The 144,179-nt window shown below is 43.5% G+C and overlaps 2 protein-coding genes across 4 annotated transcripts; one reads left to right on the forward strand and one right to left on the reverse strand.

Moving 5' to 3' along the window:
* The first annotated feature begins 27,926 nt into the window (after nucleotides 1-27,926).
* Nucleotides 27,927-42,641, forward strand: LOC311100267 (SWI/SNF-related matrix-associated actin-dependent regulator of chromatin subfamily B member 1-like). 3 transcript variants are annotated; one of them, XR_014609820.1, is made up of 10 exons: nucleotides 27,927-28,075; nucleotides 29,831-29,942; nucleotides 30,075-30,183; nucleotides 30,576-30,713; nucleotides 35,684-35,811; nucleotides 36,208-36,374; nucleotides 36,536-36,726; nucleotides 40,483-40,614; nucleotides 41,274-41,437; nucleotides 41,585-42,641. XR_014609820.1 is itself a non-coding variant. In XM_084141111.1 (9 exons), the coding sequence occupies exons 1-9, from the start codon at nucleotides 27,992-27,994 to the stop codon at nucleotides 41,311-41,313; spliced, it is 1,101 nt and encodes a 366-aa protein (XP_083997237.1). In that variant the 5' UTR covers nucleotides 27,927-27,991; the 3' UTR covers nucleotides 41,314-42,641. The 3 variants fall into 3 exon arrangements, 2 of the variants coding, with proteins under 2 accessions (XP_083997237.1, XP_083997238.1); XM_084141111.1 differs by having other exon boundaries at nucleotides 41,274-42,641; XM_084141112.1 differs by lacking the exons at nucleotides 41,274-41,437; nucleotides 41,585-42,641 and having other exon boundaries at nucleotides 39,457-40,568.
* Nucleotides 42,642-54,535: 11,894 nt separating this feature from the next.
* On the reverse strand, nucleotides 54,536-112,513 carry LOC311099748 (stromelysin-3-like; the record flags this gene model as incomplete). Its single annotated transcript, XM_084140488.1, has 8 exons — nucleotides 54,536-54,720; nucleotides 57,015-57,275; nucleotides 58,314-58,518; nucleotides 58,963-59,177; nucleotides 59,632-59,765; nucleotides 65,794-65,937; nucleotides 80,231-80,535; nucleotides 112,403-112,513. The coding sequence occupies 8 exons, from the start codon at nucleotides 112,511-112,513 to the stop codon at nucleotides 54,536-54,538; spliced, it is 1,560 nt and encodes a 519-aa protein (XP_083996614.1).
* Between the last annotated feature and the right edge of the window lie 31,666 nt (nucleotides 112,514-144,179).

The raw sequence follows: 144,179 nt of genomic DNA on the forward strand, positions 1-144,179 counted from the left end.
CCTACCTGCCCATCCATCTTTAATTTGCAAAACAGAAGAATCAAATCCATATGCCTTCCATTTAGTTTCTCTCTTCCCTAACGAGCGGTATTGATCAGATATATCTTCTGGTCTTCCATCAAAATTAAAGAACTCATCCTCTACCTCCAGGATAGTATTCTGTACTATTTCAGATGAATCTACATCATTCTCTACTACCCTCTGCTCTCCTATTTCAACACTATCCTTACTACCATTCACAGCACTCTCCATCCGTATCATAAACTTCTGAGTCACTCTTACTACATCCTTTTGTTTCAGAAAAGTTGTTGTTGGTGTCTGTGTCACATTTCCGAAATTTGTTATTTTGCCATCTTAACATTAATCTCTTTCAAAGTTACTGTTAAAATAGTTGCTTTAGTTGATGTATTAACACTCTTAATTATTTCCAGTGGGAAAGTGACAGATGTCCTCTGTGTATTATTTACTGTTGGAGTGGCTACTGTAATATACTGCTCCTGAACTCCTTTGGTGACTGTGGAAACTTCAACAGACTTTAAATCTTCCATCACCTTACGAGTTACATAGCCTTTTAACCAATAATACTTTAGACTATGTAGCTTATGTTTCCCTCCCTTTATTTTTATTTTTTATTAATCAATATATTTATTTATTTTTATTAATTGATTAATTAATTGATTTTTATTGTATTTTATTTTACCAAATTATTGATTAGTGGCAATCTTACCACATCCGATCAGGAAAAGTAAAGGAAAGTAGTCAACTTCAGAGCAATCCAAAAAAGAAAGACCTGTAATCCAACAACACTACAGCACTCACAAACCAATTACTTAATAATCACCCAATTACCTTAATTTTACAGAATAATGTCAGTGCTGGATTTCCAACACAACTCTAATCAAACCAACTCATGCACAAAAAACTCCAATATGCAATTCTTAATTACATCAATTGATCAGTCTGTTGCCAAGTCCCTGTCAAATTGTCACAACATGAAATATGCTAGTCACACACATATCCTGTATGGGAAGGTACGTTTTGTGAACAGAACAGTACTGGCCTTGATTGGACTTGATCCGTGGCAGCACACACTGTCGCGTGACGCACTGGTCAGCACCTCCTCTCTCTCTCTGTCTCCTCCTTCTCATCTCTCACATGACAGAAGAACAAAGGAACAGACAAGAATTTAGTATTTTATGCACTCACTGGGTTATTTCAACCATGCAATACCCTTTTAGACATACCTATGTTCACACTCGCGCTAAGAAATAAGCAAACAGCTTAACTCAGGAATATTATAAATAGCTCAATAACATTTTATTTTATTTATTTTTAATCCGTCAACATATCTCTCATTTATAAATTCAATAGATCTCAATCAAATAGTTTCATCGTTAAGCAACAGCCGATTTAACAAACAGAATACTTTATTTGTGTGTAAGTCTCCCCCTCCTTCTGCATGTCACAGCAGCTCAGTGCAGGCAGGGGAGTGGCATATTTGCTCTACGTAACTCTAAACTCATAAAATCCCACACATGCGCAGTTCATTCACCAGTGCGATTTCAGAGTGAGAAGAGCTCCCCCAAGCAGCTCTCTCCAAGCTAAACAACAGAAAGTAGACAGACCAGCTGTCCCTCTGTTATTTCCCCAACACAGACAAACAGTAACACTTAACAGATCTCACAAACCAACACAAAACATAGAACACAAATCCTACTTTGAAGTTTCTTAACTTCACTTATCCTAATCTGCAGATTTATAATTATTTTCTTATCCATTACAAAACATCTCTATAGACTTAAAAATCCTCCCTGTAGGCTCATAATCTTTTAACAGTTATTAAACGTTCTCTTTTTATAGAGACTCATAAGATTTTAACCTTAACGTCCTCCCAGGGGGCTCATATATAGTTAACAATTATTAACGTTCTCGCTAACGGAGACTCATAAAATTTTAACCTTAACTAACATATTTCCTTACAAAAAACTAAAACCCCTGTTCTCAACCAAAACATATATGTGTATATATCTCTAACATAAATCTTATCCTAACATGAGTCGACACACAGCTGAAACACAACAGAGACGTCTTTATTTTATTATTATTCCCCCCCCCCCCCCCCCCCCCCCCCCCACACACACAATTCAAGAGGAATGCATCCGTTCCTACAGTCCTCTAAAGCATGCTACCGTCGTTCCTTATTTCTCATAGTTCCTTCCTAAATTTCTGCTACCACGAGTTTGCAGATATTCAATGAGAGGTTACATCGAACATATACCTCGTCAACTATAAGTCGAGGGGTAACTTGCAACCGAATGTATCTACCACAAATTCCAGTTCCCGGAACTGACCTTAAAAATCAACCTAGTGAGTTTTCAGGATTTTCGGCCCATCCTAATGATCGCCTCGTTTGAGGGCTTCCATAGATCAACGACGTCCTAATTAGTATACATTTTTCCTTAGTTCCTGGCCTTATTCCTTCTTTCTATTCTTTTTCAATTTTATTCAAGCCAAATATCCCTGTGCCCAGTGTTATCAATTCCTATAGACACTCCCCCCTGTTTGCGTTGTTTTTAACGCAAACAAATTTAGAACGGATTCTTATCCCACAGCAAATAACAGCAAAGTGCACACGTAAGTCTTTCAAACGGTAAATCTCCTCAGCGCACACACCCACATAAGCAAACGAACCGACCAGCGCCCAAAATTGTGAGAAATCTCACCTTATGTGCCGCCGTCTTGAGCGGGAGTCACTTCGTAGCTCATGAATGGAACGCTGGAGAGACGCAACACGTCCCAAAGTTCCTCGTTGCCATTCTGTGGTATCGAAATAACGATGCTAATTATGCTGTGAGGACAAGAAATCCGCTGACACTGTCCTTTACTCCAAAGATTTCAGCGTCGATTTACAGACTCTTGCAGACATCTGGAGAACAACTGACCCAATCTCTAATATGTTGTTCATCCTCATCCTTTGTTCCAACCATGGTATTTATAATCTGTAACATGATATGGGTGGTTTTCCCATAAACCAATCCCAGGACGCCACATAACAGACTTCCTCTGTTTTAGGGGGCCCCTATAGTAATGCTTTCCAGATGCTTCCGCAAGCTGAGTCAACTTCCTCTAACACACCATTTGCAAACGTCAGCAAAGTCATAAACTGTTTAGACACTACACTACCCGAAATGTTTGACCCAAGTTAAACAATTTAAAGGCAATGCTACCAAATACTAATTGAGTGTATGTAAACTTCTGACCCACTGGGAATGTGATGAAAGAAATAAAAGCTGAAATAAATCATTCTCTCTACTATTATTCTGACATTTCACATTCTTAAAATAAAGTGGTGATCCTAACTGACCTAAAACAGGGGATTTTTACTAGGATTAAATGTCAGGAATTGTGAAAAACTGAGTTTAAATGTATTTGGCTAATGTGTATGTAAACTTCCGACTTCAACTGTATATATAATTACAAAAAAATATATGGGGGATGTGAAATGATGCAGACAAATACATCAATCTACAAACAATAACCCATAATGACAAAGCAAAAACAGGTACTTAGAAATGTTAGCAAATTTATTAAAAATAGAAAACGGAAATATCACATTTACATAAGTATTCAGACCCTTTAATCAGTACTTTATTGAAGCACCTTTGGCAGTGATTACAGCCTCGAGTCTTCTTGTGTATGACTCTACAAGCTTGGCACACCTGTATTTGGGGAGTTTCTCCCATTCTTCTCTGCAGATCCTTCTCAAGCTTTGTCAGGTTGGATGGGGAGCGTTACTGCACAGCTATTTTCAGGTCTCCCCAGAGATGTTCGATTGGGTTCAAATCTGGGCTCTGGCTGGGCCACTCAATTACATTCAGAGACTTGTCCCAAAGCCACACCTGCGTTGTCTTGGCTGTGTGCTTAGGGTCTTTGTCCTGTTGGAAGGTGAACCTTCGCCCCAGTCTGAGCTCCTGAGCGCTCTGGAGAAGGTTTTCATCAACGATCTCTTTGTACTTTGCTCCATTCATCTTTGCCTCAATCCTGACTAGTCTCCCAGTCCCTGCCACTGAAAAACATCCCACAGCATGATGCTGCCACCACCATGCTTCACCGTAGGGAGGGTGCCAGGTTTCCTCCAGATGTGACGCTTGGCATTCAGACCAAAGAGTTTCATCTTGGTTTCATCAGACCAGAGAATATTGTTTCTCATGGTCTGAGAGTCTTTAGGTGCCTTTTGGCAATCTCCAAGTGGGCTGTCATGTGCCTTTTACTGATGTGTGGCTTCTGTCTGGTCACTCTACCATAAAGGCCTGATTGGTGGAGTGCTGCAGAGATGTTGTTCTTCTGGAAGGTTCTCCAACATCGACAGAGGAAATCTAAATCTCTGTCAGAGTGACCATCGGATTCTTGGTCACCTCCCTGACCAAGGCCCTTCTACCCCAATTGCTCAGTTTGGCCAGGCGGCCAGCTCTAGGAAGAGTCTTGTTGGTTCCAAACTTCTTCCATTTAAGAATGATGGAGGCCACTGTGTTCTTGGGGACCTTCAATGCTGCAGATTTTTTTTCTACCCTTCCCCAGATCTGTGCTTCGACACAATACTGTCTCGGAGCTCTACAGACAATTCCTTCGACTTCATGGCTTGGTTTTTAATCTGACATGCACTGTCAACTGTGGGACCTTATATAGACAGGTGTGTTCCATTCCAAATTATGTCCAATCAATTTACCACAAGTGGAATCCAATCAAGTTGTAGAAACATCTCAAGGATGATCAATGAATCACTATTCAAAGGTACAGTATAACATACCACATATCACCATATGGATGGTGTGATTGGTAAGATGATTTCTACCTTTTAATGGAGTGATTGTAGTCTAATCGGGTGCATGGAATTACCAAAACAAGGATGGACTGGAGTTGCCTGAGTAATTTCCAGGGTGCAACATATTTTGTGTTTCCACCCAGTTCAAAACAAAAAACAAAACGTGAACGGTTGCTACAAGAAGACTGCAGCGGGAAGGAAAATGGCTATCGTGGGAGAAAGTTAGGCTAATGTTGGCAATAAAAAGCTAGCTAGCATAATCTGTGGTGGATTTGTCCGTAGAAAAATTAAAATGTGCATGGAGGAGAGAGAGACTACCAACTGTGAATTGATCTGCTTTTGCTCTCTAGCTGTGAACAGTCCAAGTAAAGGACAAAAATGTGATCTGAATGGGGAAATGATGGAGTCGAAATTGAGAAGAAATGCATGGTCATTGGGTGAGCTGAAAGAAATATGTGAGAATCTGAAACTGGATGTTAGTGAGGACACTGCAAATTCATCTTGTTTGTTGAGGAGAGCTATCATTCAGTACTTGGAGGGAGATTAAGTTACTCAATTGAAAGATCAGGGACATGCAGTGCTTTTGGCAGTAAATGATCAGATTGACAGCTTGGGGAATGTAGGTGACGTTGTTGAAGATGAGGAAGAGGATCACGGGCAGCCCGGTGTGATTTACGAGCGCCCTCTTGTGGTGGGTGAGTCATGCAAGTGTACATCCCATGAACAGAAAATAGTTCCGAATTGTTGGTCAGATTGGTGAAGTTGGCAAGAACGATACATTTAACTTCAACAGTCTTGAGAGGCAGATTGAGAGAGCTATGAAAAAAGGCTATGATGACAGTGAAATTGTTGAAGCTATCATTCAGTCAATCGCTCCAGAGGTTAAACTGAAAAGCTACCTAGAAAGCAGAACTGAGTTGACATGGAGCTCATCGAAACAAATACGGAGAACTCACTACATTGAAAAATATACTTTTATCATTCATTGACCAGTGCAGTTCAAGAACCCAAAGAAATCCCAATTCAGTTCGTAGTGCATGCAATGGACATTACACAGAAAGTAATCTTTGCATCAGAAAGAGCTAAAGCTGGATTGAAGTACAACCCAGAAATTATCCGAACACAGTTCTTGCAGACAGTGATGGCAGGTCTCCAAGATGACGTCATATGTGCAGATCTCAAGCCTTTCTTACAGGATCCAAATGTGAGGGACGAGACATTACTGGAGAAAATAAATACTGCCTACAGCCTGAAAATGGAAAAGAAAAACAAGAGGTCAGCCATATTGAAGAACAGAGGAGCTAAAGTAGCTGTGGTTCAGGAAGAGGAGAAAGATGACACAGAACAGGTCAGTGGTTCCAGGAAGGGGAAAGGGTACACACCGAAACCAAATACCCTGGTTGAGAAGCTTGACGGTGGAAATAAAGCCATATGTGATGCTCTTCAAAACCTCACCACACAGATAGCCAGCCTCACTCAGACAAATAGGGCAAAGACAGAGAAGTACACACGCCAGCCATGTACAGTGCCTTCAGAAAGTATTCACACCCTTGACTTTTTCAAAATGTTGTTGTGTTACAGCCTGAATTTAAAATTGATCCAATTTAGATTTTGTGTCACTGGCCTACACACAACACCCAATAATGTCAAAGTCAAATATTTTTTTTCAAATTAATTAAATATGAAAAGCTGAAATAAATGAATTGCGTCAATAAGTATTCAACCCCTTTGTTATGGCAAGACTAAATAATTTCAGGAGTAAAAATGTGTTTAACAAGTCACATAAGTTGCATGGACTCACTCTTTTGAATAACTACCTCATCTCTGTACCCACACATACAATGATCTGTAAGATCCCTCAGTCAAGCAGTGAATTTCAAACATATTCAACCACAAAGACTAGGGACCTTTTCCAATGCCTCGCAAAGAAGGGCACCTATTGGTAGATAGGTTAAAAAATAGACATTGATATTCCTTTGAGCATGGTGAAGTTAGGGACGGATCGAAATTGGTGCTGGTACAACCCAATGTGTCATAACAAAATAAAATAAAAAACTCCCCAACATTAAAAATATTTTCAAATGACCCCCCCTTGTACTGTAAAATAAATTGAACACCCTCCCCACTCATAGAATTAACTCAAAATAATGTTTACGACCATAAATAACAATAACTGTAGCGACCCTGTGTTTATAAACGTGGATATCTACTTCGCTTTTGTGACACAGTCGATGCAACGCAGGGCTATGGCCCAGAAGGTTGAGGGTTCGCCGACCACCACAGAGGTGCTCACTCTCCCTGCCTGTTTCATTGCTTCACGATCAGAGCCGGTTGCAGACAATGATCAGCTAGGAGGAAATCAGATTTTTGACATTTTGATGACATATTTATAATTATATAAAATATATGCAACGAATGATTCACCAACAGGTTTCTGTGCCAATGCACCACACAACCAATAAACAAAACATACTGACTTCGGCCACTTCATGGTTTGCGTTTTCAACACCACAATAAATAGACTATGTCAATCTCGACAAACAGAAAACACATCCCTCCCTATCTTGTAGGTTTACCCAGTATCGAAGGCTTGGCAATCTCTGAATGTCATAAAACTTTTTTTGTGTTTTGTAACAGATGTCTCTTTCCATTCATCAAATTGCCGCTGCACAGTTTGGATTGATTGATTGATTTTATTTGTCAGTAAAAAAATACATACATACACAAATAATTGCAAAAGTGACCGGGATTACACAATAAAGTGCAATTGTGGTACCTACATTTGCTACAGCATATGCTACAGTAATGTAAGGACTGAATGTCTCCATCTCCATCTGGCTTTCGGGGTCACCTTATTTTTTAACATAGCTACATCTATGGCCTTTTATGTTTTTATGTCATGCCTAATGTGCGGTAGCCTATATCATAGGCTATGTATTGGATAATGGTACAATCATTTGGGCTTTTTTGGGCTCATAAAATGTCTTTAATGTATGGCTCATCAGGCTCAGGTACTATCAGACTTGAATTGTAATGCCGATCAAAGCTCTAATCAAATCCAGACATTAATATGCTTTATATGCTTTAGAATGACACTTCAGGTTTGGGCGGGAAATACCGGGATGGAACATTTGTAAAATACCGGGAAAATGTTTGTGGCTGCTGGTGAAACATGATGTGCATGCATAATCAAAGTCAAAGTGACACTCGACTAGGCAATTGCCAGAGTCTTTAGGGTGTTTATATGTTTCAATCCAATAGCAACAGATTTTCATGTGAATATTCAAAAATCTGTATAAAAACACATTTCAGGATTTCCTTTAGGAAAATTTGGCACCGGACAACGTGACCAGGAAGATGTAATTTACCGGACATTAGAGAAATTTCCCCCAACATCCATATGCATTCAGATTCGACCTGTTTTCGCTTTGTCATTATGGGGTGTTGTGTGTAGATTGATGAGGAAAACAATTTATTCAATCAATTTTATAAGGCTGTAAGGTAACAAAATGTGGGAAATGGGAAGGGGTCGGACTACTTTCCAAATGCACTATATAAAAGGAAGAGAAGCTTAGGCCTAGCCACATAGAGATAGAGAGAGAGATAGAGATATGCCAGCGGCATTTCTTTGTCAGATGCCTACTGGCTCTGCTATACAGATATAGATGTACAGAAGGAGGGTAATTTGTACATTTTGTATATATCGTTAGATTATAGGAGTAACTCTGGTAGGCCTGAAACATTCTTCCTCACCTCAAGTTCAACTGCAGTCAGTTGGAGTGCCGGTGCACACTGCCTTCATATCATAGGCCTGCAGTAGCTAAAGCATAATAATAGCCACACCAAACCTTCCCAAAAGTTTCAAAACTTTATTTGGGTAATATCAAAAGTAAGGCAAACCACTGTTTATAGGGAAAATATGAGCAGGCCATTATATTGCGCCAAACACAGCATTACAGTTGGAACTTTATTTGGCCAAAGAAAATGGCTCAACAGAAAGAAACAAAACACTTGTGAATTGGTTTAAACCTTCACAAAAGTTTTTAACAGGCTATATACAGTTGAAGTCGGAAGTTTACATACACCTTAGCCAAATACATTTAAACTCAGTTTTACACAATTCCTGACATTTAATCCTATAAAAAATTCCCTGTCTTAGGTCAGGTAGGATCCCCACTTTAAGTTCCAAAATTGCATCCTACCAGAATACGGAGTTGCACAATAGCCTGCATTCTTCTCATCTTAGTCCACTACAACAAGGCTTTTCACTATAGGCATACTCTTTTTTCTTATAACTTTTGTTTTACTTGAATGAAAAAGGCATCCATCTTCGCAATCAACAGTAGCCTAGGCTAAGACTCCTCTGTCACTCAATTCAATTCAATTCAATTCAATTCAATTCAATTCAAGGGCTTTATTGGCATGGGAAATGTATGTTAACATTGCCAAAGCAAGTGAAGTAGATAGTAAACAAAAGTGAAATAAACAATAAATATTAACAGTAAACATTCTCAGAAGTTCCAAAAGAATAAAGACATTTCAAATGTCATATTATGTATATAGACAGTGTTGTAACAATGTACAGATAGTTAAAGTACAAATGGGAAAATACATCAACAGAAATATGGGTTGTATTTACAATGTTGTTTGTTCTTCACTGGTTGCCCTTTTCTTGTGGCAACATGTCACAAACCTTGCTTCTGTGATGGCACACTGTGGTTTTTCACCCAATAGATAAGGGAGTTTATCAAAATTGGGTTTGTTTTCAAATTCTTTGTGGATCTCTGTAATCTGAGGGAAATATATGTCTCTAATATGGTCATACATTTGGCAGGAGGTTAGGAATTGCAGCTCAGTTTCCACCTCATTTTGTGGGCAGTGCGCACATAGCCTGTCTTCTCTTGAGAGCCAGGTCTGCCTATGGATGCCTTTCTCAATAGCAAGGCTATGCTCACTGAGTCTGTACATAGTCAAAGCTTTCCTTAAGTTTGGGTCAGTCACAGTGGTCAGGTATTCTGCCACTGTGTACTCTCTGTTTTGGGCCAAATAGCATTCTAGTTTGCACAGTTTTTTTGTTCATTCTTTCCAATGTGTCAAGTAATTATATTTTTGTTTTCTCATGATTTGGTTGGGTCTAAAAAAAACTAACACATACACCTCAAATATACATTAACACACAGAATCAGCAAATCCTCCATATAATTCATCTCATTGGACTATTAGTACTGTAGAGCTGTTTTTACTTGCACACAATATAGCTGGGTCGCCCCGTCCTGTCCCTAGGGGTCTACCACCCTGCAGGTCCCCAACCCAACACACCCCACCCAGCTTTAGTATCTTAGTGAAACATTAATTTATTGGTGTTGGGTGTGTTAGGCCAAGGCAAGAGTGACAACCCACAGGACAACAGACCCCCAGGGCCAGGACTGAGCAGCCCAGCAGTTAGGGATTGCCTAAATAGGTATCTCCCATGACGTGGGCATGTTTTCAATACAGACTCCTTTAGTCATACTGTATTCCATATAAGGAATCCAGACCATATGAAAGTTGCCCAGTACACCCTTAATCTTGTAATAAATCAAATCTAGTGATACATACAGTACCAGTCAAAGGTTTGGACAGACCTACTCATTAAAGGGTTTTTCTTTATTTTTACTATTTTCTACATCGTAGAATAATAGTGAAGACATCAAAACTATGAAATAACACATATGGAATCATGTAGTAACCAAAAAAGTGTTAAAGCTTTGCACACTCTTGGCATTCTCTCAACCAGCTTCACCTGGAATGCTTTTCAACAGTCTTGAAGGAGTTCCCACATATGCTGAGCACTTATTGGCTGCTTTTCCTTCACTATGCCGTCCGACTAATCCTAAACCATCTCAATTGGGTTGAGGTCGGGGGATTGTGGAGGCCAGGTCATCTGATGCAGCACTCCATCACTCTCCTTCCTGGTCAAAAAACAAATGATTCAGAATGCTGTGGTAGCCATGCTGGTTAAGTGTACCTTGAATTCTAAATATATCACAGACAGTGTCCCCAGCAAAGCACCCCCACACCATAACACATCCTCCTCCATGCTTTACGGTGGGAAATATACATACGGAGATCATCCGTTCACCCACACCGCGTTTCACAAAGACACGGCAGCTGGAACCAAAAATCTCCAATTTGGACTCCAGATCAAAGGACAAATTTCCACTGGTCTAATCTCCATTGCTCGTGTTTCTTGGCCCAAGCAGGTCTCTTCTTATTATTGGTGTCCTTTAGTAGTGGTTTCTTTGCAGCAATTCGACCATGAAGGCCTGATTCACGCAGTTACCTCTGAACAGTTGATGTTGAGATGTGTCTGTGACCTAAACTCTGTGAAGCATTTCTTTGGGCTGTAGTTTCTGAGGCTGGTACTCTAATGAACTTATCCTCTGCAGCAGAGGTAACTCTGGGTCTTCCTTTCCTGTGGCGGTCCCATGAGAGCCAGTTTCATCATAGCGCTTGATGGTTTTTGCGACTGCACTTGAAGAAACATTCAAAATTCTTGAAATTTTCCGTATTGACTGACCGTCATGTCTTAAAAGTAATGGACTGTCGTTTCTCTTTGCTTATTTGAGCTGTTCCTGCCATAATAGGGACTTGGTCTTTTACCAAATAGGGCTATCTTCTGTATACCACCCCTACATTGTCACAACACAACTGATTGGCTCAAACGCATTAAGAATGAAAGAATTTCCACAAATTAACTTATAACAAGGCACACCTGTTAATTGAAATGCATTCCAGGTGACTACCTCATGAAGCTGGTTGAGAGAATGCCAAGAGTGCGCAAAGCTGTCATCAAGGCAAAGGGTGGCTATTTGAAGAATCTGAAATATAAAATATATTTTGATTTGTTTAACACTTTTTTGGTTACTACATGATTCCATATGTGTTAATTCCTAGTTTTGATGTCTTCACTATTATTCTACAATGTAGAAAATAGTAAAAATAAAGAAAAACCCTTGAATGAGTAGGTGTGTCCAAACCTTTGACTGGTAGTGTACAGTGAGGGAAAAAAGTATTTGATCCCCTGCTGATTTTGTACATTTGCCCACTGACAAAGACATGATCAGTATATAATTTTAATGGTAGGTTTATTTGAACAGTGAGAGACAGAATAACAACAAAAAAATCCAGAAAAACACATGTCAAAAATGTTATAAATTGATTTGCATTTTAATGAGGGAAATAAGTATTTGACCCCTCTGCAAAACATGACTTAGTACTTGGTGGCAAAACCCTTGTTGGCAATCACAGAGGTCAGACGTTTCTTGTAGTTGGCCACCAGGTTTGCACACATCTCAAAAGGGATTTTGTCCCACTCCTCTTTGCAGATCTTCTCCAATTAAGGTTTCGAGGCTGACGTTTGGCAACTCGAACCTTCAGCTCCCTCCACAGATTTTCTATGGGATTAAGGTCTGGAGACTGGCTAGGCCACTCCAGGACCTTAATGTGCTTCTTCTTGAGCCATTCCTTTGTTGCCTTGGCCGTGTGTTTTGGGTCATTGTCATGCTGGAATACCCATCCACGACCCATTTTCAATGCCCTGGCTGAGAGAAGGAGGTTCTCACCCAAGATTTGACGGTACATGGCCCTGTCCATCGTCCCTTTGATGCGGTGAAGTTGTTCTGTCCCCTTAGCAGAAAAACACCCCCAAAGCATAATGTTTCCACCTCCATGTTTGACGGTGGGGATGGTGTTCTTGGGGTCATAGGCAGCATTCCTCCTCCTCCAAACACAGCGAGTTGAGTTGATGCCAAGAAGCTCGATTTTGGTCTCATCTGACCACAACACTTTCACCCAGTTCTCCTCTGAATCATTCAGATATTCATTGGCAAACTTCAGACGGCCCTGTATATGTGCTTTCTTGAGCAGGGGGACCTTGCGGGCACTGCAGGATTTCAGTCCTGCATGGCGTAGTGTGTTACCAATTGTTTTCTTGGTGACTATGGTCTCAGCTGCCGTGAGATCATTGACAATATCCTCCCGTGTAGTTCTGGGCTGATTCCTCACTGTTCTCATGATCATTGCAACTCCACGAGGTGAGATCTTGCATGGAGCCCCAGGCCGAGGGAGATTGACAGTTATTTTGTGTTTCTTCCATTTGCGAATAATCGCACCAACTGTTGTCACCTTCTCACCAAGCTGCTTGGCGATGGTCTTGTAGCCCATTCCAGCCTTGTGTAGGCCTACAATCTTGTCCCTGACATCCTTGGAGAGCTCTTTGGTCTTGGCCATGGTGGAGAGTTTGGAATCTGATTGATTGATTGCTTCTGTGGACAGGTGTCTTTTATACAGGTAACAAGCTGAGATTAGGAGCACTCCCTTTAAGAGTGTGCTCCTAATCTCAGCTCGTTACCTATATAAAAGACACCTGGGAGCCAGAAATCTTTCTGATTGAGAGGGGGTCAAATACTTATTTCCATCATTAAAATGCAAATCAATTTATAACATTTTTGACATGCGTTTTTTCTGGATTTCTTTGTTGTTATTCTGTCTCTCACTGTTCAAATAAACCTACCATTAAAATTATAGACTGATCATTTCTTTGTCAGTGGGCAAACGTACCAAATCAGCAGGGGATCAAATACTTTTTTCCCTCACTGTAACTTGACATTGTGGGAGGGTAACCAACCTTCCAATTAATGGCAATGCATTTCTTAGCCGCTATAAATGCTTGGTTACTTGGTTACACAGTTCTTCAGATACATTTCCAGTATCAACAAACAAAAACAGGGAGACGGGAGAATCTGTAGACATGCTGAGATAAAATAACATACTCTTTGCCAGAATTCAGCCAGCCTTCACAAGACCATAACATATGCACATATGTCCTCTTTTGTGTTTTACACCTCCAGCAGAGGAATGACATTTCTGAGTGCATGTAATTCAGTTTCACTGGCATATAGTACGTTATATGGATGGTCTTAAACTGCAGTAATGTATGTCTGAGATGATATGAACATGACTGGGCATTCAAACATATCTGAATCCATTCATCATCATCAAAAGCTTCTACCAGATATTCATCAAATTTTTGTTTTATATGTTTTGTGTAATTGGGAAAAGCCTCTATCAACCCTTGATACAGTTTGGAAATCATCTTTGGAGGTTTGTCAGACTGCGTTAAAATAGCATCTGGCTTGTCCAGTGTTTGCTGGACAGATAGAATAAAGTGTTGTATCTGCAAACATTCATCTCACCTCCATCACAGACTGGTCTTCCCTGGCTGCCTAACCCCACTGAGACCCCTGTCACCATCTGAACCTCCTAAAATGAGTCATGACAAAGAATTACCTTTGTGTACATTTATACATGATATTATCCAAGAATAGAATCAATGGTTCAATAATTGAAATAAGCTTCTGTCCTGTAGCTACTGTAGGTCTACCCATCATCTCAAGATGGAACTTTGTATTATTCACTGATATTGTTAATATACTTCAAAATTCACCTGAGCTCCATAGACTGGTTTTCCCTGGCTGTCTGGCCCTGATGGGACCCCTGTGTCACGGTTTCGGCCGAGGCTGCTCCTCTTCCTTGTTCGGGCAGGCTTCGGCGGTCGTCGTCTCCGGAGTACTAGCTGCCACCGTTCTATGTTTCATGTTCATTTGGTTTTGTCTGTTCATAACACCTGTCCCTTATTTGTGTCTTAATTGTTTCCCTATTTAGTTTCGTGTGTTTGGGTCAGGTGTTATGCGTGATTGTTTATTGTCAGCCTGCCTCTGAGAAGTTTATTGTATCTCTCGTTGTTGTTACCCGAGAGCTCGCACTGCGTGCGCTTTTCTTGTTTAGACGCACTGTGTTTTGTGCGTAATTGTTTGCGCCACCCGGTTGGGTTGGCGACTCATTGTTCACGTGTTTTGAACATTACTAAAGACGGTTGAAGTCATCCTGGTTCCTGCGCTTGATTCCTTCCACTCACCTACACACACCACTCTGACAGAATCACGCATCATCATGGAATCAGCAGGAGAGACCACGCCGACAGCCGAGATGGCTGAACGTCTTCGTGGTCAGGAGGACCGCATCAATCAGGTCTGTCACGCCCTGGAGGGGGTGATGAATACCCTGCACCGATGGGAGACCAGCGGGGTTCCCACACCTCCACGAACCGACCCAGCTCCATTGGTCAGCCCTCCTGTCTCATCTCCGGAACCAAGTGGGATTCGGCTCTCGCTCCCGAGGGCGTACGACGGCTCCACTGCCGGGTGTCAAGGGTTCCTGCTGCAGGTGGAGCTCTACCTCGCCACCGTACACCCGGCGCCCTCGGGACACGAGAGCGTCTCAGCCCTCATCTCCTGTCTCACCGGCAAGGCGTTGGAGTGGGCCAACGCCGAGTGGAGGAGAATGGACGCCGCTACCACGAACTATGCGGAGTTCTCCCGCCGCTTCCGCGCTGTGTTCGACCATCCACCAGAGGGGAAGGCGGCGGGGGAGCGGCTATTCTACCTCCGACAGGGGATGAGGAGCGCCCAGGACTTTGCCTTGGAGTTTCGGACCCTAGCGGCTGATGCAGGGTGGAATGAGCGGGCCCATATCGACCATTTCCGCTGCAGCCTCCGGGAGGACGTCCAGCGAGAGTTGGCGTGCAGGGACACTTCGTTGACTTTCGACCAGCTTGTCGACATGGCCATCCGGCTGGATACCCTGCTCGCCACCCGTGGGCGTCCCGGGAGGGGGGGTTCGCCCATTCCACTCTCCAACACCTCCGAGCCGAGCCCTATGGAGCTCGGAGGTGCTGGCGCTAGGGAACGCAGGAGGAGGAGCCCGAGGGGACCCGGCCCTTGCACCAACTGTGGTCGTGGAGGGCACACCGCGGCTAGGTGTTGGGGCGGGTTCTCCAGTGAGGGAGAAGGCAGGTCACGCATTGGGGGGTCCACCCAGGTGAGTAGGCGCCCTGCTTACCCAGAGCTTTCTGTCGTGCACCTAACCTTGCCTGTTTGTTTCCCACAGGTTGCACCTCGTTCCCAGCATAAGGCGCTGGTAGATTCAGGCGCAGCTGGGAATTTTGTAGATCGCCAGTTTTGTATAGAGTTAGGGATCCCCCTCCTTCCAGTGGAGAAGCCTTTCCCCGTCCATGCCCTAGATAGCCGTCCGTTGGGGTCTGGGTTGATTAGGGAGGTCACAGCACCCCTTCAGATGATGGCGCAGGAGGGTCATGAGGAGAGAATTCAGCTCTATCTGATTGACTCTCCTGCGTATCCGGTAGTGCTGGGTCTTCCCTGGTTGATGACTCATGACCCTATTATTAGGTGGCGAGAGAAAGCTCTTAAAGGGTGGTCTGCTCAATGTGAGGGGCGGTGTCTGGGTGTTTCCATAGGGGCGACCTCGGTGGAGAGTCCGAATCTAATGCCAGCACTGCAGATTCCCCCCGAGTATGAGGATTTGGCACTGGCGTTCAGTAAGACTAGGGCGGCGCAGCTGCCGCCTCATAGACGGGGGGATTGTGCGATAGATCTCCAGTCAGGAGCAGCTCTCCCGCGGAGCCATGTCCTTCTCAAGAGGAGAGAAAGGCTATGGAGACGTACATCTCTGAGTCTCTTAGACAGGGATACATACGGACCTCCGTTTCACCCGCTTCCTCAAGTTTCTTTTTTGTGAAGAAAAAGGATGGAGGTCTGCGCCCGTGTATTGATTACCGCGGTCTCAATCAGATCACAGTGAAGTACAGCTATCCACTTCCTCTGATTGCGACTATGACGGAGTCACTGCACGGTGCGCAGTTCTTTACAAAATTGGATCTTAGGAGCGCTTATAACTTGGTGCGCATTCGAGAGGGCGATGAATGGAAGACAGCGTTTAGCACGACTTCCGGACACTACGAGTATCTAGTCATGCCATATGGGTTGATGAATGCTCCCTCAGTCTTCCAATCCTTCGTCGATGAGATTTTCCGGGACATGCAGGGACAGGGAGTAGTTGTGTACATCGACGACATTCTGGTGTATAGTCCTACCCGTGCTGAGCATGTAGCCCTGGTGCGCCGAGTATTGAGGAGGCTGTTGGAGCATGACCTATATGTCAAGGCAGAGAAATGTCTGTTTTTCCAGAAGTCGGTCTCCTTTCTGGGTTACCAGTTATCTGCGTCAGGGGTGAAGATGGAGGTAGACCGGGTGTCAGCTGTGCGTAATTGGCAGACCCCAACCACTGTGAAGGAGGTGCAACGGTTCTTGGGTTTTGCGAATTATTACCGGAGGTTTATCCGGGGTTTTGGACAGGTGGCAGCTCCCATAACGTCTCTGTTAAAGGGGGGTCCGGTGCGCTTGCGGTGGTCAGCTGAGGCGGACAGGGCATTTGGGAGACTGAAGGACCTGTTTACCTCGGCGCCGGTGTTGGCGCATCCGGATCCCTCTTTACCGTTCCAAGTAGAGGTGGACGCGTCAGAGGCCGGGATAGGGGCCGTTCTTTCCCAGCGTTCTGGCACTCCACCTAAACTCCGTCCCTGTGCGTTTTACAGTAAGAAGCTCAGTCCGGCGGAGCGGAATTATGACGTAGGAGACAGGGAGCTGTTAGCCGTGGTACAGGCCCTAAAGGTGTGGCGGCATTGGCTCGAGGGGGCTCAACACCCTTTCCTCATTCTAACTGACCATCGTAACCTGGAGTACATCCGGGCAGCTAGGAGACTGAATCCTCGCCAGGCTCGCTGGACTATGTTCCTAGCCCGGTTTGTGTTTAAAATCACATACATCCCTGGGTCCCAGAACGGGAAGGCAGATGCTCTGTCTCGGCGGTATGACGCAGAGGAGAGGTCAGTTGAGTCCACGCCCATACTACCGGAGTCCTGTCTGGTTGCTCCGGTGGTATGGGAGGTTGATGGTGAGATCGAGCGGGCGTTACGCACCGACCCGAGTCCTCCACAGTGTCCTGTGGGTCGGACGTACGTTCCGCTCGAGGTACGCGATCGCCTCATTTGTTGGGCTCATACGTCCCCCTCCTCTGGCCATCCGGGTATCGGCCGGACAGTGCACTGCCTTAGCACGAAGTACTGGTGGCCAACGTTAGCTAGGGATGTGAGGATTTATGTTTCCTCCTGTTCGGTGTGTGCCCAGTGTAAGGCGCCCAGACATTTGCCCAGGGGTAAGTTACAACCCCTGCCTATTCCACAACGACCCTGGTCCCACCTCTCGGTGGATTTTGTTACCGACCTTCCCCCCTCACAGGGGAATACTACCATCCTGGTCGTTGTGGATCGGTTCTCTAAGGCCTGTCGTCTCCTTCCCATGCCGGGTCTACCCACGGCCCTACAGACCGCAGAGGCTCTGTTCACCCATGTCTTCCGGCACTACGGGGTACCCGAGGATATAGTGTCTGACCGAGGCCCCCAGTTCACCTCTAGAGTGTGGAGAGCATTTATGGAACGGTTGGGGGTTTCGGTAAGCCTTACCTCGGGTTACCACCCGGAGAGTAATGGGCAGGTTGAACGTGTCAACCAGGACGTGGGTAGGTTTCTGAGGTCATACTGTCAGGGCCGGCCGGAGGAGTGGGCGAGATATGTGCCCTGGGCCGAGATGGCACAGAACTCTCTTCGCCACTCCTCCACCCAACTAACCCCTTTTCAGTGTGTATTAGGGTACCAGCCGGTTCTGGCACCATGGCATGAGAGCCAGATCGAGGCCCCCGCTGTGGATGAGTGGGTGCGGCGCTCGGAAGAGACGTGGGACGCTGCACACGTCCATCTGCAGCGTGCCATACGTCGACAGAAGACGAGCGCCGACCTACACCGCAGTGAGGGGCCAGTGTACGCACCTGGAGATCGAGTCTGGCTCTCAACCAGAAACCTGCCCCTCCGCCTGCCCTGCCGGAAGCTGGGTCGGCGGTTTGTGGGGCCATTTAAAGTCCTGAGGAGATTGAACGAGGTGAGTTATAGGTTAGAACTACCTGTTGATTACAAAAATATTAACCCCTCGTTCCATGTGTCTCTCCTCAGGCCGGTGGTAGCTGGTCCACTCCAGGACTTTGAGATTGAGGAGACTCCTCCGCCCCCGTTGGACATCGAGGGGGCTCCGGCGTACACCGTGAGGTCCATCCTGGATTCTAGACGCCGGATGGGGGGTCTTCAATATCTCGTGGAGTGGGAGGGGTACGGTCCGGAGGAGCGGTGCTGGGTGCCAAGGAGGGACGTATTAGACCAGTCCCTACTGACCGATTTCCATCGGGGTCATCCTGCGCGCCCTGCTCCGCGTCGTCCGGGTCGTCCCCGAGCTCCGGGTCGGCGCACGGCTGGAGCCGCGCGTCAAGGGGGGGGTACTGTCACGGTTTCGGCCGAGGCTGCTCCTCTTCCTTGTTCGGGCAGGCTTCGGCGGTCGTCGTCTCCGGAGTACTAGCTGCCACCGTTCTATGTTTCATGTTCATTTGGTTTTGTCTGTTCATAACACCTGTCCCTTATTTGTGTCTTAATTGTTTCCCTATTTAGTTTCGTGTGTTTGGGTCAGGTGTTATGCGTGATTGTTTATTGTCAGCCTGCCTCTGAGAAGTTTATTGTATCTCTCGTTGTTGTTACCCGAGAGCTCGCACTGCGTGCGCTTTTCTTGTTTAGACGCACTGTGTTTTGTGCGTAATTGTTTGCGCCACCCGGTTGGGTTGGCGACTCATTGTTCACGTGTTTTGAACATTACTAAAGACGGTTGAAGTCATCCTGGTTCCTGCGCTTGATTCCTTCCACTCACCTACACACACCACTCTGACACCCTGTCACCATCTGATCCTGCTTAGACATGATGAGCATACTGTTGTGTACTGACTGCACTAGAGGGCTGCATTCCTGCGGGATGCCTGTGGGACCTGAGGGTCCCGACAAAGATCATTGCGGCACGGTCTGCATTTTTCATGCTGCGGGAGGGATCGGGCGGTTAGACACACGACTTTGGGATGAAAATATTTTTGTTGTCCCACAGCTTATTTGGAAACTGTCTTCTTTCTGCTTTGTATGCGTTAGGCTATCTATTGAATTTAAAGCACATATTTTCTGCATTATTCACACACTCAGAATTCGTTGCTTCAACTTCAGTAGCCTACCTCTCCTGGTTGGGCGTGAGAGTTCAAGTGCGTCTAGTATGTGTGTTCTCATTGAAATAGAGTAGGCTGCCTACATGGGCAGAGAATCACATGGCAGTAAAACAATTGTTTTATTTTATTTTATTTCTTTACCCCTTTTTCTCCGCAATTTCGTGATATCCAATTGTGACCGACCGGCTTGATTCGGTCTTATGTAGCAAAATTTGAAAGTGTGTTTTTTTACATTGGTTAAAGTAGAAACTCAGAGCTAGAAAATTGTATATCATACACTACAGTTGAGGAACAATGGGAAAGTAATTCTGCTTTGAAAGTTTATAAACTTGTAACCTCACTTTTGAGAAAATGGCCCTTGAATGTTTTGGTACCTACTGGAGAGCTCTTCTTTGTCTACAGCCATTCAGCATCATTCACACCCTTTTAAGCTTTAGCCCCACCCATCTCTTAAAGGATTCACATGAGGCTATGTACTAAACAACCAAAGATTTCAAGACTAAAGGCTAGTTTATACGACGGGTGTGTTCGTAAATGTAATCTCGAGTGCCAGAGTGTGCTCTGGGCGTTCGTACACTCAGAGCATTGTCAGATTGGCCACTCGTAAATTCAGAGCGTTTCGCTCTCAGAGCATTCAGAGCGCACACTGGACGATCTGGCCGAAAAGTAGGGTTGATCCGAGCGTTCTGACCTAACAACAGCAGTCAAGCACCCAAGCTAACCGGCTAACGTCGGCTAGCTTGCTAGCTACTTCCAAACACAAATGAGAGAACAGCTCACTCTGACAATTTTACTCACCCTAGCAGAGCTGGTTAGACTGTTTTTATGTTATCTAGAGATTTGGTGACTGCAACTGTGCTGCTGGCAACAATTTAATTAGGCCTTTTTGCCAATGTTTACTGACACCGGCCATATTCAACGGGTGTTGAGCGCTCGTAAATTCTGGCGAGGGTTCAGCCACCTCGCTGCCCGGATGTACTCCAGGTTACGGTGGTCAGTCCAGACGAGGAAAGGTTGTTACGCCCCCTCGAGCCAGTGCCTCCACACGGTCAGGGCTCGGACAACAGCCAACAGCTCCCGATCACCAACGTCGTATTTCTGCTTCACCGGGCTGAGCTCCTTGGAGAAGGGCGGAGCTTGGGTGGCATGCCCGAGCGTTGATAGGACAGCGCCTATCCCTACCTTGGACGCATCCACCTCCACTACAAACGGTAGTGATGGATCGGGATGGGCCAGTACCGGGGTGAACAGACCCCTCAGGTTACTGAAGGCCCTGTCAGCCTCAGCAGACCAGCAGAGCCGGGACGGCCCACCCTTCAACAGAGAGGTGATGGGAGCTGCGACCTTGTAGTTGGGAGCTGCGACCTCCAATAGTAGTTGGCAAAGCCAATAAAGCGCTGCACCTCCTTTACAGTGGTTGGAGTCGGCCAATTACGCACGGCTGAAATGTGACCTCCCTCCATCTCCACACCTGAGGTGGAAATGCGGTATCCGAGGAAGGAGACGGACTGTTGGAAAAACAGACACTTTTCTGACATGGTATAAAAGTCATGTTCCAACAGTCGGCCCAGCACTTTACTAACCAGGGACACATCCTCGGCGCGCATAGCGGAATAAACCAGAATGTCATCAATGTAGACCACTACACCGCGACCAAGCATGTCCCAAAACACCTTGTTCACAAAGGACTGGAAAACGGATGGAGCATTCATGAAAACTTACGGCATCACCAGGTATTCGTAATGCCCCGTGGTTGTGCTGAATGCTGTCTTCCACTCGTCCCTCTCTCGGACACGCACCAGGTTGTACGCACTCCGGAGATCTAATTTTGTGAAGAAGCGCGCCCCATGCATTGACTCGATTACAGATGGAATGAGGGGTAGAGGATAACTATAACGTATTGTCCCCTTGTTCAGTGCTCGGTAATCAATGCAAGGGCGCATATCTCCGTCTTTCTTCTTCACAAAAAATAAACTTGAGGAGGTGGGCGAAGTGGAGGGACGTATGAACCCCTGGCGCAGGGACTCGGAGACGTATGTCTCCATCGCCTCCGTTTCAGCCTGCGACAGGGGATACACATGACTCCTAGGAGGGACAGCGTCTACCCGAAGGTTTATCGCGCAATCCCCCGCCCGATGAGGTGGTAATTTGGTCGCCTGCATTTTGGAAAACGCGTGCGCCAAATTGAGGTATTCGGGGGGAATGCGCACAGTGGAGGTAGTGTCTGAACTTTGAAATGGGACGTCCTTTAGAAGCCAGCAGGTTGTCCAACCGGATGGCCATGTCCACCAGTTGATTGAAGGACAACGTGGTGTCCCGGCAGACTAGCTCCCTTTGGACGTCCTCTCGCAGGTGGCACAGGAAGTGGTCGATGAGGGCCTGCTCATTCCACCCGGACCCACCCGCTACAGTGCGAAACTCCAGGGCAAAGTCCTGCGCGGTCCTCGTCCCCTGCCTTAGGTGAACCAGCCGCTCACCCGCGGGGTGGGTGATCGAAGACGGCCCAGAAGAGGCGAGCGAACTCCCCGTAGTTGTCCAACGCGGCTCCTCCTTCACTCCAGACCGCATTGGCCCACTCCAGGGCTTTCCTTGAGAGATGGAGATGAGGGCGGACACCTTCTCCTGCTCAGATGGAGCCGGGCTGATGGTCGATAGGTATATATCCAGTTGCAGGAGGAATCCCTGGCAGCGGGCAGCTGTCCCGTCAAAATCCCTTGGTCGGGATATATGAATCCCTCTTGGTGCTGGGGTGTGGGTGGCTGGATCCGGTCGCTCAGCTGGTCCCAAAAGATCAGGTCCTCTCCTCTCCAGGCGTTGGATGACCTGGAGAACCCGATCCATCGCTTCTCCCAAGCTGGCTAGCATTGTAGAATGCTCCCGGACCCGCGCCACGACTCCAGTCATGTGTTCCTCTCCTGCTGACTCCATTTCTTTGTGTGTGATTCTGTGATGAGTGATTTTGAAGGAGTCAGGCGCAGGAGGGTAAATCACAGAATAACAGGATTTATTTATTCGCAGTAATGCGTCAAAACACTCCAGTGCGCAAAACAGGCGCACTGGAAACAACAAGGCGATACAAAATACAAGGAGCTCCACTGAGCTTCTCTATCCTCCACAATAACCAATCACACACAAAGACAAGGGGGCGGAGGGAACTCTTATACAGGTACTGATGAGGGGATATGAACCAGGTGTGTGTAATAAACAAGACAAAACAAATGGAATGATGAGCGGCAGTGGCTAGAAGCCTGCCCGAACAAGGAAAGGAGGCAGCTTCGGAGGAAGTCGTGACACTGAGATAGGAATAATATTACTACACAGATTATACAGGTAACGTTAGCTAGCCAGCCAGCTAATTCAACTAATAGTCTTGGAAGGATCCTGCTTGATTCTTTAGGTAGAATTGTTTTAACTTGTAAACTGTGTTGGTTCTGTCTGTCTGTCATAGTTAGTAAGCTACCCAGTCTGCTTAAGAAGTGATTGCTAACCATTCACACTGGACGCAGGTCCAGCCACTTCTTTTGTTCTCTGCAGATTACAACTCAATAGGAGGGGGAGTGGCTACACTTGTGCTAGGCAATTAGCTTAGTGTTATTAGCACAACCTCTTTGTTCAGCGGCAGCTGTCTGCGGCAGCTGTCCCCAAAACGAAGACTGTCCCTGAAACAAAGACAGTTCTGCCAAGTTGTTCTACGGGGAGTTAGTCGAGGGAGGCCCCGCTCTCTCGCTTCCCCAGATGTTTAGTTAATTTCATTCCGATCTCTTTTGCATTATTGTAGCCTTTTTTGTAGCCTGTCAACTATGTGTCTGTCTATCCCTGTTCTCTCCTCTCTGCACAGGCCATACAAACGCTTCACACCGCGTGGCTGCTACCACTCTAATCTGGTGGTCCCTGCGCGTACGACCCACGTGGAGTTCCAGGTCTCCAGCAGCCTCTGGAACTGCCGTTCTGCGGCCAACAAGACAGAGTTAATCTCAGCCTATGCTACCCTCCAGTCTCTCGACTTCTTGGCGTTGACGGAAACATGTATTACCACAGAAAACACTGCTACTCCTACTGCTCTTTCCTCGTCTGATCATGTGTTCTCGCATTCCCCGAGAGCATCTGGTCAGCGCAGCGGTGGCACAGGAATCCTCATCTCTCCCAAGTGGACACTCTCTCTTCCCCCGGACCCATCTGTTTATCTCCTCATTTGAATTCCATGCTGTCACAGTCACTAGCCCATTCAAGCTTAACATCCTTGTCATTTATTGCCCTCCAGGTTCCCTTGGAGAGTTCATCAATGAGCTTGACACCTTGATAAGTTCCTTTCCTGAGGATGGCTCACCCCTCACAGTTCTGGGTGACTTTAACCTGCCGACGTCTGCCTTCGACTCATTTCTCTCTGCCTCCTTCTTTCCACTCCTTTCCTCTTTTGACCTCACCCTCTCACCGTCCCCCCCCCTACTCACAAGGCAGGCAATACGCTTGACCTCATCTTTATTAGATGCTGTTCTTCTACTAATCTCACTGCAACTCCCCTCCAAGTCTCCGACCACTACTTTGTATCCTGTTCTCTCTCGCTCTCCTCCAACACTACTCACTCTGCCCCTACTCAGATGGTAATGCGCCGTCGCAACCTTCACTCTCTCTCTCCCGCTACTCTCTCTTCTTCCATCCTATCATCTCTTCCCTCTGCTAAATCCTTCTCCCTCCGGTCTCCTGATTCTGCCTCCTCGACCCTCCTCTCCTCCCTTTCTGCATCTTTTGACTCTCTATGTCCCCTATCCTCCCGGCCGGCTCGGTCCTCCCCTCCTGCTCCGTGGCTTGACGACTCATTACGAGCTCACAGAACAGGGCTCCGGGCAGCCGAGCGGAAATGGAGGAAAACTAGACTCCCTGCGGACCTGTCATCTTTTCACTCCCTCCTCTCTACTTTTTCTTCCTCTGTTTCTGCTGCTAAAGCCACTTTCTACCACTCCAAATGTCAAGCCTCTGCCTCTAACCCTAGGAAGCTCTTTGCCACCTTCTCCTCCCTGCTGAATCCTCCTCCCCCTCCCTCTTCCCTCTCTGTGGATGACTTCGTCAACCATTTTGAAAAGAAGGTTGACGACATCCGATCCTCATTTATTAAGTCAAATGACACCACGGGTCCTGCTCACACGGCCCTACCCTATGCTTTGACTTCTTTCTCCCCTCTCTCTCCAGATGGAATCTTGCGACTTGTGACGGCCCAACAACCTGCCCGCTTGACCCTATTCCCTCATCTCTTCTCCAGACCATTTCCGGAGACCTTCTCCCTTACCTCACCTCGCTCATCAACTCATCCTTGACCGCTGGCTATGTCCCTTCCATCTTCAAGAGGGCGAGAGTTGCACCCCTCCTCAAAAAACCTACACTCGATCCCTCCGATGTCAACAACTACAGACCAGTATCCCTTTCTTTTTTCTCCAAAACTCTTGAGCATATCTAGCCAACTCTCCTGCTATCTCTCTCAGAATGACATTCTTGATCCTAACCAGTCAGGTTTCAAGACTGGTCATTCAACTGAGACTGCTCTTCTCTGTGTCACGGAGGCTCTCCGCACTGCCAAAGCTACCTCTCTCTCCTCTGCTCTTATCCTTCTAGACCTACCTGCTGCCTTTGATACTGTGAACCATCAGATCCTCCTCTCCACCCTCTCCGAGTTGGGCATCTCCGGTGCTGCTCACTCTTGGATTGCGTCCTACCTGACAGGTCGCTCCTACTAGGTGGCGTGGCGAGAATCTGTCTCCGCACCACGTGCTCTCACCACTGGTGTCCCCCAGGGCTCAGTTCTAGGCCCTCTCCTATTCTCTCTATACACTAAGTCACTTGGCTCTGTCATATCCTCACATGGTCTCTCCTATTGTTGCTACGCAGACAACACACAATTAATTTTCTCCTTTCCCCCTTCTGATAACCAGGTGGCGAATCGCATCTCTGCATGTCTGTGAGACATATCAGTGTGGATGTCGGATCCCCACCTCAAGCTGAACCTCGGCAAGACGGAGCTGCTCTTCCTCCCGGGAAGGACTGCCCGCTCCATGATCTCGCCATCACAGTTGACAACTCCATTGTGTCCTCCTCCCAGAGTGCAAAGAACCTTGGCGTGACCCTGGTTCTCTGTCGTTCTCTGCTAACATCAAAGCGGTGACCCGATCCTGCAGGTTCATGCTCTACAACATTCGCAGAGTACGACCCTACCTTACACAGAAAGCGGCACAGGTCCTAATCCAGGCACTTGTCATCTCCCGTCTGGATTACTGCAACTCGCTGTTGGCTGGGCTCCCTGCCTGTGCCATTCAACCCCTGCAACTTATCCAGAACGCCGCAGCCCGTCTGGTGTTCGGCCTTCCCAAGTTCTCTCACGTCACCCCGCTCCTCCGCACACCACTGGCTTCCAGTTGAAGCTCGCATCTACAACAAAACCATGGTGCTTGCCTACGGAGCTGTGAGGGGAACGGCACCTCCTTACCTTCAGGCTCTGATCAGACCCTACACCCAAACGAGGGCACTACGTTCATCCACCTCTGGCCTCTACGGAAGCACAGTTCCCGCTCAGCCCAGTCAAAGCTATTCGCTGCTCTGGCACCCCAATGGTGGAACAAGCTCCCCCACGACGCCAGGACAGCGGAGTCACTGACCATCTTCCGGAGACACTTGAAACCCTACCTCTTTAAGGAATACCTGGAATAGTATAATAGTAATCCTTCTACCCCCCTTTACTACCACTGTCTTTTGTCTAAACTAACACCTGACTTATTTCACCTGCTAGCACTGACTTGTTAAAGAAATTTACTTATTGTCCCTGATTGCACTGACTTAGCTCACAGCTGCTTGTTTGAAGAAGTGTACTTACTATGATCAAGATGTGGTTGTCCCACTGGCTATCCTAAGTTGAATGCACCAATTAGTAAGTCGCTCTGGATAAGAGCATCTACTAAATGACTTAAATGTTAAATGTAAATGGATTAGGACCTGTGCCGCTTTCTGTGTAAGACTATGAATGTCATCTGTTACTAAGAAATTATTGATTTATAATATAATAATATGCCATTTAGCAGACGCTTTTATCCAAAGCGACTTACAGTCATGCGTGCATCCATTTTTACGTATGGGTGGTCCCGGGGATCGAACCCACTACCCTGGCGTTACAAGTGCCATGCTCTACCAATTAAGCTACATATGTTAACGTGGGCTATTTTGAGCACTTTTCTTCTAGGATGCTTACTTGTTTTTATTGCTTTACTGGGAAGCTTAGCAGCAGTAGATGTGCTCATGTTATTTATGTTAGTGCAGGATGAGCTGCACACAGTGGACTTCCTCCTAGGGCACACCGGCTCAGTGCTAACAGTATAAATATTTTTATTATTATTATTATAAATCTGGTTCACAGGCACATGATTACTGCATACAATAGCTGTAGCATCAGCAGAGGCATCCAGGGCAGTTAGAGGGACATAAATTAGGTTACTTAAAACCATATAAACTCATTATCTGTGCTCCTGCCCATCCCCCTGTCCCCCTCAACAGACATTTACCCTGCCCACACCCCAATGGACATTTATCATTGTTAGTGTTAATACGTATATATTTTATTTATATTCTTTATTATTACATGTATTTTTATTTTTTTCACTTTGACCTGCATTGTTGGAGCTCGTGGTTTAAGATGTACACCTTCAATCATGTACATGTGACTATTAAACTTCTAATCTAAAATCTTTGATGATTTTGTTCAGGAGAATTTTACTTTACCTACCTTTTCCCAAGAGTACAGTAGACAGGGAAGAAATGTAGTAGTTTATGAGGGGGGAATATGAGGAACATTGATTCAAATAAATTAAATTATTATTGGAGGAATTACTGATATAAGCAAAACTGTCCCAAATTGACAATCGCCCAAAGAGTAAGCTGACACTTTAACAAATGCACAGCTGCACAAGTTGTATTAGACCAACAACAACACTCCACAGAAGTGATACATGATCCCGTAAGAAAACGTTTGGCTGAAATTGTATTACACCTTTGTGCGCGCAGAAGTGACGCTTTTCAACACGCCCATTTGAGCATGCGTTGTGCAGCTTTGTTACTGTTAGCTACTTAGCTTAGCTATCTATTGTGAAAATGGCGTTAAGCAAAACCTTTGGCCAGAAGCCGATTAAATTGCAGCTAGAGCAAGATGGAGACTTTTACATGGTTGGATCAGAGGTGTGTATGAGCTGTATGCTAACGGAAATATTTATCTAGCAATACAGCATTTTGGCCATCAGCCTGCGCCATTGTTGTCTGTCATGAAAGCTAGTTAGCTAACGTTAAATCTCATAGCTAGCAAAACATACCGCTTTGCAGAATGAATAATGTCTAGCTAGTTGTCGAGCACTGTCAAGCTCGCATGCAATTACAGTGTAGTCTAGGATGTCTATTGTTGTAGTAATAAGCACAAAATCAAGTGACCGTACTATTGACCAATGCAATGCCAATGTGGACAAACTGCTTACTAGTTAACGTTAGCCAAGTCAGTTATTGTTGTGACTTTGTGTGGTCTGGAGTTGTGCGCTGGGTGGTTCTAACAAAAACACATGACAAATATGAAAGGGACGAAGACGAGAAAGTAAGTACGCTATACAGAGTCAGTGCCAATACCATATTTACAATGCGCAGGGATACTGGCGTGGGAGAGGTAGACATGTATAGAGGTAAGGTGACTAGGCATCAGGCTATATGATTAGACAGCCGCGAATATGATGATTGTATGTGCGTGTGATAAGTCATTATTAATGTGTCTGAGCAAATGAAGTGTACGTGAGTCAGTAGAGTCAATAAAATATCCTGATGGCAGGGAGCTCGGCCACAGTGATTTACTGGGCTGTCCGCACCACTCTGTAGAGCCATGCGATTGAGGAAGGTGCAGTTGCCATTACCAAGCAGTGATGCAGCCAGTCAATATGCTCTCAATGGTGCAGTTGTATAACTTTTTGAGGGCCCATGCCAAATCTTCTCAACCTCCTGAGGGGGAAGAGGCGCGATGAAGCTCTCAATCCGATGTGGATGGAGGCGTGCTCACCCCCGTTTCCTGTAGTCCACGATAAGCTCCTTGGTTTTACTGACGTTGAGGGACAGGTTGTTGACCTGGCACCACACTGCCGGGTCACTGACTTCCTCCCTGTAGGCCAAGGGTTCCCAAACTTTTTTTGGCCTACGACCCCGTTTTGATATGACATTTTTTTGGGTGACCCCATCATGTGAAAAAAAGTTCTGTAATCAATAGCCAATATTTACTTTTGTAATTTGGGCTATGACAGTCTATTACAAATCAGTCTGACAGCATTTTTTTTTTTACAGTATTTAAATCTGAAGACGTGACTAAAATGCATCAGAATGGTATTGGGAAGAAAATAAAATTATCGTTGATGATATTCTTGTCCCCCAGTCTGATTTAGTGCCTGGTCTTGTCCACTCGGTTCTAATGGCTTGTGGGCAGAGTAGAAGGAAACAGTACATACGTGTTCCTGAGTGTCTTATCTTTCAGTGATGGGGTCATAATACTTTGTAGCTTAAACCTTTCAAAAGATAGAGCCACATTTGTAGGAAGAAAACAGAAACCGGTCTGTTTATTACAACCGCATCTAGCGGCTACCGGAAGTTACTGACGTAACCCCGGTTCTATGAACCAAGTGCAAATGTTATCTCGTGACCACGTTTTCTAATCAGGTGACCCCCACATGGGGTCGCGACCCCTAGTTTGGGAAACCCTGCTGTAGGCTGTCTCATCGTCGCCAGTGAACAGGCCTACCACCGTCGTGTCGTCAGCAAACTTGATGTTGGTGTTGGAGTCGTGCGCGGCCACGCAGTGGTAGGTGAACAGGGAGCTACATGAAGTGTAGGGTCTTGGGGTTGTTTCTGGACTGTCTGGGCCCTAAACTCTGTTATCGCAAAAAAAATGACTCTCTTCCTTGCTCTCAGGTTGGAAACTACCTGCGTATGTTCAGGGGCTCTCTGTATAAAAGGTACCCATCACTCTGGAGGAGGTTAGCCTCAGTAGAGGAAAGGAAGAAGATTGTAGCATCATCTCACGGTGAGTGATACTCTTGCCAGACACATTATCTTATGAAAACTGTCTTTTATTGTTTTTCACACAGCCACTTAGCCTATAAGTCCAGACAGCAAGGAGCACTCTAGGATATTATTAACACAACACAACTTTTAGCCACAAGTGTGACTCTGCTGAAGGCGTCCGAATGTGAAGAGATCTTTGAGGGGAATGATGAGAAGTACAAAGCGGTTTCCATAAGCACAGAGCCACCGGCGTACCTCAGGTAATGCCTCCCTCTTATCTCACCATGTAGTCTTCTGCGTAAGGAAAGAACTGAGTGCTGCTAGTGCATGACAATATGATTCATACCAAATTTTGGGAGCATGCATGCCAAAACAGCATTTTCAAGCTACCTACAGGCACCTTAAAGGAAGATTCCACTTAAAAACTATATTTTGGTATTTGTTTCATTATGCCACTGTTGATACAGTCCCAAAATGTTTTGAATATCAGCATCACGTTTTCAAGATATAGAACTTTCAAAGTACAGAAAGTGTCACAGTGTGACGCGCTCTGTTTGCGTAGAGCCTTTTAGAGTGTGAACCAAGCCAAATGGGTTTTGTTCGTCATATGTCCTCATGTCAAAAGTCCCTAGTACTTCTCTGTCCATCCCAGGGAGCAGAAGTCAAAGCGGAACAGCCAGTGGGTCCCTACGCTGCCCAACAGCTCCCACCACCTGGATGCTGTGCCATGCTCTACCACCATCAACCGCAACCGCATGGGCCGTGACAAGAAGAGGACCTTCCCCCTGTGGTGAGGAAAGTAAACCCACATTGGCCAGTAGCTGTGTCTGTATTGATACACACACACTGAGTGCGTGTGTGCCATTTATATAGATGGACCTGTGCCGTTTCCTCATAGAACAATACACATGCGTCTTTCTATAAACTAGGGTACCAGTGAGGATTTCCTATGCTGGACAACTTGTTACAGTTGTTGATAAGTCATTGATAATAATAATCTGCCAATTTGTTTAATGTCATTACCTTAAGATATAAGGGGGAACATAGATCTATTCCATAAAATTCACGAGTTGATTTAAAACCTATGTTTAACTTTCTCATGGTTGGTGTCTTGACGGATTTGTTCTGAATCCTGTGACTTAAAACATTACTTTTCTGTCCTTGCATTTATGGTAAAGCAAGTTGACGTTATATAATATATTAATCAGTAAATTAGACATTGAACTTGAACCCTGTAAGAATCCTGGATCTAGCTGTCGGACAGTTTTTTTTGTATCTATACTGAACAAAAATATAAACGCAACATGTAAAGTGAGCTGAAATAAAAGATCCCAGAAATTTTCCATATGCACAAAAATCGTATTTCTCTCATTTTGTGCACAAATTTGTCTACATCCCTGTTAGTGAGCATTTCTCCTTTGCCAAGTTAATCCATCCACCTGACAGGTGTGGCATATCAAGAAGCTGATTCAACAGCATGATTATTACACAGGTGTACCTTGTGCTGGGACAATAAAAGGCCACTCTAAAACGTGCAGTTTTGTCACACAACACAATGTCACAGCTGTTTTGAGGGAGCGTGCAATTGGCATGTTTACTGCATGCAGGAATGTCCACCAGAGCTGTTGTCAGATAATGTTTCCAACGTTGTTTTATAGAATTTGGCAATACGTCCAACCGGCCTCACAATCGCAGACCGCGTGTAACCATGCCAGACCTCCACACCTGGCTTCTTCACCTGCGGGATTGTCTGAGACCAGCCACTCGGACAGCTGATGAAACTGGGTTTGCACAACCGAATAATTTCTGCACAAACTGTCAGAAACCATCTCAGGGAAGCTTATCTTGGTGCTCGTTGTCCTTACCAGGGTCTTGACCTGACTGAAGTTCGGCGTCGTAACCGACTTCAGTGGGCAAATAGTCACATTCGATGGCCACTGGCACGCTGGAGAAGTGTTTATGGATGAATCCCGGTTTCAACTGTACCGCAGAAGTATGGCGTTGTGTGGGCAAGCGGTTTGCTGATGTCAACGTTGTGAACATAGCGCCCTATGGTGGCGGTCGGGTTATGGTATGGGCAGGCATAAGCTACGGACAACAAACACAATTGCATTTTATCGATGGCAATTTGAATGCACAGAGATACCGTGACGAGATTCTGAGGTCCATTGTTTCAGCATGATAATGCATGGCCCCATGTCGCAAGAATCTGTACACAATTCCTGGAAGCTGAAAATGTCCCAGTTCTTCCATGGCTTGCATACTCACCAGACATGTCACCCATTGAGCATGTTTGGGATGCTCTGGATTGACGTTTACGACAGTGTGTTCCAGTTCCCGCCAAAATCCAGCAACTTCGCACAGGCATTGAAGAGGAGTGAGACAACAGGCCACAATCAATTTATTTATTTCAATTGACTGATTTCCTTATATGAACTAACTCAGTCAAATCTTAGAAATTGTTGCATGTTGCATTTATATTTCTGTTCAGTGTAGATCTCAGAAATGCAGTGTTACTTCGTAACGTTTCGTGTCTCCTTATGTTACGTGGTGGAAACGGTTTTCATGGGCACACACATCTGCCCAAAATTTAGCAATTGCAAAATAGAACGCTTCTAACCGAACGTCACCATCCCTTGATACTTAAAACTGAAATTGATACTTTCATTAACGTGGTTCTTCAAGAATTATGTGTAATACTTGTTGGATGCGCATTTGGTGTCAAGCGGTTTAATTACACCGTGATAATTTCACACATCATCATCTGATCCAGGAAGCAATTTTCTGAATGACAGTCAAGTGAGGAACAGCTGTTGTGATGGTACATGCAATGCTACAACAGCCTAAGTGCTGAAAAAAAGGTGTTTATGAATATTTTGGTGTCTCATTTGTTACGCCGGTGAAGATAGTTGTGACTGGATCCACGTTGGATCTAATATCCCTAGCGAATTTATGTTGATCATCTGTTGTAGTCTGCTTGATTTTACAGCAGGTAATCGTTAGATTTAACAGAAAAAGCATCAAGGTAATGAGTTCATGTTTTCATATGTTTTTTGGTCGCTTTCTCATTATTAAAACAGATGGTGAGGTTAATGCTACTGCTATTCATGGTTTTATTTTGTGATCCTGTGTTGGCCACATAGGCTATAGAAAAATTGGCATGCATCCAATTTATTTAGTCAGGCAAGTCTACATTATTCTCACATTTTGAATATAATAAGAATGTGAAAATCAATGCATTGGCAAGGCCTAAAAAAGGCATTATTCTTAGTGGTAATTGCCATTTATTTTATTTGGTTATGCTTTTTGCATGCTTTTTTTGGGGGGGGGGGTTTAATTAGGTTTAAGTGCCATGCTCAAGGGCACATCAACAGATTTTTCACCTAGTCGGCTCGGGGATTTGAACCAGCAACCTTTCGGTTACTGGCCCAATGCTCTTAACCGCTGGGCTACCTGCCTCACAATTGTATAACATTGAGGTCCTTGACAATTACAATTAAGTACTTGAAAATTTCCCTGAAAGTTCTTGAATTTGACTTGCCAATGTCTGTATCAACCCTGCTTAAAGGATGTATAGTCCAAGGCCTATGTTGTTGTAAGTGGAGTTATGGGCCAATTTGCATATATTCCTCTAAGTACACGTGGAACTGCATAAAAAAAATGAATTCAAATTGTTTCAAACGATTTTGAAATGTTGATCCCAATGTCACACATTGGCCCCATTTATTTATAGAAAGAACTACATTGAGAATAATCGCTGCAGTTTTCAGGCTGGGTTAGAAGGGCCATTTTGATGACTTGTGCAAAAGTGGCTTTGTACTCTTTTTCTCATTGAACGCTTTGAGGTACTTGCTACATTTCCCTTGTGAAAAGGAGCCTTTAGAAAAGGCCCGAGATGTCCACATTAGCGGATGAATCTCAGCTCTGCTCATCATAATGGCTCTCATCAGTGAATGGATGACTGCATCCTTAGTGTGGGGAAAATGAAGGAATGGTTCAGTCGCAGTCTGTTTCACCCTCCCGCTCACAAGCTATTTGGGGGTCAGGAGATGCAGCTTGAGACAGAGGTCATCCAGGGTCACTGGGACTCCCTCCTCTGGTTTTTAAATTGGTAGTTTCTCATTCATCATCAAGTGCTTTTCTGATGGTCTTCCAGAAAGCAAGCACTGTCTCCTGAAATGACCGTTTATGAGAACATCCTTCCCTCTCTCCCCCTTCCCACAGCCCACTTGTCTAGATAACAAAAGCATTTAATTGTGTCGCTGGAACATATCAAAACAGATCCGCCTACTCGGGCACTTTTTGCTGACCTTGAAAGATGAGGCTTTTATTAAGAGCCGTTGCCATGTTTTCAACAGTCACGGTCTCTGACCATAGCTCTTGTTTTCATGCCATCTTTGTTTAGTTGCGGTGTGTGTTTGTAACTAAGCTCCCTAGATGGTTTACGGTTGAGATAATAAAGTAAAGTACTTACTAAATGATGTTAGGATCTTGTTTATCTATCTAATGGTGGACAAGTTAGTTTAGCAATAGGACACCCTTGACTTGTGAAAAATGTAGGCCTAAATAACTGTCAATTATTTGAAGAAACAAAGAGCGATGCAAACTGTGGGTGAATGCTCCGTGATGCCTTTTTACCTTGTATAGCCTAAGATGCTATCATGCTAGTAAGGGTGATTGAATGATAGAGAATACAGGTTGTTGGAGACGGCATTAGTGTAGTGTTCCCGAGATGCTGGCTTTGTTAGGGCTTGGATGGAAGGCTCCAGGGTAAATATATTTTTTTAAATGTACGCACTCACTAACTCTGGATAAGAGCGTCTGCTAAATTACTAAACTGTAATAATAAACAACACTTGTTTACCCCTGAGGTCTACCTCTGTTCTGTGTGTTGGAATCCTCCTCACCAGGTCCAAAACAAATGTTACTCTTATCACTTTCCCAGCCAGGCAGTCAACAGTGTAATTGTCTCAAAGGCCCACACAAGTCAGCATGTCTGGCTCAAAGCATTGCTCTTTTTGCTGTGGTTTTGGCAGAGGACCCATCGTGTGAGGACTCTAGTGAACATCTCTGCTTTCTCTGGCGCAGATGTGATCTGTTGAACAGCGCATGTTGTGAATGCTGATCTCTGAATGCTAGTGTTGATGGACATTTAGTCCAGAAGATATCTTATAAATCAGTAGAGTGGACAGATGACTGAATCTTTCACTGTACACCCAATTTAGTTGAATTTGAATTATATTAGGATGCCCATTAGCTGAGGTCATGCCGTCCAATCTTCCTGGGGTCTAACACAGAACTAAAAATACTTTACTAAGAATGTGTAGGATACCAACCTGGTCCCATTCTATATGTGCGGAGCCAACTCTTCTATCGTTGTCAAGCCGTACATATGTTGGCATAAGAAATGAATGAACAATGAAAGCAGTTGGCTAAAGTACAAACAGCCTGGACCACCAGGCTAGTAGAATGCTGAGAGAGAGAGACAGAATTCCCCTGTGATAAACATTAAATTCATCATACATTCCAATTGGTGGCCACCGGTGTACAATGACGCTGATTGGATTCATCTTTTGTTAGCAATGTCCAGCTGAAGACGAGTATAATCTATATTAGGGGTAGATGTTACAGCCTGGTATTCACGACAAGTGTCTTTAAATGTCTCCAATAATGATGGGAAGACAACAAATGACGAACTACTTTTCGTAGGTTGTAGCGTAATCTAATACCTTGTCTTCTCCCCCTTTTCCCTCTGTGAAGCTTTGACGACCACGACCCGGCGGTGATCCATGAGAATGCGTCTCAGGCCGAGGTGCTGGTTCCCATTCGTCTGGACATGGAGATTGACGGGCAGAAGCTCCGAGATGCCTTCACCTGGAACATGAACGGTACGGCTCCACTTTCCATTCCCCTAGGCTGGAAGACTGCTTTGGAGTTACAAACTCTAGTTTGGGATGTTATTCTGAAGATGACCTATAAGGTTATATAATCGTTCCCCAGCAACAGCTTCAACAGCTGCACTTTGAGCCATATCTCAATAGGCTAAAGTGGCTTCCTTCCTATCCTAGTCTCATCTGCTTCATCTGCACTGATCTGAAAATACACTGGTTAGATGGAAGCAAAGTGATGGATGCCTACTAAGGAAAAATCCTGCTCTCAACAGCCTTGTTCTTTCACATCAGTGTGATTGTAGGAAAGTACACAAGGATAGGAAGCCACTGAAACTATTGAGATTCACCCCCATTCATTCTGCCTCCACTCACCGTCCTATCATGTCCCTCCAGAGAAGCTGATGACCCCGGAGATGTTTGCTGAGATCCTGTGTGACGACCTGGACCTGAACCCCCTGGCCTTTGTCCCGGCCATCGCCTCAGCTATACGCCAGCAGATAGAGTCCTACCCCACAGACAGCATCCTGGATGAACAGACAGACCAGAGGGTCATCATCAAGGTGGGCACACACAGTAACACTTCACTGCTGCAATGGGAGCACAGGCCAAAGGCTGCATCTCAATAGTAAAATCAAGGGTCTGCGTCTGGCCTGCGGCCCACCAGTTTGTCATAACATCACTCCTATACATACTGTATTTCTTAATTGGGTTTGTGTCTCAGCTGAACATCCACGTGGGGAACATCTCCCTGGTGGACCAGTTTGAGTGGGACATGTCGGAGAGGGAGAACTCTCCGGAGTCGTTTGCCCTGATGTTGTGCTCCGAGCTGGGCCTGGGAGGAGAGTTTGTTACCACCATTGCCTACAGCATTCGCGGCCAGCTCAGCTGGCACCAGAGGACGTACGCCTTCAGGTAACACAGATGCTCAATACATGCATATAAATGCAATATATGCATTTGCACAGACACAAACACACACACCCAAACAAACAAAAACAACACTAAATACACACGTATGGACACACAGACCAGATGACTCCCTCACACACTTAATGACGCTGATGGACTCAGCCAGAACCTTCACAGTTCACACACACGCTCCTATGCGTTGCCCAGTGTACTGTCAAAATGGAAAGTTGGAGAGTTAGAAATAACCGCACACGCATATTTTGCAACTCTTTGATCGGAAGGTCTTCGTCATGACACATACACATTTTCAGCCTAAATGCAGCATTCCCCATTCTGTTTTGTAGAATAGATATTTTAAACACTCAAGATGTAAGGTCGCCTGCATCATGGATAATTGCTGGATTAAGGCCAGAACACATTTAGTTCCCGCAATTAAAAATGTCAGTGTGATGTATTTTACTATGTTACATACCCCTTGACTTATTCCACATTTTGTTGTTACAGCCTGAATTCAATATGGATTAAATATATATTTTTTCTCACCCATCTACACACAATACCCCATAATGTTGGCAAATGTATTGAAAATGAAATACAGAAATATCTCATTTACATAAGTATTCACACCCCTGAGACAATACTTTGTAGAAGCACCTTTGGCAGCGATTACAGCTGTGAGTCTTTCTGGGTAAGTCTCTAAGAGCTTTCCACACCTGGATTGTGCAACATTTGCCCATTATTCTTTCCCAAATTCTTCAAGCTCTGTCAAATTGGTTTCATAGCTAGACAACCATTTTCAGGTCTTGCCGTAGATTTAAGTCAAAACTATAACACGGCCATTCAGGAACATTCACTGTCTTCTTACTAAGCAACTCCAGTGTAGATTTGGCCTTGTGTTTTAGGTTATTGTCCTGCTGAAAGCTGAATTAATCTCCCAGTATCTGGTGGAAAGCAGACTGAACCAGGTTTTCCTCTAGGATTTTGCCTGTGCTTAGCTCCATTCCATTTCTTTTTTATCCTGAAAAACTCCCCTGTCCTTAATTACAAGCATATACCCATAACATGATGCAGCCACCACTATGCTTGAAAACATGGAGAGTGGTACTCCGTAATGTAATGCGTTGTATTGAATTTTTCATAAACATAACCCTTTGTATTGAGGACAAAAAATGAATTGCTTTGCCACATTTTTTGCAGTATTACTTTAGTGCGTTGTTGCAAACAGGATGCATGTTTTGGAATATTTGTATTCTGTACAGGCTTCCTTTTTTTCGACTGTCAGTTAGATTAGTATTGAGGAATATCTACAATGTTGTTGATCCATCCTCAGTTTTCTCCTATCAAAGCCATTCAACTCTGTAACTGTTTTAAAGTCATCATTGGCCTCATGGTGAAATCCCTGCGCGATTTCCTTCCTCTCCGGCAACTGAGTTAGGAAGGACACCCGTATCTATATAGTGACTGGGTGTATTGATACACCATCCAAAGTGTAATTAGTAACTTCACCATGCTCATAGGCATATTCAATGTCTGCTTTTTCAATGTTTACCCATCTACCAATAGGTGCACTTTGCGAGCCATTGGAAAACTTCTCTGGTCTTTGTGGTTGAATCTGTTTGAAATTCACTGCTTGACTGAGGGACTTTACAGATAATTGTATGTGTGGGGTACAGAAAATCAAAAATCATGTTAAACACAATTATTGCACACAGTGTCAGTCCATGCAACTTATTATGTGACTTGTTCAGCACATTTTTACTCCTGAACTTATTTAGGCTTGCCATAACAAAGGGGTTGAATACTTATTGACTCAAGACATTCATTTTTATTAATTTGTAAGGATTGTAAAAACATAATTCCACTTTGACATTATGGGGTATTGTGTGTACACAAGTGACAAGAACAATCTAAATTTAATCCATTTTAAATTCAGGCTGTAACACAACAAAATGTGGAAAAAGTCAAGGGGTGTGAATACTTTCTGACGGCACTGTATGTGTTCTGTAAGATGAACTATATCTCACAGTGACATGAACATGGGGTCAGGTTGAGGCATTTGTATGTGTTGTGTGGTGTCTTAAGAGAGTGTATGGGGAGGGGTTTAAAAGTTGGCTGCCTGCCTATGACTCACAAATTGGGGTCTGTTAAGGATTTCAATTTCAAACACAGACAGCTTGCATCATGTTTACACAACAGAGTACATACACACACACCCTTTAGCCTTCATCCATTATTCACAAGCACGGGTACCATATGTTTTTCCACCAAAACAAAGACCTCATCCATAGGGAGTTTCCAGCCAACTAAACCCTAAAACGGTTCCTTTAGCGTATAATGGCGATCATTTTACATATTGAAATGTCTTAACATTGTACAGATTTTCCCCGACAGTGACACAGACATACAGCCTTGTTTGTATTTGTTTCTCATCACATCAGCTTGGCTCTGTTAATTTGGGACGTTTTGTTCACTTGGGCTGTTCCATTGTGTGTCACCTGCTTATCGAACAGTTGTGCTCAATTCCATTTCACCAATGGACATTTTCATGAAATGAACTGAAATCGCAAATGGAGAAATTTGTAATCGATTGCCAACCCTGATGCCAATGCTTTTGAGTCATTTTCAAGTCATTGATTGTGCGTAAATGAGGACTGAGGCGTTTTTCTAACATCATCAACATGCCTTTTTAATTATCTTTTCTACTCTCTCCCCCCACTTGTCTGTTTTTTATAGGTCTGATTTAAGGTCAATATGCTTTTGAATTACTTGAACTACTCCCCCTCTCCCCTCAAGCTAAACCCTCTACCACCCACGTTCTCTCACGATCTGCCCTGGGAAGCTGAGTACATTTACACTTTATCTCTCTCTCATCTGTTGACTTGACTTTGCAGGGCTCGTCCCCCCCCCCCAAAGTAAAACCCCCAAAGGCAACCCTATTTACTTGTTTTATGAATAAAAAAGCCTATGTTGTATGATATTCTGTTTCTGCCAAGTCAGGGAAACTATGTAGTTATCACTGTTGGTTGGTCTACAAACTGCACTCCACACAAGTTTCAAGTTTGATTAGTTATATGTACAGGGTACACATGGTATACACCGTCCAACAAAATGCTTACTTGCAGGTTCTTTCTAGACAATGCAACAATGATAAGAAATAATAAAAGATAAGAGGACAAACATAAAGTAAATGGCTCAGTAGAACACACAGAGAATGGAAGGGACAGTCAAGAACTGTGTGGCTTATTGTAACTATGTAAAATGGTTCCATTGGTGCCTTTATCTACTCTCCCAGTTCTTCATTTGTCAAACTGAAATTGCATGTTAGTTTAGAATCCCTCATACCATGGGATAAAAGGTATGTAAAATGCCGTAGTGGTTCGAGCAGCGTTTGCTTGATGGATGCTGTATGACTGTTTCATTGCTTTGGCTGAGTGTGCTAGTGGTGAATCTGTGCTTTTACTTATCAAGATGGCATCTTCGGGGGAAAAACACAAAAACATGATCGTCACACAATTTGATTATGGAATTTCCAAAAACCTTTTAAAAAGTTTGAATAAGTCACATCTCTGTCCGTTTGGATCAAGGGTATGTCTATTCCTCATCAAAATGGCACAAACTCACAAGTGTTGTTTTTCTCCTCCAAGATGCCTCTTATTTGCTCTCCCACTTCTTCAACACACCGTGACTGCAGCATGTCCCATCCCATCTGTTCCTTCATTTGCATCTCATTTCCTGTCTCCCTGATGTCATTTTCTGCAGTGAGAACCCCCTGCCAACGGTGGAGATTGCCATCCGCAACACAGGCGACGCTGACACATGGTGCCCACTGCTGGAGACTCTGACAGATGCAGAGATGGAGAAGAAGATCAGGGACCAGGACAGGAACACCAGGTGACAGAGAGACAGACAGCCTGGCATTCAAAACCTAGGTTTTTTCTCAATTCATCTTTCCATTTTTCCTCCATCTTCCCTCAACCTTCTCCCCCAATACGGGTGAGGAGATGGGATGCAAGGAATCACAGAAAGACGAATTGAGATGGAGCCTTACCCTACGACTAGCGCCCTCACCTCGTCTCTATGTCCACTGTTGTAGAATTGTTTAAAGGACTACTACACTCAAACTCTTTTTAGTATTTTGTTCATTAGTCCGCTGTTAATACAATCCCAAATAATTCTGCATGTCATCAGTCAAATTTCTAAGATTTATTCTTTATTGTTCTCTAATGTGAACACTTGACTGCTGATATGCACAATTTTGGGGGGACTGTATTAACAGTGGACTAATGAACAAAATACTTAAAGATTAAATGTTCAGGAAGAGACAACAAGATTCAGGTTTTTCCTTAAAATCAGACACATTTTATTTTGGACTGCACCACTCTGGTCTGTGCAAAACCAGTTATAATTTGGAATAGGGTATTTGGTCAGAAAAGTATGAAAACTACTGTCCTACATCATCAGATTTCCAATCTAAGAATCTTCTCTACTGTGTTGTATTTATGCCAGCCCATCTGCAACATAGGAACCTATTTAATGTGTTTTCCTTTCAGGCGCATGAGACGACTTGCCAACACTGCCCCTGCCTGGTAGAGAGAAGCAGCAATGAGCTACTACAGAGCCTCTAGTCCAGTGGTGTTTTTGGAACCGTGGCACACCTTGATGGGATATAAAATTCTGCGGCACACCAGAAATGTCCCTATTAATTTATTTTGTGGTAATGACCTCCATCTCATCTGATCCATACTGCAAATCATCTATTTTCTGTGACAAATGTTTATTAAATAGGGTTTATTTTAAGTATTTTCATAGTTTTCATTGTTCCTTACTCATGATGGTTCATTTGTGTGTGTACCCCTTTAAGAGCGTCCCGCGAATCTGCGCCAGAAAGAATAAAAGGTATGTATTAGGCAAATAGGTATTTAGTTTTGAACGGTCTGTGCTAGAGGTGCAACCACGGACACAAAGCCAAGCTCCGTTTGTTTCTATGGCAGAGGCTGTGGGATAGCTAAGCTCAGAGCCATATATTAAGAAATAAATTACTCTGGCTAAGCCTAATCAGACTTACCTGTGCTAATGGTTATCACAGACTAAGTAAAATGATACAAATGACTTTGCTCGTGATGCGCGCCCCTCAAATTATACAAATGTAACAGCCTGAGCACACTGGACTTGAAACAATGATACAGATGTAACAATGTACCATTTTAATGTATTATCTGACAGGCACAGGTGCTCCCAAGTCAAAATTCCAGGTACATTCCACAGGTTATGTTTCTAAGTGAGTGTTCAAAAAAAATGATCAAGGTTAGGAAACGTTTTGCGGCACACCACTGCTTCTAGTCAACTCCTATGGGCCCTCTGTGGACACACACACAAACGTGACAATAGACATTCCACTGGTCCCTTCTTACAGCCCCCATAATGTTAACTAACTCAATGCTTGATTGTTATACTGATCCAGTATCAATGCCACATCTCTACTCCCATGAATTAGAAAAATTACATCTGATCCCAGATCAGAGACTTTTCAAGGAGCCTTATCCATTTCTAGTGTTGAATCCCAATCCGTTCCCCTGTAGTGTTTCAAGCCGCTACTAATTTCTGATGAGATGATGCGATGTGGTAAATGAAAGGTGCCATGGGTAGAGTGTATGGGTCAGAATGAAATCTAGGCTTTGTCGATTCTATGGATTCACCATCTAAGTGAGCTCTACCTGGTAATACTGCTTTGATGCACTCATATCCCTCATGATAGACAATGCTGACTGACTTGATCATATCTGTTAATAGAAACTCAGACTCAACTCTTGCGAATAATGTAAAGTTATGTATTGTGCTTTCTTTTTGTGAAGGTGCTGATACTTTTAGTACATTTTTAGCTTTTGTTTCCTTTTCTTAATAAAATAACATAAACCAGACATTTGTAATGAAGATTCGATGTTGCTTTATAAAATACTTGTTGAGTCGGCAAGTTGCACAATCAACAGTGGGCTGTTATTCATTGTCACTGTGAGGTACTTCAAGTAGATACAGTGCATTCGGAAAGTATTCAGACCCCTTGACTTTTCACATTTTGTTACGTTACAGCCTTATTCTAAAATTGATTAAATATTTTTTCCCCCTCATCAATCTACTCACAATACCCCATAATGACAAAGTGAAAACCGGTTTTTAGAAATGTTTGCAAATTTATAAAAAAAACAGATACCTTATTTACATAAGTATTCAGACCCTTTGCTATGAGACTCGAAATTGAGCTCAGGTGGGTCCTGTTTCCATTGATCATCCTTGATGTTTCTACAACTTGATTGGAGTCCATATGTGGTAAATTAAATTGTATTGGACATGATTTGGAAATGCACACACCTGTCTATATAAGGTCCCACAGTTGACCGTGCATGTCAGAGCAAAAACCAAGCCATGAGGTAGAAGGATCCTTGATGAAACCCTGCTCCAGAGCGCTCAGGACCTCAGACTGGGGCAAAGGTTCACCTTCCAACAGGACAACGACCCTAAGCACACCTGTTTTTGCTTTGTCATTATGGGGTATTGTGTGCAGTGGCGATTGTTTTTGGTGGGGTAAACAAACAAAAATAAATGTTAGATGCATGCCAGCAAAGCCACTACACTACACAACACTAAAGTATACATTAATTGGACTATAACGGTGACCACAAACTGTTAGGGCCTACATAAAGCTGTCCCAACAGCAGTCCCAACACTTTACCACTGTTACGCCTGGCTATCAGCGGAGCCTTGTCTGGCAGCGAAACAGTTCATTCAGCCTCATTTACTGCCTTAAAAAAATATATAGCTGATATGGCTGACTTGCTTAAACAAATGTGGTTTCTACTGACAATTGAGATGTACAAACTATGGCGTAAGGGAACGACGAGCGGAGAAGAGGCAGTCTGTAATTTCGATTTAAGGCATTCATGAGCGAGCTAGGACCGACGTAGTCAATATAACGATTTGTTCAGCACTTTTGAAATGTATAGCGACAGAATTCAGAACATGGGCCGTTCTTACAGTATTCTCCTTGTACACCAAGTCAGAACCGTAGGATAAATAAAGGAGGCATATAAGCAGACAATGAAAGTTCTTACAATATTCGATGACCAAATTATTAGGGTGAGGCACATGGGCTACTAACAGCTTACTACACAACTTACAGTATACATATCTCCCTGGATTATTACATAATTTATGCAGCAGCATACAATACATTTTTGGACTCCCCTTGTTGTGCTGTGCTCACTTGAACAGGAAGGTGGCACGGCGGTCCTTCGTGGGCAAATTTTGTCATCAAAGTCTGGCATTCTCTGGATTTATGGTGCTTTCAAGACAACTGGGAACTCTGGAAAAAAACAAGATTGAATCATGACGTTAGTGATCTTCAGGTCGGAGCTCTAAAAGAGGCCAGAGTTCCCGACCTGGAATTCCGAGTTGGATCACTGTTCAAAACGAATTTTCCCAGTCTGAGCTCATTTTTTTCAGAGTTCCCAGTTGTCTTGAACACACTGAAGTCTGAGATTGTGTGTAGATTGATGAGGAAAAATGTTTATTTAATACATTTTTGAATAAGGCTGTAATGTAACAAAATGTGGGAAAAAAGTAGATGGGTCTGAATACTTTCCGAATGCACTGTATGCTTCATTCTGTGTGACATTTAGGAAGCAAATGAAGTGTGTTTCTCTTCAGTTCTCTCAAGCTCTTCCTTGTGACATAATCTCCTAGACTGAAGTGGTGAATCTGCATGGTTCCTTGGTTAAACACACTTTTCGCTCTGGTCCCCATTTAAGCTGATTATACCGGACAATTATGTAAACCCACACTTTTCACGTTTGAGCTATTGTGTTCTCAGGGTAAGATTTTCCATTGTGGCCCTTTGAAATACAAAATGGTGTATCTTCAGCAATTGGAGACTGTTCACACGAAACTGAAAATGGACCCCCATTTACCATGGACTGTAAAAGATAAACGACAAACCACAATCCTTTGGCAACCGATCACATTTATTTCATTGGTGGCAGTGTTAGCAGTGATGAATGAGCTTTAAGGGCTGTTTCAGATCTATGGACGTTCCTGGGTATCATTTGCCACTTTGTAAATTTCATGCTACAGGACATCACACCAGTATGCACTTGACATACCTCCAAGGGCATTTTAAGTGCATTTGATTATGTCCAGATGAATGTTACATATAAATGTGGAGAAAAACAACTTTACTAGGTGTGCTGTTGTTGAAAGAATAGATCAGCTGCTAACACTTAACTTAAGGCTGTGGTTATAATGCATTGTAAGACTTGTCATAAGCATTTATGACCCCCTTTCAATGTCTTGTACTGACTAAACAGCCATTTTGAAACAGTTTTGCTCCATAGAGAGTGTGGCAGACCAGGGGGTTTGGTCAAGACGTTTACACAGATCAGAAACGGACAGAATTGTATTAGCTCGGTTCAAGGGTGTTTACTTAAATAATAAACAAAGAGAAAAGAACAGGTCTCCTCCAGGAGACGACCTCCGGGATACTGTCTTCTGGGCTCCGGGGTCTTGCTGTATCCTGTGGGGATCAAAACCGAGCTCCCTCCGTTATTTCTGGTACTGAGCACGACTATACGGGAGTAACCTCTCTTCCCCACTCCCGTGTGTTGCCCTTCTGGCAGCTTCATAGGACTCGTCCAGCTGGTGAGCAATTAGCTGGTTGATTACTCACCAACCACAATCAGCCCCAATTAGTCCTGGCCGGAGAGCCCGTCGAGACCTGGCACGTCCAGCAGAGGGAGCCATCGCCGCGTGATGTCTGTCACCAGGCCTCGACGAGTCTCCCCATGGTGGCTAACCTGCTGTACACCACGAGACATATTATGAGCATTATAATAAGGCAAATGCTTATAACATGTAATAACTCATACCTGTCCGTTGCATTATACCTGTCCGAATTCTTCATTGGCGTCATACCGGTTTGTGAAGTCAATGAAAAATTAAGTCATTTTTCCGTAACTGCCATTAAAAGCCTCACTCCGCGGCCAAAAACCATTTCTGCTCTGATAGTAGTTTAAATGCTGTATCATAGTGGTCTTTCCCCTATGGGCCGTCCTAATCCAAGCCCTGGAGTTCTTCAATGATGTACCCCCCAACTGACACCCCACAGACAGGATTTATTTACATTTTACATTTACATCATTTAGCAGACACTCTTATCCAGAGCGACTTACAAATTGGTGCATTCAACTTATGAGACAACCACTTGTGGTGGTCAGTGACTCCGCTGTCCTAGCGTCGTGGGGGAGCTTGTTCCACCATTGGGGTGCCAGAGCAGCAAATAGCTTTGACTGGGCTGAGCGGGAACTGTGCTTCCGTAGAGGTAGGGGAGCTAGCAGGCCAGAGGTGGATGAACGTAGTGCCCTTGTTTGGGTGTAGGGTCTGATCAGAGCCTGAAGTTAAGGAGGTGCCGTTCCCCTCACAGCTCCGTAGGCAAGCACCATGGTCTTGTAGTAGATGCGAGCCTCAACTGGAAGCCAGTGGAGTGTGCGGAGGAGCGGGGTGACATGAGAGATCTTGGGAAGGCCGAACACCAGACGGGCTGCGGCGTTCTGGATAAGTTGTAGGGGTTTAATGGCACAGGCAGGGAGCCCAGCCAACAGCAAGTTGCAGTAATTCAGACGGGAGATGACAAGTGCCTGGATTAGGACCTGTGCCGCTTTCTGTGTAAGGTAGGGTCGTACTCTGCGAATGTTGTAGAGCATGAACCTGCAGGATCGGGTCACCGCTTTGATGTTAGTGGAGAACGACAGGGTGTTGTCCAGGGTCACGCCAAGGTTCTTTGCACTCTGGGAGGAGGACACAATGGAGTTGTCAACCGTGATGGCGAGATCATGGAACGGGCAGTCCTTCCCCGGGAGGAAGAGCAGCTCCGTCTTGCCAAGGTTCAGCTTGAGGTGGTGATCCGACATCCACACTGATATGTCTGCCAGATATGCAGAGATGCGATTCGCCACCTGGTTATCAGAATGGGGAAAGGAGAAAATTAATTGTGTGTTGTCTGCGTAGCAATGATAGGAGAGACCATGTGAGGATATGACAGAGCCAAGTGACTTGGTGTATAGAGAGAATAGGAGAGGGCCTAGAACTGAGGCCTGGGGGACACCAGTGGTGAGAGCACGTGGTGCGGAGACAGATTCAATTTCCGCTCGGCTGCCCGGAGCCCTCTTCTGTGAGCTCGCAATGAGTCGTCAAGCCACGGAGCAGGAGGGGAGGACCGAGCCGGCCGGGAGGATAGGGGACATAGAGAGTAAAACGATGCAGAAAGGGAGGACGGTTGAGGAGGCAGAATCAGGAGATCGGAGGGAGAAGGATTTAGCAGAGGGAAGAGATGATAGGATGGAAGAGGAGAGAGTAGCGGGAGAGAGAGAGCGAAGGTTGCGACGGCACATTACCATCTGAGTAGGGGCAGAGTGAGTAGTGTTGGAGGAGAGCGAGAGAGAAAAGGATACAAAGTAGTGGTCGGAGACTTGGAGGGGAGTTGCAGTGAGATTAGTAGAAGAACAGCATCTAGTAAAGATGAGGTCAAGCGTATTGCCTGCCTTGTGAGTAGGGGGGGGGGGGCGGTGAGAGGGTGAGGTCAAAAGAGGAAAGGAGTGGAAGGAAGGAGGCAGAGAGAAATTAGTCAAAGGCAGACGTAGGGAGGTTAAAGTCACCCAGAACTGTGAGGGGTGAGCCATCCTCAGGAAAATAACTTATCAAGGCGTCAAGCTCATTGATGAACTCTCCAAGGGAACCTGGAGGGCGATAAATGACAAGGATGTTAAGCTTGAATGGGCTAGTGACTGTGACAGCATGGAATTCAAATGAGGAGATAGACAGATGGGTCAGGGGAAAAAGAGAGAATGTCCACTTGGGAGAGATCTAATTTATCTTATTAGAACCATCATCATTCAGCATCTGGGGGCTCAGATTCCCACTGTACACTTGATTGGTTGAAGCAGACTACAAAATAGGCTAAATTGCATTAGTGGAAACCAAGACTGTTTTCAGTGCAGGTCTGCTGGTTTTGACTATCAGAAGTGACTTTTTGTAGCAGGTTAGGAGAATTAACGTGGCAGGTTAGGAGAATTAGGTTAACGTTAGGAAAAGTGTTCGCTAAAATGCTTAAATTATCGAGGACGCTACGCAGCCATATCTAGCTACAACCTGCCCTGAGAACAGTCTTGGTTTCCACTAATGCGATGCTGCACAAAAATGACAGATCTACGGTTTGACTTATGCTTGCCTAAGCAGAAGTACAGAGAAAACACCATCAAACTCATTGGAAGTAATCAGAACTTCGTTTGGGTGGAAAAAGTTCTGAAACCATCTGTTTTTCACTCAAAACATTGAAAATGGATGATCAAATTGACACTCATTTTTTGGAACCAGATACATTGTGGTAATTGAAAAAAACTCAACTACAAATGTAATCTTGAGGTGCACATTTACATTATAGCAGCTACAAAAAAATAATATATGTTTTATTGTCACACACCGGATAGGTGCTATGAAATGTGTTGTTTTACAGTGTTAGCCATAGTAGTACGGCACCCCTGGAGCAAATTAGCAGTGGTGGAAAAAGTACCCAATGGTCATACTTGAGTAAAAGTGAAAGTCACCCAGTAAAACACTACTTGAGTAAAAGTCTAAAAGTATTTGGTTTTAAATATACTTAAGTATCAAAAGTAAATGTAATTGCTAAAATATACATAAGTATCAAAAGTAAAAGTATAAATCATTTCAAATTCCTTATGTTAAGCTAACCAGATGGCACCATTTTCATGTTTTTAACATGTACAGATAGCCAGGGCCACACTCCAACACTCATAATTTACAAACAAAGCATTTGCGTTTAGTGAGTCCGCCAGATCAGAGGCAGTAGGGATGACCAGGGATGTTCTCTTGATAAGTGTGTGAATTTGGACCATGTTCCTGTCCTGCTAAGCTTTCAAAATATAACAAGTACTTTTGGGTGTCAGGGAAAATGTATGGAGTAAAAAGTACATTATTTTCTTTAGGAATGTAGTAAAAGTATAAGTTGTCAAATATAAATAGTAAAGTAAAGTACAGATACCCCCAAAAGCTACTTTAAAGTATTTTTACACCACTGCAAATTAGGGTTAGGTGTGTTCTGGCTCCTGGAGTTGGGGTTTGAGTTCCTTTAGGCTATTGTGTCATTCCATTGTTGACCACTTGGGGTAACTGTCCTGAGTCTGTGTGCTGTTCGTTTAATATGCTAAATCCTGTAGAAGAAGAATTGTTTACATTCCAAAATGGTGAAAGTCACACTGTGGAAATGCAGATGTTATCAAACTCCATCCTTCTTGCTATCATTTTGTAGAAGCATTGTCTGTAAGTCAAATTAATCATAACACATTTGGCATTCAATTAATGATGATATTTTGCCCTGCAGTAAGACACTGGAAGTTGGCAATTGCATAACAATTTAGTGAACACCATGAGAACTGTGAGAAATACACTCCCCTCCGTATTTATTTGGACAGTGAAGCTAAAACGTTCAATTTAGCTCTATACTCCAGCATTTTGGATTTGAGATCAAATCTTTTATGAAGCGACAGTACAGAATGTCACCTTTTATTTGAGGGTATTTTCAAACATATTTGTTTTACCTTTTACAATTGAAAGCACTTTATGTATCTACAGTGCCTTGCAAAACTATTCATCCCCCTTGGCGTTTTTTCTATTTTGTTGCATTACAACCTGTAATTTAAATGGAATTTTATTTGGATTTCATGTAATGGACATACACAAAATAGTCCCAATTAGTGAAGTGAAATGAAAAAGATAACTTGTTTCAAAAAAATTAATAACAGAAAAGTGGTGCTTGCATATGTATTCACCCCCTTTGCTATGAAGCCCCTAAATAAGATCTGGTGCAACCAATTACCTTCAGAAGTCACATAATTAGTTAAATAAAGTCCACCTGTGTGCAATCTAAGTGTCACATGATCTCAGTATATATACACCTGTTCTGAAAGGTCCCAGAGTCTGCCACACCACTAAGCAAGAGGCACCACCAAGCAAGCGGCACCATGAAGACCAACGAGCTCTCCAAACAGGTCAGGGACAAAGTTGTGGAGAAGTACAGATCAGGGTTGGGTTATAAAAAAATATCAGAAACTTTGAACATCCCACAGAGCACCATTAAATCCATTATAAAAAAATGGAAAGAATATGGCACCACAACAAACCTGCCAAGAGAGGGCCGCCCACAAAAACTCACGGACCAGGCAAGGAGGGCATTAATCAGAGAGGCAACAAAGAGACCAAAGATAACCCTGAAGGAGATGCCAAGCTCCACAGCGGAGATTGGAGTATCTGTCCATAGGACCACTTCTGTGGTCCTCTGTAGCTCATCTGGTAGAGCACAGCGCTTGTAACGCCAAGGTATTGGGTTCGATCCCCGGGACCACCCATACACAAAAATGTATGCACGCATGACTGTAAGTCGCTTTGGATAAAAGCGTCTGCTAAATGGCATATTATTATTATAAGCCGTACACTCCACAGAGCTGGGCTTTACAGAAAAGTGGCCAGAAAAAAGCCATTGCTTAAAGAAAAAAATAAGCAAACACGTTTGGTGTTCGCCAAAAGCCATGTGGGAGACTCCCCAAACATGGAAGAAGGTACTCTGGTCAGATGAGACTAAAATTGAGCTTTTTGGCCATCAAGGAAAACACTATGTCTGGCGCAACCCAACACCTCTCATCACCCCGAGAACACCATCCCCACAGCGAAGCATGGTGGTGGCAGCATCATGCTGTGGGGATGTATTTCATTTGCAGGGACTGGGAAACTGGTCAGAATTGAAGGAATGATGGATGGCGCTAAATACAGGGAAATTCTTGAGGGAAACCTGTTTCAGTATTCCAGAGATTTGAGACTGGGACGGAGGTTCACCTTCCAACAGGACAATGACCCTAAGCATACTGCTAAAGCAACACTTGAGTGGTTTAAGGGGAACCATTTAAATGTCTTGGAATGGCTTAGTCAAAGCCCAGACCTCAATCCAATTGAGAATCTGTGGTATGACTTAAAGATTGCTGTACACCAGCGGAACCCATCCAACTTGAAGGAGCTGGAGCAGTTTTGCCTTGAAGAATGGGCAAAAATCCCAGTGGCTAGATGTGCCAAGCTTATAGAGACATACCCCAAGAGAACTGCAGCTGTAATTGCTGCAAAAGGTGGCTCTACCAAGTATTTAATTATTTGTTTCACCCCAAAAAATATTTTGCATCTTCAAAGTGGTAGGCATGTTGTGTAAATCAAATGATACAAACCCCCAAAAAATCTATTTTAATTCCAGTTTGTAAGGCAACAAAATAGGAAAAATGCCAAGGGGGGTGAGTACTTTCGCAAGCCACTGTATGCCTCTGTGATATAAAGCCAATAAAAGAGAAACCTGCACACTGCTCTTGCTCATAACACTTGTTTTATAAGCCCAGAATATCACTTTGTGCTCCCTGCAACAGTCAGCAAGGTTAGTTGGGGAAAATACATGTTCTCTTTCATTCTGTTATATGCCTATTCTTACTATAAAATATGTGTTGTTGACTGTGATAAAGGCACGGGATCATAGGCAGCGGGTTCAAGTTTAGGAAAGCGAATTTTCACTAGAAAAATGCACCTTTATATTAAAGCATTCCATGCATCATCGCATTTGCAGACTTATGTAAGATGATACTATTTATTGGTAATGTGATGAGTAGATTTGATAGTCATAATTTAGGCTGTTAATATAACTCAATCACTGTTCGCAAAAAAAGACAGTTCAATGCATGGCTGAGCGCATATAGTGTAGAGTAGGCCTAGGCTATAGGCTATATCAGATACAGGAAAAAATGTGGCTTTTATAAACACATGTCATGCAATTCTACTACACTTTATATGACTGGAGGCAGCAGAATCTTTCTTAATACGATAAATTACGGGTAGCCTACTTTGCTGACACTGACAAATATACACTGTATTATACAAAAGTATGTGGACACCCCTTCAAATTAGTGGATTCGGCTATTTCAGCCACACCCGTTGCTGACAGGTGTATAAAATTGAGCACACAGCCATGCAATCTCCATAGACAAACATTGGCAGTAGAATGGCCCGTACTGAAGAGCTCTTTCAACATGGCGCCGTCATAGGATGCCACCTTTCCAACAAGTCAGTTCATCAAATTTCTGCCCTGCTAGAGTATCCCAGGTCAACTGTAAGTGCTGTTATTGTGGAGTGGAAACGTTTAGGAGTAACAACGGATCAGCCACGAAGTGGTATGCCACGCAAGCTCACAGAACGGGACCGCCGAGTGCTGAAGCGCGCAGCATGTACAAATCGTCTGTCCTCGGTTGCAACACTCACTACAGAGTTCCAAAACTGCCTCTGGAAGCAACATCAGCACAAGAACTGTTTGTCGGGAGCTTCATGAAATGGGTTTCCATGGCCGAGCAGCCGCAAACAAGCCTAAGATCACCATGTGTAATGCCAAGCGTCGGCTGGAGTGGAGTAAAGCTCGCCGCCATTGGACTCTGGAGCAGTGGAAACGTTCTCTGGAGTGATGAATCACGCTTCACCATCTGGCAGTCCGACGGATGAATCTGGGTTTGGCGGATGACAGGAGAACGCTAGCTGCCCCAGTGCATAGTGCCATCTGTAAAGTTTAGTGGAGGAGGAATAATGGTCTGGGGCTGTTTTTCATGGTTCGGGCTAGGCCTCTTAGTTCCAGTGAATGGAAATGTTGTACATTCAGTATATATTATGTATTTTATTTGTTGTATTGTTTCCGGTTTGGACCCCAGGAAGAGTAGCCGCTGGCTACATTGGCAGCGGCTAATTGGGGATCCCAATAAAATACTAAATACTAAGTGAATATAGTGAAACATTTTATTTGCAAAACAAAATGTAATTTTATTCAAACCAATATATTTTTTATTGGTATCAAAGTATTATACAGCATTTATAAAAAAAGAAATATTTACATAGTATAAAATATATTTAAGTAAAAAAAAAAAAAATCATAGGAAAGGTGGATGGTTAGATTGATATCTGGGATACTTACATACACATGGTTTAAAAAGCTGTGTTTGGGAGACATTTCAACAGACAATGCTCTGTAGCCAAAAATAACCCGTGCAAGTGAGGGCTCTTTCACCTCAGCTATGTGAAATAGTTATCTTGCAATCAATGACAGATCACAATGTATCAAAAAAAGTGAAGAAATGGTATCAGTGGCCTGCACTGATACACTGCAGCACCAACTACTTTTTCATTGACGCTAGCTGCATGACAAATGGCTGCACACTACAACATGAATAAAGTTTACAGCACCATCCTGGAGTAGTCAGAGAAGAGCATGAAGGACGTTTTACCTGATGAGGTATCACTGTGACAACTGTTGATATGCGATGCTTGGCTTCCACCACTGTAAAATCATCATATCAATGTTGTGTTAAAGGGACATTATACTCCAAAATCAAACTTTGTCATACGTCTTCAGGCCTCAAAACTAGACTAAAGTCAGGATGAATTCACAACCCTCTAGCTATATGCGTCAACCGCAAATAAATGGAAAAGATAAGCTTATCGTTTCCATTCATTTTGGATTGTGGCATATAGCGGGATGTACAAAACAGATGTCGTGGATTTACGTTAACAGAACACTACTTTTAAGGTATCAAAACATCTGACAAACGTTGATTTTGGAGTGTAATGTACCTTTAAGTGTTAAAGGCAAAGCACTTTATTTGAGGTACACGTTTACCTTCCTCGTTGAGTCTGTTTGAGCACCTGTGTGTGAAATAGAAAGCTCAATGAGGCTGGAGAGAAAATGTGGGTCCCTGTCAAATAGGTGTACACTGCTACACCTGATAGGTTTTGTCGAAACAATGGCAGAAAAGAAAGCGGGAAAATGCTTGAGACTCATCTGTGGATAAAACACTTTTGACAACACATAAACAACAATAAATAAGAATGAAGGCTATATATCAAGTAATATATATATATATATTCAGCAGAGGCTATAGTTTGTTAAATGTGCATTTCCTGAGAAGAGTATCATTGGCTGTTGATGGGGTGATGAGCACCAATAAGAAACATGGAATTGTCACCTCACTTTTCTAGTACACCGGTTGACGTTTTAAAAGAGAAAAGTACTCATACAGTATTGAAATAATACTCTAACTACTGTTTCTAATGATTTGAAAATGCCACTGTTCAATAGTAGGTTAAAGAGGCTATACAAAACCTTTGTAACAGTCATTGGCCTCTGGTACAGAACAAAGGCAAATACAAGTAAATAAAAGAACATTCCACTACTTATTATTCGATGCAATAAGAGGTAAGCATTTGTCTTGAGACAAAAAGCTGGCTATTGATTGATTGCGTTATGATGGTCAATAACTAAAGTGTTGAAGTTACTTATCTTGAATGAAGATGTCCATTTACAGTTACCAGTTGCGTACATAGATTTATTTTCAGTTAGCTGGCCGTGTGCTCTTTAACGTATCTCTGAAAGCCTGTGCATCGATTTTACACCAGCAAATATCATATTGTGGATGGTATACCCAATTCATCCGTTGAAATATGACCTCAATTTCTAGTGGTCTTCAGACAGCCACGGACCTCAGACTGGGTTCATAATGAAGGTTTCAACCAAGTCCTCACCTCTAATAGACCAACAGCTGCAGTCAACCTGTTGATGTCACGCAATGATGAAATTATATCAGTCTAAAGTCCCACTGGAACGACATCAGTCTTAAGCACAAACAAATTAATTTGGCCGTGATATTCCATTCACCTCTTGGGGCGATACGGACTCTTCCTGGGCTTTATCGATAATAGGAAGCGGGCAGCCAAAGAAGTCCATGCCGATATAGCGTGGGTATCCTTCCAGAACCTTCATCTCCACCGGGTCAAACTTCCAATACTGCATCCCACTCAGGAAATGAGCATATCCTGTCAAGAGGACAAAGGGTCAACAATCAGTCCACTGCAGTTCAACAGAATTATCATGGCTTGTATACACACACACACTTTCAATGTCAGTGTCACTTTAAATGCATTCAATGTCAGCAGGACGAACCCTGATGACTCGCTGGCTCGCGACACGTACAAGGCAAGCAGGTACAAGCTGAAGCCTCCGTTCTAGACAAGCTTAACACATTCTATGCTCGCTTCGAGGCAGACAATGCCGGGCCATCCAGGAAGGCTCCGGGCAACCAAGTGCTTTCGCTCTCCGAGGCAGACATGAGGAAAACCCTCAAAAGAGTGAATATCCACAAAGCCGCCGGCTCAGATGTCATCCCTGGCCGCATCCTCAGTGTGTCCTGACCAGCTGGTGGGCATCTTCTCGCACATATTCAACCTGTCCATGTCCCAGGCTGTAGTCCCCTCCTGCTTCAAGGAGACCACCATCGTCCCAGTGCCCAATAAAAACAAGGTGACATGCCCAAATGACTTATTGCCCCGTCGCACTCACCCCGGTCATCATGAAGTGCTTCGAGAGAGAGGCTGGTCATGACCCACATCAAGGCCAGCATGCCAGGCACACTGGACCCACTTTACATCGCTACTCACATGACCCTAACACATCTGGACAAGAAGAACACCTATGTGAGAATGCTGTTCATTGACATGCCCCGATCCAAATCAATGGGACTGCAGTAGAGAGTCAGCGGTTTTAAATTCCTTGGCGTCCATGGACCAACAACACCACCACTCTTCCCACTGGGCACACACTGGTTGAATCAATGATTTTGTACGTTTCTATGTGGAATTTTCAATGCAATTTCAACGTATATTGTTTTGATGATTATGTTGAAATTAGATTGTAACAACCTTTTAGTCAGTTTAAGTCAATGTATTGAAGTTGAAGTTTTACCCTAATTTCAATGTTTACAACGCTGGTTGAAATTAAATAAAAACAGTGCTGGTTAATGACTTTTTCAATTCCAATGTATTTTCCATGTTGATTCCACATCACAATACATTCACAAATTATGTTGAAACAACATTGATTCAACCAGTGTGTGCCCAAGTGGGTTGTCAAAAGGGCGCAATAGCGTCTCTACTTTCTAAGGCGGCTGAAGAAATTGGGCATGCCACCACGTGTCCTCTCCAAATACTACTGCTGCACCATCGAGAGCGTTCTGACCGGTTGCATCACGGCCTGGTAAAGGAATTGCTCCGTCCACGACCACAAGGCCCTCCAGTGGGTGGTGAAGACGGGCCAGTACATCACTGGGACCGTGCTTCCACCCATCCAGGACATCTACTCGAAACGGTGCCTGAGGAAGGCCCCACACCCCAGCCACAAGCTGTTCACTCCCTTACCGTTGGGCAGACGATATCGGAGCTTGAGGTCTGAAACCAACAGGCTCAGAGGCAGTTCCCAGCTAGCACATAACGTTCGGAGAATCATATGATTCTTAGAGCTTGGTGAGAGCACAGTTGTCTTATGGTTATTTTGCATACAACTGTGAAGGAAAATGTTATGTTTGTGCTTTTCTAATAACCAATTTGACTGGGTTCATGCAAGTGACTGATTGATATTGTCTGGGAGGAATCCTCACTATAAGTATAAGCAATTTAGCAGTATGCCCAGAATATTGCTGTATGAGAACCGAAAGGGGTATCTCAGTTTCAAGGACTCAGCTTGGAGAGAAGAAGCCTCGTGAGGTATTGGTCAGTCACGTGCAGGAACTAAAGTTAATGATGAATAATGAATCATGTAAATCATACTTATATAACTTTGTATAGCCGTATATAAGAGAACTAACGGGACTCCCGACCGACATGTACTATGGTGCTTTAAGTTTGTTGGAACCTCTCCAGCTTGCTGATAATAAATCATTATTCATTTAATATTTACTTCAGTGTCCCTGGTGGTAATTTCCACGACACAACCTTCCCACAACTTTCTGGGAATGGTGCAGGATAGCTGCTTGGCTTTGGAACATTTATGTTCGTATACTTATCTTTCATTATTTCTTATTGTTGTTGCATTGTCGAGAAGGACCCTGCAAGTAAGCATTTCGTTGGGCGGTGTATACCATGTGTATCCTGTACATACGACTAATACAACTTGTAACTTGAAACACACAAACACACACAATTGAACTGTCAGAAATACACAATTCCTTGCTATCAATTCAACTGGGCACACACAACACCACATGGTGGATCATGGCCAAATATGTACATTATTAACTTATCTTTTCTTCTTATAGTAATGCAAGTACGACTCTCACCATATCGGTCCTGGAAGGCGGCGTCGATGTCCATGGGGATGCCCCTCCAGTCCTGCATGCTGCGCGGGTGGGCTGTCTCCACCCGGTTCTCCAGGGGGCTGAAGCACCAGTAGGTGCCCGACTTGAAGAGGTAAGTCTTCTGGGCCTTGTCCTCGCCCCACATGAGGGCTGCCTGGATGTCCGACACGTGGAGGCCCAGCCGACTCAACGAGTCCGGCCCAGTGATCTTCCTCTCCGCGTCAAACACCCAGTAACTGTCACCTTTTGATGATGTCACACACAGGGGACCCAAATGAGAACACACCATAAATTGCTCGTCTTTTAAGACACAGATCTAGGATCAGATTAGGATTAGTCTACTCCCAATTGTAATGTTAACTTTTTGTGGGATGGAATCATATCAGACCCTGTATCACTTTTGTGCTAAGCAGACGGTGGGTCACATAAACCACTTCAGATGCACAGGCTGAAACCTGTACCCTGTGTTTCATCTCCCTCCCTACTGCTGCTGTTTGTAGGAGCTGCGGACCTAATTGGCCCACCCAAACACTGGCTAAGCCCTGGTGGGAGGTGGGGAGTTTACATGACCATTAAAACAACACACACATACATACACACTACACACACTATACACCCTTGCAAGTGTGGACCGTGTTTCTGTCATCTGTCATCACTATGATTGACATTGTTCAAATAAACAAAACCAGAGCATAAGAGTCCTTAAGCCATGGATTGTTTGTGTATGAATTAACTAAAATCACTTGCATTTACCCCCCTGCATATTTGCCCCCTGGTGATCTGCTGTCTAATCCTTCCATTTTAGAAGTTTGACCTAACTTGACTTTCAGAAAAATGGCTCTCAAAGCACACACTTTCGGTCCCACTCAGAACTGCTACCAATGTGCCAGAGTCTGGTATAGCAGTCTAAACTCCCGACTCTGGACCACACAAGTCTCACCTTGGGCCTCTCCTGTCTGTACCCTTCCTTTCTTTACCCCTACCATACCTGTCTCCAAATTTGCTTTGAAATGTCCTGTCATAAAATAATATCTCCTTTAAAAATATATATATATAGTTGCAAGCAGCCATGTTTCAAGCCCTATGGCACTACAGCGCCACCATCAGGATAACTTTGACTTATTGCCCTTGGACGAGCTACTTCTTACCATACCTGCCAAATATCAGAGCTCAAAAGCCACTGCTACCAACAGAGCTGTGGAACCCATAGAAATATACTTACTCAAATGGGTAAAGGCCCCCAGAGTATGGCAGTTATTCTGTTTTTATGGTGGAACCCACCTTGGAAGAACCAGCTGTTTCCAGTCTTGTCTTCATAGGCCGCATCGATGTTATTGGGGATCCCCCTCCAGTGGCGCGTTGCTAGCGCCGGGTACCCAACCTGCAGTCGGCCTTCGCGGATACGCCACACATAGCGGGACTTGAAGAAGAACAGCTCGCCTCTGATCATGGACACTGCGTCAAAGTTAGTCCTGCAGGGGTCCGGCTGTGGCCAAGTCATGGCGAGAGAGACACACAGTGAGCACAGGTTGTCATGAAAAAGCAATATGGCAGAAGCTCAACTCAGCCTATTGGAAGGCTAGACACTTTCTTGAATCTCAACTTTTGTCAACAACATTAATTGGGCCACTGAAATGAGCATTGCGTATAAGCCTACTAATGTTTAAGTTTATTGAGAAAGTATTCACACCCCTTGACTTTCTTTTTGTTAAAATGTTTCTTCCACTTTGACATTACAGAGTATGTTGTGTAGATCGTTGACAAAAAATGACAATTAAATCCATTTTAATCCCACTTTGTAACACAACAAAATGTGGGAAAAGTCAAGGGGTGTTAATACTTTCTGAAGGCACTGTATATGCTCCCAACAATGGATGTGATCACTAATAAGTTGAACTTCTATTAATGTTTTGTCATGTGCTGTCCTCACCACAGTGTTTTCGATCTCATTGGTCTCTGTGATGACAGGGGGGGCTTTCCGCGGTGGGCCGTAGAGGTGTTGGATGCCCTGCTTGTCATCGTCACTCAGCCCCAACGGGTATGAGAAGCTGTAGAATGGGGACATGACGGCTCCGTCGACCAGGGAGTGCTGGAGGCCGAGGACGTGGCCAAACTCATGGGCCGCCACCTGCAGGAGGTCTGTGCCTGAGGGACCACCATGGGACATAGGACAAGGGACAGTAACAGAGGGCTTTAACCAAATTTTCCTGAGCAAGATTTAGGCAGTAACCTTGCAGTATCTTTGGCAATGTTTATTCAGTATCTTCCCTTATAAACTACTACGGATGTAGGATCCTAATTTGAGCCATTTTGCTACAGAAAGAAAATAATTCTGCAGCAACAAGAAATGAGACTTATTATGTGGATTATAATTAATGGGCATTTTTGTAGGGGTGATACATTTTTCGTAAGGTAAAATCAAGTCAAAAATTTCAAAGTGGAAATTACAAACTTCAGAACCCTTTTTAAACCTCAAATACACTACAAGTTTTAAATGTCCTGCATTGCAGGAAAGTTCTCCTGCAACAGGGTGTTCAAATTAAGATCCTACATCTGTACGTATAGGCTCATAAATCGCTTATTTATGCTATTCACTCACCCATGCTGTTGCCCACTGTCCAACTCTCGTCATAGTCAAAGTGGATGTCCCCTGCCCGGTGAGTTCTGGGAAAAAAGGCATGAGCCAGAATGCCTCCAGGACCATCAAAGGGCAGGTTGTCACCATGCCAGTACCTACACAACAAACACAGAGGCACAAGGCCGGGTGGTCACCCATTTTGTTTTAGACAAAGTTCACCTCATGACCACTTCATAAGTCATAACGTCACTTTAGGGGCTCCATACAAATCTGATTTACGTGTTTGTTATTAAGTTTGTACTTTACATACAAGGGATGTATCCATTTTGAGATGAATTAAGATTCACTTGAAGGGGATATTGACACTGAATATTTGCTGGGTTCTCGGCTCAGATATTCAAGTAGGCTCCATTGGACCTTCTGTACAGTAAATGATCAAAGTAATGCTGTCATCGCAGACAGTATTTAAAATTGATAAAATTTAGATTTTGTGTCCAAAGTAGAATTACAGTGGGGAAAAAAAGTATTTAGTCAGCCACCAATTGTGCAAGTTCTCCCACTTAAAAAGATGAGAGAGGCCTGTAATTTTCATCATAGGTACACGTCAACTATGACAGACAAAATGAAGAAAAAAAATCCAGAAAATCACATTGTAGGATTTTTAATGAATTTATTTGCAAATTATGGTGGAAAATAAGTATTTGGTCAATAACAAAAGTTTCTCAATACTTTGTTATATACCCTTTGTTGGCAATGACACAGGTCAAACGTTTTCTGTAAGTCTTCACAAGGTTTTCACACACTGTTGCTGGTAATTTGGCCCATTCCTCCATGCAGATCTCCTCTAGATCAGTGATGTTTTGGGGCTGTCGCTGGGCAACACGGACTTTCAACTCCCTCCAAAGATTTTCTATGGGGTTGAGATCTGGAGACTGGCTAGGCCACTCCAGGACCTTGAAATGCTTCTTACGAAGCCACTCCTTCGTTGCCCGGGCGGTGTGTTTGGGATCATTGTCATGCTGAAAGACCCAGCCACGTTTCATCTTCAATGCCCTTGCTGATGGAAGGAGGTTTTCACTCAAAATCTCACGATACATGGCCCCATTCATTCTTTCCTTTACACGGATCAGTCGTCCTGGTCCCTTTGCAGAAAAACAGCCCCAAAGCATGATGTTTCCACCCCCATGCTTCACAGTAGGTATGGTGTTCTTTGGATGCAACTCAGCATTCTTTGTCCTCCAAACACGACGAGTTGAGTTTTTACCAAAAAGTTCTATTTTCGTTTCATCTGACCATATGACATTCTCCCAATCCACTTCTGGATCATCCAAATGCACTCTAGCAAACTTCAGACGGGCCTGGACATGTACTGGCTTAAGCTTAAGATTTGAGTCCCTGGCGGCGTAGTGTGTTACTGATGGTAGGCTTTGTTACTTTGGTCCCAGCTCTCTGCAGGTCATTCACTAGGTCCCCCCGTGTGGTTCTGGGATTTTTGCTCACCGTTCTTGTGATCATTTTGACCCCACGGGGTGAGATCTTGCGTGGAGCCCCAGATCGAGGGAGATTATCAGTGGTCTTGTATGTCTTCCATTTCCTAATAATTGCTCCCACAGTTGATTTCTTCAAACCAAGCTGCTTACCTATTGCAGATTCAGTCTTCCCAGCCTGGTGCAGGTCTACAATTTTGTTTCTGGTGTCCTTTGACAGCTCTTTGGTCTTGGCCATAGTGGAGTTTGGAGTGTGGCTGTTTGAGGTTGTGGACAGGTGTCTTTTATACTGATAACAAGTTCAAACAGGTGCCATTAATACAGGTAACGAGTGGAGGACAGAGGAGCCTCTTAAAGAAGAAGTTACAGGTCTGTGAGAGCCAGAAATCTTGCTTGTTTGTAGGTGACCAAATACTTATTTTCCACCATAATTTGCAAATAAATTCATTAAAAATCCTACAATGTGATTTTCTGGAATTTTTTTTCTCAATTTGTCTGTCATAGTTGACGTGTACCTATGATGAAAATTACAGGCCTCTCTCATCTTTTTAAGTGGGAGAACTTGCACAGTTGGTGGCTGACTAAATCCTTTTTTCCCCACTGTATGTTTATAGAAATGTTCACAAATTAATTAAAAATGAAAAGCTGAAATGTCTTGAGTCAATAAGTATTCAACCTCTTTCTTATGGCAAGCCTAAATAGGAATAAAACTGTGCTTAGCAAGTCACATAATAAGTTGCATGGACTCACTCAATAATAGTGTATAACATGATTTTTAAATGACTACCCCATCTCTGTACCCCACACATACAATTATCTGTAAGGTCCAGGGACGTTTTCCAATGCCTCACAAAGAAGGGCACCTATTGGTAGATGGGTAAAAAAAAAAAAAAGCAGACATTGAATATCCCTTTGAGCATGGTGAAGTTATTAATTACACTTTGGATGGTGACACCTAGTCACTACAAAGATATAGGCGTCCTTCCTAACTCAGATGCAGGAGAGGAAGGAAACCGTGGGGCCAATGGTGACTTTAAAACAGTTACAGAGTTTAATGGCTGTGATAGGAGAAAATTGAGAATGGATATTAAACATTGTAGTTACATTTTACATTTACATTTTAGTCATTAAGCAGACGCTCTTATCCAGAGCGACTTACAGTTAGTGAATTTTTTTAAATTTATTTATTTTTTTATTTCATACTGGTCCCCCGTGGGAATCGAACCCACAACCCTGGCGTTGCAAACGCCATGCTCTATCAACTGAGCTACATCCCTGCCGGCCATTCCCTCCCCTACCCTGGACAACGCTAGGCCAATTGTGCGCTGCCCATGAGTCTCCCGGTCACGGCCGGTCACTCCCGGTCACGGCCGGCTGCGACAGAGCCTGGTTACGCCACAATACCAACCTAAATGACAGAGTGAAAAGAAGTAAGACTGTACAGAATAAAACTATTCCAAAACATGCATCCTGTTTGCAATAAGGCACTAAAGTAAAACTGTAAAAAACAAAGTGCTATGTTTGGGGCAAATCCAACACAACATATCACTGAGTCCCACTCTTCATATATTTAAGCATGGTGGTGGCTGCATCATGTTATGGGTATGCTTGTCAGCAAGGACTATGGTGTTTTTTGGGATAAAAATAAATGGAATAGAGCTGAGCACAGGCAAAATCCTAGAGGAAAACCTGGTTCAGTCTGACACTGGGAGATAAATTCACCTTTCAGCAGGACAATAACCTAAAACACAAGGCCAAATATACACTGGAGTTGCTTACCAAGACGACATTGAGTGGCCTAGTTATAGTTTTGCCTTAAATCGGCTTGGAAATCTATGGCAAGATTTGAATGACTTAAAAAATACAAAACAGAAATACCTTATTTGCATAAGTATTCAGACTCTTTCCTATGAGACTCGAAATTGAGCTCAGGTGCATCCTGTTTCCATTGATCATCCTTGAGATGTTTCTACAACGTGATTGGAGTCCACCTTCGCCCCAGTCTGAGGTCCTGAGCGCTCTGGAGCAGGTTTTCATCAAGGATCTCACTGTACTTTGCTCCATTCGTCTTTCCCTCAATCCTGACTAGTCTCCCAGTCCCTGACACTGAAAAACATCCCCACAGCATAATGCTGCCACCAGCATGCTTCACTGTAGGGATGGTATTGGTCAGGTGATGAGCGGTGCCTGGCTTCCTCCAGACGTGACGCTTGGCATTCAGGCCAAAGAGTTCAATCTTGGTTTAATCAGACCAGAGAATCTTGTTTCTCATGGTCTGAGAGTCCTTTAGGTGCCTTTTGGCAAACTCCAAGAGGGCTGTCATGTGCCTTTTACTGAGGAGTGGCTTCCGTCTGGCCATTCTACCATAAAGGCCTGATTGGTGGAGTGCTGCAGAGATGGTTGTCCTTCTGGAAGGTTTTCCCATCTCCACAGAGGAACTCTGTAGCTCTGTCAGAGTGACCATCGGGTTCTTGGTCACCTCCCTGACAAAGGCCCTTCTCCGCCGATTGCTCAGTTTGGCCGGGCAGCCAGCTCTAGGAAGGGTCTTGGTGGTTCCAAACTTCTTCCATTTAAGAATGATGGAGGCCACTGTGTTATTGGGGACCTTCAATGCTGCAGATATTTTTTGGTACCCTTTCCCAGATCTGTGCCTCGACACAATCCTGTCTCGGAGCTCTACGGACAATTTCTTCGACCTCATGGCTTGGTTTTTGCTCTGACATGCACTGTCAACTGTGGGACCTTATATAGACAGGTGTGTGCCTTTTCAAATCATGTCCAATCAATTAAATATACCACAGGTGAACTCCAATCAAGTTGTAGAAACATCTCAAGGATGATCAATGGAAACAGGATGCACCTGAGCTCAATCTCGAGTCTCATAGCAAAGGGTCTGAATACTTATGCAAATAAGGTATTTCTGTTTTGTATTTTTTATAAATTATAATTTTTTTTGAAAAACCTGTTTTCACTTTGTCATTATGAGGTATTGTGTGTAGATTGATGAGGGAAAATTTTTATTTAATCCAATTTAGAATAAGGCTGTAACGTAACAAAATGTGGAAAAAGTCAAGGGGTCTGAATACTTTCCGAAGGCACTGTATGTAAATTCGATATTTATGTATTTCATTTTAAATCAATTTGCAAAAAAATATATATATGTTTCCACTTTGTCATTGTGGGGTATTGTGTGTAGATAGATGGGTGAGAAAAAAATATATTTAATCAATTTTGCCTGTTGACAACAAACTGTGGAATAAGTCAACTGGTATGAATACATTCTGAAGGCACTGTAGGTCTGGTCTGAAGGTGGATACTGTAAAACTACAGTCATTTACGACAAGGGAATGTAATGCTGTTGTGCTCGTGCCAGAACGAGAAATACGATGAGGTTGGGAAAAGTTTGCCCTGAGGACGTTCATTCACATAAACCGCAGTAAACAAGTCCTGCTTTGTAACATTCAAGCGTGGGTTGGAGAGGGGGGGGGGAATCCACCCTGGAGCATGGCTTACAGATGTAGCATGTTAATTTGAGCCAGTTTGCTACAGCAGGAAAATAATCCTGCCGCAACAAGAAATGTGGATTATAATTAATATAAATGTTTTGAAGGGGTTGATACATTTTTCGTTGAGGCATAACAATTCTGACCTTTTAAAGTGGAAATTACAAACTTTAGAAGCCTTTTTAAACCTTGAGCACACTACAAGTCTACATTTCCTGCAGTGCAGGACAATTCTCAGGAACAAAACAGTGATCAAATTAATATCCTACATCTGTATTATAGACATCGGTGAGTGACGGGCAGGGTTGGGGTCAATTCACCTCCGTTTAACTGAGTTGGTGAATTCAGGGTCTGGATTGGAAATTCAGTTCAGGAATTATAGAAACTTTCTTTGAAAATAACTGACCATTCACCAATTCATACATACAGTACATGCATCGCATTTTTGGATTGAGTAAATAGAAATTGCCCCCAAGGTTGGTGATTGGACTGAGATAACTGAACACTGGTGTTGGCCTGTTAGACATTTTACACCTGTACTAGTTGTAACACCCCTCCCTTTATTTCCCATCTTTCCTAAACAGACAACCCCTAACTCACCTTCACACAGCTGTATGAATGTCCAACAGCAGAGCAGATTATCTGTCCAACCATCTCTAATCCCTTAACTCCTTTTAAAAAGTTCCTTGTGATTTTGTCTGATAAAATGACAACTTCACCTGTCTAAGTCAACAAGATGAACCTGATAAAAAAGCACTCTAGACATATGAAATGCAATCTCCTATGTGCTGTCAATAGTTGTTGTAATGGTTGAATGCTTCACAGCTCAGTCAGACATACTGAGTTACATCAGGTAAGTGATATAAGACATACATATACTGTATGGCAGTGCTGATGTGTACTTCACAAATACTGTGATTCATTTCTAGTTGAGTCATGCACAGTTATGCTGGTATATTGAAAGTATATTGAAAAACGGTCATATTAATTGATTGGACATTTCTCTTTATTTCCTAAACTTTTTTTTGATTTCCTGAAATAAGTGAGTTGAAAAAGAGTTGATCTTGATCCCAAGCCTGGCACTTTGGATGCCTCAGAGTGTTAGCCAATACAAGGTGTTTTTGCCTCTTACTATAATGCACAAAATGCACAAATACAAACTTATAACATCTATCATCTAGTATGATTATTACCTGGTGAAGTCGATGATGATGTCAGCTCTCCCACTGCTGACCTCGGTAAACTTCAGGGGCGTGACGTCACTCCACACACGCAGCGCCTCCTGTAGGATTCGACGCACTTTCTCCTTACACAGCTGCCATGGGAAGCGCATGATCCTGTGACACACACACACACACACACACACACACACACACACACACACACACACACACACACTTGTGTCAGGGACCACCCGTGTGATTGGCATCTTTGTGTTCTACCCATAATCCTCTTTTGCAGGGAGCAGAGTGAGTGCCACCCTTCTCTGGTTGCTTTATGGGCCACGGGGTGACCCTGGCCTCGGCCCGGGATAATCTGGCTGTTGTGAGAGAGAGGCTGCAGTAAAGTGGGCGCAATGGCAGATCAACTGACACCATGATGGCATGGTTCATATCCAGCAACATGAACAAAGACTATGATATAGAGGTGCTTGCATACTGACCCAACTAACCAACCAACAACCTTTATTCAGAATCATGTATTCTGATTCATACTTCAGTATTTCAAGGCATAGGTCATGTGCAGTACATAGCAACATAACTTTCACTTGTTCACAGTTGATTACCAGAGAAGGCTGAAGAGAGAGTTGACGGAGGTTGTTTGTGCTTCCAAACAGTAAGACCTGCTTTATTATGACAGGCGTTGACAGACAGAAAGGGCAGCGCTTGTTTTCACCAGGCTACTCCGTATGGAGGACATTTAAACAACCGTGACATGTTTTGTCTCAATCTCCATCTCGTTTTTCATATTATGGGTTACCCAGTCGGTGCCAATGCCATTATCCACCACCTCTTTCATTCGCAATCCGTTGCCCCCCTGCCCTGCAGGCATTTTCTTGATACCAGCCATGGCGGTTACCACTTACATTCTTCATTTTAGATTTCATAATGGCTTGTGTGGGTTGTTGGGGGCGTTAGAGAAATGGATTGTGTCTCATTGTGTGGAGGCCCTACATGCATGCCCAAACAGGAGAGGCCATCCTTGTGCTGTTACTGTTTAACCCCACTCTACCTATAAAAAAAACTCCCTAACCCTGCGAGGGTAATGCATGCCGGGGCCTGATTCCACCTACAGCCCCAGATGCCTGCAGCAGACTCCCATTAAAGTGCAACTGACAGTGTTTAAGCAACATGAAATCTTATTAAAATCATATACACCCCCAGGAACCTTTAAAAAAAAAAAATGTGACAAGCGAGCGCTTATACAGTGGGGAAAAAAAGTATTTAGTCAGCCACCAATTGTGCAAGTTCTCCCACTTAAAAAGATGAGAGAGGCCTGTACTTTTCATCATAGGTACACGTCAACTATAACAGACAAATTGAGAAAAGAAATTCCAGAAAATCACATTGTAGGATTTTTAATGAATTTATTTGCAAATTATGGTGGAAAATAAGTATTTGGTCAATAACAAAAGTTTCTCAATACTTTGTTATATACCCTTTGTTGGCAATGACACAGGTCAAACGTTTTCTGTAAGTCTTCACAAGGTTTTCACACACTGTTACTTGTATTTTGGCCCATTCCTCCATGCAGATCTCCTCTAGAGCAGTGATGTTTTGGGGCTGTCGCTGGGCAACACGGACTTTCAGCTCCCTCCAAAGATTTTCTATGGGGTTGAGATCTGGAGACTGGCTAGGCCACTCCAGGACCTTGAAAGGCTTCTTACGAAGCCACTCCTTCGTTGCCCGGCGGTGTGTTTGGGATCATTGTCATGCTGAAAGACCCAGCCACGTTTAATCTTCAATGCCCTTGCTGATGGAAGGAGGTTTTCTCTCAAAATCTCACGATACATGGCCCCATTCATTCTTTCCTTTACACGGATCAGTCGTCCTGGTCCCTTTGCAGAAAAACAGCCCCAAAGCATGATGTTTCCACCCCCATGCTTCACAGTAGGTATAGTGTTATTTGGATGCAACTCAGCATTCTTTGTCCTCCAAACACGAAGAGTTGAGTTTTTACCAAAAAGTTATATTTTGGTTTCATCTGACCATATGACATTCTCCCAATCCTCTTCTGGATCATCCAAATGCACTCTAGCAAACTTCAGACGGGCCTGGCTTAAGCAGGGGGACACGTCTGGCACTGCAGGATTTGAGTCCCTGGCGGCGTAGTGTGTTACTGATGGTAGGCTTTGTTACTTTGGTCCCAGCTCTCTGCAGGTCATTCACTAGGTCCCCCCGTGTGGTTCTGGGATTTTTGCTCACCGTTCTTGTGATCATTTTGACCCCACGGGGTGAGATCTTGCGTGGAGCCCCAGATCGAGGGAGATTATCAGTGGCCTTGTATGTCTTCCATTTCCTAATAATTGCTCCCACAGTTGATTTCTTCAAACCAAGCTGCTTACCTATTGCAGATTCAGTCTTCCCAGCCTGGTGCAGGTCTACAATTTTGTTTCTGGTGTCCTTTGACAGCTCTTTGGTCTTGGCCGTAGTGGAGTTTGGAGTATGACTGTTTGAGGTTGTGGACAGGTGTCTTTTATACTGATAACAAGTTCAAACAGGTGCCATTAATACAGGTAAAGAGTGGAGGACAGAGGAGCCTCTTAAAGAAGAAGTTACAGGTCTGTGAGAGCCAGAAATCTTGCTTGTTTGTAGGTGACCAAATACTTATTTTCCACCATAATTTGCAAATAAATTCATTAAAAATCCTACAATGTGATTTTCTGGATTTTTCTTTCTCATTTTGTCTGTCATAGTTGACGTGTACCTATGATGAAAATTACAGGCCTCTCTCATCTTTTTAAGTGGGAGAACTTGCACAGTTGGTCGCTGACTAAATACTTTTTTCGCCCACTGTATATGGTCATTTTTCACATTTTCATAAATGTATGGAATATTTGGGAATGACGTACAGTACCAGTCCAAAAATGTGGACACACCTACTCATTCAAGGGTTTTTCTTTATTTTTACAATTTTCTACATTGTAGAATAATAGTGAAGACATCAAAACTATGAAATAACACATATGGAATCATGTAGTAACCAAAAAAGTTTTAAACAAATCAAAATATATCTTAGATTTTAGATTCTTCAAAGTAGCCACCCTTTGTCTTGATGACAGCTTTGCACACTCTTGGCATTCTCTCAACCAGCTTTACCTGGAATGCTTTTCCAACAGTCTTGAAGGAGTTCCCACATATGCTTAGCACTTGTTGGCTGCTTTTCCTTTTTACTCTGCGGTCCAACTCATCCCAAACCATCTCAATTGGGTTGAGATCGGGTGATTGTGGAGGCCAGGTCATCTGATGCAGCACTCCATCACTCTCCTTCTTGGAGGTGTGTTGGGTCATTGTCCTGTTGAAAAACAAATGATAGTCCCACTAAGCGCAAACCAGATGGGATGGTGTATCGCTGCAGAATGCTGTGGTAGCCATGCTGGTTAAGTGTGCCTTGAATTCTAAATAAATCACAGACAGTGTCACCAGCAAAACACCATCACACCTCCTCCTCCATGCTTCACAGTGCGAACCACACATGCGGAGATCATCCATTCACCTACTCTGCGTCTCACAAAGACACAGAGGTTGGAACCAAAAATCTCAAATTTGGACTCATCAGACCAAAGAACAGATTTCCACCGGTCTAATGTCCATTGCTTGTGTTTCTTGGCCCAAGCAAGTATCTTCTTCTTCTTTGGTATCCTTTATCAGTGGTTTCTTTGCAGCAATTCGACCATGAAGGCCTGATTCACGCAGTCTCCTCTGAACATTTTATGTTACTTGAACTCTGTGAAACATTTATTTGGGCTGCAATTTCTGAGGCTGGTAACTCTAATGAACTTATCCTCTGCAGCAGAGGTAACTCTGGGTCTTCCTTTCCTGTGGCGGTCCTCATGAGAGCCAGTTTCATCATAGCGCTTGATGGTTTTTGCGACTGCACTTCAAAAAACTATAAAAGTTATTTAAATGTTCTGGATTGACTGACCTTCATGTCTTAAAGTAATGATGGACTGTCATTTCTCTTTGCTTATTTGATCTGTTCTTGCCATAATATGGTCTTGATCTTTTACCAAATAGGGCTATCTTCTGTATACCACCCCTACCTTGTCACAACACAACTGATTGGCTCAAACGCATTAAAAGAAGGAAAGAAATTCCACAAATTAACTTTTAACAAGGCACACCTATTAATTGAAATGCATTCTAGGTGACTACCTCATGAAGCTGGTTGAGAGAATGCCAAGAGTGTGCAAAGCTGTCATCAAGGCAACGGGTGGCTACTTTGAAGAATCTCAAATATAAAATATATTTTGATTTGTTTAACGTGCGTTTGGACAATTAATAGACACTACAGTAAATAAAACATCTGTCTTGTCCAAGACCGGAGTCTACGCAGACCGGTGCGCCATAGCCAATCAGAGCTACAATAGGCCTATATGCAAATAAGCCATTTGCCACACGGGCCTGCACTTTGAACTGGAGTGTGTGTTTACAGGCAGCAGCAAATGACACCTGCATCTCTAAATGTAGCCACTGAAAAACGATATGAGGGGCAAAAGTCGGTCACTCACCCACTCCTCCAATGGCATGACATCCTCCTAGTAGCTAGCTAACGTTAGGCTCCGTGTTTTTAGCTTGCTAAATGAATAATGAATGCAGCATTGCTGTATGGTGCACTCGAAATGTCTTGTAGTTGAGTAGCCAGCATAGGCTACTATTGAAATGTTGCTGTAATAGGCCTGCATGTTTTTCCTTTGCATGGTGTTTTATTGCAGGTTTAGTTGTTTGGTTATTCATTCACAGTGCTTGCTGTGACTTGTATTGACATTCCCAGCCTTACAGTCGTCCGTTTTTCTTCAAAATATTGAGTCATTGAAACTGAAACGGTGCATCCTGAATGGGTGGAGGCAGCAAACAATGTACCAGGCCAGCTTTGATTTACAACCTGATAGCAATTTTTTTGGGACTACCAAGAAATGTATTGTTGAATTATATTAATCATGCATTGAACTATATCCATCTATTCTGCCAACAATGCCTTATGCTTCGAACACATCGACTGCGTCATTGTGTTTTGGTACACCAGAAGTACATTCATTTCCAATGGAACGCTGCGTTTGCCTTGCAGCATTGCGTTGCAGAGGCAGTTGCAGTGCGTTCTGTGTGGTGCATACGTTGGATTTATCGAACGTATGCGTCAAACTGTATGCGTAAACGGGTTGACAGAAATGGTAGCAGACGTTGAACTTTTGTTGCAAACATGTCTAGATGATGCTGCATACTATTTGGTGCAATAACGCAGTCGGTGTGTTCAAAGCGTCAAATATAACCTATTTTTAAAACCTCTTATAAAGTTGGTTTTGTAGCATAAACTGGGAATTTGATATTTTTTACTGATATTATGATTGTGTTTGTTTCATATCTGCAAAGTAATTAAAACGCTGTCAGTTCCACTTTAAAGTTGTGCTCTGGGAGGAGTAACAGACTACTATGGATCAGCCACTGTGTTGATAATGCTACAGTCCATTATTTTTATTCAGCTTAATATTGCATATAGATTGTAACTTCCATCAATGTAATTGTCTGCATAACTTCCAATCCCACATGTTTTATATATATACACACACACATATACAGTGGGGAAAAAAAGTATTTAGTCAGCCACCAATTGTGCAAGTTCTCCCAATTAAAAAGATGAGAGAGGCCTGTAATTTTCATCATAGGTACACGTCAACTATGACAGACAAATTGAGAAAAATAAATCCAGAAAATCACATTGTAGGATTTTGAATGAATTTATTTGCAAATTATGGTGGAAAATAAGTATTTGGTCACCTACAAACAAGCAAGATTTCTGGCTCTCACAGACCTGTAACTTCTTCTTTAAGAGGCTCCTCTGTCCTCCACTCGTTACCTGTATTAATGGCACCTGTTTGAACTCGTTATCAGTATAAAATACACCTGTCCACAACCTCAAACAGTCACACTCCAAACTCCACAATGGCCAAGACCAAAGAGCTGTCAAAGGACACCAGAAACAAAATTGTAGACCTGCACCAGGCTGGGAAGACTGAATCTGCAATAGGTAAGCAGCTTGGTTTGAAGAAGGGAGCAATTATTAGGAAATGGAAGACATACAAGACCACTGATAATCTCCCTCGATCTGGGGCTCCACGCAAGATCTCACCCCGTGGGGTCAAAATGATTACAAGAACGGTGAGCAAAAATCCCAGAACCACACGGGGGGACCTAGTGAATGACCTGCAGAGAGCTGGGACCAAAGTAACAAAGCCTACCATCAGTAACACACTACGCCGCCAGGGACTCAAATCCTGCAGTGCCAGACGTGTCCCCCTGCTTAAGCCAGTACATGTCCAGGCCCGTCTGAAGTTTGCTAGAGTGCATTTGGATGATCCAGAAGAGGATTGGGAGAATGTCATATGGTCAGATGAAACCAAAATATAACTTTTTGGTAAAAACTCAACTCGTCGTGTTTGGAGGACAAAGAATGCTGAGTTGCATCCAAAGAACACCATACCTACTGTGAAGCATGGGGGTGGAAACATCATGCTTTGGGGCTGTTTTTCTGCAAAGGGACCAGGACGACTGATCCGTGTAAAGGAAAGAATGAATGGGGCCATGTATCGTGAGATTTTGAGTGAAAACCTCCTTCCATCAGCAAGGGCATTGAAGATGAAACTTGGCTGGGTCTTTCAGCATGACAATGATCCCAAACACACCGCCCGGGCAACGAAGGAGTGACTTCGTAAGAAGCATTTCAAGGTCCTGGAGTGGCCTAGCCAGTCTCCAGATCTCAACCCCATAGAAAATCTTTGGAGGGAGTTGAAAGTCCGTGTTGCCCAGCGACAGCCCCAAAACATCACTGCTCTAGAGGAGATCTGCATGGAGGAATGGGCCAAAATACCAGCAACAGTGTGTGAAAACCTTGTGAAGACTTACAGAAAACGTTTGACCTCTGTCATTGCCAACAAAGGGTATATAACAAAGTATTGAGAAACTTTTGTTATTGACCAAATACTTATTTTCCACCATAATTTGCAAATAAATTCATGAAAAATCCTACAATGTGATTTTGTGAATTTATTTTTCTAATTTTGTCTGTCATAGTTGACGTGTACCTATGATGAAAATTACAGGCCTCTCTCATCTTTTTAAGTGAGAGAACTTGCACAATTGGTGGCTGACTAAATACTTTTTTCCCCCACTGTACATACACACATACATACAGTGGGGAAAAAAAGTATTTAGTCAGCCACCAATTGTGCAAGTTCTCCCACTTAAAAAGATTTCAGAGGCCTGTAATTTTCATCATAGGTACACGTCAACTATGACAGACAAATTGAGAAGAAAAAAATCCAGAAAATCACATTGTAGGATTTTTAATGAATTTATTTGCAAATTATGGTGGAAAATAAGTATTTGGTCAACTACAAACAAGCAAGATTTCTGGCTCTCACAGACCTGTAACTTCTTCTTTAAGAGGCTCCTCTGTCCTTCACTCGTTACCTGTATCAATGGCACCTGTTTGAACTTGTTATCAGTATAAAAGACACCTGTTCATAACCTCAAACAGTCACACTCCAAACTCCACTATGGCCAAGACCAAAGAGCTGTCAAAGGACACCAGAAACAAAATTGTAGACCTGCACCAGGCTGGGAAGACTGAATCTGCAATAGGTAAGCAGCTTGGTTTGAAGAAATCAACTGTGGGAGCAATTATTAGGAAATGGAAGACATACAAGACCACTGATAATCTACCTCGATCTGGGGCTCCACGCAAGATCTCACCCCGTGGGGTCAAAATGATCACAAGAACGGTGAGCAAAAATCCCAGAACCACACGGGGGGACCTAGTGAATGACCTGCAGAGAGCTGGGACCAAAGTAACAAAGCCTACCATCAGTAACACACTACACCGCCAGGGACTCAAATCTTGCAGTGCAAGACGTGTCCCCCTGCTTAAGCCAGGCCCGTCTGAAGTTTGCTAGAGTGCATTTGGATGATCCAGAAGAGGATTGGGAGAATGTCATATGGTCAGATGAAACCAAAATAGAACTTTTTGGTAAAAAATCAACTCGTCGTGTTTGGAGGACAAAGAATGCTGAGTTGCATCCAAAGAACACCATACCTACTGTGAAGCATGGGGGTGGAAACATCATGCTTTGGGGCTGTTTTTCTGCAAAGGGACCAGGACGACTGATCCGTGTAAAGGAAAGAATGAATGGGGCCATGTAGCGTGAGATTATGAGTGAAAACCTCCTTCCATCAGCAAGGGCATTGAAGATGAAACGTGGCTGGGTCTTTCAGCATGACAATGATCCCAAACACACCGCCCGGGCAACGAAGGAGTGGCTTCTTAAGAAGCATTTCAAGGTCCTGGAGTGGCCTAGCCAGTCTCCAGATCTCAACCCCATAGAAAATCTTTGGAGGGAGTTGAAAGTCCGTGTTGCCCAGCGACAGCCCCAAAACATCACTGCTCTAGAGGAGATCTGCATGGAGGAATGGGCCAAAATACCAGCAACAGTGTGTGAAAACCTTGTGAAGACTTACAGAAAACGTTTGACCTGTGGCATTGCCAAAAAAGGGTATATAACAAAGTATTGAGAAACTTTTGTTATTGACCAAATACTTATTTTCCACCATAATTTGCAAATAAATTCATAAAAAATCCTACAATGTGATTTTCTGGAAAAATAATTCTCATTTTGTCTGTCATAGTTGACGTGATGAATGAAAATTACAGGCCTCTCTCATCTTTTTAAGTGGGAGAACTTGCACAATTGGTGGCTGACTAAATACTTTTTTTCCCCACTGTATACAGTGAGGGAAAAAAGTATTTGAACCCCTGCTGATTTTGTACGTTTGCCCACTGACAAAGACATGATCAGTCTATAATTTTAATGGTAGGTTTATTTGAACAGTGAGAGACAGAATAACAACAAAAAAATCCAGAAATTGTTAGAAATTGATTTGCATTTTAATGAGGGAAATAAGTATTTGACCCCTCTGCAAAACATTACTTAGTACTTGGTGGCAAAACCCTTGTTAGCAATCACAGAGGTCAGACGTTTCTTGTAGTTGGCCACCAGGTTTGCACACATCTCAGGAGGGATTTTGTCCCACTCCTCTTTGCAGATCTTCTCCAAGTCATTAAGGTTTCGAGGCTGACGTTTGGCAACTCGAACCTTCAGCTCCCTCCACAGATTTTCTATGGGATTAAGGTCTGGACACTGGCTAGGCCACTCCAGGACCTTAATGTGCTTCTTCTTGAGCCACTCCTTTGTTGCCTTGGCCTTGTGTTTTGGGTCATTGTCATGCTGGAATACCCATCCACGACCCATTTTCAATGCCCTCGCTGAGGGAAGGAGGTTCTCACCCAAGATTTGACGGTACATAACCCCGTCCATCGTCCCTTTGATGCGGTGAAGTTGTCCTATCCCCTTAGCAGAAAAACACCCCCAAAGCATAATGTTTCCACCTCCATGTTTGACGGTGGGGATGGTGTTCTTGGGGTCATAGGCAGCATTCCTCCTCCTCCAAACACAGCGAGTTGAGTTGATGCCAAAGAGCTCGATTTTGGTCTCATCTGACCACAACACTTTCACCCAGTTCTCCTCTGAATCATTTAGATGTTCATTGGCAATCTTCAGACGGGCCTGTATATGTGCTTTCTTGAGCAGGGGGACCTTGTGGGCGCTGCAGGATTTCAGTCCTTCACGGCGTAGCGTGTTACCAATTGTTTTCTTGGTGACTATGGTCCCAGCTGCTTTGAGATCATTGACAAGATCCTCCCATGTAGTTCTGGGCTGATTCTGCACTGTTCTCATGATCATTGCAACTCCACGAGGTGAGATCTTGCATGGAGCCCCAGGCCGAGGGAGATTGACAGGTCTTTTGTGTTTCTTCCATTTGCGAATAATCGCACCAACTGTTGTCACCTTCTCACCAAGCTACTGGTCGATGGTCTTGTAGCCCATTCCAGCCTTGTGTAGGTCTACAATCTTGTCCCTGACATCCTTGGAGAGCTCTTTGGTCTTGGCCATGGTGGAGAGTTTGGAATCTGATTGATTGATTGCTTCTGTGGACAGGTGTCTTTTATACAGATAACAAACTGAGATTAGGAGCACTCCCTTTAAGAGTGTGCTCCTAATCTCAGCTCGTTACCTGTATAAAAGACACCTGGGAGCCAGAAATCTTTCTGATTAAGAGGGGGTTAAATACTTATTTCCCTCATTAAAATGCAAATCAATTTATAACATTTTATACATGCGTTTTTCTGGATTTTTTTGTTGTTATTCTGGCTCTCACTGTTTAAATAAACCTACCATTAAAATGATAGACTGATAATTTCTTTGTCAGTGGGCAAATACTTTTTTCCCTCACTGTAATATATATATATATATCTATATATATATATATATATATATATATATATATATATATATATATATACACACACACACATATACACATACATACACATACATACATATCCTTTAAAAATATATATATATTCCCCTTTATTACTTTCCAACCCTGCCACCCTTTCCCCACTTATAATATAATATGCCATTTAGCAGATGCTTTTATCCAAAGCGACTTACAGTCATGTGCGCATAAATTTTTACGTATGGGTGGTCCCGGGGATCGAACCCACTACCCTGAGCTACAGAGGACCACTTGGAGTAAACTCTTTAACAACAACGCCTAGGCCTCTACTTCCAGCACATACCCACTATCTACATTTTATGGACACAGTCAATTTTACAGTAATTACATTTTGTTTGTTCTTTCTCCTGAACTTCTTCTACTCTCAACCTCTCCGATCATTTTCATGATGTCCATCCGGTTTGCTTCTATATGCCATATCTTTCTAACTGTGCTCCTCCAGTCCGTTATTATTACAACAACGTCAACACAGGAGTGGAACCAGAGTGGGAACAACAGTTCTGATTGCTGGCTCGAGGGGCAAAATATGTAGGTCCCGCTCTGTGATGTTGTGTGTCTCCTGAGGTAAAAATGTGATCAGCCAGCAGAGTACAATACACACCCTTACTGTGAAAAGAGGCCACTCAGCTGTGTGTGCAGAAATTATTGTGTGTGAGAGGGAGTAAAGGGCACGGGAGGTTCTGTGCCTGTTGACAATCAGAAAAATGACCATTAAGCTATATTTAGGGATACTTAAGTGGTTACCTGAAAGGGAACATGAGTAATGATGACTAATGAGGCAATATTTTGGTGTTTGGGGAAGGGTGGTTGATTATACACAGCATTTTTACGTTTGATCAATACATATGCCATTTTTCACATGAAAACATAAGCTCGCTATTCCTACAACAGAATTCATTTATTCTGCACCATTATTTCTTTCTTCTTTGTTTTTACATTGTCTAGATTTTTTCTCAAGAGTGACACTTACTGTAGTGTTGAAAAGGAAATTGCTTTCCGCGACAATAAAGACGTATTCTTCTTGGCTCTGCTCTGATAACACTGTCCTGGAAGTAACTATTAGCTTGACCTTTCCCCTCTCCAGCCACCTCCCTGCTGAGCTGTATGTGCAGATGTCGGGAACCATGTGGGCTGCTCTGCTGTGACATGCTTGAGTGCTCCGACTCTCTTGTAAATGGCTGTGTTTTTTCAGGTCATGACCCCCAGACTCCAAATGACGGAGTAAGAGGGTGCCCAATGTCCGGCTAGGCCTGTCTTTTAACTGTAATGGAGAAGGCGAGGCAGTCAAACCACAAGGAGGAGTCCAAACAACCCTGAAGGCACAGGGTTCACCGTGTCAATCAAAAGATGCTTCAAAGGCAAAGAAGTACCAAACTAAATTGAAGTAGTGCCTCTTAGTTTTCTGTTACGTCTGGTTTGAAATTGCATCATAAACATAAACACAGCTAAACACTGAATACACATAGACTGGGCACCCTATTCTTTGAGGTCCTTTGTAGCTCATTTGGTAGAGCATGACGCTTGTAACGCAAGGGTAGTGAGTTTGATTCCCGGGACAACCCATACGTAAAATGTATGCATGTTGAGCAGAGCTTTAGACAGCAGTTGCAAGTCTACAACAAAGTCAATTATCCATCACTGAAATGTCTTTTGTTTTGGCTTAAAGGCCCAGTACAGTAAAAAAAATGGATTTTCCTGTGTTTTATATACAGTGCATTCGGAAAGTATTCAGACCCCTTCACTTTTTCCACATTTTGTTACGTTACAGCATTATTCTAAAATTGATTAAATTGTTTTTTCCCCCTCATCAATCTACACACAGTACCTCATAATGACAAAGCAAAAACAGGTTTATAGACATTTTTGCAAATGTATACTTTTAAAAAAAGTATTCAGACCCTTTACTCAGTACTTTGTTGAAGCACCTTTGGCAGCGATTACAGCCTCATGACGCTACAAGCTTGGCACACCTGTATTTGGGGAGTCTCTCCCATTCTTATCTGCAGATCCTCTCAAGCTCTGTCAAGTTGGATGGGGAGCGTTGCTGCACAGCTATTTTCAGGTATCTCCAGAGATGTTCGGTTGGGTTCAAGTCCGGGCTCTGGCTGGGCCACTCAAGGACATTCAGAGACTTGTCCCGAAGCCTCCGCTGCGTTGTCTTGACTGTGTGCTTAGGGTCATTGTCCTGTTGGAAGGTGAACCTTCACCCCAGTCTGAGGTCCTGGAGTAGGTTTTCATCAAGGATCTCTCATCTTTCCCTCGATCCTGACTAGTCTCCCAGTCACTGTTGCTGTAAAACATTCCCACAGCATGATGCTGCCACCACCATGCTTCACCGTAGGGATGGTATTGGCCAGGTGATGAGCGGTGCCTGGTTTCCTCCAGACATGACGCTTGGCATTCAGGCCAGAGAATCTTGTTTCTCATGGTCCGAGAGTCCTTTAGGTGCCATTTTGGCAAACTCCAAGCGGGCTGTCGTGCCTTTTACTGAGGAGTGGCTTCCGTCTGGCCACTACCATAAAGGCCTGATTGGTGGAGTGCTGCAGAGATGGTTGTCCTTCTGGAAGGTTCTCCCATCTCCACAAAGGAACTCTGGAGCTCTGTCAGAGTGACCATCGGGTTCTTGGTCACCTCCTTGACCAAGGTCCTTCTCCCCCGATTGCTCAGTTTGGCCGGGCGGCCAGCTCTAGGAAGAGTCTTGGTGGTTCCAAAATTCTTCCATTTAAGAATGATGGAGGCCACTGTGTTCTTGGGGACCTTCAATGCTGCAGATCTTTTTTGATACCCTTGCCCAGATCTGTGCCTCGACACAATCCTGTCTTGGAGCTCTATGGACAATTCCTTCGACCCCATGGCTTGGTTTTTGCTATGACATGCACTGTCAACTGTAGGACCTTATATAGACAGGTGTGGGCCTTTCCAAATCATGTCCAATCAATTAAATGTACCACAGGTGGACTCCAATCAAGTTGTAGAAACATTTCAAGGATGATCAATGGAAACAGGATGCACCTGAGCTCAATTTCGAGTCTCATAGCAAAGGGTCTAAGTACTTATGTAAATAAGGTATTTCTGTTTTTTTACTATAAATTAGCAAAAATGTCTAAAAACCTGTTTTCACTTTGTCATTATGGGATATTGTGTGTAGATTGATGTGGGAAAAATGATAATGCCCTTTTAGTGTAAGAGCTGTTTGCGGGGCGGCAGGTAGCTTAGTGGTTAAGAGCGTTGTGCCAGTTATCGAAAGGTCGCTGGTTCTAATCCCCGAGCCGACTAGGTGAAAAATCTGCCGATGTGCCCTTGAGCAAGGCACTTAACCCTAATTGCTCATGTAAGTCGCTCTGGATAAGAGCGTCTGCTAAATGACGTATATGTATGTATATGTAAAAGACCGACTGAAATTTCAGCGTTTTGGCCTTTAGAGTTCCAAACCTCTCTGCCAATAACAGCTAGTTTTCTCCTCCCCACTCTGAGCACTCCCAGACAGTCCTAGCAAGATTCTTGCTTGAGAAATTGCCCTTTGCTAAGAAGCTATTTTTGAAAACAATCACAATAACGTACTGAATTGTTACCCAGAAATGATTTGATATTGAGATAAAATGGCTGCATTGGACCTTTAAGTGTAAAGGCTCCTCTCTCCTCACAGTAGCTGTAACCTGGGCGGTCTAACCCAAATAATTATTGATTTTGAGCGTATAAAAGAGGTTAGGGTGGGGACCAGCGTGATACATATTTCCCCATCCCCCACCTTTCATTCAGAAGAAAATACCCCCCTGTAGCGGCCTTTGTCAGCCAGTGTACTGTAGGAGTGAACCAGTCTACCTTGACAGGGGTTGACTTTGTATCTCTGTGCATGCTGGCTAAACTACTAAGACATCAGTGACATCTTGAGTGTGCGTGCCACGTATAAAAAGTTCCCCAGAAAACATTTTTAAAAAGCAGACCCCATTGAAAAAGCTATGCATGGGTTTCTAGAGCGACTAAAGAAGAAGACCCTTACTTGTAGGTGAGGTCAGTCTTGTCCCAGCGCCCCCCAAAGAGAACGAATCGCTTCTGACGCTGCTTTCCTCCAAAGGTTTCCCCCTTCCGCATGTGGTAGTCCGAGATGACACCTTGCTTCTGAGTAGGATAGTCTGGAACACCGCAGCGAGGCCGGTTCCAGACCAACTCTGTTCCATTCCCGGGAAGCATAGTCTCTGGATAGACACTTCCTGACGGGCGCGATCGTTCCTTCAGCGTGTCCTGAGTATGGCCAAACCTGCCCCTCTTCTTCAGGCCATAGTTGTGGGTCTTCTGAGGCCATCCCTGTGAACAGAGGTATATGCAACTAAGTACCATTCAAAGAAAGTAAATGAGGCTATTGTTAAGACAAAATTGCATACATTTGTATTTGTATTTATTATGAATCCCCATTAGCTGCTGCCAAGGCGTATATAGTGCATATGTTATCATGTCTGTGTATGCATGTGTCTCTGCCTATGTTTGTTTTGCTTCACAGTACCTGCTGTTCCATAAGGTGTATTTTTTTCTTTTTTTTAAATCTAATTTTACTGCTTGCATCAGTTACTTGATGTGGAATTGAGTTCCATGTAGTCATGGCTCTACAGTATGTAGTACTGTGCACCTCCCATAGTCTGTTCTGGACTGTGAAGAGACCTCTAGTGGCGTGTCTTGTGGGGTATGCATGGGTGTCCGAGCTGTGCGCCAGTAGTTCAAACAGACAGCTCGTGTATTCAACATGTCAATACCTCTCATAAATACAAGAAGTGATGAAGTCAATCTCTCCTACACTTTGAGCCAGGAGAGATTGACATGCATCTTATTAATATTAGCTCTCTGTGTACATCCAAGCCGTGCTGCCCTGTTCTGAGCCAATTGCAATTTTCCTAAGTTCCTATTTGTGGAACCTGACCAGGTGCGACAAAACTAGGGCCTGTAGGACCTGCCTTGTTGATAGTGCTGTTAAGAAGGTAGAGTAGCGCTTTATTATGGACAGACTTCTCCCCATCTTAGCTACTGTTGTATCAATATGTTTTGACCATGACAGTTTACAATCCAGGGTTACTCCAAGCAGTTTAGTCACCTCAACTTGCTCAATCTCCACATTATTTATGACAAGATTTAGTTGAGGTTTAGGGTTTAGTGAATGATGACCCAAATACAATGCTTTTAGTTTTAGAAATATTTAGGACTAACTTATTCCTTGCCACCCACTCTGAAACTAACTGCAGCTCTTTGTTAAGTGTTGCAGTCATTTCAGTCGCTGTAGTAGCTGACATGTATAGTGTTGAGTCATCCGCATACATAGACACATTGGCTTTACTCAAAGCCACAGGCATGTCATTAGTAAAGATTGAAAAAAGTAAGGGGCCTAGACAGCTGCCCTAGGGAATTCCTGATTCTACCTGGATTATGTTGGAGAGGCTTCCATTAAAGAAAACCCTTTGTGTTCTTTTAGACAGGTAACTCTTTATCCACAATATAGCAAGGGGTGTAAAGCCATAACACATACGTTTTTCCAGCAGCAGACTATGATCGATAATGTCAAAAGCCGCACTGAAGTCTAACAAAACAACCCCCACAATCTTTTTACCATCAATTTCTCTCAGCCAATCATCAGTCATTTGTGAAAGTGCTGTGCTTGTTGAATGTCCTTCCCTATAAGCATGCTGAAAGTTTGTTGTCAATTTGTTTACTGTAAAATAGCATTGTATCTGGTCAAACACAATTTTTTCCAAAAGTTTACAAAGGGTTGGTAACAGGCTGATTGGTCGGCTATTTGAGCCAGTAAAGGGGGCTTTACTATTCTTAGGTAGTGGAATGACTTTTGCTTCCCTCCCAGCCTGGGGACACACACTTTCTAGTTGGCTTAAATTGAAAATATGGCAAATAGGAGTGGCAATATCGTCCGCTATTATCCTCAGTAATTTTCCATCCAAGTTGTCAGACCCCGGTGGCTTGTCATTGTTGATAGACAATCATTTCTTCACCTCTCCCACACTCACTTTATGGAATTCAAAATTACAATGCTTATCTTTCATAATTTGGTCAGATATACTTGGATGTGTAGTGTCAGCGTTTGTTGCTGGCATGTCATGCCTAAGTTTGCTAATCTTGCCAATTAAAAAATAATTAAAGTAGTTGGCAATATCAGGCTACAAAAGAGGTTCAGTGAACAAAATGCAATTAAACTAAATACAGAAGGGGCCTCTCATATTATTTGGATTTACAGTTAGGGCTAATAACTTCAAAAGTAGCTGGCATCATAAATGCATTAATGTTTGAATGGTCGTCAATCATCATTAAGTAGGCTATATAGCTGTACCCAGATTATTGAGCTCACAGATTGATACAAGGAAATGTGCAACGAGCAGGTCAAGTCAGAACCATGTAGAAATAATTAGGCCTAGGCTACACCTTGTTCTTTAAAATAGTCGGACAGTAACAAAATAACATAAATCATGCAAGATTAGGTAGACAGCAGTCTACAACATAAGCAGCAGACACATCCACATCAATTTGATATTGCTTTCTGTAGGCTAGTCAAGCACAAGGAACTGAATCCCATGTGCCTAAAGGCTATATATAGTTCAACCTAATAATGTAATATATAATAAACCACTTTTGCTTTTAGATGCCATTGAAAAACCAGTTACAGGGAAGAACACTATCGCAAGCCTACTCACCAAACAGATGTGTCATGTCGTGGGTTAAAAGGTAATTCATGTGCAATCATGCAATGGGCTACGTAAAATTGTCAATCCATTTTGAAATGTCCAAGGAACAGGCAGAACCTAATCCAAATCAAATCAAAGTGTATTGGTCGTGTACACAGATTTGCTGATGTTATAGCAGGTGCAGCGAAATGCTTATGTTATAGCTCCAACAGTGCAGTTGAATGCCACGCAATACAATACCAATACACAAATAATCTAAACAATAAATCAAGAAATGCCAGTCAAATTAACAATCCAGAGTAGATCTATTAATTAAAGTGAGCATGTGTCAGAATATAAATATGTGGTATGTATAGACAGTATATAATTTAGAAAGAAAATGGTACAGTTGAAGTCGGAAGTTTATATACACTTAGGTTGGAGTCATTTTAACTAGTTTTTCAACCACTCCACAAATTTCTTGTTAACAAACTAGAGTTTTGGCAAGTCGGTTAGGACATCTACTTTTTCCAACAATTGTTTACAGACAGATTATTTCACTTATAATTCACTGCATCACAATTCCAGTGGGTCAGAGGTTTACATACACTAAGTTGACTGTGCATTTAAACAGCTTGGAAAATTCCAGAAAATGATGTCATGGCTTTAGAAGCTTCTGATGGGCTAATTGACATCATTTGAGTCAATTGGGGGTGTACCTGTGGATGCATTTCAAGGCCTACCTTCAAACTCAGTGTCTCTTTGCTTGACATCATGGTAAAATCAAAAGAAATCAGCCAAGACCTCAGAAAAAAATTGTAGACCTCCACAAGTCTGGTTCATCCTTGGGAGCAATTTCCAAACGCCTGAAGGTACCACGTTCATCTGTGCAAACAATAGTACGCAAGTATAAACACCATGGGACCACGCAGCCGTCATACCGCTCAGGAAGGAGACGCGTTCTGTCTCCTAGAGATTAACGTACTTTGGTGCAAAAAGTGCAAATCAATCCCAGAACAACAGCAAAGGACCTTGTGAAGATGATGGAGGAAACAGGTACAAAAGTATCTACATCCACAGTAAAACGAGTCCTATATCGACATAACCTGAAAGGCTGCTCAGCAAGGAAGAAGCCACTGCTCCAAAACCACCATACAAAAAGCCAGACTACGGTTTGCAACTGCACATGGGGACAAAGATCATACTTTTTGGAGAAATGTCCTCTGGTCTGATGAATAGAACTGTTTGGCCATAATGACCATCGTTATGTTTGGAGGAAAAAGGGGTATGCTTGCAAGCCGAAGAACACCATCCCAACCGTGAAGCATGGGGGTAGCAGCATCATGCTGTGGGGGTGCTTTGCTGCAGGATGGACTGGTGCACTTCACAAAATAGATGGCATCATGAGGAAGGAAAATTATGTGGATATATTGAAGCAACATCTCAAGACATCAGTCAGGAAGTTAAAGCTTGGTCGCAAATGGGTCTTCTAAATGGACAATGACCCCAAGCATACTTCCAAAGTTGTGGCAAAATGGCTTAAGGACAACAAAGTCAAGGTATTGGAGTGGCCATCACAAAGGCCTAACCTCAATCCTATAGAAAATGTGTGGGCAGAACTGAAAAAGCGTGTGCGAGCAAGGAGGCCTACAAAACTGACTCAGTTACACCAGCTCTGTCAGGAGGAATGGGTTAAAATTCACCCAACTTATTGTGTGAAGCTTGTGGAAGGTTACCCAAAACGTTTGACCCAAGTTAAATAATTTAAAGGCAATTCTACCAAATACTAATTGAGTGTATGTAAACTTCTGACTCACTGGGAATGTGATGAAAGAAATAAAAGCTGAAAGAAATAATTCTCTACTATTATTCTGACATTTCACATTCTTAAAATAAAGTGGTGATCCTAACTGACCTAAGACAGGGAATTTTTACTAGCATTAAATATCAGGAATTGTGAAAAACTGAGTTTAAATGTATTTGGCTAAGGTGTATGTAAACCTCCGACTTCAACTGTACATACTTGACGCAACTCTTTCAAGCCCCAGAATGAAAGTGCCTCCCTCAGCCCAGCTGCAATTATTTATCCGGTGTGGTCGTCTGGGAAATAAGATGTCTGAAGGCATTGTCTTTGCAGCTTCCAGTTGTCGTCAATGTAATGAATCATGAGGCTAATGTATGGCTCTGTGGTCTGGCTTGACCATAAGTCGGCAGTGGTATAGAAGATGCTGTGTTACGGATTTCGTTGGCAACTCTGTCCCGACATTCTGTGTAGAGTTCTGGCAGACATGTTTTGCTGAAGTATTTACAGCTCGGGATCTCGTATCTTGGGTCTAGAGTTCGAATCAACTTTCTGAAACAGTCTTTCTCCACAGTTTGAATTGGTTCCATGTCTTTCGCTATGTGATACGTAATTGCACTCATTCCACTTCTTGCTCTTCTTGTCATAGGGAGTACCACTAACGAATGATGCCTTGAGTGATAGCTGAGTGCAGGTCTGGCTTGAGGATGTCTTGGGACTTGCTCCGGGGGTTTGTTGCTCGCATTCTGGTAGATTCTTATATTCGCGCACATGCAGGGTTTTCAGGTGGTGAAAAAAATTGCTGGTGTTTCCACCTTTGGCTAGCACAATGCTTCGACACAACTTACACAGTACTGTTTGTTGGTCGAGGTCGGATATCTTAAAGCCAAACCAGTTCCAAACGACAGAGGAGACCCCCTTTTTTCGAACCAATTCTTCGTTGTCCTGCAAATCAACCTAAATAGCGTTATTTTCCTTGTCTTCAGTCATCCTCAATGCTTGGTTACACTTTTGCGCTTGATTTTAGGACACTTTTGCTAACGAAAGGAGTTTACTTCACTAAATGTTCGCTTACTCTGCTGTTGCGCATGCTTGTTTGTTGACTTTGATTGACAGGCAGATTGCGTGTAACGTCCATGCTTCTAGTTTTTTTCTTTGCTAAAAAAGGCTGTTTTTAGTCAAATAAACAATTTGAACTAACCCACTAGGCTGTATCACTCGACAGAAATTTTGAACAAAACAAAAATGGCTTATTTCATACATTCATTAATCATGATATGCACGATATGGCAAAATCCATATCATGGCACAACGTCATACCGGTATTCACGTTCATACCGGTATACCGCCCACCCCTACTTGAAAGCACCATAAATCCAGAGAATGCCAGACTTTAATGACAAAGTTTGATGACAAAATTTGCCCACAAAGGACCGCCGCACCACCTTCCTGTTCAAGTGAGCACAGCACGACAAGGTGAGTCCATAAATGTATTGTATGCTGCTGCATAAATGATGTAATATGCCAGGGAGATATGTATACTGTAGCTAAGAAAGTAATACTAAGTGTATGTGGTGTAGTAAGCTGTTAGTAGCCCATGTGCCTCACCCTAATAATTTGGTCCCTTTTTCCCTGATAATTTCGCCTACTGTTTTGACTTGGTGGTGCACACGTAGCCTATAGACTGTTTTAGAGAAATGTAATCAGCGAATATTGTAAGAGCTTTCATTGTCTGATTATATGCCCCCTTTATTTATCCTACGGTTCTGACTTGGTGTACAGGGAGAATACTGTATGAACGGCCCATGTTCTGAATTCTGTCGCTGTACATTTCAAAAGTGCTGAACAAATAGTTATATTGACTATGTCTGTCCTAGCTCGCTCATTGTCTTAATCGAAATTACGGATTGCCTCTTATTCGCTCGTCGACCCCTTATGCCATAGTTTGTACATCTCAATTGTCAGTAGAAACCACATTTGTTTAAGCAAGTCAGCCATATCAGCTATGTTTTTTAAAAAGGTAGTAAATGAGGATGAATGAATGGTTTTTCTGTCGTGCGTAATGTGTAGTAGCCTATATCATATATGTATTGGATAACGACACAATCATTTGGGCTTTTTTGGGCTTGGGCTCATTAAATGTCGATAATGTAGGTCTCGTGTAGCTCAGTTGGTAGAGCATGGCGTTTGCAATGTCAGGGTTGTGGGTTCGATTCCCACAGGGGGCCAGTATGAATATGTATGCACTAACTAACTGTAAGTCGCTCTGGATAAGAGCGTCTGCTAAATGACTAAAATGTAAATGTAAAATGTCTCATAAAATATATGGCTCATCAGGCTCAGGTAGCATCAGGTTAGAAATGGCATGCTGATCAAAGTTCTAATCAAATCCAGACATATTTATATGCTTTTGAATGACACTTCCGGTTTTGGTGGGAAGTGCTGGGTTACCTGGGAGAAAAGTGATTTATTCTCGGGATGGAACATTTGTAAAATATCGGGAAAATATTCAACCCTAGTGGCCACGCAAGACTCCAACACCATCATTAAGTTTGCCGACAACATGACGGTAGTAGGCCTGATCAGCGACGATGATGAGACCGCCTATAGGGAGGAGGTCAGAGACCTGGCAGTGTAGTGCCAGAACAACCACCTCTCCCTCAACGTCAGCAAGACAAAGGAGCTGATCATGGAATACAGGAAGCAGAGGTCCGAGCATGCCTCCACTCACATCGACGGTGCTGTAGTGGAGCGGGTCGAGAGCTTCAAGATCGTCGGTGTCCACACCACTAAGGGTCAGTCATGGTCCACACACACAGAAGAGAGCATGCCAACGCCTCTTCCCCCTCAGGAGGCTGAAAAGATTTGGCATGGGCCTCAGATCCTCAAAAAGTTCTACAGCTGCACCATTGAAAGCATCTTGACTGGCTGCATCACCGCTTGGTATGGCAACTGCTTGGCATCCGACCGCAAGGTGCTAAAGATGGTAGTGCGTACAACCCAGTACATAACTGGGTCCGAGCTCCCTGCCATTCAGGACCTCTATACCAGGCGGTGTCAGAGAAAGTCCCTAAAAATTGTCAAAGACTCCAGCCACCCAAGTCATAGAATGTTCTCTCTGCTACCGCATGGCAAGCAACACTGATGTACCAAGTCTGGAACCAATAGGACCCTGAACAGCTTCTACCCACTAGCCATAAGACTGCTAAATAGTTGTTAAATAGTTCACCAAATAGCTACCCGGACTATCTGCATTGACCCTTTTTGCACTAACTTCTTGGACTCATCACGTACACTGCTGCTACTGTTTATTATCTGTCACTTTATTCCTAGTTATATGTACATATACAATTACCTCGTACCCCTGCACATCGACTCGGTTCTGGTATCCCGTGTATATAGCCAAGCTTTCGTTACTCATTGTGTATTTATTATTACTTTTATGTGTTTTACTTTTCTATTATTTCTCTATTTTCTTTCTCTCTGCATTGTTGGGAAGGGCCCATAAGCATTTCACTGTTAGTCTACATCCCTTGTTTACAAAGCATGTGACAAATAAAAATTGATTTGATTTGACAGCCACTGCGCCTCCACCGCTTGACTTGACCCTAGATGGCTCCACATTTTCAGCGATTACTTTTCCCCAATTCACGATTTGTATGTATTTCTTACATGAACTGAGTTGACAGAATAAACCCCAACCCTGGGTGGCTCATCATGATATTGCACACAGATTAGTTGGATGAGCTCAATTGAACTCAGTGGCATCAACGGTAGTCCAGTAGAACTGATTGAGTGACTGGTTTTAGTCAGGCATGTGGTGGCGGGTGTTGGGTTGCATTTCAACAACAGAGGCTTAAAGATTCAAAGTCGAACAACACAGAACCGCAGTGTTTCAGTTCATAATGGGGAACACCCAGGAGAGGAAAGCTGACATGTCCCTACAGAACATCCCTGGATAGCTGTGTCTCATTCACCTTGGCAAACCCTGCATTACCGTGAAACACGATAACAAAATGTGCCCGCCTATAGGCCACGGCCGGGTTTCCCAAAAGCATCTTAAGATGAGCTCAATGGTTTTAATGATGAACTTAGCCTTAAGATGCTTTTGGGAAAAGCAGCCCAGGGCTCTGGGTGTTAATCTCTCCAGTAGCGTCTGTTGCTTTAAGGGGCTTTTGTTGATGTCATTCATTCCCTAAAAATCACCACCTTACACCTCCGACTCCCCAACCCCTCCCTCCTACCCGAACACACAGGGCAGCAGGTGTTAGGAAATTCCCTCTCACCCTCATCATACAGACAACATATGGATGTCAGTCTGGTTCACAACAGAGGACTTTGTCATGAAAGTGATTTATGATGCTGTTACCTTACCAACCTGAAAACAATTGGTCTTCAATTGAAATGTAAGGTTTGGTATTACTGTAACCTCTGTAGGTTGCTTTAGATTATAAGGTGGAAAAAGTTTATGGAAAAACTGCTTTGTCCAACCAAGACGGCTACAGGCTCCTGCTGAGGTACAGTGCCATCAGAAAGTATTCACACCCTTTGACTTTTTCCACACTTTGTTGTGTTACAAAGTAGGATTCAAATGGATTTAATTGTCATTTTTTGTCAACGATCTACACAAAATAGTCTGTAATGTCAAAGTGGATAAAAAAAAAATACATTAGTAAAGAAATATATGAAAAATTAAACACTAATATATCTTGATTTGATAAATGTTCAACCCCCTGAGTCAATACATGTTAGAATCGCCATTGCCAGCGATTACAGCTGTGAGTCTTTCTGGATAAGTCTCTAACAGCTTTTCACACCTGGATTGTACAATATTTGCACATTATTCTTTAAAAAATTCTTCAAGCTTTGTCAAGTTGGTTGTTGGTAATTGCTAGACAGCCATTTTCAAGTCTTGCCATAGATTTTCCAAGCCGATGTAAGTCAAAACTGTAACTAGACCACTCAGGAACATTCAATGTCGTCTTGGTAAGCAACTCCAGTGAATATTTGGCCTTGTGTTTTAGGTTATTGTCCTCCTGAAAAGTGCATTTATCTCCCGGTGTCTGTTGGAAAGCAGACAACCAGGTTTTTCTCTAGGATTTTGCCTGTGCTTAGCTTTATTCCATTTATTTATATCATAAAAAACCTAGTCGTTGCCGATGACAACCATTCCCATAACATGATGCAGCCAACACTATGCTTGAAAATACGAAGAGTGGTACTCAGTGTTGAGCTGGATTTGCCCCAAACATAACGCTTTGTATTCAGGACAAAGTTAATTTCTTTGCAACATGTTTTACATTTTTACTTTAGTGCCTTATTGCAAACAGGATGCATGTTTTGGAATATTTTTATTCTGTACAGCCTTCCTTCTTTTCACTCTGTCAGTTAGGTTAGTATTGTGGATTAACTACAATGTTGTTGATCCATCCTCAATGTTCTCCTATCACAGCCATTAAACTCTGTAACTGTTTTAAAGTCACCATTGGCCTCATGGTGAAATCCCTGAGTGGTTTCCTTCCTCTCTGGCAACTGAGTTAGGAAGGACGCCTGTATCTTTGTAGTGACTGCATGTATTGATACACCATCCAAAGTGTAATTAATAACTTCACCATGCTCAAAGGGATATTCAATTTCTGTCTTTTTATTTTTCCCATCTACCGATAGGTGCCCTTCTTTGCGAGGCATTGAAAAACCTCCCTGGTCTTTGTGGTTGAATCTGTGTTTGAAATTCACTGTGCGACTGAGGGACCTTACAGATAATTGTACGTGTGGGGTAAAGAGATGAGATAGTCATTAAAAAATCATGTTAAACACTATTAATGCACACAAGAGTGAGTCCATGCAACTTATTATGTGACTTGTTAAGCATATTTTTACTCCTGAACTTCATTAGGCTTGCCATAACAAAGGGGTTGAATACTTATAGACTCAAGACATTTTAGTTTTACATTCTTTATTAATTTGTAATAAGTAAAAATAAAACATGACATTATGGGGTATTGTGTGTAGACCAGTGACCAAAACATCTAAATGTAATCTATTTTTAATTCAGGCTGTAACACAACAAAATGTGGAAAAAGTCAAAAGGTGTGAATAGTTTCTGAAGGGCGGTGAATACTTTCCTCCAACTCTCCGAGTTGGGCATCTCCGGCGCGGCTCACTCTTGGATTGCGTCCTACCTGACAGGTCGCTCCTACCAGGTGGCGTGGCGAGAATCTTTCTCTGCACCACGTGCTCTCACCACTGGTGTCCCCCAGGGCTCAGTTCTAGGCCCTCTCCTATTCTCGCTATACACTAAGTCACTTGGCTCTGTCATATCCTCACATGGCCTCTCCTATCATTGCAACACAGACGACACACAACTAATCTTCTCCTTTCCCTCTTCTGATAACCAGGTGGCGAATCGCATCTCTGCATGTCTGGCAGACATATCAGTGTGGATGTCGGATCACCACCTCAAGCTGAACCTCGGCAAGACAAGCTGCTCTTCCTCCCGGGGAAGGACTGCCCGTTCCATGATCTCGCCATCACGGTTGACAACTCCGTTGTGTCCTCCTCCCAGAGTGCAAAGAGCCTTGGCGTAACCCTGGACAACACCCTGTCGTTCTCCGCTAACATCAAGGCGGTGACCCGATCCTGTAGGTTCATGCTCTACAACATTCAGAGAGTACGACCCTGCCTTACACAGGAAGCGTCACAGGTCCTAATCCAGGCATCTCCCGTCTGGATTACTGCAACTCGCTGTTGGCTGGGCTCCCTGCCTGTGCCATTAAACCCCTACAACTCATCCAGAATGCCGCAGCCCGTCTGGTGTTCAACCTTCCCACGTTCTCTCACGTCACCCCGCTCCTCCGCACACTCCACTGGCTTCCAGTTGAAGCTCGCATCTCCTACAAGACCATGGTGCTTGCCTACGGAGCTGTGAGGGGAACGGCACCTCCTTACCTTCAGGCTCTGATCAGTCCCTACACCCAAACGAGGGCATTGCGTTCATCCACCTCTGGCCTGCTGGCCCCCCTACCTCTGCGGAAGCAGAGTTCCCGCTCAGCCCAGTCAAAACGGTTCGCTGCTCTGGCACCCCAATGGTGGAACAAGCTCCCTCACGACGCCAGGACAGCGGAGTCACTCACCACCTTCCGGAGACACTTGAAACCCCACCTCTTTAAGGAATACCTGGGATATGATAAAGTAATCCTTCTATCCCCCCTTACCCCACCCCCAAAAAAAAACATATTGTAAAGTGGTTATCCCACTGGCTATAAGGTGAATGCACCAATTTGTAAGTCGCTCTGGATAAGAGCGTCTGCTAAATGACGGAAATGTAAAATACTGCACACAGTACACAGTATATGAGGCTTCAAATAATATGTGATAAGCACTATCCCCACTAACTCAGGCATCCTTTGGCAGATAAAAGTAGGCCACACTACGTCTAGGATCAATATTTATACACAAAGAGCCCCAGAGATCTGCATTCTGCACACCTTGAGAGGTTGTACACAAACCTAGTGATAACACTGAGAAGAGAAATGGTTTCACAGGCAGAGGATGAAGATGATGGGAGATGAGAGATAGATGCACCACTGTCAATACCTCATTCTAAGCTGCTTTTTAGCGAATAAATAATGAATTGGTTGCCATTCCAAAGATCAGTGCATTTGGTTCTAGCTCGCTTAAGTCTGTGTGGATCAAAGAAAACTTTTGAAAGAATTCAGGTGGGTAACAAGACAAATGTTTTGGAACAAATGCTGTAGTGTAGATTCATCCCATGAGTGAAAGTTCCAACAACTTTAGGGAAAAATCCAATATTTTAACAGCTCTGTGGTAAACTCACAGTTTTGTCTATGTTGCCATACTACTCCAACAAATGGACCAATTTTGGAACTTTGACTTAAGTACTTATCCTGCTGCCAATGGCTTGAATTGTAAACTATATGTAAGTATATCTTAAAATACCTTAAGCTTTAAGGTTCAGAATCTCCCTAATAAGTCTGTTGAAATATGGAGATCTCTTATCTCTGAAGATTTATGGTATAAGAATGTAGACTTGTCTCCAAGTGCCAAGCTCCAGTAAAGCTCCTCTTGAGCTTTAATTATCTGCACAAGCATCTACATGTTCAGATATCACTGATGATCACTAGATAACGCTCAGTAGCATCTCTCAAAGTGGAGCTGCCAGCGTTGCTTTAAACCATATTTCTTTCTCAATTGACAGGTTTTTTAAGGAGCATCGGCATGCTCCCCTTTAGATATACAGTATGTCTGTGGCTGCCCTCTGACCGTTAATCTATGCTTTACCATGGTAACTCGTCTGTTTATCATTCAGTTAAAGTCAGCAAAGTCATTTGAAAAGAAAGTGCCGACTCAGTTTCTGTAGCATGCCAGTTGTTGAGAGGAGATATCCTGATGAAGACTTGTGAAAACTAGAGTGGGAAAGATAAGTGACTGAAAGTAAACAAGGAAGATGCGGGAAATATATCAATTGCACCTGAGAGTGAGATGTCATTCAATGAGAAACAAGAATTGAAGATTCCACTGCAGTGGATAGCAGCCGTCTTACAGGCTCCTGACCAATTCTGCTATTTTATATGTTTTTTTTATGGTGATCTTAACTGCCATCATTTCCTATGACCGAAAACAGCTTCTGGACATCAGAACAGCGATCACTAACCTCGATTTGGATGGAAATGTCTACTTCAACGAAACGGCAGCTCTGGATGTTCTGCTTACTCCAGACCAGGCCCTAACCCCCGGGACTCGAAAGAGGAAGCAGCGGTGAAAGAGAAGCAGACAAGGCGGCATCCTGACAAGACTATGTCGGCGAACAAATAGACTGCCAAATCAAATCACATTTTATTGATGTACACGTATTGACGTTTACATACACCTTAGCCAAATACAATTAAACTCAGTTTTTCACAATTCCTGACATTTAATCCTAGTAAAATTCCCTGTCTTAGGTCAGTTAGGATCACCACTTTTATGTTAACAATGTGAAATGTCAGAATAATAGTAGAGAGAATGATTTATTTCAGCTTTTATTTCTTTCATCATATTCCCAGTGGGTCAGAACTTAGTATTTGGTAGCATTGCCTTTAAATTGTTTAACTTGGGTCAAACGTTTCGGGTAGCCTTCCACAAGCTTCCCACAATAAGTTGGGTGAATTTTGGCCAATTCCTCCTGACAGAGCTTGTGTAACTGAGTCAGGTATGTAGGCCTCCTTGCTCGCACACGCTTTTTCATTTCTGCCCACACATTTTCTATAGGATTGAGGTCAGAGCTTTGTGATGGCCACTCCAATACCTTGACTTTGTTGTTCTTAAGCCATTTTGCCACAACTTTGGAAGTATGCTTGGGGTCATTGTCCATTTGGAAGACCCATTTGCGACCAAGCTTTAACTTCCTGACTGATGTCTTGAGATGTTGCTTCAATATATCCACATAATTTTCCTTCCTCATAATGCCATCTATTTTGTGAAGTGCACCAGTCCCTCCTGCAGCAAAGCACCCCCACAGCATGATGCTGCCACCCCTGTGCTTCACGGTTGGGATGGTGTTCATCGGCTTGCAAGTACCCCCTTTTTCCTCCAAACATAATGATGGTCATTATGGCCAAACAGTTCTATTTTTGTTTCATCAGACCAGAGGACATTTCTCCAAAAAGTAATATCTTTGTCCCCATGTGCAGTTGCAAACCGTAGTCTGGCTTTTTTATGGCGGTTTTGGAGCAGTGGCTTCTTCCTTGCCGAGCGGCCTTTCAGGTTATGTCGATATAGGACTCGTTTTACTGTGGATATTGATACTTTTGTACCTGTTTCCTCCAGCATCTTCACAAGGTCCTTTGCTGTTGTTATGCGATTGATTTGTACTTTTCGCACCAAAGTACGTTCATCTCTAGAAGACAGAACGCGTCTCCATCCTGAGCGGTATGACGGCTGCGTGGTCCCATGGTGTTTATACTTGCGTACTATTGTTTGTACAGATGAACGTGGTACCTTCAGGCGTTTGGAAATTGCTCCCAAGGATGAACCAGACTTGTGGAGAGCTACAATTTTTTTTCTGAGGTCTTGGCTGATTTCTTTTGATTTTCCCATGATGTCAAGCAAAGAGACACTGAGTTTGAAGGTAGGCCTTGAAATGCATCCACAGGTACACCTCAAATGATGTCAATTAGCCTACCAGAAGCTGTTTAAAGGCACAGTCAACTTAGTGTATGTAAACTTCTGACCCACTGGAATTGTAATACAGTGAATAATAAGTGAAATAATCTGTCTGTAAACAATTGTTGGAAAATGTACTTGTGTCATGCACAAAGTAGATGTCCTAACCGACTTGCCAAAACTATAATTTGTTAACAAGACATTTGTGGAGTGGTTGAAAAACAAGTTTTAATGACTCCAATCTAAGTGTATGTAAACTTCCGACTTCAACTGTATGAATATTAGAATGAGCAATGTCGGAGTGGCATTGACTAGAATACAGTAGAATACAGTATATACAGTGCATTCGGAAAGTATTCAGACCCTTTTACTTTTTCCACATTTTGTTACATTACAGCCTTATTCTAAAATGGATTAAATTAATGTTTTTCCTCATAAATCTACACACAATACCCCATAATGACAAAGCGAAATCATATTTTTTGCTAATTTAAAATGAAATAAATACCTTATTTGCATAAGTATTCAGACCCTTTGCTATGAGACTCGAAAATGAGCTCAGGTGCAGCCTGTTTCCATTGATCACCCTTGAGATAGTTATACAACTTCATTGGAGTCCACCTTTGGTAAATTAAATTCATTGGACATGATTTGGAAAGGCACACACCTGTCTATATAAGGTCCCACAGTTGACAGTGCATGTCAGAGCAAAAACCAAGCCATGAGGTCAAAGGAATTGTCCGTAGAGATCCGAGACAGGATTGTGTCGAGGTACAGATCTGGGGAAATGTACGAAAACATTTCTGCAGCATTTAAGGTCCCTAAGAACACAGTGGCCTCCATTATTCTTAAATGGAAGAAGTTTGGAACCACCAAGACTCTTCCTAGAGCTGGCCGCGCGGCCAAACTGAGCAATTGGCGGAGAAGGGCCTTGGTCAGGGAGGTGACCAAGAACCCAATGGTCACTCTGACAGAGCTCCAGAGTTCCTCTGTGGAGATGGGAGAACCTCCCAGAAGGACAATCATCTCTGCAGCACGCCACCAATCAGGTATTTATGGTAGAGTGGCCAGACGAAAGCCACCCCTCAGTAAAAGGCACGACAGCCCGCTTGGAGTTTGCCAAAAGGCACCTAAAGGACTCTCAGACCATGAGAAACATGATTCTCTGGTCTGATGAAACCTAGATTGAACTCTTTGGCCTGAATGCCAAGCGTCACATCTGGAGGAAACCTGGCACCATCCCTACGGTGAAGCATGGTGGTGGCAGCATCATGCTGTGGGGATGTTTTTCAGTGGCAGGGGAAAGATGAACGGAGCAATGAAAACCTGCTCCAGAGCACTCAGGACCTCAGACTGGGGCGAAGGTTCACCTTCCAACAGGACAACGACCCTAAGCACACAGCCAATACAACGCAGGAGTGGCTTCGGGACAAGTCTCTGAATGTCCTTGAGTGGCCCAGCCAGAGCCTGGACTTGGGCCTGAATATTTGTGTTTTTTTATTAATTAGCAAAAATATCTACAAACCTGTTTTTGCTTTGTTATTATGATGTATTGTGTGTAGATTGATGAGGATTTAGGCTGTAACGTAACAAAATATGGAAAAAGTCAAGGGGTCTGAATACTCTCCGAAGGCACTGTACATATGAAATAAGTGTGTAAACATTATTAAAGTGACTAGTGTTCCATTATTAAAGTGACGAGTGATTCAATGTCTATGTATATAGAGCAGCAGCCTCTATGGGGCAGGGTTGAGTAACCGGGTGGTAGCCAGCTAGTGATGGCTATTTAACATTCTGATGGCCTTGAGATAGAAGCTGTTTTTCAGTACTGACCGCGCCTTCTGGATGATAGCGGGGTGATTATCTTTTTGTCCTTCCTGTGACATCGGGTGCTGTAGGTGTGCTGGAGAGTAGGCAGCGTGCCCCCCGGTGATACGTTGGGCAGACCGCACCACCCTCTGGAGAGCCCTGCGGTTGCGGGCGGTGCAGTTGCCGTATCAGGCAGTGATACAGCCTGACAGGATGCTCTCAATTATGCATCTGTAAAAGTTTGTGAGGGTCTTTAGGGCCATGCCGGATTTCTTCAGCCTCCTGAGGTTGAAGAGGCGCTGTTGCGCCTTTTTCACCACACTGTCTGTGTGGGTGGACCATTTCAGATTGTCAGTGATGTGTACGCCGAGGAACTTGAAGATTTTCACTGCGGTCCCGTCGATGTGGATGGGGGCGTGCTCCCTCTGTTGTCTCCTTAAGTCCAGGTTCAGCTCCTTCGTTTTGTTGACGTTGAGGGAGGGGTTATTTTCCTGCCACCACTCCGCCTGGGCCCTCACCTCCTCCCTGTAGGCTGTCTCGTCATTGTTGGTAATCAGGCCTACTACTGTTGTGTCGTCTGCAAACTTGATGATTGAGTTGGAGGCGTGCTTGGCCACGCAGTCATGGGTGAACAGGGAGTACAGGAGGGGGCTGAGCATGCACCCTTGTGGGGCCCCTGTGTTGAGGATCAGCGTAGTGGAGATGTTGTTTCCTACCTTCACCACCCGGGGGCGGCCTGTCAGGAAGTCTAGGACTCAGTTGCACAGGGCGGTGTTCAGACCAAGGGCCCCAAGCTTAATGGTGAGCTTGGAGGGTACTATGGTGTTGAAGGCTGAGCTATAGTCAATGAACATCATTCTTACATTAGGTATTCATCTTGTCCAGATGGGAAAGGGCAATGTGCAGTGTGATGGCAATTGCATCGTCTGTGGATCTATTGGGGTGGTATGCAAATTGAAGTGGGTATAGGGTGTCAGGTAAGGTGGAGGTGATATGATCCTTAACTAGCCTCTCAAAGCACATCATGATGAAAGAAGTGAGTGCTACGGGGCGATAGTCATTTAGTTCAGTTACCTTTGCTTTTTTGGGTACAGGAGCAATGGTGGACATCTTAAAGCAAGTGGGGACAGCAGACTGGGATAGGGAGAGATTTAATATGTCCGTAAACACTCCAGCCAGCTGGTCTGCGCATGCTCTGAGGACGCGGCTAGGGATGCCGTCTGGGCCGGCAGCCTTGCGAGGGATAACACGCTTAAATGTCTTACTCACGTCGGCCACGGCCACAGAGATTATACAAAAGATTTTGCTGTGACTCATATGTGGATGATGTAAAAAATATTTGTTGGTCTGATGTGATTAATAAGGAGCATCCAGATGCTGCACTTGATGAATTTATGAAATTGCTTCTTCCAATTATTGATAAACATGCACCTGTTAGGAAACTGACTATTAGAACTGTTAAGGCTCCATGGATTGATGAGGAATTGAAAAACTGTATGGTTGAAAGAGATGGGGAAAAAGGAGTGGCTAATAAGTCTGGCTCCACATCTGACTGGTTGACTTACTGCAAATTGAGAATTATGTGACTAAACTCAACAAAAAGGAGAAGAAACTGTATTATGAAGCCAAGATCAATGATATAAAGAATGATGGAAAAAAACCTTTGGAGTACTTTAAATGAAATTATGGGTAGATTGAATCAGATGGCTTATTCATCACAAAACCATTTGATGTTGCCAATTATTTTAATGATTATTTCATTGGCAAAGTGGGCAAACTTAGGCAGGAAATGCCAACAATGAACAGTGAGCCATCGTATTCATGCATAAAAAAACAAATAATGAAAGAAAAGCATTGCAAGTTTGAATTTTGTAGTGTGAGAGAGGTGGGAAAATTATTGTTATCGATCAATAATGACAAACCTCCTGGCATTGACAACTTGGATGTAAAGCTACTGAGGATGGTAGCTGACTCTATAGCCACTGCTATCTGTCATATCTTTAATCTGAGCCTAGAGGAAAGTCTTTGTCCTCAGGCCTGGAGGGAAGGCAAAGTAATTCCGCTACCCAAGAATGGTAAAGCGGCCTTTACTGGTTCTAACAGTAGACCTATTAGCTTGCTGCCAGCTCTTAGCAAACTGTTGGAAAAAATGGTGTTTGACCAAATACAATGCTATTTCTCTGTAAACAAATTAACAACAGACTTTCAACATGCTTATAGGGAAGGGCATTCAACATGTACTGCACTGACACAAATGACTGATGATTGGTTGAAAGAAATTGATAATAAGAAAATTGTGGGAGCTGTACTGTTAGATTTCAGTGCAGCCTTTGATATTATTGACCATAACCTGTTGTTGAAAAAAACGTATGTGTTATGGCTTTTCAACCTCTGCCATATCGTGGATTCAGAGCTATCTATCTAATAGAACTCAAAGAGTTTTCTTTAATGGAAGCTTCTCTAATGTCAAACATGTCAAGTGTGGTGTACCACAGGGCAGCTCTCTAGGCCCTCTACTCTATTCTATTTTTACCAATGACCTGCCACTGGCATTAAACAAAGCATGTGTGTCCATGTATGCTGATGACTCAACCAAATACGCATCAGCAACCACAGCTAATGAAGTCACCGAAACCCTTAACAAAGAGTTGCAGTCTGTTTTGGAATGGGTGGCCACTAATAAACTGGCCCTGAACATCTCTAAAACTAAGAGCATTGTATTTGGTACAAATCATTCCCTAAGTTCTAGACCTCAGCTGAATCTGGTAATGAATGGTGTGGCTGTTGAACAAGTTGAGGATACTAAATTACTTGCTGTTACCTTAGATTGTAAACCCTCATGGTCAAAACATATAGATTCAATGGTTGTAAAGATGGAGAGAGGTCTGTCCGTATTAAAGAGATGCTCCGTTTTTTTGACACCACACTCCAAAAAGCAAGTTCTACAGGCTCTAGTTTTGTCTTATCTTGATTATTGTCCAGTCGTGTGGTCCAGTGCTGCAAGGAAAGACCTAGTAAAGCTGCAGCTGGCCCAAAACAGAACGGCACGTCTTGCTCTTCATTGTAATCAGAGGGCTGATTTAAATACTATGCATGCCAGTCTCTCTTGGCTAAGAGTTGAGGAGAGACTGACTGCATCACTTCTTCTTTTTATACGAAACATGAATGTGTTGAAAATCCTGAATTGTTTGCATAGTCATCTTACACACAGCTCTGACACACACACTTACCCAACCAGACATGCAACCAGCGGTCTTTTCACAGTCCCCAAATCCAGAACAAATTCAAGAAAGCGTACAGTATTATATAGATCCATTATTGCATGGAACTCAGTTCCATCTCATATTGTTCAAAATGAACAGCAAACCTGGTTTTAAAAAACAGATAAAGCAACACCTCACGGCACAACGCCTCTCCCCTATTTGACCTAGATAGTTTGTGTGTATGTTTTGATATGTAAGCAATGTGTGCCTTTAAAAAAAATGTTTTATGTAGTTCTGTCCTTGAGCTGTTCTTGTCTATTAATGTTCTGTATTATGTCATGTTTCATGTTTTGTTTGGACCCCAGGAAGAGTAGCTGCTACTTTTGCAACAGCTAATGGGGATCCTAATAATAGACCAAATACCAAACAAAGGTCGAGAGTTTTTGAAGCGCGAGTACTATAGGCAATATGTTGATAGAACTTCGGTTGCGTTTTCCTCAAATTTGCTTTGTTAAAATCCCCAGCTACAATAAATGCGGACTCAGGATATGTGGTTTCCAGTTTGCACAAAGTCCAGTGTAGTTCCTTGTGGGCCATCGTGGTATCGGCTTGAGGGGGAATATACACGGCTGTGACTATAACCAAAGAGAATTATCTTGGGAGGTAATACGGTCAGCATTTGATTGTGAGGTATTTTAGGTTGGTTGAACAAAAGGACTTCAGTTCCTGTACGTTATCACAATCACACCATGAGTAGTTAATCATGAAACATACACCTCTGCCTTTCTTCTTCCCGGAGAGTTCTTTATTCCTGTCTGCGCAATGTACTGAGAACCCAGCTGGCTGTATGGACGGGGACAGTATATCCGGAGAGAGCCATGATTCCGTGAAACAGAGTATGTTACAGTCCCTGATGTCACTCTGGAAGGAGATCCTCGCCCTGAGCTCATCTACTTATTGTCCAGGGACTGAACATTAGCGAGTAATATACTCAGAAGCGGTAGATGGTGTGCACGCCTCCTGAGTTGGACTAGAAGTCCACTCCGAATACTTCTTCTCCGCCGGCGGTGTCTTGGAGCCTCTGGGATAAGTTAAATTGCCTTGGGGGGTACGAACAAAGGATCCAATTCGGGAAAGTTGTATTTCTGGTCGTAATGCTGGTGAGTTACCCCGCTTTGATATCCAAAAGTTATTTCCCGACTGTATGTAATAACACAAAAATACTTTCTGGGCTAATAATGTCAGAAATAACACACACAAAAAATACTGCAAAGTTGCTTAGGAACAAGAAGCAGAGCTGCCATGTCTGTCGGCACCATCTTCTTCACCATTGCCCTCTGTTCTGTTGGTGAATATGCAGTCACTGGAGAACAAACTGGATTCGAGACTGTAATATTCATCTTGCTGGTTTTTCTATGCATCATCAAGACCAGACCGCAGACTCGGGTAAGACGAAGAGAGGAGGGGTGTGTCTCTTTGTTAACAACAGCTGATGCACGATCTCTAATGTAAGTCTCTCGTTTTTGCTCGCCTGAGTAAGAATACCTCATGATAAGCTGCAGACCATACTATTTGCCAAGTTTTCATCTACATTTTTCATAGCTATCTATTTACCACCACAAACCGATGCTGGCACTAAGACCACACTCAATGAGCTGTAAAGGGCCATAAGCTAACAATAAAATGCAAATGATGGACTGTCGTTTCTCTTTGCTTATTTGAGCTGTTCTTGACATAATATGGACTTGGTCTTATGTCAAATAGGGCTATCTTCTGTATAACCACCAACCTTATCACAACACAACTGACTGGCTCAAACTCATTAAGAAGGAAAGAAATTCCACAAATTAACATTTAAGAAGGCACACCTGTTAATTGAAATGTATTCCAGGTGAATATCTCATGAAGCTGGTTGAGAGAATGCCAAGAGTGTGCAAAGCTGTCATCAAGGCAATGGGTGGCTACTTTGAAGAATCTCAAATATAAAATATATTTAGATTTGTTTAACACTTTTTTGGTTCCTACATGATTCCATATGTGCTATTTCATAGTTTTGTTGTCTTCACTATTATTCTATAATGTAGAAAATAGTAAAAATAAAGAAAAACCCTGGAATGAGTAGGTGCGTCCAAACTTTCTAATGTGAATAGTCTAATTCAGTTGCTATATCAGATATGAAAATAATACAGTAGAATTATAGTACAGTGGCTTGTCAATAGAAATGTTATAAAACTCCACTCTGGCTATATCTAAAGGTACAGTTGGGGTGGGGACAAGATGGCCGAGTGAGAGGTCGTATTAAACTGAACTCCTGAACTTTAAATTGAATTCAAGCCCTAATTTGAGTTTGACGACGAACACAGTTAAAGTTACATTTCTTACTGTATTTAGTTTTCCTTAAAATAGTTTGGTGGTTTATCGAACATCACTTTTCCACTTTGTTATACTTCAAGCAAGTTCAGCCAAGACTAGCTAGCAAGAAAACAGTGTTAGCTAGCTAGCTAGTAACATTAGCTGAGATGGAAGCTAGCAAAAATGTAGAGGGAGCTGTCGTAACCGAGGTGGATACTGTCGACTATATGGAGGATTTTGACACTCCTCCAGAAGAAACGGTACCGAGGTCGGAGGAATTTGTCTTCGATACAGGTGTCCAAATAACCCCTTCGAAAACCCCCCAACCTGAAGAGACTACGAGAAAGTGACGCCGGGCAGACTCAACCACCCCTGCCTATCACCAATGAAGCCATCTTTGCGGCAATCCAGGGTTAAAACGATACATTTGATGAGCAAGCTATTCGACTGAATGAGAGGACTCATAAAGTCCCTCCTATAGCTCAGTTGGTAGAGCATGGCGCATGTAAATGTAAATAAAAATACCCTCTCGATTGCAAACGTTTCCAAAACTACAGAGTTTAATGCAGCAGGCATTAAGAATATCACTATTGATGTGAAACTGTTGAAAAACAAAGTTGATCCCCTGACAAAAGAAAACAAGCCAGTGCTAAACAGGACCGATACAAGCGCTGATGGGGGCTGAGACTGAACGGGCTGCCTGAAACTGATGGTGAGAATATCAGAGGGATTGTGACTGACATTATTGGGAAGATTGTTCCATATCCCCCTACTACCCTGAACATCGCGGTAGATGTTGTACACCGTCTCGGAGACAAGAGAAAGGAGACCTGTTTGTGTTGAGGAACGTGAGAGATGTGGAGAGCTGCGAAGTTGGCGCCGATCTGCAGGGAGAAAGGCATTCGCTTTGCAGAAGATTTAAGCAAGCGCAACAGGGTTGCCCGTGCGAAGCTGTGGCCGCAAGACGCAGGGGGAAAAAGCGTTCTTTCGCGAGGGGTTTGCTGTCATTGACGGCCGCACGGTGGAGCTACGTAACTGACTGATTGATGCTTTACGAGTTGGCCTGCTTATACAGTAGTTGGCTAATGAAGCCAAATACTTTTTCAACTGGTGAGTTTATTCATGCAATCGTTTATCTCAAATCAAATCAAATTTTATTGGTCACATGCGCCGAATACAACAGGTGCAGACATCACAGTGAAATGCTTACTTACAGCCCTTAACCAACAGTGCATTTATTTTAAACATAAAAAAGTAAAAATAAAACAACAACAAAAGTGTTGAGAAAAAAAAGAGCAGAAGTAAAATAAAGTGACAGTAGGGAGGCTATATCAAATCAAATCAAATTTTATTGGTCACATGCGCTGAATACAACAGGTGCAGACATTACAGTGAAATGCTTACTTACAGCCCTTAACCAACAGTGCATTTATTTTAAACAAAAAAGTAAGAATAAAACAACAACAAAAAAAGTGTTGAGAAAAAAAGAGCAGAAGTAAAATAAAGTGACAGTAGGGAGGCTATATATACAGTAAAATAAAGTGACAGTAGGGAGGCTATATATACAGGGGGGTACCGTTGCAGAGTCAATGTGCCGGGGCACCGGCTAGTTGAGGTAGTTGAGGTAATATGTACATGTGGGTAGAGTTAAAGTGACTATGCATAAATACTTACTTAACAGAGTAGCAGCAGCGTAAAAAGGATGGGGTGGGGGGGCAGTGCAAATAGTCCGGGTAGCCATGATTAGCTGTTCAGGAGTCTTATGGCTTGGGGGTAGAAGCTGTTGAGAAGTCTTTTGGACCTAGACTTGGCACTCCGGTACCGCTTGCCGTGCGGTAGCAGAGAGAACAGTCTATGACTAGGGTGGCTGGAGTCTTTGACAATTTTGAGGGCCTTCCTCTGACACCGCCTGGTATAGAGGTCCTGGATGGCAGGGAGCTTTGCCCCAGTGATGTACTGGGCCGTACGCACTACCCTCTGTAGTGCCTTGCGGTCAGAGGCCAAGCAGTTGCCATACCAGGCGGTGATGCAACCAGTCAGGATGCTCTCGATGGTGCAGCTGTATAATTTTTTGAGGATCTGAGGACCCATGCCAAATCTTTTTAGTCTCCTGAGGGGGAATAGGCTTTGTCGTGCCCTCTTCACGACTGTCTTGGTGTGTTTGGACCATGATAGTTCGTTGGTGATGTGGACACCAAGGAACTTGAAGCTCTCAACCTGTTCCACTACAGCCCCGTCGATGAGAATGGGGGCGTGCTCAGTCCTCTTTTTTTTCCTGTAGTCCACAATCATCTCCTTTGTCTTGGTCACGTTGAGGGAGAGGTTGTTGTCCTGGCACCACACGGCCAGATCTCTGACCTCCTCCCTATAGGCTGTCTCATCGTTGTCGGTGATCAGGCCTACCACTGTTGTGTCGTTGGCAAACTTAATGATGGTGTTGGAGTCGTGCCTGGCCATGCAGTCATGGGTGAACAGAGAGTACAGGAGGGGACTGAGCACGCACCCCTGAGGGGCCCCCGTGTTGAGGATCAGTGTGGCAGATGTGTTGTTACCTACCCTTACCACCTGGGGGCGGCCCGTCAGGAAGTCCAGGATCCAGTTGCAGAGGGAGGTGTTTAGTCCCAGGATCCTTAGCTTAGTGATGAGCTTAGAGGGCACTATGGTGTTGAATGCTGAGCTGTAGTCAATGAATAGCATTCTCACGTAGGTGTTCCTCTTGTCCAGGTGGGAAAGGGCAGTGTGGAGTGCGATAGAGATTGCATCATCTGTGGATCTGTTGGGGCGGTATGCAAATTGGAGTGGGTCTAGGGTTTCTGGGATTATGCTGTTGATGTGAGCCATGACCAGTCTTTCAAAGCACTTCATGGCTACAGACGTCAGTGCTACGGGTCGGTAGTCATTTAGGCAGGTTATCTTAGAGTTCTTGGGCACGGGGACTATGGTGGTCTGCTTGAAACATGTTGGTATTACAGACTCAGTCAGGGACATGTTGAAAATGTCAGTGAAGACACTTGCCAGTTGGTCAGCACATGCTCGGAGTACACGTCCTGGTAATCCGTCTGGCCCTGCGGCCTTGTGAATGTTGACCTGCTTAAAAGTCTTACTCACATCGGCTACGGAGAGCGTGATCACATAGTCGTCCGGAACAGCTGGTGCTCTCATGCATGCTTCAGTGTTGCTTGCCTCGAAGCGAGCATAGAAGTGGTTTAGCTCGTCTGGTAGGCTTGTGTCACTGGGCAGCTCGCGGCTGTGCTTCCCTTTGTAGTCTGTAATAGTTTTCAAGCCCTGCCACATCCGACGAGCGTCAGAGCCAGTGTAGTATGATTCAATCTTAGACCTGTATTGACTCTTTGCCTGTTTGATGGTTCGTCGGAGGTCATAGCGGGATTTCTTATAAGCGTCCGGGTTAGAGTCCCGTTCCTTGAAAGCGGCAGCTCTACCCTTTAGCTCAGTGCGGATGTTTCCTGTAATCCATGGCTTCTGGTTGGGGTATGTACGTACGGTCACTGTGGGGACGACATCATCGATGCACTTATTGATGAAGCCAGTGACTGATGTGGTGTACTCCTCAATGCTGTCTGAAGAATCCCGGAACATGTTCCAGTCTGTGCTAGCAAAACAGTCCTGTAGCTTAGCATCTGCGTCATCTGACCACTTTTTTATTAACCGAATCACTGGTGCTTCCTGCTTCAGTTTTTGCTTATAAGCAGGAATCAGGAGGATAGAGTTATGGTCAGATTTGCCAAATGGAGGGCGAGGGAGAGCTTTGTATGCGTCTGTGTGTGGAGTAAAGGTGGTCTAGAGTTTTTTTCCCTCTGGTTGCACATTTAACATGCTGGTAGAAATTAGGTAGAACGGATTTAAGTTTCCCTGCATTAAAGTCCCCGGCTACTAGGAGCGTTGCATCTGGATGAGCGTTTTCCTGTTGATTAATGGCCTTGTACAACTCATTCAGTGCAATCTTAATGCCAGCATTGGTTTGTGGTGGTAAATAGACAGCTATGAAAAATATAGATGAAAACTCTCTTGGTAAATAGTGTGGTCTACAGCTTATCATAAGATACTCTACCTCAGGCGAGCAAAACCTCGAGACTTCCTTAGTATTTGATTTTGTGCACCAGCTGTTGTTTACAAATATACACAGACCGCCGCCCCTTGTCTTACCGGAGTCTGCCGTTCTGTCCTGTCGATGTAGCGTATAGCCTGCTAGCTGAATGTTATCATTGTTGTCGTTCAGCCACGACTCCGTGAAACATAAGATATTACAGTTTTTAATGTCCCGTTGGTAGGATAACCGTAATCTTAAATCGTCAATTTTATTCTCAAAAGATTGAACGTTGGCTAATAGGATTGATGGGAGAGGCAGTTTACTCGCTCGCCGTCGGATCCTTACAAGGCACCCGGATCTGCGTCCACGATATCTCCGTCTCTTCCTCACGCGAATGACGGGGATCTGGGCCTTGTAGGGTGTCTGTAGGATATCCTTCGCGAACGCCTCGTTGAAGAAAAATTATTCGTCCAATGCGAGGTGAGTAATCGCTGTCCTGATATCCAGAAGCTCTCTTTGGTTATAAGAGACGATGGCAGAAACATTATGTACAAAATAAATTACAAATAACGCGGAAAAACACACATAATAGTACAATTGGTTAGAGGGCTGTAAAACACTGCATGTACAGTGGGGAAAAAAAGTATTTAGTTAGCCACCAATTGTGCAAGTTCTCCCACTTAAAAAGATGAGAGAGGCCTGTAATTTTCATCATAGGTACACGTCAACTATGACAGACAAATTGAGGAAAAAAAATCCAGAAAAATCACATTGTAGGATTTTTAATGAATTTATTTGCAAATTATGGTGGAAAATAAGTATTTGGTCACCTACAAACAAGCAAGATTTCTGGCTCTCACAGACCTGTAACTTCTTCTTTAAGAGGCTCCTCTGTCCTCCACTCGTTACCTGTATCAATGGCACCTGTTTGAACTTGTTATCAGTATAAAAGACACATGTCGACAACCTCAAACAGTCACACTCCAAACTCCACTATGGCCAAAACCAAAGAGCTGTCAAAGGACACCAGAAACAAAATTGTAGACCTGCACCAGGCTGGGAAGACTGAATCTGCAATAGGTAAGCAGCTTGGTTTGAAGAAATCAACTGTGGGAGCAATTATTAGGAAATGGAAGACATACAAGACCACTGATAATCTCCCTCAATCTGGGGCTCCACGCAAGATCTCACCCCGTGGGGTCAAAATGATCACAAGAACGGTGAGCAAAAATCCCAGAACCGCACGGGGGGACCTAGTGAATGACCTGCAGGGAGCTGGGACCAAAGTAACAAAGCCTACCATCAGTAACATACTACGCCGCCAGGGACTCAAATCCTGCAGTGCCAGACTTGTCCCCCTGCTTAAGCCAGTACATGTCCAGGCCCGTCTGAAGTTTGCTAGAGTGCATTTGGATGATCCAGAAGAGGATTGGGAGAATGTCATATGGTCAGATGAAACCAAAATATAACTTTTTGGTAAAAACTCAACTCGTCGTGTTTGGAGGACAAAGAATGCTGAGTTGCATCCAAAGAACACCATACCTACTGTGAAGCATGGGGGTGGAAACATCATGCTTTGGGGCTGTTTTTCTGCAAAGGGTCCAGGACGACTGATCCGTGTAAAGGAAAGAATGAATGGGGCCATGTATCGTGAGATTTTGAGTGAAAACCTGAAGGGCATTGAAGATGAAACATGGCTGGGTCTTTCAGCATGACAATGATCCCAAACACACCGCCCGGGCAACGAAGGAGTGGCTTCGTAAGAAGCATTTCAAGGTCCTGGAGTGGCCTAGCCAGTCTCCAGATCTCAACCCCATAGAACATCTTTGGAGGGAGTTGAAAGTCTGTGTTGCCCAGCGACAGCCCCAAAACATCACTGCTCTAGAGGAGATCTGCATGGAGGAATGGGCCAAAATACCAGCAACAGTGTGTGAAAACCTTGTGAAGACTTACAGAAAACGTTTGACCTGTGTCATTGCCAACAAAGGGTATATAACAAAGTATTGAGAAACTTTTGTTATTGACCAAATACTTATTTTCCACCATAATTTGCAAATAAATTCATTAAAAATCCTACAATGTGATTTTCTGGATTTTTTTCTTTTCATTTTGTCTGTCATAGTTGACGTGTACCTATGATGAAAATTACAGGCCTCTCTAATCTTTTTAAGTGGGAGAACTTGCACAATTGGTGGCTGACTAAATACTTTTTTTCCCCACTGTAAATCTCCTGGACCGGATGGCCTGACTGCTGAATTCTATTGATATTTTTGGCCTGATATTAGAGAGTTATTGCTTTTGGTCTACATAGAAGGTATTGCTAATGCTAGCTTACCTCCTTTGAGATAGGGACTAATAGTTATTATACCCAAACCAAAGAACTCTTTACTTGGACAATTGGACACCAATCACTTTGTTGGCAACTGACTACAAGTTACTAGCCCATGTCTATACTAATAGGCTGAAAAAAGGCCTTGATGATATAATCTGTGAAACTCAATCAGCCTTCATTAAAGGAAGGAGTATTCATAACCATATACGATTGGTATTAGATATTTTAGATTACAGTGAGTTCATAGAAGAAAATGGCTTTATATTGTTTTTAGATTGACACTTTAGAGTACAACTTTTTATTTAGAACTCTCTCTACTTTTGGGTTAGGGGAGATTTTCTGTAAAGTGATAAGGTTGATGTATAATGATACTAGCAGTTCGGTGGCTATGAGTAATGGAACATCCCCTTGTTTCTCTATTGCTAGAGGAATTAGACAGGGTTGTGACAACCTCCACTCTTTTATTGATATTAGCCACAGATTTATTAGCCGTATTTCTTAACAAATCTGAGAATTTAAAAGGGATCCGTATTTTTGGTAAAAATATAAATATCAGTAAATTTGCAGATGATACTGCCCTTTTCCTAAAGGATAGGGTGGCTATTCCCTTGGCTATTAACATAATCTAGAAATCTTCTATGGCCTCTGGCTTGACTCTCAACCTTAACAAATGTGATTTCATGACAATTCATTGCTGTGACACCGTCAACATTGCCTCCATACCTGTTAAAATGGAAGTAAAAAATTTAGGAATTGTTATCACTAAAAACACATTTCAGATAGAGAATCTTTAAACATTGATAGTAGAATTAACTCCATGAGAGTTTCTTTAAGATAGTTGCTGCAATGCGATATCTCAATTTTGGGTCGTATTCTTTTGTCCAAGACTGATGGTTTATCCAGAAAGTCAGTCCCTTTTTCTTTCTTCTAATAACATCCAAAAAGTCAATTCTGGCCTCCTGAGTGGCGCAGCGTTCTAAGGCACTGCATCGCTTGAGGCTTCACTACAGACCCGGGTTCGATCCCAGACTGTGTCACAGCTGGCCATGATCAGGAGACCCATGAGGTGGCGCACAATTGGCCCAGTGTCTTCTGGGTTAGGGGAGGGATTGGCCGTCCCATGCATCCCCAATACATTTGTAGTTCAGTTTCAATCCTGTAATGTTAGTATATTGGTCTATCAACCCTCAATGAATGAAAAGAGACTATAACTGATCAAGGATTTGTAGGAAACCAAACACGGTCGTTCTCCCAGCCTGTCGTATTTTTGTATTAATTGTATTTTGTACACACACCCAGATACTCAGCTCATTTGTGTGGTGACTTTTTTAGGGATGGGAGAAATTCTCTGAAAATTCAGTTGTACGGTTGTGGACAGGTCGTTGTTATAGGGACAGTATTATGCCCTGTCTTAAATCCTTTGATAACAAATGTAGGCTGTAATGATGAGAGTCAGAGTATACAACTATTGACTATAAAAGTGTGCTGTTTTCTGTTGATTTATACAGCTTGTGTCGTCATAAGGGGAGGCAGGTTCGATTCATTTGCATACAGGGAGGGACCAGGGAATCTGGTGACAATGCGGACGCAATGGACGGATAAGAGACATTTTATTACGATGTGTAGACGCAACAAATTTCGATCAGATTGTGATCGGATCATCTTGATCAGATGACGACGGCCACATCTTAATGCAAGGTGTAACCACGGCTCGTGATTCCAACCAACTGCACTCTCAGCGTTATACTTTTTCTGCTTTGGGGGTGACATTTTTGGCAGCACAAATAGCAGTTATGAAGATCCGATGGAGGAAAGCCGGGTCTCTGACGAAGCAGCTATCTTGTCTGTGTCAGCAGAGGGGTTTGTTATCCTGCACCAGATGCCAGATGACTTGCCTCTGCCTGCATCATTTCCCTCTCTCTCGCTTTGTCAACAGCAGGGAATAAATTGACTGAAAGCACCACTCTTGGCATCAATCAAGTCGCATAGGACTTGGGAGGAGTGATTTCTTCTTTAGAGGGGTCTGTCATTGAAATGTAAACAGCAACAACCCCCCTCCACACACACACACAGACTAGACGTTTATTTGTTGTGCACAGCTAGTCTAAGAGCTACGCTAAGAGCTTTGTTGGGTATCTCGTGTATTGAGATTGAACCATGCACAGCTGTGGCCATACTCTTTCACTGCCTTCACATTTCCTCTATAGGAAATAGGAGAAGTGACATGTTATCTCTAATTGCCTACAACATATAAATGTCATACTGCTGGTGACCCCTCCTCATGTTGGGCTCATGCTGAGACACTCTTAACTCTTGCCCCATGAGTAGCAGTTTCCATTCAGGTTTGACTTCTTCCCCCACATCCCACTTTTTTTCTACAGGAAGCAACTCTCTCAATCTATCATTGGGTGAAATGCACCTTGTCTATATCTTGCGCTAAGTCACACAAACTGGTCACATACACTGAGTGTACAAACTATTGAATTGCACCCCCTTTTGCCTTCAGAACAGCCTCAATTTGTCGGGACATGGACTCTACAAGGTGTCGGAAACGTTCCACAGGGATGCTGGCCCATGTTGACTCACAATGCTTCCCACAGTTGTGTCAAGTTGACTGGTTGTCCTTTGGGTGGTGGACCATTCTTGATATACACCGGAAACTGTTGAGCTTGAAAAACCCAGCAGCGTTTTAGTTCTTAACACACTCAAATCGGTGCACCTGGCCCCTACTACCATACCCCGTTCAAAGGCACTTAAAACTTGTGTCTTGCCCATTCACCCTCTGAATGGCACACGTATACAATCTGTCTCAATTGAAGTGGATTTAACAAGTGACATCAATAAGAGATCATAGCTTTCACCTGGATTCACCTGGTCAGTCTACTGTATGTCATTGAAAGAGCAGGAAAGAGTGTTTCTAATATTTTGTACACTCAGTGTATATAGTCACCTCCTACAATAGCCAAGCATTAAATTAAACGGAATAAGAAAACCGTGTATCTTCAGAGTTCAGACCTAAGTATTTTTCACCTGATTGGCCTGAAGCATTCCAAACCACTCCCACACTCCTTCTGTATGAACAATTCAGAGTCCTTATGTTGTCTCTCTCTCTCAGCAAAGGGCCACTTCATGCTGTCATTAACTGTACACAAAGCCCAGCTCCAATGTGAAATCTGAGAGGCAAGCATTGTGTCTAGGGCTTCTCCTTTGTCATGTCTGCCCACCAATTGAAAAGATTGAGGGCTGTCAAGGTGGAAAGGCTTGACCTAGTTTGTTACCATGTCATCAGTGTGACACTAATGGTCTGTTAAAGATCACAGGGAAAATAGGTTGGATCGTTAATTATTCATACATTGGCATACAATCTCTGTCAACATTCCACCCAGGTCACCCTCAGCCTTCCAACACATGCACACACACACAGTTTTTAGAGAAAATCGCACCTGCTCTCCTGAATATCTAAACCAAGCAGTGTAAGTTGAAACCCATGTTTCAAGAGCACATGCATGGGCTTTGCATACTAGGGTATTTCAGCACCAGTTGATTGACATGTAGCCTATAGCAGCCAATAATTAGAATAAAAAAACATTGCGTAACAAAGTTACTGATTTAATAAAGACTTTCTCAAGAAAACGGTGCGCATATTGTCCACATTTAAGCATGTGCTCTCTCTCTCTCCCTCCCGCTCAAAAAACACACAGAGTGATTCTGGATCCACATACTGACTCCATAATGTCGACTCATAAAAATGCTCTACAAAATGTTACGAATTCCACATCATCTGCATTTATATCGTAATCCACTCACCGGCACCGCTTTGTACCTGTTGCTGGCTCTCCCCTCCGGTACTGGCAGAGAATGAATGCAGAGCAAGAGGTGATATGCAAAGACGCTACAGTAAACCAAAGGAAGCAGCATCATCTTTTGATTCGGAGCAGACTCGCAGTTTGACCGGGCTGGAACACAGCTTGGGGGATAGCGGGCAGAAGAAATGGACGGAGAAGTGTCTCGCAGGGGGATTTTATACTCGCTCATTTCTTTGTTCTCTTTCTTCAAATTACACTTTTTTATGGGCCTCAGTGATAAGTTCACAGGCGCACACGTGATTTAACCCCTTGCCAGCTGCATCCATGTCCTCAAGCGCCTTGTGAACCTTCTCTTTTAAAAGACTTTCGGCATAAACTCAGTGGGCTAATGTGGTCTTTAGGCGAACAGACCACTAGAGTTCAACCTGGTCTCAGAGCATTTCATATTATTCTGTACGTAAATCCGAGACACTCCATTTAGTATGATATGTTAGGTTTCGTATGGTATGTATTAATTTGTGATTACAATTTGTATGATATGTTATGAATTTGCAAAATGTGCAATATGTTACGAATTCCGATTTGTTGTTGCTAATGTTAGCTAGGTGGCTAACTTTAGCTAGCTGACTAACGTTTGCTAGGCTAGGGGTTAGGGTTAAAGTTAAGGTTAGGAGTTAGGAGTTAGGTTAGAGGGTTAGGGGAAGGGTTAGCTAAAAGGGTTAAGGGAAGAGTTAGGTAACATGCTAAGTAGTTGCAAAGTAGCTAAAAAGTAGTAAGTAGTTGCAAAGTTGCTAATTAGCTTAGATGTTAAAGTTGTTTGTGAGGAGATTCAAACATGCAACCTTTGGGTTGCTAGACGTTCACATTATACATCTACCCATCCACCCTGACCAACCACCCTCCTTTTGTTTTTGCCTTAAGTAACCGTCTTAAGTAACCATAACAAACGTAACATATCATACAAATTTGAGTGTCCCAGATTTACATTTTACGTTATGTTTAGTCTATGAGACCAAGTTGTAGAGTTTGATAGGTTGGACACATGTTATTAATAACATGTTTATTACCCTTGATTTATATGCTACTTTGATGGAGATTTGTTTTTATAACTCAAGATGTTTACTTGCAAAGTTACTTTTTCCAGTTTTTGGGGTAGCCTATTAAAAGGTCCAATGCAGCCGTTTTATTTCTGGGTAACAATGAAGTACAGTACCTTACTGTGATTGAAAACAATCAAAATGGTCAAAAATTGCTTCTTAGCAAAGAGCAATTTCTCAAGCAAGAATTTTGCTAGGACTGTCTGGAAGTGGTCTGAGTCAGGAGAGGGAAACTGAAAACGAGTTGTTATTGGTAGAGAGGTTTGGGACCCTCTTTCTTATTGTTCTATGAACTGTTTGGTGATGTCACCAAGCAGGCCAAAACTCCATCCCACCAAAACAGGCAGAAATTTCAGGCAGTCTTTTAATACGCAAAACAAGCTTATTTCTCTCAAAGCTTGGGCACAAACTTGTTTACATCCCTGTTAGTGAGCATTTCTCCTTTGCCAAGATAATCCTTCCACCTGACAGGTCTGGCATATCAAGAAGTTGGTTAAACAGCATGATCATTACACAGGTGCACCTTGTGCTGGGGACAATAAAAGGCCACTCTAAAATGTGCAGTGTTGTCATGCAAAACAATGCCACAGATGTCTCAAGTTTTGAGTGAGTGTGCAATTGGCATGCTGACTGCAGGAATGCCCACCAGAGCTGTTGCCAGAGAGTTTTATTTTCTTTCTCTACCATAAGCCGCCTCCAACGTTGTTTTAGAGAATTTAGCAGTATGTCCTACCGGCCTTACAACCCCAGACCATGTGTAACCACACCAGCTCAGGACCGCAACATCTGGCATCTTCACCTGCGGGATCATCTTAGACCAGCCACCTGGACAGCTGATGAAACTGTGTGTTTGCAAAACCAAAGAGTTTCTGCACAAACTGTCAGAAGCCGTCTCAGGGAAGATCATCTACGTGCTCGTCGTCCTCACTAGGGTCTTGACCTGACTGCAGTTCGGCGGCGTCAGTGGGCAAATGCTCACCTTCGATGGCCACTGGCACGCTGGAGAAGTGTGCTCTTCACGTATGAATCCTGGTTTCAACTGTACCGGGCAGATGGCAGACAACGTGTATGGCATCGTGTGGGCGAGCGGTTTGCTGATATCAACATTGTGGACAGAGTGCCCCATGGTGACGGTGGGGTTATGGTATGGGCAGGCATAAGCTACGGACAACGAACACAATGACATTTTATCGATGGCAATTTGAATGCACAGAGATACTGTGACGAGATCCTGAGGCCCATTGTCGTGCCATTCATCCGCCTCCATCACCTCATGTTTCAGCATGCTAATGCACGGCCCCATGTCACAAGGATCTGTACACAATTCCTGGAAGCTGAAAATGTCCCAGTTCTTCCATGGCCTGCATACTCACCAGACATGTCACCTATTGAGCATGTTTGGGATGCTCTGGATCGACATGTACGACAACATTCCACAGGCCAAAATCAACAGCCTGATCAACTCTATGCAAAGGAGATGTGTCGCGCTGCATGAGCAAAATGGTGGTCACACCAGATACTGACTGGTTTTCTGATCCATGCCCCTACTTTTTTTTTAACGGTATCTGTGACCAACAGATGCATATCTGTATTTCCAGTCATGTGAAATCCATAGATTAGGGCCTAATGAATTTTTCAATTTGACTGATTTCCTTTTATGAACTGCAACTAAATAAGATATTTTAAATTGTTGCATGTTAAGTTTATATTTTTATTCAGAGTATATAAAACACTGGAAAATCATGTTTTTGACTGCACTGGGCCATTAAGTATTTTCGAATAAGATTAATGTTGATGTAGCCTATCTTTGCCCATCCATGGGTGCAGGTATTTATTTAGAACTGGAAATCTTAGAGAATAAAATAAATAAAGGTTATCCACAGATCTGCCCCGAGGACTGATTTGCCCTAGAACAAAGTTGACCCCAAAAAAGAGTGCTAATGTCAACAGTATGCATGTCAGTCTCTCAAAGTAGAGGAGAGATTGATTGCATCAATTCTTGCTTTTGTGAGAAATATTAATGTGTTGAAAATTGTCTGTATAATCAACTTACATATAAGTCTGACAGACATACTTACCCCACCAGGGATCTCTTCACAGTCCGCAGGTCCAGAACAAATTCAATAAAATGTACAGTATTATATAGAGCCATGGAACTCCCTTTCATCTCATATAGCGAAAGTGAACAGCAAACCTGGTTTAAAAAAACTAATAAAGCAACACCTCACGGCACAACACCTCTCCCCCATGTGACCCCATTTCTGTGTGTATTTACTGACGTGTACACTGAGTGTACAAAACATTAGGAACACCTGGTCTTTCCATGACATAGACTGACCAGTTGAATCCAGGTGAAAGCTATGATCCCTTATTGATGTCACCTTTTAAATCCACTTCAATCAATCAGTGTAGATGAAGGGGAGAAGACAGATTAAAGAAGGATTTTTAAGCCGTTGCGACAATTGAGACATGGATTGTGTATGTGTGCTATTCAGAGGGTGACTGGGAAAGACAAAATATTTAAGTGCCTTTGAACGGGGTGTGGTAGTATGTGCCAGGCGCACCGGTTTGAGTGTCAAGAACTGCAACGCTGCTGGGTTATTCAAGCTCAACAGTTTCCCGTGTGTATCAAGAACGGTCCATTGGAATCAACATGGGCTAGCATCCCTGTGGAACGCTTGACACCTTGTAGAGTCCATGCCCGACGAATTGAGGCTGTTCTGAGGGCAAAAGGGTGTGCAACTCAATATTAGGAAGGTTTTCCTAATGGTTTCTACACTCAGTGTAGGTGTAACTGATAGATAAACACACACTCAACACACACCCACTCATTTTTATTCTTTAGTGGTATTGTTCCTTTTATATTTTATTTTATTTGTGTGTTTAGTTTAGTTCTATATTAATGGCTATGTTAAAGTTTTAACGTGGAACTGACAGCATTTAGCAACATGAAATCTTATTTAAATATGTTCATACACACCCCCAGGAAGATTATGATACCTTTTTTACATTCTGACAAGTGAGCACATAGATACAGTGAGGGAAAAAAGTATTTGATCCCCTGCTGATTTTGTACGTTTGCCCACTAACAAAGACATGATCAGTCTATAATTTTAATGGTAGGTTTATTTAAACAGTGAGAGACAGAATAACAAAAAAATCCAGAAAAACGCATGTCAAAAATGTTATAAATTGATTAGCATTTTAATGAGGGAAATAAGTATTTGACCCCCTCTCAATCAGAAAGATTTCTGGCTCCCAGGTATCTTTTATACAGGTAACGAGCTGAGATTAGGAGCACACTCTTAAAGGGATTGCTCCTAATCTCAGTTTGTTACCTATATTAAAGACACCTGTCCACAGAAGCAATCAATCAGATTCCAAACTCTCCACCATGGCCAAGACCAAAGAGCTCTCCAAGGATGTCAGGGACAAGATTGTAGACCTACACAAGGCTGGAATGGGCTACAAGACCATCGCCAAACAGCTTGGTGAGAAGGTGACAACAGTTGGTGCGATTATTCCCAAATGGAAGAAACACAAAATAACTGTCAATCTCCCTCGGCCTGGGGCTCCTTGCAAGATCTCACCTCGTGGAGTTGCAATGATCATGAGAACGGTGAGGAATCAGCCCAGAACTACACGGGAGGATCTTGTCAATGATCTCAAGGCAGCTGGGACCATAGTCACCAAGAAAACAATTGGTAACACACTACGCCGTGAAGGACTGAAATCCTGCAGTGCCCGCAAGGTCCCCCTGCTCAAGAAAGCACATATACAGGGCCGTCTGAAGTTTGCCAATGAACATCTGAATGATTCAGAGGAGAACTGGGTGAAAGTGTTGTGGTCAGATGAGACCAAAATCGAGCTCTTTGGCATCAACTCAACTCGCCGTGTTTGGAGGAGGAGGAATGCTGCCTATGACCCCAAGAACACCATCCCCACCGTCAAACATGGAGGTGGAAACATTACGCTTTGGGGGTGTTTTTCTGCTAAGGGGACAGGACAACTTCACTGCATCAAAGGGACGATGGACGGGGCCATGTACCGTCAAATCTTGGGTGAGAACCCCTCAGCCAGGGCATTGAAAATGGGTCGTGGATGGGGTATTCCAGCATGACAATGACCCAAAACACACAGCCAAGGCAACAAAGGAGTGGCTCAAGAAGAAGCACATTAAGGTCCTGGAGTGGCCTAGCCAGTCTCCAGACCTTAATCCCATAGAAAATCTGTGGAGGGAGCTGAAGGTTCGAGTTGCCAAACGACAGCCTTGAAACCTTAATGACTTGGAGAAGATCTGCAAAGAGGAGTGGAACAAAATCCCTCCTGAGATGTGCAAACCTGGTGGCCAACTGTTACGCACACCTCTCGGAAGAGGGAACGCAACACCCTGCTACAACTCAACTCTCCGAGGTGTGAAAGAGGTATGGGACTGTAGGTGTGAGTAAGGATGACAAAAGGCAGAGAATACCGTTAACAGGGAATTTATTCCTTCGCACGGTAAGTTTGGGGAAAAGGGGCTGGACGGAACCAAAGCAAAGAAAGTAAATATCAAAGCCCCCTCTCCTACCTTACCTGCCTACCCACTACTTACTTAACTAGCACCACCTGGTGCACTAACCAAAATACAAGGGATGGTCCGCCCAGGTCTTTCCTAGTGTGCATAGACAGTCAACTTCTACAGGTAATGTATGCCTCTTGCCTAAGCACTCCCTAGGTGCCTTCCCCTCTTGGGAACAAATGAAACAAAAATAGCACAAACTGGTTCACAACAAAACCTGAGAAAAAAACTAACTCAGGACATTAAAGAAACTCTGAGCCACAAACTAACACAAAACATTACAATTGGTTCTCAGAGCAACAACACAGTACATACCAAACTCTTAGCATACAACCAACATGCTGTAACCCTCAGCAATTCTGGTTCCCCTTTTTCCTGCCTTTTCTGAGCAACTGGGGCTTATATAGCTTCAGGAGGAGTTGGTAAATTGGAGACAGCTGCGTCCTGACGAGGGCGCGGTGTCAGCTCTCCAATCATCAATGTTTTTCTAATCAATCAGCTGCTTGTTGGGGAATATCAGGAACCCATTTCCTGAAATACCTACATGAAAATACACAAACCACAACATAGAAACTGGGGAACGTAACACGCCCACCACAAAAAAATGCAAACATACAGTTTGCAATAACAAAAACCAACGCATCCCCAGTTATTAAACCCGTGATAGGGCGTCGGCAACCACATTTGCCGAGCCCTTCACATAGGCTATCTGTACATTATATCCTTGTACAATCAGAGCCCACCGCATAAGGCGGCGGTTCTGATTGTACATTTGCTTTAAGAACACCAACGGATTATGGTCCGTGAAGACCATAACAGGCAAGGCACTGGAGCCCACATACACCTCAAAGAACTGTAAGGCTAGCAATAAAGCCAGCATCTCCTGTTCAATTGTGGAGTACCTTGCCTGACACGAGTTGAACTTACGGGAGAAGAAACTGACGGGTCGATCCACTCCATCTTCATCTTCCTGCAAGAGAACCGCACCCACCCCCACTATACTAGCGTCTACCTCCAACTTAAAAGGTTTGTCAAAGTTGGGGGCGGCAAGCACTGGGGCACTACAAAGTAGCGCTTTAGCGGACTCAAAAGCATAGTTACAGTCCTGGGACCACATAAATGGTACCTTAGGACTAAGCAGAGATGTAAGGGGAGCTACTACCGTCGAGAAATTCTTACAGAATGTACGATAGTACCCTACCATTCGATTTGTGGGAGCAGGAAAAGCAACAATTGCTTCCACTTTGCCAGTTACTGGGCGCACTTGACCTCGTCCCACTTGTTTCCCTAAGTAAGTCACAGTAGCCTTCCCAAACTCACACTTGGCCAAATTGAGGGTTAAAGAAGCATTCTCCTTAGTTTTAGCTTCCTCAATGGACATTACCGAAGTAAAACACTTGCGAAGACTGGTGTCTCTTTTGACATTCAATCACCTTCTCAGGGGTGACAGACAAAAGAATGTCATGTAATTGGGGCGCGATTTCACTTTCCCCTGCCTTAGTTTTTACGGGAGTAAAAACTGTCGGCATTGCAGAAGGAATACTCGGTGCATTGTCTTCTACCTCAACCTTCTCAAAAATGGAACTAGCCAAATCCACCACATCTCCTAGCTTGCGCCCTCGTTAACACACAAGCTGGAAAAACATGTGGAAATGCTTGAACCAGCTTATCATCTGCAATTCTGATTTCTGGGTTGTCTACTACCTCTAACACAGGAGTGATGTTACCACCAGCAATATCATTCCCTAGTAACAATGTAACTCCTTTTACTGGCAGTGTAGACACTACACCAACTCGGAAACATCCTGATACCAAGTCTGACACTAAGTGGACCCAGTGTAATGGTACATGTACTGTTTTTGTCTCGATCCCTTTTAATATGACATGCGAGCCACAATACGTTTCAGGAGACCAGGGTAAAGCATCAGTAACCATTACTGACTGCGCCGCCCCGGTGTCTCGTAAGATTTGAATGGGCTTTTGATCAGCTTGTTCTCCAGTTAAGGAAACACAACCGGCAAATTTAAAACGGAGCATAGACAGGATCCGGTTTCTCAAATGCTGAATCAATAACTCGGTCCAACGGACGAGCCAAAGACTTGACTAAACCCATACTTTTCATTTTTGGGGACGGTGACCGGGACTGTTTCGGTTTATTTTTCAAAACCGGGCAGTCCGCAATCACATGACCCTTTTGGTGACAGTAAAAACATTCAAGGTTTTCATGAAAAGGCTTAGGGTTGTCAGAGGAAAAGCGACCTGAACGAGGCACTGATGATGTAATCGTTCAGTCTTCAAAACGAGGCGCACCAAAAACAGTCTTGTGTGTCAAAGCGTACTCATCTGCTGACACTGCTGCCTGGGCCAATGTCACCACTTTCTGTTCATTTAAATGAACTTCAATTCTATCAGGGAGGTTGCTTTTAAAATCCTCTAACAGCATCAACTCCCGAATATCAGCAAAGGTGTTAGCTTTGCTGGCTGAACACCAGCGATTAAACAGAGACTCTTTGTCCCTTGCAAACTCAACAAAAGTACAGTGAGATGTTTTTTTGTGGTTCCTGAAGCGCTGTCTATAAGCTTCAGGCACCAACTCATAAGCCCGCAACACAGTAGTTTTAACTGTATCATACTGTAAACTGTCTTCCAGGGAGAGAGCAGCTACTACTTCCTGGGCTTTCCCAGACAATTTACATTGTAACAGGAGCGGCCAAACCTCGCGTGGCCAATGTAGCGCAGCGGCCACATGCTCAAAAGCAAAGAAATAGGAATCAACTTCCAACTCTCGGAATGGAGGGACCAACGCTATATTTTTACTTACATCAAAGTGGGCTTGATGATAAGCAGTTTGTGGAGTCACACTGAAGCCAGCGTCTAGCTCCAGTTGTCAGATTCTCACCTCCTTTTCCTTTTCAATTTCCATTTTCCTTATTTCAAGTTCAAACTGCATCTGTCTCTCTTTATCTTTTTGCTCCATTTCTAACCGGGCCAGCCTCACCTTTAGCCTAGCGGTCCCGGTTGAACGACCTGAAGCAGAAGATAAAGGATCGAATCGGGGCAATGTAAAGGGGGTACGAGCAACCCCTTCCTCAAACCTGTCCTCCGACTTGGCATCGGAAGGTCTACCCGTCTCCTCTCCTGAAGCCTCCCGCTCCTTATCTTGAAATGAGAGAATTCGCTCTCTCATTAAACCCTCCCTGACTAGCACCAAAAGCTCCGCCTTTAGGGCTTTCTCAGGGACAACAATTCCATAATGGTGACCAATAGCGAAAATATCTGTTTTCCGAAACCTCACCAAACTATCAACAGAGGGCGCTTCAATGAACTTGGAGATGGCTGAGGCAGCCATCTTGTATACAGCAGCCTCCTGAATACACACAAACTAAACAAGTCGCCCAAACTCACAACCTACCATTACACCTCAATCACAACTCAGAGAGCTCAGTGCAGCAGGGTCCGGTGGGTTTAATGAAATCCCGGACGAACCCCCATTATGTTACGCACGCCTCTCGGAAGAGGGAACGCAACACCCTGCTACAACTCAACTCTCCGAGGTGTGAAAGAGGTATGGGACTGTAGGTGTGAGTAAGGATGACAAAAGGCAGAGAATACCGTTAACAGGGAATTTATTCCTTCGCACTGTAAGTTTGGGGAAAAGGGGCTGGACGGAACCAAAGCAAAGAAAGTAAATATCAAAGCCCCCTCTCCTACCTTACCTGCCTACCCACTACTTACTTAACTAGCACCACCTGGTGCACTAACCAAAATACAAGGGATGGTCCGCCCAGGTCTTTCCTAGTGTGCATAGACAGTCAACTTCTACGGGTAATATATGCCCGCGGGCCTCTTGCCTAAGCACTCCCTAGGTGCCTTTCCTTTCCCCCCTTAGGAACAAATGAAACAAAAATAGCACAAACTGGTTCACAACAAAACCTGAGAAAAAAAACTAACTCAGGACATTAAAGAAACTCTGAGCCACAAACTAACACAAACCATTACAATTGGTTCTCAGAGCAACAACAACACAGTACATACCAAACTCTTCGCATACAACCAACATGCTGTAACTCTCAGCAATTCTGGTTCCCCTTTTTCCTGCCTTTTCTGAGCAACTGGGGCTTATATAGCTTCAGGAGGAGTTGGTAAATTGGAGACAGCTGCGTCCTGACGAGGGCGCAGTGTCAGCTCTCCAATCGTCAATGTTTTTCAAATCAATCAGCTGCTTGTTGGGGAATTTCAGGAACCCATTTCCTGAAATACCTACATGAAAATACACAAACCACAACATAGAAACTGGGGAACGTAACACCAACTACAAGAAACGTCTGACCTCTGTGATTGCCAACAAGGGTTTTGCCACCAAGTACTAAGTCATGTTTTGCAGAGGGGTCAAATACTTATTTCCCTCATTAAAATGCAAATCAATTTATAACATTTTTGACATGCGTTTTTCTGGATTTTGTTGTTGTTATTCTGTCTCTCACTGTTCAAATAAACCTACCATTAAAATTATAGACTGATCATGTCTTGGTCAGTGGGCAAACATACAAAATCAGCAGGGGATCAAATACTTTTTTCCCTCACTGTATGGTCATTCTCACATTTTCATACTTTCATAGAATGTTTGGGAATTACGTAGAGTGAGGCATTTCTGAAAATTATATAGCAAATAGATTGGGAAAGCGGCCGTGCTTTTGGTAAATGAATAGACACTGCAGTCAATAAAACCTAATAAAAATGTGTCAGTCTTGTCCAGGCCCGGACTCTACACAGACCAGTGCGCCATAGCCAATCAGAGCTACAGTAGGCCTATATGCAAATAAGCCTTTTGCCACACGGGCCTTGCCATCATTCACTTTGAACTGTACATTGGTTTACAGGCAGTAGCAACAGCGTGACATTATATCAAAGCATTCGCCAAAAGCCACAAAATACACCTGAATGGATTTCTGCAAATATGTAAATACCACAGGAGTTCTCTTACATTTGGGAACTTTACACTCCTATTGATCAAACAACCATGACTAGGTAGACTCTCTCCCCAGTTGTCTATGAACATCAACAACAACAAGATCATCAACAAATAATGTTAGCCAGCGCGAGCTGAGCTAAAATCTAACGAGACAACAGTAGATAAGTCCTTGTAGTTGGCTGTCAAAATTGCACTAATAAATGATGGGGAATAGTAGCCTGCTCGCCCTTCTGCAGCTTGCCAGCCAATGCATGCTCGTCCCAACCCACGTTTTGACAACTGAATGGGAACTTGCCTGCCCACCCATTTGATAGATGCCAAATACATTTGATTGACAACTAAGAGATATCCTTATTGTGGATAACAGTCGTTCAAGTTCAGCATAGCTAGCTAGCAAAGTGATTGACATTTCTTGCTAGCTAACCAAATGACACCTGCATCTCTAGCTGTAGCCACAGAAAAACGATATGGGGGGAAAGGTTGGCCACTCACCCACTCTTCCAATGACATGACACCCTCCCAGCAGCTAGCTAACGTTAGGCTCTGTGCTTTTAGCTTGCTAAATAAATAGCTACATAAATATATAACCTAGTCTATTAGCCACATTATGACTGACTTGTGATCATTGCCTTAGCTAGTTTGATGTATTGACATTCCCAGCCTTAGCTACATTCATCAATATTTTTCCAATATTGAGTCATTGAGACTGAAACGGTGCATCCCGAATGGCTGGAAGCAGAATACAATGAATGTACCAGGCCAGCTGTGATTTTCAGCAATATTTGTTGGACTACCAAGAAATGTAGCCTATTGGTGAATTATATGAATCATGCATTGAACAGCATCCATCTATTCTGCCAACAATGCCTTACTGTACATCATGTAATTTTGAGTCAAATAGAACCTATTTTTAAAACCTCTTATAAAGTTGTTTTTGTAGCATAATGTGGGAATTTGATATTGATAACTGATATTATGATCGTGTTTCATATCTGCAAAGTAGTTAAAACACTGTCAGTTCCACTTTGAATGTATGTAAATGTAAAGTATTTTTGTCTGTAATGTCTTTTTCGTAATGTGTCGTTATGTGTGTAGATGGGTGAGAATCAAAGAAAGAAAAAGGCTAATACAGTCCTCCTATCGTCCCCAGGGGCCAAAGCCGTGTCCAATGGAAATGAGCTAGCAAGTAAAACCACTGGGAAACAGACTACAAAAAGACTACACATTGTTTACAATGTTCTTCTGCTGATGTCAAGACTGTTGGCTGTGTGTTCTTCTCTCTTGTGTTTATTGAGGTCTTGATGGACTCCGGCTCGCCGAGGCTCTTTAGTGATTAACCCTACACCACCCCAGGGCCGCTAATGGGGAAGGCATCTCTTCTCTTTTCTTCTATAACAAACAGGCCACTGGGTTTAGTGTTTATTACCTGCTCTTTATGGTGGAGGCGGGTTCCGTTGTTTGCTGCAATCCGTCATGTTAAAAACTTGAAGTGGATCTACACTTTAAAGGGGTGTGGCGGCAGAGGGGGCTAAAGGTCAGAAGGTCAGTGTAGTGAATCTTGTTCAGAAGAATAGGTCACTGTCCTCCTCCTTGTATCAGATCAAATCAAATTGTATTTGTCACATGCTTCGTAATCAACAGGTGTTGACCGCTGGACCGCTGGAAGGGACATGACCGCTGGCCATGTCCCTTCCGTCTTCAAGAGAGCGAGAGTTGCACCCCTCCTCAAAAAACCTACACTCGATCCCTCCGATGTCAACAACTACAGATCAGTAGCCCTTCTTTCTTTTCTCTCCAAAACTCTTGAGCGTGCCGTCTCTAGCCAACTCTCCTGCTATCTCTCTCAGAATGACCTTCTTGATCCAAACCAGTCAAGTTTCAAGACTGGTCATTCAACTGAGACTGCTCTTCTCTGTGACACGGAGGCTCTCCGCACTGCTAAAGCTAACTCTCTCTCCTCTGCTCTTATCCTTCTAGACCTATCCGCTGCCTTTGATACTGTGAACCATCAGATCCTCCTCTCCACCCTCTCCGAGTTGGGCATCTCCAGCGCTGCTCACTCTTGGATTGCGTCCTACCTGACAGGTCGCTCCTACCAGGTGGCGTGGCGAGAATCTGTCTCTGCACCACGTGCTCTCACCACTGGTGTCCCCCAGGGCTCAGTTCTAGGCCCTCTCCTATTCTCTCTATACACCAAGTCACTTGGCTCTGTCATATCCTCATATGGTCTCTCCAATCATTGCTACGCAGACGACACACAATTAATTTTCTCCTTTCCCCTTTCTGATAACCAGGTGACGAATCGCATCTCTGCATGTCTGGCAGACATATCAGTGTGGATGTCGGATCACCACCTCAAGCTGAACCTCGGTAAGATGGAGCTGCTCTTCCTCCCGGGGAAGGACTGCCCGCTCCATGATCTCGCCATCACGGTTGACAACTCCATTGTGTCCTCCTCCCAGAGTGCAAAGAGCCTTGGCGTGACCCTGGACAACACCCTGTCGTGCTCTGCTAACATCAAAGCGGTGACCCGATCCTGCAGGTTCATGCTCTACAACATTCGCAGAGTACGCCCCTACCTTACACAGAAAGCGGCACAGGTCCTAATCCAGGCACTTGTCATCTCCCGTCTGGATTACTGCAACTCGCTGTTGGCTGGGCTCCCTGCCTGTGCCATTAAACCCCTACAACCTATCCAGAACGCCGCAGCCCGTCTGGTGTTCGACCTTCCCAAGTTCTCTCATGTCACCCCGCTCCTCCGCACACTCCACTGGCTTCCAGTTGAGACTTGCATCTACTACAAGACCATGGTGCTTGCCTACGGAGCTGTGAGGGGAACGGCACCTCCTTACCTTCAGGCTCTGATCAGACCCTACACCCAAATGAGGGCACTACGTTCATCCACCTCTGGCCTGCTAGCTCCCCTACCTCTACAGAAGCACAGTTCCCGCTCAGCCCAGTCAAAGCTATTTGCTGCTCTGGCACCCCAATGGTGGAACAAGCTCCCCCACGACGGCAGGACACTTGAAACCCTACCTCTTTAAGGAATACCTGGAATAGTATAAAGCAATCCTTCTACCCCCCCCCCTCTCCCCCACCCCCCCATAAAAAAAGAAGAAAAAAAGTGGTTGTCCCACTTGCTATCATAAGTTGAATGCACCAATTTGTAAGTCGCTCTGGATAAGAGCGTCTGCTAAATGATGTAAATGTAAATGTAAATGTGTAGACTAACAGTGAAATTCTTACTTACGGACCCAACAATGCAGAGAGAGAAATTGTTTTATATTAGAAATAATATATAAAATAATAACTCAAGGAATAAATACACAATGAGTAACTATTAACTTGGCTGTATACAGCGCATTTGGAAGGTATTCAGACCCCTTCACTTTTTCCACATTTTGTTACGTCACAGCCTTATTCTAAAATGGATAAAATTGTTTCCCACCCCCTCATCAGTCTACACACAATACCCCATAATGACAAAGCAAAAATAGTTTTTTATAAATGTGCAAATTTATAAAAAATAAAAAACTGAAATAGTACATTTACATTTTAGTCATTTAGCAGACGCTCTTATCCAGAGCGACTTACAGTTAGTGAGTGCATACATTTTATTTTTTTATTTTTTTCATACTGGCCCCCCGTGGGAATCGAACCCACAACCCTGGCGTTGCAAACGCCATGCTCGACCAACTGAGCTACATCCCTGCCGGCCATTCCCTCCCCTACCCTGGACGACGCTGGGCCAATTGTGCACCGCCCCATGGGTCTCCCGGTCACGGCCGGCTACGACAGAGGACAGGATCTCTAGTGGCACAGCTAGCACTGCGATGCAGTGCCTTAGACCATACTGCGCCACTCGGTGCCCAACATATATAAGTATTCAGACCCTTTACTCAGTACTTTGTTCAAGTACCTTTGGCAGCGATTACAGCATCGAGTCTTCTTGGGTATGGCGCTAAAAGCTTGGCACACCTGTATTTGGGGAATTTCTCCCATTCTTCTTTGCAGATCCTCTCAAGCTCTGTCAGGTTGGATGGTGAGCGTTGCTGCACAACTATTTTCAGGTCTCTCCAGAGATGTTCGATCGGGTTCATGTCCGGGCTCTCAAGGACATTCAGAGACTTGTCCCGAAACCACTCCTGCGTTGTCTTGGCTGTGTGCTTAGGGTCGTTGTCCTGTTGGAAGGTGAACCTTTGCCCCAGTCTGAGGTCCTGCGCGCTCTGGAGCAGGTTTTCATCAAGGATCTCTCTGTACTTTGCTCCGTTCAACTTTCCCTCAATCCTGACTAGTCTCCCAGTCCTTGCCGCTGACACCCATCCCCACAGCATGATGCTGCCGCCACCATCCTTCACCGTAGGGATCGTGCCAGGTTTCCTCCAGACGTGACGCTTGGCATTCAGTCCAAAGAGTTTGATCTTGGTTTCATCAGACCAGAGAATCTTGTTTCTCATGGTCTGAGAGTCCTTTAGGTGCCTTTTGGCAAACTCCAAGCGGGCTGTCATGTGCCTTTTACTGAGAAGTGGCTTCTGTCTGGCCACTCTACCATAAAGGCCTGATTGGTGGAGTGCTGCAGAGATGGTTGTCCTTCTGGAAGGTTCTCCCATCTCCACAGAAGAACTCTGGAGCTCTGTCAGAGTGACCATTGGGTTCTTGGTCACCTCCCTTACCAAGGCCCTTCTCCCCCGATTGCTCAGTTTGGCCGGGCGGCCAGCTCTAGGAAGAGTCTTTGTGGTTCCAAACTTCTTCCATTTAAGAAAAAACTGAAAGATAAAACAGAAAGAACAGACAGATAAATGCGGTCAGAGACCCACTAGAGCAGCACCGCCCCCCCCAAGATTCTGAGCCTGCCTGGCAGGATTGGTCCTACAAAGCCCCCTGATGGGATAGCATAATATACAAAGAAATTCTCAAAGCTGCTAATGAGAACCTTGATGACCTTGTACCTAGCCAGTGGGGATTCCGGTGGGGTACCTCCACCCAGGTAGTGGCAGTACTGGCAACACTGGCTGCAGTAACCCATGGGGAGGCGGTCACACTTGGGCAATCAGAGAGGGGGCATATTATTGTTGCCCTGGTGGCACAAAATAATCAACGGTCTGACTGCACAGAGATGCTTGGGGAAATGGTCACAACGGGGGACCAGAGTGTGTGTGTTTCAGGGGAAGGGGGTGGATCTGATCTCCATCCCCTATGACCTGACATTGGTTAATCAAATCTCACATTTTTTCATATTTTTGCTGAATCTTGCATGCTTTCTCAAACAGCTGGAACTGTATATGCATTCGTAAATCAGGTCCTTTCTTGAGTTGGGCTCTGGGATGTAACAACTGTTGAGCATCTGTGGGGGAAAGGGGTTGAGTGTGTAAGAGTATGTGTGTGTGTATGTATCCCACATCTGTTGCAAGGGGGTAAGGATGTTAGGGACAATATATGATGAATCACAATAATTGTTTTCAAAAAAAAATATTGCTTGACAAAAATGTAATGTAAAGAAATGGCAATCCTGGTTATAGGTAACAATCCTTTGCATGAACTGCCAACATTATTACACATATTAATTGTTAATGATGGAAATTAAGATAAGGAAGATATTTGAATGGATATATATTTTTAATAGCTATATGTAAAGCAAATTGAGGTGAGAGCATTGGAAATACTTTTAGCGGTTGATCTGCTTCCGTTCTGTGGGTGGCACTGTGTGATGTTTTCGAAGGATGGGTCCTGGCCTCTGGGGGGCCTAGGGATCTGGGGGGATGGGGGTGGTCTGTCAGTCACTGGGATGACAACCCAACATGGGATGGTGATGGGTTTTAGCGGGTGGAATGGTGGAGCACAATTGGAGGGTTCCTTAGTAGCAATGCAAATATCATGGCACAGCTACAGTGGCTTGCGAAAGTATTCACCCCCCTTGGCATTTTTCCTATTTTGTTGCCTTACAACCTGGAATGGGGGGTTTGTATCATTTGATTTACACAATATGCCTACCACTTTGAAGATGCAAAATGTTTTCTTGTGAAACAAACAAGAAATAAGAGAAAAAAACAGAACACTTGAGCGTGCATAACTATTCACCCCTCCAAAGTCAATACTTTGTAGAGCCACCTTTTGAAGCAATTACAGCTGCAAGTCTCTTGAGGTATGTCTCTATAAGCTTGGCACGTCTAGCCACTGGGATTTTTGCCCATTCTTGGTGTACAGCAAACTTTACATTTTTTTTACATTTTTAGTCATTTAGGAGACTCTTTTCCAGAGCGACTTACAGTTTTTAGAGTGCATACATTTTCATCTTTAAGTCATACCACAGATTCTCAATTGGATTGAAGTCTGGGTTTCCCCTTAAACCACTTGAGTGTTGCTTTAGCAGTATGCTTAGGGTCATTGTCCTGCTGGAAGGTGAACCTCTGTCCCAGTCTCAAATCTCTGGAAGACAAACAGGTTTCCCTCAAGAATTTCCCTGTATTTAGCGCCATCCATCATTCCTTCAATTCTGTCCAGTTTCCCAGTCCCTGCCGATGAAAAACATCCCCACAGCATGATGCTGCCACCACCATGCTTCACTGTGGGGATGGTGTTCTCGGGGTGATGAGAGGTGTTGGGTTTGCGCCAGACATAGCGTTTTCCTTGATGGCCAAAAAGCTCAATTTTAGTCTCATCTGACCAGAATACCTTCTTCCATATGTTTGAGGAGTCTCCCACATGGCTTTTGGCGAACACCAAACGTGTTTGCTTATTTTTTTCTTTAAGCAATGGCTTTTTTCTGGCCACTTCCGTAAAGCCCAGCTCTGTGGAGTGTACGGCTTAGTGGTCCTATGGACAGCTTTGCAGCTCCTTCAGGGTTATCTTTGGTCTTTTTGTTGCCTCTCTGATTAATGCCCTCCTTGCCTGGTCTGTGAGTTTTGGTGGGCGGCCCTCTCTTGGCAGGTTTGTTGTGGTGCAATATTCTTTCCATTTTTTAATAATGGATTTAATGGTGCTCCGTGGGATGTTCAAAGTTTCAGATATTTTTTTATAACCCAACCCTGATCTGTACTTCCCCACAACTTTGTCCCTGATCTGTTTGGAGAGCTCGTTGGTCTTCATGGTGCCGCTTGCTTGGTGGTGCCCCTTGTTTAGTGGTGTTGCAGACTCTGGGGCCTTTCAGAACAGGTGTATACAGTTGAAGTCGGAAGTTTACATACACCTTAGCCAAATACATTTAAACTCTGTTTTTCACAATTCCTGACATTTAATCCTAGTAAAAATTCCCTGTCTTAGGTCAGTTAGGATCACCACTTTATTTTAAGAATGTGAAATGTCAGAATAATAGTAGAGAGTATGTTTTATTTCATCTTTTATTTCTTTCATCACATTCCCAGTGGGTCAGAAGTTTACATACACTCAATTAGTATTTGGTAGCATTGACTTTAAATTGTTTAACTTGGGTCAAACGTTTCGGGTAGCCTTCCACAAGCTTCCCACAATAAGTTGGGTGAATTTGTTGCCCATTCCTCCTGACAGAGCTTGTGTAACTAGGTCAGGTTTGTAGGCCTCCTTGCATGCACACGCTTTTTCAGTTCTGCCCACACATTTTCTATAGGGTTGAGGTCAGGGCTTTATGATGGCCACTCCAATACCTTGACTTTGTTGTCCTTAAGCCATTTTGCCACATCTTTGGAAGTATGCTTGGGGTCATTGTCCATTTGGAAGACCCATTTGTGACCAAGTTTTAACTTCCTGACTGATGTCTTGAGATGTTGCTTCAATATATCCACATAATTTTCCTTCCTCATGATGCCATCTATTTTGTGAAGCGCACCAGTCCCTCCTGCAGCAAAGCACCCCCACAGCATGATGCTGCCACCCCCATGCTTCATGGTTGGGATGGACCAGAGGACATTTCTCCAAAAAGTACGATCTTTGTCCCCATGTGCAGTTGCAAACCGTAGTCTGGTTTTTTTATGGCGGTTTTGGAGCAGTGGCTTCTTCCTTGCTGAGCGACCTTTCAGGTTATGTCGATATAGGACTCATTTTACTGTGGATATAGATACTTTTGTACCTGTTTCCTCCATCATCTTCACAAGGTCCTTTGCTGTTGTTCTGGAATTGATTTGCACTTTTCGCACCAAAGTACGTTCATCTCTAGGAGACAGAATGCGTCTCCTTCCTGAGTGGTATGACGGCTGCGTGGTCCCATGGTGTTTATACTTGCGTACTATTGTTTGTACAGATGAACATGGTACCTTCAGGTGTTTGGAAATTGCTCCCATGGATGAACCAGACTTGTGGAGGTCTACAATTTTTTTTCTGAGGTCTTGGCTGATTTCTTTTGATTTTCCCATGATGTCAAGCAAAGAGACACTGAGTTTGAAGGTAGGCCTTGAAATACATCCACAGGTACACCTCCAATTGACTCAAATTATGTCAATTAGCCTATTAGAAGCTTCTAAAGCCATTACATCATTTTCTGGAATTTCCAAGCTGTTTAAAGGCACAGTCAACTTAGTGTATGTAAACTTCTGACCCACTGGAATTGTGATCCAGTGAATTATAAGTGAAATAATCTGTCGGTAAACAATTGTTGGAAAAATGACTTGTGTCATGCACAAAGCAGATGTCCTAACCGACTAGCCAAAACTATAGTTTGTTAACAAGAAATGTGTGGAGTGGTTGAAAAATAAGTTTTAATGACTCCAACCTAAGTGTATGTAAACTTCCGACTTCAACTGTATATACTGAGATCATGTGACATTTAGATTGCACACAGGTGGACTTTATTTAACTAATTATGTAACTTCTGAAGGTAATTGGTTGCACCAGATCTTATTTAGGGGTTTCATAGCAAAGGGGGTGAATACATATGCACACACCACTTTTCCTTGTTTATTTTTTTTTTTCATTTTACTTCAGCAATTTGAACTATTTTGTGTATGTCTATTACATGAAATCCAAATAAAAATCAATTTATATTACAGGTTGTAATGCAACAAAATCGGAATAACGCTGTAGTATCTGAACAGTTTATAATTTTGGCTAACGTTTGCAAATGGTGTGTTAGATGAATTTTTCTCTGCCATGCTGAAACATATGGAAAGCATCACTATAGGGCCCCCCTGAAACAGAGGAGACTTGGATATGTGGAAGCCAGGGATTGGTCTATTTAAAACACCCATCTTATGTTACATAGGATATATACCAGGTTTTCAACAAAGGACGGGGAGAATAATCATATTTGAGATTGGGTTAGTTGTTCTCCAGATTCTGCAGAAATCTGTAAATTGACGCTGAAATCTTTTGATATAATAAACCTTTATAATCAAAGTACAGTGTCAGCGGATTCCTTGTCAACACAGCATATCAGCATCATTGTTCGGCCACTACAGAGAATTGGCGACGAGGATTTTGGGACGTGTTGCGTCTGTTTCAACGTTCCATCATGGGCTGCGAAATGACTCCCGCTCAAGAGGCCGGCAGCTAAGGTGAGCTTTCTCACAACTTTGGGCGCTGGTCAGTTCGTGTGCCTGTGTGTGCGTTGGGGGATGCACCGTTTAGAACTTGTGTGTGCGCCTTGCTGTTATTTGCTGTGGGATAAGAATCCGTTCTAAATTTCTAAAGTTGTTTGCGTTGAAAACAACGCAAACAGGGGGGAGTGAGAATATAATACAGGATAAAAGTGGAATTGATAACACTGGGCCCAGGGAAATTTGGCTTGAATAGAATTAAAGGGAAAAGGGAATAGAATGAAGAAATAAGGAACAAGGAACTAAGGAAAAAAGTATACTGTTAGGACGTCGTTGATCTACGGAAGCACTCAAACGAGGCGATCATTAAGATGGGCCATAAATCCTGGAGAGTCACTAGGTGAATTTTCAGGTCAGTTCAAGGAACTGTGAGATTGTAGAATACACTTTTTTTTTGTGCATGAGTTGTTTCGATTAGAGTTGTGTTGGAAATCCAGCAGTGAGATTATTCTGTGAAATTAAAGTGATTGGGTACTTATTAAGCAATTGGTTTGTGGGTGCTGTAGTGTTGCAGGATTGCAGGTCTTTCTTTTTTGATTGCTCTGAAGTTGACTAGTTTTCTTTACTTTTCTTTATCGGATGTGGTAAGATTGCCACTAATCAATAATTTGGTAGAAGAAAAAAAAAAAAAAAAAAAGGAGGATTAATTAGTTTAAAATAATAATAAAAATACAATAATTCACAATAAATGAATATAAAAGAGTTGTTAAAATGGGGAAAAAGGACATCAAAACTATGAAAGTAATTACTCCTGTTGATGTAGTACAAAATAGTAATCCTCTAGTTAATGGTATTGCAAGGTTATCTGGAAAATTGAATAAATGTTGGCCTGACATTGACAAAAACTGATAAAAGATACAAAAGATGAAAGAGACAGAGGTATAGAGAAAATGGCAAAAGAGGCGAAGGTAACAGAAAAACTAATGGCAGAAGTCAATACACCTTTCTTTCAAAGGATTCAACAAAAAGACCCCCACCTTACGAGGAAGAAATAGAGTTTAAGGACGTCTATCCTCAACTTCCAGTGATCATTCAGGAGGGTGATTATTGCATCAGAGATGAAGATGAACGAATAATAGAGAGAGGACAAGCAGAAACAACCATAAAGATGAATCCAAACTCCAAAAGTAAGAAGAAAATGACATGTCTGGAAACTAAGGGTGGAGTGAGGTTCAGGAGGATAGAATTTGAAGATGATGATGATGATGATGATCAGAGTGATTCAGAAAAGATCATGGGTGGATATGACCCTGTGATCAGACAGAGGTTGGCCAGAGCGGAAAGAAGGGGTGATGGAAGTTGGAAGAAGAAGGATACAAGAGATCCGAGCTCTGATGAAAGTCAAGATGAAGATTTGGAGATTAAAGGTGCTTCATGTTCAAGAGGATTTTATTCTACAATGACTAGCACAGAAGAAATAGAAAGAGATATGGATCGATGCATATCATGCTTGGATAAGGCGAATAATTTAGAAGAAGTAAGAGAATTGGAAGAACAACTCAAGAAGCTGAAGATACAGAAGGAAAAACTGCTGAAAAAAGGATCCCAAGAATTGGGAAGGAGGTATACATTGCGGCCAAGAAAAGAGAGCACGAGTAAGAAGATGATGCCAGTGATAATTCGAGGACAGAATCTGGAGTATAAGCCTTTGCAGAATACCGATATGTCAGATATACTTGAGAAGCTGCCTACTCTTCAAGATGGAGCATATCCTTGGATTTCTAAGTTGGAAGAAATTACGGTGGGAACACATTCTGCCATAGGAGACATTAAGAGACTTTTGGCTAATCTCCTTGGGATTCCAGGTATGGAATACATTTTTCAGAGAGCTGGACTTAATCGATATGTGGGGACTGCAGTGAATGATCCTGAGTTGTTAGCTGCAAGTAGAAATCAGCTGTGGAGAGCACTAAAAGATAAGTTTCCAACAAATGTGCATCCTGACAACATTCTGATTGACCCACTAGGACAACAAGAAAATCCGAGAGCCTATGTGTCAAGAGTTCATCAAGTGTGGAGAAATATTACCGGAAATGATCCAGATGTGAGTCAAATAGGGCAGTCAATTTTGCGAGCTAAACTGCAGATGGGGCTGCCCTCACCAGTAAGGAGCAAACTGGCAGAGGTGGTTGGACTTGGAAGCATGACAAAAGGTGTCTATACAGATCATATAGCCCATCAAGTGGATCTGTATCGGAAAAAGGAACACAACCAGAAAGAACAGGACCAAGAAACTCTCAGAAAACTCAATCAAATACAACTGGTGGAGAATAAGAAGAAGGAGAAGAAACAGGCTTTGGTTATGCAGAATCAGTGTTCACCAAATCAACAATCACTGCTACAGCTTCAACCGAACCAGTTCCAACTGCAATTGTCCTAGCCACCACTAGTGGTACCAGTTGTTTCATATCCACAGCCAGTTTCTGGACAGACACAGAATTGGAGAGGAAGAGGACGAGAAGGCTTAGGAAGAGGAAGAGGAGGAAGATTTAATCCATACTTCCAGCAATCTTCAGAAGTGTGTTATAATTGTGGACAGCTTGGTCACTGCCCGTGAGTGTAATGGGCCAGGAGGAAACACCAGAGGGAATTTCAGAGGAAGATACAGGGGCCAGTCAAGATCATTTGGAGGACCGGTGAACCCTTATAGGGGCCCGGAGCAAGGACTCTAGAGGTGCCCAGAAGATCCGAAAGGGGGGTGTCAGCTGGTAGCATCAGGACCGGAAAAAGATCCAACAATTGAGGTGAAAGTAAACAATCGACCATTGGAAGTGATGGCGGATAGCGGAGCTGCTTTCACCTGTGTTCGGCCTGAAGATGCTACACATCTTCCCATGTCCAATCAACTAATTAGGACAATCGGATTTGAGGGAGTGAAACAGCTGATTCCTCTTACGGAACCAATTGAGCTCTGCTATAAAAATCAGAAAATTACAATACCCATACTGGTATCGGAACATACACCTATTGCATTGTTGGGAAGAGATGCATTGTGTAGATTGAACTGTACAATAAAATGTACGCCAGACGGCTGTCTGGTAGAAGTGCCAAAAGAAAAGGTTTACCAATTGTTGATGACGACAGAGATGGATTTTTCTTCAGTATTTTGGATTGGAAATCTCAGTGCAGATTTTTTGAAGCAGGCTAAGATATGGGAGAAATTCATTGGGGCAAACATGCCAGATGCGAGGCTTCCGGAATATCCATTTCATTGTACGCTCAAGTATTTCAAGAATGCTGCCCAACCGAACTCAGAGGAATGGTTGAGTCATCAACCAAAGAAAGTTCAACTCAGCTCATGTTGCATAATTTTAGGACCACAAGGAGCAGCTATGAAGATAAACACAGACGATTATCTGGATAAAGAATTTGAGATTGAGAAGTGTGCCACATGTGACCTTGTTGGTTTCTGAAGACTATGAGCAGAAGCATATAGGAGAAATTATGACAGAAGCAGAGAAAGCTGTTTTCGTACCAATGAAAGAGAATTTGGCGATTTGGAGGAGTGAAGATCAGCGATTTCTCAAAATCATGATTTCGGCTCAAGGACAAGGACAGCCACAAGCTGTACGGATGACACATGAATCTATTTGCAGTGCGAAGATGGATTCAGACCCTATGAAAGAGGAGATGTTGCAACAAGTTCCAGAAGGTTTGTGGTCTCAACACAATATTGGACTTGTGATGAAATGAGCCCAACCAGTGAAAGTTGAACTTCGACCAGGAGCCAGACCTCCTTGGAAGAATCAGTATCCATTGAAAGATGAAGCAATCCAAGGGATTGAACCACAAATTGAAGTACTTTCGAAAGCAGGTGTTTTGAAGACAATAAAAAATCCTCAGAGTAACACACCTTTGTTGCCTTTGAAGAAACCCGATGAGACTTATCGTATGGTTCATGATTTGAGAGCAGTGAATGAAGTAGGGACCTTTGAGAGCTATGGTTAAAAATACTGGGAGTGGTCAACTCCATAGCAATCTTTCCTGGACACAGGAAGGCCTTGTGGCATTTGAAACGATCAAACAGTAGTACGCAAGTATAAACACCATGGGACCACGCAGCCGTCATACCGCTCAGGAAGGAGACGCGTTCTGTCTCCTAGAGATGAACGTACTTTGGTGCGAAAAGTGCAAATCAATCCCAAAACAACAGCAAAGGACCTTGTGAAGATGCTGGAGGAAACATGTACAAAACGATCTATCTCCACAGTAAAACGAGTCCTATATCGACATAACCTGAAAGGCCGCTCAGCAAGGAAGAAGCCACTGCTCCAAAACCGCCATAGAAAAGCCAGACTACGGTTTGCAACTGCACATGGGGACAAAGATCGTACTTTTTGGAGAAATGTCCTCTGGTCTGATGAAACAAAAATAGAACTGTTTGGCCATAATGACCATCATTATGTTTGGAGGAAAAAGGGGGTAGCTTGCAAGCCGAAGAACACCAGCCCAACCGTGAAGCACGGGGATGGCAGCATCATGCTGTGGGGGTGCTTTGCTGCAGGAGGGACTGGTGTACTTCACAAAATAGATGGCATCATCAGGAAGGAAAATTATGTGGATATATTGAATCAACATCTTAAGACATCGGTCAGCTTGGTCGCAAATGGGTCTTCCAAATGGACAATGACCCCAAGCATACTTCCAAAGTTGTGGCAAAATGGCTTAAGTACAACAAAGTCAAGGTATTGGAGTGGCCATCATAAAGCCCTGACCTCAATCCTATAGAAAATGTGTGGGCAGAACTGAAAAAGCGTGTGCGAGCAAGGAGGCCTACAAACCTGACTCAGTTACACCAGCTCTGTCAGGTGGAATGGGCCAAAATTCTCCCAACTACCAAATACTAATTGAGTGTATGTAAACTTCTGACCCACTGGGAATGTGATGAAATAAATAAAACCTGAAATAAATCATTCTCTACAATTATTCTGACATTTCACATTTTTAAAATAAAGTGGTGATCCTAACTGACCTAAGACAGGGAATTTTTACTAGGATTAAATGTCAGGAATTGTGAAAAACTCAGTTTAAATATATTTGGCTAAGGTGTATCCGACTTCAACAGTATATGCAAAACGTGTCGCTGTCATCATTCTTGCTGCTTTAAGTTCAGTAGCCATACCTGCGAGATCAGGTGCCCGTGTGCATGGGTGGAGAAGCACGGGACAGTTAGTTGTCTTTCCATGGAAAACACTTCCGAACTATGATTAGGCTATAGTTTACTACATTGCCTACTAATAAAAATTGATCACACATATTACTCCGTCTGAAAATCTTCCAACTCGTAACATATAGGCTATAAAAATAGCTCAAGAGAAGGTGCAAGTGTCTCCAACTCTGCTCTCTTCAAACTACATCTAGCATATTGGCTGATATAGCCCAATAATACAGATAGATTAATATAATGGGCCACGTGTGAATCTCTTGTAATTTAAGTTATTTTTGCGGATTTGATATTGCCTATAGGGCGCAAAATTGTTGGGACCATGGCTGGCAAGTGACCTGAGTCACATACGCCTAAAATGACATTGTTGGCCTGCGGTTGGGTTTTTGGACCAGTTCTTGCGGTAGTAGGTGGGAGTCAGACAGCCAGCGGGTGCGGGCGGGGGCGGATTAAGAAATGAGTCCCGTGCAGAACTCTGCATAACATTGTACAAAGGTTGTACATCTGTTGTAATTACCCTCCAAGTGCTGCCCTGAAAATGGCGCTTATCTTTTGGTTGCTTTTGAAAACACTTACATCAGATTTCCCAGCATCAACACACACAGTCTCCCCATTGTTTTATATCTGCCCTCGCATTCCTTCCTGGGTGAAAGTGAAAATAGAAAAGGTCCATAGTGTCATAGAGGATGATGGTGTAAAATACTAAATAATGGCTACTTCTCAGAAAGTGTTAAAAGGCTTCACACGTGGATATAATTTTACTGCCAACAAACGTTGTGTTTGCCAAAGAGGAATGAACAACCAAGCCAGCACAAATGTTGTATGAATTTATTGCCACTCATTTGGCATGATATTGCAAAATATACCTGTATTATCGCTGACACGGATGTTCCCATTGTTTTGCTCCTTCTGTAGCTATCCTGTTGCATGCATAGACACAAACACACACTTGCCAGATCAGACACCTAAGTAAAGAGCCTGTAGGGAGGGTTTTCCCCTGAATGACTCAATAGTGACAAACAGTGAACAATTATTAATAGCTGCCACCCAGTTCTAATGACACACTTTACTGACCAGGCTGTGGCTCAAGGGGGAAACAACTGCAAGAATAATAGCTGGACCAGTAGCTGCCAATCGCAGAAGACGTGAGGCCGTTACTTTTTAAATGATTTATCTGACACCAAAAGCTGAGGATTTAAGGGTATTTTTCAGCTGGTCTCTATTTGGGCATCTTTCTGTTGGGGTACCCTAGAGGGAATGTTCAGAAGAAGTGCAAAAGCATGTAATAGCTGTTTGAGCTAATCACAAATGTCATATCCTACAGCAAGATAAAAGCATATAAAATCAGTCCCTTGGCGCTGTTGAATCCATTCTGTTTTACACAGTAAAACATATATTAAGGCTTATCCTGGACTAAAAACATATTTCAATGGAGAATTTTCATTGAACATGCTTTTTAGGCCAGGACTAGGCTTCATCTGTTCCAGAAACCAGCCCCAAGTGTAGTAAGCGTGGTATAGTTCTCTGTCTCAGAAGCAACCTTTTCTGATAATTGTCATTCAGAAAGGAAACGCCACGTAGAAGTATATTTAACCATTTAATAAAGAATAATTAATACAATTGTTGGTGATATAGGCTCTGCTCCTTCAGGGTAGCTCATTGCACAAGCAAAGCGTCAATAAATAAAATGACCTACAAGCAGTGAGAGCGGTAAACTATACCAATCCCCCAGCAGGAAAACAGAACCTAACAGGTGGAGGCTGGGGTGGTGGTGGGAGAAAAAGAAGCAAACGCATACCAGCAGTAGCAGCAGGATGTGTGAGCAGAACCAGTCATCTTAAACAGACTGCCAAATAAGGTAAGCGTGATTGTTACTAGCATTTAATTGGTGCAATCTCAGCTGAGGAGGGCATTTGGGTTCCCTTTCTGAACTGGTTTCGGGTTCTCTTTCTGAACTGGTTTCGGGTTCTCTTTCTGAACTGGTTTCGGGTTCTCTTTCTGAACTTTATTTGTGTTGGATTACTACGGAATCCCGTGGTGCTCTTGTAAATTGCACCTGTGCTCTAAGACCAGTGGTGGAAAAAGTACCTAATTGTCATACTTGAGTAAAAGTAATGACTGGAGTCTTTGACAATTATTTGGGCCTTCCTCTGACACCACCTAGTATATAGGTCCTGGATGGAAGGAAGCTTGGCCCCAGTGATGTACTGGGCCGTACGCACTACCCTCTGTAGCGCCTTACGGTCGGATGCCGAGCAGGTGCCATACCAGGCGGTGATGCAACCGGTCAGGATGCTCACGTTGAGGGAGAGGTTATTGTCCTGGCACCACACTGCCAGGTCTCTGACCTCCACCCTACAGGCTGTCTAATCATTGTCGGTGATCAGGCCTACCACCGTTGTGTCATCAGCAAACTTAATGATTTTTTTTACATTTGACATTTTAGTCATTTAGCAGACGCTCTTATCCAGAGCGACTTACTGGAGCAATTAGGGTTAAGTGCCTTGCTCAAGGGCACATTTACGTCATTTAGCAGACGCTCTTATCCAGAGCAACTACAAATTGGTGCATTCACCCTATAGCCAGTGGGATAACCACTTTACAATTATTACAATAGAAGGATTACTTTATCCTATCCCAGGTGTTCCTGAAAGAGGTGGGGTTTCAAATGTCTCCGGAAGGTGGTGAGTGACTCTGCTGTCCTGGCGTCGTGAGGGAGCTTGTTCCACCATTGGGGTGCCAGAGCAGCGAACAGCTTAGACTGGGCTGAGCGGGAACTATGCTTCCGCAGAGGAAGGGGAGCCAGCAGGCCAGAGGTGGATGAACGCAATGCCCTTGCCTGGGTGTAGGGACTGATCAGAGCCTGAAGGTACGGAGGTGCCGTTCCCCTCACTGCTCCATAGGCAAGCACCATGGTCTTGTAACGGATGCGAGCTTCAACTGGAAGCCAGTGGAGTGTGCGGAGGAGGGGGGTGACGTGAGAGAACTTGGGAAGGTTGAACACCAGACGGGCTGCGGCATTCTGGATGAGTTGTAGGGGTTTAATGGCACAGGCAGGGAGCCCAGCCAACAGCGAGTTGCAGTAATCCAGACGGGAGATGACAAGTGCCTGGATTAGGACCTGTGCCGCTTCCTGTGTAAGGCAGGGTCGTACTCTCCGAATGTTGTAGAGCATGAACCTGCAGGATCGGGTCACCGCCTTGATGTTAGCGGAGAACGACAGGGTGTTGTCCAGGGTCACGCCAAGGCTCTTCGCACTCTGGGAGGAGGACACAACGGAGTTGTCAACCGTGATGGCGAGATCATGGAACGGGCAGTCCTTCCCCGGGAGGAAGAGCAGCTCCGTCTTGCCAGGGTTCAGCTTGATGGTGTTGGAGTCATGCTTGGCCACGCAGTCTTGGGTGAACAAGAAGTACAGGAGGGGACTGAGCACGCACCCCTAAGGGGCCCTCGTGTTGAGGATCAGCATGGCAGATGTGTTGTTGCCTACCCTTACCACCTGGGGGCGGCCCGTCAGGAAGTCCAGGATCCAGTTGCAGAGGGAGGTGTTTAGTCCCAGGGTCCTTAGCTTAGTGATGAGCTTTGTGGGCACTATGGTGTTGAACGCTGAGCTGTAGTCAATGAACAGCATTCTCACATAGGTATTCCTTTTGTCCAGGTGGGAAAGGGCAGTGTGGAGTGCGATTGAGATTGCGTCATCTGTGGATCTGTTGGGGCGGTATGCGAATTGGAGTGGGTCTAGGGTTTCCGGGATGATGGTGTTGATGTGAGCCATGACCAGCCTTTCAAAGCACTTCATGGCTACCGACGTGAGTGCTATGGGACTGTAGTCATTTAGGCTGATTACCTTCGCTTTCTTAGCCACAGGGACTATGTGGTCTGCTTGAAACATGTACAGTAGGTATTACAGATTCGGTCAGGGAGAGGTTGAAAATGTCAGTGTAGACACTTGCCAGTTGGTCCAAGCATGCTCTGAGTACATGTCCTGGTAATCCGTCTGGCCCTGCGGCCTTTTGAATGTTGACCTGTTTAACCTCTTAAGGATCGGACCCTTTCTTTCAATTTTCGCCTAAAATGACATACCCAAATCTAACTGATCTGGTAAAAGATAATAAAAACCAAAAAACATGCGTTTTCTATATATTTTTTTCTTCCATCATCTATGAAATGCAAGAGAAAGGCCACAATATAATATTACAGTTTAGGCGCTATTTAGATTTTGGCCACTGGATGGCAGCAGTGTGTGTGCAAAGTTTCAGATTGACACAGTGAAGCATTGCAATACTGGACTATTTTGTATCAAGTCTGCCCAAATGTGCCGAATTGGTCAATTGATACATTTTCAAGTACATAACTATAGAGAACGTACAAAAATGATTTGGTAATACAAAATGTAAGTTTACAAACTCCCAGGAATGTCATACATGATGGATCATTAGCCTATACACTAACTTTCACACATCTAGACAGCCGAGCGGGGTGGGTGTGGAGCCAGAGACAGCAGGGGTTCAAACTGTAGAACCCAGTTCCTAACTTGAGTATAAAAATGGATTTTATCAAACAAAACTATGCTACATTTTATCTCTGGGACCGTTAGGATGACAAATCAGAGCAAGATTACTGAATGTAAGTACATTATTTACCTTCAGAGGTGAATGTATCAAACCAGTTGCCGTGATAAGTTTTTTGTTGTTGTGCCCTCTCCTCAAACAATAGCATGGTATTTATTCACTATAATAGCTACTGTAAATTGGACAGTGCATTTAGATTAACAAGAAGTAAGCTTTCTGCCCATATAAAACATGTCTATGTCCTGGAAAGTTTGCTGTTACTTACAACAGTCATGCTAATCACATCAGCGCACGTTAGCTCAACCGATCCGTATACGGTTAAAGGTCTTGCTCACATCGGCTACGGAGAGCGTGATCACACAGTCATCCGCAACAGCTGGTGCTCTAATGCATGCTTCAGTGTTGCTTGCCTCGAAGCCAGCATAAAAGGCATTTAGCCCATCTGGTAAGCTCATGTCACTTGGCAGCTCGCAGCTGGGTTTCCCTTTGTAGTCAGTAATAGTTTGCATGCCCTGCCACATCCGACGAGCGTCAGAGCCGGTGTAGTAAGATTCAATCTTAGAACTGTATTGACGCTTTGTCTGTTTGATGGTTCGTCTGAGGGCATAGCGGGATTTCTTATAAGCGTCTGGATTAATGTCCCAATCCTTGAAAGCAGCAGCTCTAGCCTTTAGCTCGGTGCGGATGTTGCCTGTAGTCCATGGCTTCTGTTTGGGATATGTATGTACGGTCACTGTGGGGACGACGTCGTCGATGCACTTTTTGATGAAGCCAGTGACTGAGGTGGTATACTCCTCAATGCCATTAGATGAATCCCGGAACATATTCCAGTCTGTGCTAGCAAAACAGTCCTGTAGTGTAGCATCCGTGTCATCTGACCACTTCCTTATTGAGCGAGTCACTGGTACTTCCTGCTTTAGTTTTTGCTTTTAAGCAGGAATCAGATTTGCAAAATGGAATGGAGAGCTTTATATACGTCTCTGTGTGTGTAGTAATGGTTGTCTAGAGTTTTTTTTCCTCTGGTTGCACATGTGACATGCTGGTAGAAATTAGGTAAAACAGATTTGAGTTTGCCTGCATTACAGTCCCCGGCCACTAGGTGCGCCGCTTCTGGATGAGCATTTTCTTGTTTGCTTATGGCCTTATACAGCTCGTTGAGTGCGGTCTTAGTGCCAGCGTCGGTTTGTGGTGGTAAATAGACTGCTACGAAAAATATAGATTAAAACTCTCTTGGTAGATAGTGTGGTCTACAGCTTATCATGAGGTACTCTACCTCAGGCAAGCAATACCTCGAGACTAGCTTAATATTAGCCATCACACACACCCCACCCCTCGCCTTACCGGACGTAGCTGTTCTGTCCTGCCGACGCACGGAAAACCCAGCCAACTGTATATTATCCGTATCGTTGTTCAGCCACGACTCGGTGAAACATAAGATATTACAGTTTTTTATATCCCGTTGGTAGGATAGTCTCGAACAGAGCTCATCCAGTTTATTCTCCAGTGATTGCACGTTGGACAATAGAACGGATGGTAGAGGCGGGTTAGCCACTCGCCTATGAATTCTCACAAGGCACCCTGATCAGCGCCCCCTGTATTTCCTTCTTGTCTTCATGCGAATGACGGGGATTTGGGCCTTGTCTGGGAGTAACATTATATCCTTCGCGTCAGACTCATTAAATAAAAAATCTTCGTCCAATTCAAGGTGAGTAATCGCTGTTCTGATATCTAGAAGCTCTTTTCGGTCACAAGAGACGGTAGCATCAACATTATGTACAAAATAAGTTACAAACAATGCGAAAAACACACAAAATAGCACAATTGGTTAGGAGCCTGTAAAACGGCAGCCATCCCCTCCGGCGACATTATTTTCAAAACTCAGACATCTTTACAAATGAAGCATTTAGGTT

The sequence above is a fragment of the Coregonus lavaretus genome (assembly GCF_964263955.1).
Source record: "Coregonus lavaretus genome assembly, chromosome: 24".
NCBI classification, from domain to species: Eukaryota; Metazoa; Chordata; class Actinopteri; order Salmoniformes; family Salmonidae; genus Coregonus; species Coregonus lavaretus.

Excerpts from the sequence above, each read along its gene's own strand:
- LOC311100267 (XM_084141111.1), top strand. The coding sequence starts at position 27,992 with ATGGCGTTAAGCAAAACCTTTGGCCAGAAGCCGATTAAATTGCAGCTA. Across the intron at positions 36,375-36,535 it reads ACCAGAGGGTCATCATCAAG|CTGAACATCCACGTGGGGAA; the intron begins GTGGGCACACAC and ends TTTGTGTCTCAG. Across the intron at positions 36,727-40,482 it reads CAGAGGACGTACGCCTTCAG|TGAGAACCCCCTGCCAACGG; the intron begins GTAACACAGATG and ends CATTTTCTGCAG.